This window comes from Hippopotamus amphibius, chromosome 1 (assembly GCF_030028045.1).
Source record: "Hippopotamus amphibius kiboko isolate mHipAmp2 chromosome 1, mHipAmp2.hap2, whole genome shotgun sequence".
Classification (NCBI taxonomy): domain Eukaryota; kingdom Metazoa; phylum Chordata; class Mammalia; order Artiodactyla; family Hippopotamidae; genus Hippopotamus; species Hippopotamus amphibius.
Genome location: NC_080186.1, coordinates 8,694,327 through 8,829,261, shown reverse-complemented (window position 1 = coordinate 8,829,261; position 134,935 = coordinate 8,694,327). Strand labels below are relative to the sequence as shown.

General features: G+C 53.0%; 6 protein-coding genes and 1 non-coding gene across 25 annotated transcripts; 2 read left to right on the top strand and 5 right to left on the bottom strand.

Annotated features, from left to right (window-relative positions):
- Positions 1–9,733: 9,733 nt before the first annotated feature.
- On the bottom strand, positions 9,734–25,029 carry AGTRAP (angiotensin II receptor associated protein). 3 transcript variants are annotated; one of them, XM_057708068.1, is made up of 5 exons: positions 24,900–25,029; positions 16,305–16,339; positions 13,921–14,026; positions 12,862–13,057; positions 9,734–11,425 (listed from the first exon to the last, which is right to left on the bottom strand). In XM_057708068.1, the coding sequence occupies exons 1-5, from the start codon at positions 24,924–24,926 to the stop codon at positions 11,322–11,324; spliced, it is 468 nt and encodes a 155-aa protein (XP_057564051.1). In that variant the 5' UTR covers positions 24,927–25,029; the 3' UTR covers positions 9,734–11,321. The 3 variants fall into 3 exon arrangements, with proteins under 3 accessions (XP_057564051.1, XP_057564059.1, XP_057564043.1); XM_057708076.1 differs by having other exon boundaries at positions 12,883–13,057; XM_057708060.1 differs by having other exon boundaries at positions 9,735–11,425; positions 12,811–13,057.
- Positions 25,030–39,294: 14,265 nt separating this feature from the next.
- On the bottom strand, positions 39,295–63,309 carry DRAXIN (dorsal inhibitory axon guidance protein). 2 transcript variants are annotated; one of them, XM_057720757.1, is made up of 8 exons: positions 63,207–63,309; positions 51,080–51,166; positions 50,243–50,715; positions 47,673–47,863; positions 46,162–46,267; positions 45,659–45,748; positions 44,015–44,104; positions 39,295–40,311 (listed from the first exon to the last, which is right to left on the bottom strand). In XM_057720757.1, the coding sequence occupies exons 3-8, from the start codon at positions 50,703–50,705 to the stop codon at positions 40,199–40,201; spliced, it is 1,053 nt and encodes a 350-aa protein (XP_057576740.1). In that variant the 5' UTR covers positions 50,706–50,715; positions 51,080–51,166; positions 63,207–63,309; the 3' UTR covers positions 39,295–40,198. The 2 variants fall into 2 exon arrangements, with proteins under 2 accessions (XP_057576740.1, XP_057576739.1); XM_057720756.1 differs by lacking the exon at positions 63,207–63,309 and adding an exon at positions 51,537–51,662.
- A 260-nt stretch (positions 63,310–63,569) lies between these two features.
- MAD2L2 (mitotic arrest deficient 2 like 2) lies at positions 63,570–75,697 on the top strand. 5 transcript variants are annotated; one of them, XM_057696416.1, is made up of 9 exons: positions 63,570–63,591; positions 70,595–70,646; positions 70,742–70,860; positions 72,497–72,568; positions 73,156–73,256; positions 74,059–74,153; positions 74,473–74,546; positions 75,022–75,114; positions 75,356–75,697. In XM_057696416.1, exons 2-9 carry the CDS (start codon positions 70,607–70,609, stop codon positions 75,395–75,397), a joined length of 636 nt encoding a protein of 211 aa, XP_057552399.1. In that variant the 5' UTR covers positions 63,570–63,591; positions 70,595–70,606; the 3' UTR covers positions 75,398–75,697. The 5 variants fall into 5 exon arrangements, with proteins under 5 accessions (XP_057552399.1, XP_057552388.1, XP_057552393.1 ...); XM_057696405.1 differs by lacking the exon at positions 63,570–63,591 and adding an exon at positions 70,058–70,174; XM_057696410.1 differs by lacking the exon at positions 63,570–63,591 and adding an exon at positions 70,074–70,188.
- On the bottom strand, positions 66,369–66,472 carry LOC130842736 (U6 spliceosomal RNA). The gene has a single exon (XR_009050540.1). It is a non-coding gene; the product is annotated as a U6 spliceosomal RNA (small nuclear RNA).
- A 97-nt stretch (positions 75,698–75,794) lies between the features above and the next one.
- FBXO6 (F-box protein 6) lies at positions 75,795–90,759 on the bottom strand. 10 transcript variants are annotated; one of them, XM_057696350.1, is made up of 8 exons: positions 90,509–90,755; positions 88,721–88,848; positions 82,517–82,753; positions 80,101–80,396; positions 78,062–78,188; positions 77,449–77,544; positions 76,436–76,571; positions 75,795–76,160 (listed from the first exon to the last, which is right to left on the bottom strand). In XM_057696350.1, exons 4-8 carry the CDS (start codon positions 80,363–80,365, stop codon positions 75,891–75,893), a joined length of 894 nt encoding a protein of 297 aa, XP_057552333.1. In that variant the 5' UTR covers positions 80,366–80,396; positions 82,517–82,753; positions 88,721–88,848; positions 90,509–90,755; the 3' UTR covers positions 75,795–75,890. The 10 variants fall into 10 exon arrangements, with proteins under 10 accessions (XP_057552333.1, XP_057552352.1, XP_057552325.1 ...); XM_057696369.1 differs by having other exon boundaries at positions 90,571–90,755; XM_057696342.1 differs by lacking the exon at positions 90,509–90,755 and adding an exon at positions 90,235–90,352.
- Positions 90,760–91,984: 1,225 nt separating this feature from the next.
- On the bottom strand, positions 91,985–97,745 carry FBXO44 (F-box protein 44). 2 transcript variants are annotated; one of them, XM_057711569.1, is made up of 6 exons: positions 97,532–97,745; positions 96,374–96,645; positions 94,664–94,790; positions 94,425–94,520; positions 94,181–94,316; positions 91,985–93,124 (listed from the first exon to the last, which is right to left on the bottom strand). In XM_057711569.1, the coding sequence occupies exons 2-6, from the start codon at positions 96,636–96,638 to the stop codon at positions 92,981–92,983; spliced, it is 768 nt and encodes a 255-aa protein (XP_057567552.1). In that variant the 5' UTR covers positions 96,639–96,645; positions 97,532–97,745; the 3' UTR covers positions 91,985–92,980. The 2 variants fall into 2 exon arrangements, with proteins under 2 accessions (XP_057567552.1, XP_057567559.1); XM_057711576.1 differs by lacking the exon at positions 94,425–94,520 and having other exon boundaries at positions 94,693–94,790.
- A 14-nt stretch (positions 97,746–97,759) lies between these two features.
- FBXO2 (F-box protein 2) lies at positions 97,760–116,576 on the top strand. 2 transcript variants are annotated; one of them, XR_009049672.1, is made up of 7 exons: positions 97,911–98,201; positions 101,232–101,603; positions 102,055–102,184; positions 102,256–102,351; positions 102,787–102,925; positions 114,412–114,515; positions 116,483–116,576. XR_009049672.1 is itself a non-coding variant. In XM_057711552.1 (6 exons), exons 1-6 carry the CDS (start codon positions 98,180–98,182, stop codon positions 103,301–103,303), a joined length of 894 nt encoding a protein of 297 aa, XP_057567535.1. In that variant the 5' UTR covers positions 97,760–98,179; the 3' UTR covers positions 103,304–103,609. The 2 variants fall into 2 exon arrangements, 1 of the variants encoding a protein (XP_057567535.1); XM_057711552.1 differs by lacking the exons at positions 114,412–114,515; positions 116,483–116,576 and adding an exon at positions 103,169–103,609 and having other exon boundaries at positions 97,760–98,201.
- The last annotated feature ends 18,359 nt before the right edge of the window (positions 116,577–134,935 follow it).

The window sequence follows — 134,935 nt, the reverse complement described above, 5'->3', positions numbered from 1 at the left end:
CCCAGGGTCCCCCCAGACTCTGTCATCCTCCATAACTTCACCCCCTCACAATTTCAGTTTCAGAGTCCACACCCATCTTTCCTGCTCCCTCCCTCCGGTGCCCCAATCCTTCCTTGCATGAGACCCAGCCCTCTGCCCCCACCACCCTCTGTCCCTCACACCTTGATGTCTCCCTCCTGCCCTCTGCAGTTTAACCATCCAGCATTATAACCATCGCCTTTGCACACCCCCGGCTCCCTCTCTCTGCCACTCACTTAGCAAAATCACAGTGCCGGTTAAAGTGACTAAAGGAAACCCTACAACTGCACTGGTGGCCTCGCCCCGAAATTACCACCTTCAGTCTCAAGCGGGCCCCCAAGGTGGATGGAGAATCAGGCTCTAGTCCCCTGCTCCCCACCCTCCTAGATGCTATTTCACACTTTCCCCACTGTCCTCAAGCCTCTGCCACGTCTTCTCTGCTCACCCCCTGCAGCAGACCTTGTTCCTATTTCACCCACCAAATAGGACCATCAGAAGAGAAATGCCACAAGTGTCACCACTCGCCAGCCTCACGCCCTTAGCCTCTGCTGCTCCCTCCCCAATCCTGTGTGCTCCCACCCCCATCCTGACCCTCCTCTGTGCTCTGGGGGCCATCCTGTCTCCCCTGCCCAAGGCCAGCACCCAGGGCCACCACTGGCCTCCAAGGTTCCATTCTGTGAATCAGGAAAAGCACCCTTGACCCCCATAGCCCCACAGCTGACTGGGGCACAGAGCTGGGGATGGGGCACAGGCTGGGATGTGTCAGGGCCCTGTCCCTACTCCCGAAGTCACTTCCCCCATCGTCACCACTTCCCCTTTCTTGACAGATTCATTCCCAATAGCGCTTCAACAAGGGGTTATTTTTTTCCATCTTTAAAAACAAAAAGCAAAAACACCAAAACAAACAAACAAAAATACCCACTCCTCTCTTGAGCCTCCAGGAAGGACCCAGGCCATTGCTCCCCTTCTCATCACCCCCAAATTCCATCTCCTCCCCCACGTCCACCTCTGCTGACCTCACTGCAGTAAGGCTCCCCTCACCCCAAAGCTCCTTTCCTCTAGGTGACCTCCGAGGTGCTGTGCCCCTGGCCAGTTCTCAGCCCTCGGCTTGTAGGACTTCAGTTCCCTGACTAGGGATCGAACCCAGGCCCTCAGCAGTGAAAGCATGGATTCCTAACCAGGACCAACAGGGAACTACCAGCCCTCAGTTTTCTTGAGGCAGCAAAGGCGCAGGACAGTGGTCACTTGGCCGCCTCAGAGCCCCTGCCTCCCTGACTCCAGGCTGCCATCTCTCAGCTTCCCTCCCTCCCTCCTGCCTATGCGCTCTTTCCAGTCTCTTCTGTTGGTTCCTCGTCTCCACACTCAGCTCTGGGCCCCCCACTTCCCTGATGCTTGCACCCCAGGTGACCTCAGCTTCAGACAGTTCTCATGCAGACTCCCATCCCACGCTTCTCCCAGAAGGACAGCTCCATCTGGACATCCTGACCCCTCGCTCCCTCACATCCCGTGCAATCCATCAGCTAATCCCATCTGTTCCGCCTTCCAAAGACACCCAGCATCTGCCCCTGCTCACCACCTCATCCTCACCTCCCTGGGTCAAGCCATCCTCTCCTCTTGCTTCCCAACTGGTCTCCCCTCTTCTGCCCTTGTCCCCACATCCGACAGCCGCCTCTCTACAGAGGGCAGAGGGACCCTGTGAACACTGAGATCAGGGTGTGTCTTGACTCAGCTCAGACACCCCGCCATGGCTCCCCAACCCACTCAGTCCTCCCCCAAGGCTTTGAAGCCCCACCTCAGGGACCTTATTTATTTTGTATGAAGTGACATCAGAACACAGCCCCGTCTCTTTGCTTATGCTTGTCTATAGCTGCATATGTTTACTCTCTGGCCTTTAGGAAAGTTTGCTTATCCACCTCCCCCCGCCACTTCCTCCCCTTTCTCTCTCTGCTCTGAACACACCAGCCTGCTCCCTGTTCTTCCAAAATGCTGTGCATGTTCCCACCTCAGGGCCTTTGCACGTGCTGTCTCTTCCACCCAGAACTCTCTCTGGCTCATTCCTTCAAATCCTGCTCAAATTTTACACAGGGCCTTCCCCTGACCACTCTTCCCTGTCCCCCCTTACCTCTCCCCGCCGCCTTTTTACCCTGCATGATTTTTCTCCAGGACTTAGTATCACCTAACAGACTGAAGAAATTAATGTTTGCTGTTCTCTCTCCCTTTCTTCCCTGCCGTATTCGCAGCCCATGGAGTAAAGAGTATCTGGCACACAGCAGGGGCTGATACATTGTGTTAAAGGGGTGACTGGATCCGGCTCGACGTCCTGCACCTATAGGATGCATCCTGTCATGTAATCTGCACCGCAGCCGCAGCCGTAAGAAGTAGGTCCCTTGTTTTAGAGATGGCTTTAAAGAGACTACCTGCTCAGTCCAAGGCCCTGTAGCCGGTCAGCTGCCGCAGTGGGTCTACCAAGGGGGCTAACTCCACAGCTCACGCGCCTAACCAGGACCGCCCCGCCCCCCACCTCTTTCCAGAGGAGATTTGAGACAGCTCGATCCACAGCGTCCCTTCCCACCCCCAGTCCCCCTCGCTGTGCCTGCCTGGTCTCATCTGCCCATCTATCTGCTCTGCTCCTCACCCCCCCAACACGTCGCGCCCACCCCCGCCCCCGCCACTCCACCCTCATCCTTGTCCAGTTAAGGTGATCAGAGCCTCTTTCCTCTTCCCAACAGAAGAACTCAGTTTGTCTGTCTTCCCCTGGTCCACTTTCATCCAGTCGACATTGAACCTGGAGGGGATCTCAGGCGGAACGGCTAACGATCCAGGCAGGTGGGGGAGGGGGAGGGGGGATATCAAAGAGCTCGCACCCAGTGCCCCACCCCACCCCCCACCGGCCGCGCGCGGATGAGGACGGGGGAGGGGCGGGGAGGGGCTGAGAGCGGCGTCGGCGGGAGCGCGAGGTCCTCCGTGCCAGGGTTCTGGCCCCACGCCGCGTGTCCGGAGGCAAAACACGTGGCCTTGTGCAAACTTCTCCACAGGCAAGACAGAGGAACTCTGCCCGCCTTCGGGTCTCCCCGAAACTGGCTGGAATCCACCCTACCCGCTCGCCTCTGCGGTGTGTCCTTGGCACAATCATGCTTTTCCTCCAGGCGTCTGCTACCTGCCAAGCTTCTTTGCCCATGCTGTTCCCCACCCGGCCCTTTCCTGCTCTTTCTTTCCTGTGTTCAGATTGTAGGTTTTCTCCTTTCTAAACAGAGACAACACTGCGCTTGGAGACAGAAGACCTGTCACTCTCGGTTGCACTGCTGTGTGACCTTAGGCAAGTCTCTAACTTCTCTGAACCGCAACCTTCTCATCTGTGAAAGGGGAGTGGTGACACCTACTCTCCTATCTCATGGGTTTGATATGAGAGTCCGGTGTTTAGCAAATAAATGTCAAAGAGCATTTAAACTCTAAAGCAATTCTTGAAGGAAGGGATGATCATTACTTCCTTCTTAATTCCTGTTTTATCTCTAGTAATACTTTTTCCCTTAAAGTCAAGTCGATCTGATATGAATTTAGTTATACCAGCTCTATATTGGTCTGTATTTGCCTGGTTTAACTTTTTCATTTATTCACTTTCAGCCTCCCTGTGTCTGTATGTTATAGGTATGTCTCTTAAAACACAGCGTGGCTGGAATTTTTTTAAAAGTTATTTACATATGATTATGATGTGCTTCTATAAACCATCTTATTTGGGGGCTTGCTAATGGTCACACGTCATGGTTTTTTTTCTCCTTTCTTGCCTTTTTTGTGGAATTGATAAAGGTTTTCTTTTTCCTCATTTTCCCCCCACCATTGTTTTGGAAATTACACATTTTATTTATCTTCTTTCAGTGGCCATCCAAGACATTTTAATGTGTATATTTAATTTAACAAAGTCTAAAGTTAATCTAGTATTTACCTTCCTTCCAGACAAAAAACGGACTTTGTAACCCAGAGTCTGGTCAGCTCTTCCTGATATATGTTATTATTGTCTTGAACACGAAACCACATGTTTACTCTTTCCTTCATGTGTGTCAGATCTTCCTTAAGGAAAAATTTCCTTCTTCCATGAAAAGGTTCTTATACGTTTCTGTAGGAAGGTCTGTTGGTGATCATCTCCATAAGTGTTTCCTCTGAACATGTGTCATCCTAAAAGATAACTCACTAGTATTCAGTTTTAGGCGGACAGTACTTTTTTCACCACTTTAAAGAAAGATATCATTCCTCTCTCTGTCTTCTGACTCCTATTGTTATTGTGGAGACATCAGCTGCCGGTATAATTGTGTGAAGGAAAAAATGTTGCCTGTCCTGTCAGTAAACAGAGGATATTGCAGCCACTCCATTACAGCCGCCCCCAAAGGTGCACCCCGAGGAGCTTCGTGATAAGAAAGCACAGGATCCTGGCCCCAGATAGCTGAGGTGCATATCAGAGGAATGATTTCAAGGAGTGCAGACTCTTGCATCTTCCCGTACATAGAAAAGCACAAGATTCATTTACTTGAGATGTCTGGTTTTCTTTAATTTATGGTAGTCTTTTGATAGTCTCAGTACCTGGTATTTGTTGCAAAAACTCCTATGTATTCTGGCTTCCCGCTTACCTCTTAGGAGCAGTCCCTCAGAGCGGATCGGAGAGCCCATGTCCCAGGCTTAAGTTCTCAGTCTTGTCAGCCAATAAAACAGAATTCTCAATTGTTAGGTTGTGCATTTTTTCTTCAGTCGACAATTATCATTCCTTTTAGGACGATGTCTTTTCTATCTAACTGTTTTTGGGATCTTAATGTTTGTCTTCGATGTTCTGCTGTTTTTACTCATCTATTCATTCCATAACTTTTATAAAGCCCTTCCTGGGAGTCAGCACTGTTCTAGGTGCTGAAGATATAAATGTGGATTTCCCCTTATTTATTCTGTTTGGAGATTGTTTGGCTCCCTGGATCTGGGATTTGGTGTCTTTCCATTTTGGAAAATTCTCCACTAGTGTTTCTTTGGATGTTGCCTCTCTCCTACTGTCTCTCTCAGAAGCTCTGACTATATTTATATTAGACCTTCTGACTCTATCCTTTGTTTCTTAACTTCTATTTTCTGTGTATTTTTGCTGAATTCTGAGCAATTCCTTCACATCTGTCTTCAGGGCTACTGCTTCTCTCCTCTGGTGGACCTCGTCTGTGAATTAGCCTATCCATTGAGTTTCTTTTTTAAAATAATAAATAAATAAATAAATTTTATTTTTGGTTGTATTGGGTCTTTGTTGCTGCTCACGAGCTTTCTCTAGTTGTGGAGAGCAGGGGCTTCTCTTCTCCTGTTGCAGAGCACGGGCTCTAGGTGCGCGGGCTTCAGTAGTGGCTCAGCACATTGTGGGCTCAGCAGTTGTGGCTCGCAGGCTCTAGAGCGCAGGCTCAATAGTTTTGACACACGAGCTCAGTTGCTCCGTGGCATGTGCGATCTTCCTGGATCAGGGCTCAAACCTATGTCCCCTGCATTGGCAGGCAGATTCTTAACCACCGTGCCACCAGGGAAGTCCCTCCACTGAGTTTCTAACTTCAATCACTGTGTTTTTCATTTGTAGAAGTTCTATTTCTTTCCTTTTGAACTCTACCTGGCATTCCAGGCTGCACACTGTCACACTCTGGCTCTAAAATCGAGACGTTTCCACATGCCCTCGTCTGAGTCTCCTCTTCCTGGGCTGTGTCCCCAGCTGTGGAATAAGGAGGATCTAGGGGACCGGTTTTCATATGGTGCTCCAGGGGCCCTACCTTAGAGTGGTGGTGTGTGATGGAGGGGGTGTGTGCTCTGTCAGACTAGCTCTGTTTCATATACTGGATAAGATTTATTTTGAACAAAGGGTTTGAAATGAAATAGACTTTGCAAATCTCTGGGCTAGGGGAGCTCTAAGCTCCCTTCAAGTTCAGATCTGTGATTCTGAGTTTATATCTCTGATACAGTGTTTTATAACAACCTGTTGACCTCTGTCTCCTGACAATTTTTTCAATCTTTTGAAAACTCGTAGAACGCATTCAATAAATGTTTATAGAATTAATAATAAATGAATAGATAAATGGATGGTCAGACCAGTGACGGGGTTCAGGACACACTACCCCCAAATATGGTCCCTTGGCATATTGAATATTTTAAGCTGAAGGAGTTTTTGAGCAGAAGCAGGAAGGTGCCTCCGGCCTTCCCCCATATCCCAGCCCTTCTTCCCTGAAACAGGTCATCAAACTCCTGTGTGCAAGCTACCCTCCCTGCATCAGGAGGAAAGAAGACATTCTTATCACCAGAGACAGGGAATTTCTGGCCAAGAAATCTGTAAAAACAAACCTTGTTAAACCCTTATCTTCCTAGTTACTTCTTCACCATTTACAATGCCAAGCCCAAACACCTTTGCCTTGTCAATCCTTCACAAATTTCTTGCTTCTTTGTCTAAACGCTTCCTGCTCTGGTCACTTCTTTTGGTCTCCATTCTCTTGTATACATAAAAATTCAAAAAAGTTCGTATGCTTTTCTCCTGTCAATCTCTGTCAGTTTAGGGAATTCCCTGGTGGTACAGTGGTTAGGACTCCATGCTTTCACTGCCAGGAGCGTGGGCTCAATCCCTGGTCAGGGAACTAAGATCCTGAAAGTGCAGCCAAAAAATAAAAAGTAAAAAATATAAAAATAAAAATAAAAAAATCTCTGTCGGTTTAATTGTCAGACCCAGCCAGGGAGCCTAGGAGGGCTGAGAAAAACTTTTTCCTCCCTACATGGGCCATCCCTCTGAATAATTAACACAGGCAATGAGATGTAACATTTATCTAACTGAGGCTTAGTGAAGTTAAGGGACCACCCAGTTTCTTACATCACCAGTCACAGGCTGCAGTTGGGATTAAAACCAAACTCACTGGCTGCAGAGCTGGTTTGGAGAGCTGGAATTTCCAGGCTGATTTGGAGACTCTGAAGAGGGGCCTGAGGCAAAGGATGGACAGGTGGGCCCCTGCTCTGGTCCAGTTTGGGCCAATAGGAAAAGACACTAACCGTTCCGGGGCAGTTTCTCTGGCTTCTTCATCTGGAAGGCTCTGTTTTGTGAAGACAAGAAATACAAGATTTGCAGACAAGATAAGTGACTTTAGCCCTCACCAGCAGGAGACCAGAGACAAGAGGAATTTGCTTCTTGTGGTTGACAGTTTCTAGAATGTCAGACAACACTATAAACTAAAATATGGACTCTTTCCAAATCCCTATAGAAACTGGCTTTTTAAAAACAACATGGGGAAATTCCCTGGTGGTCTAGTGGTTAAGACTCGGTGCTCACTGCTGTGGGCCTGTGGGCTTGGGTTTGGTCCCTGGTGGGGAACTAAGAGTCCACAAGCCACGCGGTGCTGGGGAAAAAAAAAGGAAATAAAAAGAACACAGTAGTGAGAACGTCTGGCTGGAAAGCCCAGTTACCTTGAGTAACTGGAGACTGAGGTCCTGGCTTTGCTGATGCCGGAAACTCAGCCTCTGTGTACCAGGGCCGAATTGAATTTCAGAGACAGAGTTCTAGGTGAAGTAGAAAAGAATAGCTTTAATGCTTTGCCAGGCGAAGGGGGACATAGGCATCATTGCCCTGAACCTGGCCCCCTGCCTCCTCCTGGTGAGTGGCAGCTCCAGCCTCCAGCTGCTTGAGCCCAAAACCTTGCTATCTTTTTTTTTTAACCTTATTTATTTATTTATTTGGCTGTGTTGAGTCTTTGTTGCTGCGGGCGGGCTTTCTCTAGTTGTGGCTAGCAGGGGTTACTCTTTGTTGTGGTGTATAGGCTTTTCATTGCGGTGGCTTCTCTTGCTGTGGAACATGGGCCCTAGGTGCGCAGGCTTCAGTAGTTGCAGCACGTGGGCTCAGTAGTTGTGGCACACAGGCTTAGTTGCTCCATGGCATGTGGGATCTTCCCAGACCAGGGATTGAACCTGCGTCCCCTGCATTGGCAGGCAGATTCTTAACCACTGCGCCACCAGGGAAGTCCTAAACCTTGCGATCTTGATCTCTTTTTCTCCCACATCCAGTCCATGAGTGAAGCCTACCACTCTGCCTTCCAAACAGATGCGAGAGCTGCCGTGTTGGGAGAGGTCATCTCCATCGTGTAGCTGGTCCACCCCGCTTGGCCTGGGACACTTCCTCACCAAGAGAAGAAGAGCCCACACAGCCTTGCCGAGCTCGTCACCTGGTGTGGGAGCATCTCTCCCTGTTTCAGGCGCAGTGTGTGCTCTTTTGTTCTGCTTGAGCGTGTGTCATATGGCGCCCGGCCAACCCCACTGCTCTATCTGCCCTCGTTGGGGAGCGGATGGGGTCCTTCCACTGCACCGAGGGCTGAGCACAAGCAAACTGCCTGTCAGCTGCCAGGAGAGACCCCGGGGGATCAACGCCACCACCGAAGCCCATCTTGCTGTCTCTTCTCAGCGTGAGTCCAGCGCTGTCCATCGGTGCTTGAGTGCTTGGTGTTTCCCGTGGTGCCTCCAATACCAAGTTGCCGTGGGCAGAAGTGCCTGGAGGACTCCCCTGGATTGATAACCGGTGCCTGGTGCTCTGCTTGACATGACCACTTGTCACCACCCCTGCCTCCACCTCTTCATCCAACACTGTCCTTTTAGAACTAAGTCAGACCACGTCCAACTCTGCCCAAAGCCCTCCAGTGGCTGCCATCTCATTCAAGGTCTTTGAAATGACCTTCTGACCCTGCACCATCTGGCCCCTGTCACCTCCCTGACCTCATTCCTTCTTCCCACCCTCAGCTCCAGCAATGCTGGCCTCCTGACGGTGCCAAGCTGGGCAGGTTCCTGCCTGCTCAGGCCTTCCTCCAAGCTGTGCCCTGTCTGGAACTCTCACACCAAATGGAATTGCCCAGGGACAAGGGACATCCCCCCTCCACTGGGACATCCCCAGCACCTACAGCACTGCCCAGCTCCCATCGACTCTTGACTGCGTGTTGAACGAGTGTTAGAAGCTCTCCCTTTTAAGACCTGCTGTGTGGAAAGGGGCAGCCACCCTGATGGCCCTCACTGTTTCCATGTGCCTCTGATGGCCTCTGCTTGCAGGACGGCCCTCGGGCTCCTGGGGCAACCTTGCCTGCATGGTCAGGGAGCCAGAGCAGCCTGAAAGTTTAAGTCACTGTCCCCCAACCCCGGAGTAGCTTTGGCAGACGACCAAGAAAGCCCAGCTCCTCTGTTTTGCACCACGTCACACGCTTCCTTTCAGGGTCTGCTCCTAGGGAGCCCCACCTGAGACAGGAGCCTTCCTCTGCCCCCTCCCCAAAGATCCAGTCAACTTGGGAGTCTGGGACTACCGGAACTGGGGTCTCTGAATATACCATCCCCTCTGCTTGGCACAGGCTCTATTGTCTGTCCCGCAATCTCTCCTCCCCCACCCTGTCTTTTCATTCCTTAATAGAAATCTGACACATTCAGGACCCAGATGCAGGAGCATATACACTGCAAGCCTCCCACGTGCCGGGACCTGGTATAAACAAGAGAATAGGAACTTGAGTTTTAGCCTCCTCTCCCCCACCCAAGGCCACAACCATGAACGTGACACGGGTCCTTCTAGTTGATGCTTTTATATCTTACCGCATATATACCCATGAACAATAAGGTTTGGGTATCGCTGTAAGGTTTTAAAATTCACACTAACGCTCTTATACTGTACGTGCCATTCTGCAACCAAAATTTGGGGGGAACCAACATTGATATAAACAGGTCTGGTTTATTCATCTGAACTGCTGAACAGTACTCCTTAGAATGAACGGACCACGGCTCGTCTGCCCCCGTCTGACAGGGAGGCTGTTTCCCGTTTCCCACAGCTGCAGCCACCCAGCATCCCTCGCCCCTAGAGCATGAGGGGATGTGCTCATTCCCGGAGGCCCATGGTCCTTCTTTCAGGGCTCTCACCTGCTGACAGAGGGCCTCTAATGCCTTTTCCCCCAAGAGCAGGACCTGAGTTCACCCCTGTGGCCCAGGCCCCTCCGCAGCACGTGACAGGCCCTCAGCCTCTTTGGATGGATGGATACAGAAGAATGGGGGGCAGGGGCTGTGCACTAGGCTTTGACCTCTTTGTGATGGGGACAAGCCAGGAAGGCCTGAGAAAGCCCAGGTAGCCGGGGTCCGGTGGTCAATGCCATCCCAGGGGGAGTGGGGTAGGGCCCTGGCCATGGGACCCTTGGAACTTCTGGACAGGTATCCCTGTCTGCTCTGCGGCCAAGACACAGGGTCTGCCAGGAAGAGGCCGCCCCTGGCCTACTGACCCAGCATCATCATGGGCTCAAGGAACAGCCCCACCAACAACTTTGCCATCAGCTAGGAGCCCTCCCGAGGGCCAGGCCCTGTACGTTTCTTCTGCGTCATCCCTCTCTGGGCAGGCATTAGCCCTCCTCCAGCAGACACAGAGGGCACACCACGGCAGAGCAGGATTCAAACCAACACCTGCGTCATCTGAACTCAGAGAAGCGGACGCCCACTTGCCGTACTCAACAGCGCCCTCCTCTGCTGGGGCCTCGGCTGGGCCGGAGCTGAGCACAGGGAAGGCCCAGCTGGTCCTGAGCCCGTTTCCTCCTGCCCCAAGAGAATGGGCACCTAAGGCCCGCTGCCCTGGGGATTCGCAGGAGACATCTTCCCAGGAATGGCAAGTCCAGGCTCCAGCCCTGACGCGAGATTAAACGTGGCTCAAAACACACTCAGCTCCACAATTCCTCGAACTTTAATGCCATGGCTCTGAGAAGGGTGGCTGGAGGCTGTGATGGGTCTCTTGGGCTGCACACACCTCCAGCCTCCAGAACCGGGGTCCCAGGCACCAAGTGACCAGGCAGTGAGAAGCCGGGGATCCTCACCGCCGTGCTCCCCGGGCCGGGAGTGACCCGAAGCTCTCAGAGCTCCTGTGGGAGGGCTCGGCCAACTTCAGGAGAGGCCCAGGGTGCATCAGTGGCCCTGAGAGGACTGACCCTGCCAGGCTCAGGCATGGCTCGGCCTGGGGCCTGCACAGAGCAGCTAAGGGTGGAGGCTGACAAAAGCGACCACAGTTCCCAGCCTGGGACCAGTGGGATACCTGGAAGGGAGGAGAGGCCTTGAGGTGTTAGGGACAGGTGTGCCTCTCAGGGCACTTGATTCAGGCAACCCCTGGGACGGGGAACCGGAGGACACATCCCATGCTAGTTCTGAGAAGGGGGGGGTCGGGTGCACCCCTACGATGACGTCCAAGGCACAAAGAAGGTGATGCATCCCTCCCGCTGGCCCCACAGTTTGTCACACTGGCCCCTGGGCTGTGGCCAGGTGTGGCAGGGCTGGCTTCAGTATCCTCGGGGGACGTAAGCCCTGTTCTCTAGGTCGGCAGGCGCCTCAGAAGAGTCAATCGTCTGGTAGGCGCTGTGATCCTGTGAAGATCCAAGGAAACCTAAGGGGCAGGGGAGATGGAGGGAAAGAGAAAATGATAGGTGAGGACTCAGGACATTCCAGAAGGCCAAACCCACATCCCCCAACCCCTCGACCAGAAAGGCCAGAGCTGGGCACCCCGGCCCCCCGGACAGCGACAGTGGCAGCGGCCTCATGCACCGAGTCTTTGGCATATGTTATTTATTCAATCCTCCTGTAACCCTACTTTACAGATGTTCTTATTGTCCCCACTTTACAGATGGGGAAACTGAGGGTCAAAGAGATAAACTGACTCGCCTGAGATTATAATGCTTGAAGCAAAGGACGCTAGGATTCAAACCTAGGCAGCATGACCCCAAAGACAGGGCTCTTCGCCACTGCGCCTCGGTGCGCCCCTGGGCAGAACGTGCTCAGGCATCTGGCCGAGGGATGCCCAGCCCTGGACCCACGGGCTCCCCTCCAGCTCCTCTGTATCCAGAAGGCCCTAGGGCCCGCCCAGCTGCAGACCCCAGAGGGTGCAAGATAGGCTGTAGGGCCCTCAGTGCCACACCCTTCACTCCCATCTGCAGTCTGCACATCTGTCCTGTGCTCCTGAACAAGCCCCAAGGGCCCTGGGCCTCAGTTTCCTCATCTGTCACCTAACAGAGGAACGTCACTGGCTCCTCCCCGCCCTGGGACAGGTCTGGGCGGTGCTGAGGTTGCCCAGGGTCGGCGGCGCCTGCCCTCAGCCCAGATGCTCCCCCAGTGGGTCATGGGCCATGGCCACTCTGGGCTTCTCTTCTCCGAAGAGAAAAGGAGAAGACCACATCTCTCCCCACCTCTCTCTCAGAGAGAGAGAAAGGAAATGAGAATGTGTGGCAGAGGGGGCAGGGGGAGGACTGCCACGCGAAGGGGTACAGCTCAGAGAGGCCGTGGGAGGGCACAGTGGGGCGAGGCTAAGGGAAAGCGCCTGCAGTTCAGTGCGGGCTTCGGCCGGGGCTCCCACGGCTCGGGCCAGCACCGCCTCTCCCTTGGCCACCCAGACCCCATTTGTGGCAGGAGAGGGGGGGTCCAGGGATGGCGCTGGGGAGGAGCTGAGAGGGGAAGCTGGCCCTGCAGGTGCCTACAAGCCTTGGGCTGCCTGGGGCACTCGATCACGCCCCCAGCTGCACCCATGTTTGAGCTGAGAGGGGAACCTGGTGCCAGGGAGAGGTCATACCAGCGGGGGATGGCCGGGGGAATCCTGGGCTCCTGCAGCAGAGACCAGAAACTTGCACACCTTCGAGCCTGGTGCCCAGAGCCCACACCGACCCCCGCCCTGCACCTTGAGCCCCCATCTCGGGAGGCCAGGTCGGCTCCCTGGGGCAGGGGCTGAGTGGTGGGCAAAACGGAGACCTAGGGGAGAGGGGGAGATGGCAGTCCGAGCACCTGGGCCGGCGTGCGGGGAGGCAGGGAGCTGGCTGGAGGCGCTGGCCTCACCGATGCAGAGCAGGCGCTCACCCCCGCGCTCCCGGTACATGTGGTAGACGAAGAAGCAGGAGACTGGCTTGAGCAGGAGGCTGAGGATGGCCATGCCAGCGCTGAAGCGCCCCGTGTCCGTGAGGCTGGCCCCCGGGTAGAAGATGCCGATGTAGATGATGTCCAGGAAGATGGTGACCACCAAGCCACCCAGAAACTGCAAGACAGGCCGGGCGCAGGGCCCAGGGGTCACCGCATGTCAGCGGGGTTTACGGGCGCACTGTCGCCCTGCCCCAGCCCCCTCGCTCTCCCACCACACAGACTGGACGCTCCATGTGGGCCCTACTGTGTCCTTGGGGTTTGCTGGAAAACAGACCAAGCCAGCAGGCAGGACTCTGTGGATGAGACGCCCGACTGGGGGCTGGGGGCCGGGAGCAGGGATGCGGGGCCAGAGTCCCTCCCCCCACCTCCTCTCATCCTGAGCCCACGACAAGGTACAAGACTTGGGTCCAGATTCTCTGAGATGGAAGGTCCCTTGGAATTCACTCGCTCCATCTCCACCACCAAAGAAATCCCTTCTCAGCCATTCTGAGAGGCCAGTGCTGGCACTCACAGCCACTTGGGTCTAAGCAGGTGTCAGGAAACTCCCCCATGGGACAGTTCAGCTGGACTGTGTCCACTCTGACCTCACAGAGCGGTGGCGTTCCCTCTTCACAGGCCTCCCAGCCACATCCCTCCCTACCAGGAGGGCCCTAGAGGTGGGTCACTGGCACACGCCCTGCTGCCCCCAGGGAGCGGCCAGTCTGGGGCCCTGGTGGGAGCCCACCCCATGCCTCTCCAGGGGGAAAAATGAGCAGATGCCGGGCTCTCGGCCAGGCAGGCAGAGAAACTGGCCGGGCTAGTGAAGATACACGTGGACTGGTAGCCTGGGTGTGCTTACTTACAAGGCTCTAGAAAATGGAAAATGGGGGGTGGGGGGGCGAGGGAAGAAGGGAGAGAAGATGGGACAGGTGAAGGGGAAGACGGAGCCCGGCCCACGATCACCCGGAAGCCAGTGCCCCCGCGGCTCCCCCAGCTCACCATACTTATGGCATCGATGGAGTCCCGCTGCGCGACAGCCCACACGCCCAGGGCCAGGATGGTGAAGTTGGCCCAGGCATAGGCGCCCTGGAACACGAGGCAGCTCCTGCGGGAGGAGGCACCTGAGTCAGGTCAGGAGGTGGCCGCCCCACAGGTGCCCACCCCTCCCACAGGTCACCTCCTAAGGCTCCCAGGTCTCAGGGCCCCTATGATCAGAGGCCACAGTCTATGGCCTTGTTCCTTCCCGCCCACCGTACTCCAGAAATGTCAGCGCATCCCATCGGCTCTGCCTCCCAGACGGATCTGGAATCTGGCCACGTCCCTCCAGGTCCAAACCATCATCCTCTCCCACTGGCACTGATGGCCACGGCCTCTCCCCATTGGTCTCCTTACTTCCCTTCCTGCCCCCTTATGGCCATTCTATAAATAGCAACAGTAAGGGAAATCAGGGGATATCACACCTCTGCTAAAAGTCCTCCAGCAATTTTCTTGGAATAAAATTCAGACTCTTGACCACGGCCTATGGGGCCCTGTGAGATCTGGTGCTACAGCCCTGCCTATACCTCCCATTCGTTGGCGCTACCTGAACACTTGATCTCTTTTTGTCATTTTAGTCTCACCTCAGCTGTTAACTCTGAGACTCCTTTCCTGACTGCCCAATTTTAAGCACCACCTCACCACTTTCTAACACAATGCCCTCCTTCTTTTATTTTGTAGTGTATTGCTACTAACTGAACTGTTTGTCAACTCAAAGAAAATAACAGTTAACCCAGAACCCTTACTAGTACCTGGCGCAGTTATAAATGCTTTAAATTAGCTCATTTATGTGCATTTGTACTAACAACTCGAGGAAGGAGGCACTATTGTTATCCTCATTTTACTGATGAGGCGACTGAGGCCCAGAGAGGTCAAGTAACTTGCCCAAGGTCACACAGCTGCTAAGTGGAAGAGCTGGGATTTAAACCCAGGCAGTCTGGCTCAAGAGGCCATGCTCTTAACCACCATATTCACTCGGCATGGATGGCCCCAGCACGCAGTGGGGTGCTTCTTACATTTAAATGACATCCCCTGAAGTGCACCATACAGAAAACATGTGCAAAGCAGTTAAGTGTAGGGCACAACAAGGCTTACCTGGAGTAAGGCATCTCAGTTTTTGGTTTTGAGAAAGCAGGTGCTAGGGCCCCAGCCCAGCCTCCCCAACTCAGAATCCCGGGGAGTATGACTGAGAAATCTGGATTCTGACTCTGCTCCCTGAGCTCATCAACAATGGTTACCACTGTTCCCATTACTCACACCTGTTCACATGTGCACTGCACTTCCACGTCTGCAAAACGCACACATCTCCCAGAAACCTCCCCACAAACTCAACAGATGTAGCAGATGGTAATGGGGAAAATCAGTCCTGAGGTCCTCAGGCCTCCCTCATGCAGGCCTGGGCAGTGTCTGGTGAGCAGAGCACTGCCATGCTTCTCCCTCCCAACTCCTGGGGGGCGTGCATCCTTGTACCCATTTTACAGATGGAAACCCACGTCCCAAGAAGTGGAGTCACTTGGTCAAGGTGACCCGCTGGAACATAGCAGAGCCAGGACCTGACCAGGGTGGGTCTGGATCCTAAGTCTGCCATCTCTGGGCAGGGGATGTGAAGTGAGAGTGAGGGTCCACCCCTAAGTGAGTCACCTCACCCCTGGGTCTCGGGTTCATCATGCGTCTACTTGCTGAGCTGCTGAGCTAACCCCCAGAAGGCACCCAACCCAGCAGCTGGCCCCTGGATACCCTTAATAAACATAATTATTACAGTTTCAGAAGTCATGCTTTCACCTTCCGATGCCCTTGCAGGATAAGTGGGAAGGTCAGTAATGTTCTCACTTTACAGGTGAGAAAATGGCTCAAGGGCTTTAAGTGACTCACCCAAGGTCACAGACACACAGAGCTCTACCTGACATCCATCCCAGCATGGTGTGAGAGGCCAGCCCCCAGGTTTCAGCACCTCAGACCCCCCAGATGCAAAGGCTTTGGGGAGCAACCAGAGTGGTGACAAGCCCTGAAGGGCTCAAGCAGTGCCTGGAGGAAGGTCTGAGCTGTCAGTATTGCCCTAGGTTGCTGTCTCCCTGAGGATGAGGGCTTGAAGCTCCTAGGGCAGTGATGTCAAAGGCCTCTGGGTACCACCTGTCCCTCCAACATCCTTGGGATGTGGGGAGCTTCCTGATGATGCTCTTGACAAAAGTGCTATTTAGTCTTGGAACGGGCCAGGAGATGTGGACCAGGCCTGTGAGACACGTGGATGCAGACCCAGGACACACATGGACAAGACCCCAGGGAGACACGTGGACCCAGATCCTAGGAGACAGGTGGACACAGAATGGGACACCCACAGAATCACTCACCAGGTCGTCAGCAGCCAGTGAACCAGGAGGATCGCCTGTGGTACAAAGAAAGAGAGGGTGGGGTGGAAAAGAGATCTGTGAATATGATCACCATGGTGGTAGGGGTTGGGCAGCAAAACTTTTGGAACCAAAAACACCAGAAGCCCCTGCCTAGCACCTAAGACAGCTTCAGCAATGTCTGCTAAAAAGAAACACCAGCAACAGTCAGTGGCCCAGGGGTAGAGAAGGAGGAAGATCATGGACCAGGCCAGGGGATGCTGTCACGTCATCCCTCCCCACTCCCTCGGGGCAGCTAACACCCACACCCCTTCCTGCTTCCAAAGGCTGGAGGCTCCTTTGGGGAACCTGTGAAACTGCTCTGGAATCAGAGGAGGGCTTGATGGGAAATGGTGGTTGGGGAAGGGAGCTCAAACAAGGTTGATTTCTTAGGACACTGGAGTTGGGATGCCGTGTGGGGCCGAGGGGATGCTGGGTGCATCCAAGAATGGAAGAGCAGCCCGGTGACAGAAGACCAGAGGGGAGAGGTGGGCCTTGAGGGCCTCGACAAGTAGCAAGGATTTCATCCCAAGTGCGCTGACGGAAGTCGCCAGAAGCTTCTGCAGGAGGGTAACGTTATGATTTATGTTCAGGAATCTCTCTGCCTCTTTTCTGGAGTTCTGCACTATCCCACCCTTTTTATTGGTCCATATGTCCTGCCAATGCAGGGGACATGGGTTCAATCCCTGGTCCGGGAAGATCCCACATGCTGCGGAGCAACTAAGCCCGTGTGCCACAACTACTGAGCCCACGCGCTCTAGGGCCCGCACTCCGCAACAAGAGAAGCCACTGCAGTGAGAAGCCTGTGCACTGCAACAAAGAGTAGCCCCTGCTCGCCCCAACTAGAGAAAGCCCGCGTGTAGCAACGAAGACCCAACACAGCCAAAAAATGGATGGACAGATAGATAAGAAGGAAGGAGCAGATGCTACAGGAGGGCAGGGCAGCTGCCAGCTATGGCTTCTGAAGAAGCAGGGAATTCAGAGCTGGTGCTAAAGGGGATGCAGGGACCAGCCAGGCAAGGGGAAGGAGAGCAGGGTGTTCCAGAGCAGACGCCCCAGGAGCACAAGCAGGGATGCAGGACCCAGAGCTCCGAGGAGGGGGAGGGCTGGGCCAGGGCTGATGCTGAGACTGCAGCAGGCCAGGAGCCCCGAGTCGGGAGCTTCGGTGGGGCCTGGTGGTCCACAGGGGCCCTTGAGGGAGTTTGCTCCAGGCACTGAGGGTCCAGCTGGAAGGGGGATGCCAAGAGCCGGGGGCAGGGGTGGCATGCCGGGCCCAGGAAGCAAGGGCGGACGTGGCCAGGACTGCAGTGAAAGGCCCAGGTTTCTCGTCTGGTGCAAGGGGGTAAGGGGAGGGTGCCATCTGCAGCAAGGAACTCTGGCTGCATTTCTAGGAGAGTTATCATCTATGGTACACCTGCCATGTGCCAGGCACTAGCCCAAGGCCCCACATGACCGTCACTGACAGCAAAACTTGAATTACATTGTAAGTCCGACTCCGGAACCAGGGCTCCCCGCCTTCATGCTGAAGGCACAACCTTCAGCCGAGAGGAGCTATTTGGGCTTGGGACAGACGTGGACGTTTTTCACGTGGGGAGGTGGGGGGCAGGTGAAATCCGGGGCAGATGCCTGGGATACTCCATCTTCACCCCCAGTGCTCAGTGAAGTGAGCCAAATCCACAGTGTGGTCCACAGCCCTCCCCCGCTCCCCAAAGAATTCCTCTTCCAGCTGCAGGGAACTAGGAGAATAGTTCTGTAAGGACCGATACACCTCACTTTACAGAGGTCTTTAGACTCCGAAAAAACTGAGTCTACATCACAGAGGCTGGCTCTGGAAGGCTTCTTCGCTGCCGCCTACCTTTGTTTATCACCAAGCGCTTCCCATGCGTCAGGCACTATTCTGAGAATTTTCTGCATATGAACACATTTCTTATAATCCTCTGAAGAACTATTTCCCCCATTTTACAGTTGAGAAAACCGAGGCTCAGAGGTAAGTAACTTGCCCCAGGTCGCACAGCAGAGCCAGGATTCAAGCTCAACTTAGCCAGATGTCATCTGACCCAGGGCCTGGGTGGACATGCCCTCCCATTACAAAGATGGGGCAACCGAGGCAGAGAAGGCCTAGTCTTCCAAGGGTTTCTTCTCCCAGGGGCTGAAGAGGAGTGATCACATAGCACTAAGTTTCTTAAACATGTACAGTTTAAGCTGGCACCACTGGCCTCCACCCCCAAAAGTGAGCTGGGGGCTTCCCTGCTGGCGCAGTGGTTAAGACTCTCCTTGCCAATGCAGAGGATATGGGTTTGAGCCCTGGTCCGGGAAGATCCCACATGCCACAGAGCAACTAAGCCCGTGGGCCACAACTACTGAGCCTGAACTCTAGAGCCCTTGAGTCACAACTATTTTTTTTTCGTTATTTATTTTGTTTACTTATAGCTAATGATCATTTTAAATACAAAACACTAATACACACAGTGGCTTCACTTAATAGCCCCAATTATGTTTCCTTAGTTCTTCAAGTCTCCTTTAAGTATCGAGCCACAACCACTGAGCCCACGTGCCACAACTACTGAAGCCTGCCCGCCTAGAGCCCGTGTTCCACAACAAGAGAAGCCACGGCACTGATAAGCCCACACACTGCAAAGAGTAGCCCCTGCTCGTCGCAACTAGAGGAAGCCTGTGTGCAGCAACGAAGACCCAACGCAGCCAATAAATACATTTATTAAAAAAAAAAAAAAGGTGAGCTGGGCAGATGCAGTGCTGGCCTCCCTCCCATAACTGATAACTGACACCTGAGGGGGCGGGGAACACCCACTAACCAGACCATCACCTTAGGAGTGTGGGGTCCAGTGAGACAGCCCCGCAGTGAAGGAAGTTACAGCAAAGGACAAGGAATCTCATTCTGCATTGGGGTTGGGGGGAGGGGAATGCTTAGGAGGCTTCTCTGAGGGATGACATTTCGGCCAAGATGAAGGGGGTGAGCAGCGGTTAACCAGGGGCAGAGGGGAAAGAAGAGCATTTCAAGCAGAAGGGACAGCACCTGCAAAGCCTCTGTCACAGAAGGGAGCATGGAACATTCTGGAAATGGAAAAGAAGCCAATGCGGCTGGAGTGGAGGAGGAGAGTGGAGAAGCGACAGGAAGCTGAGGGGCAGGGGGTGGGGGGAGGCAGGGTTGGGCCTGGAGGGTGTAGGGGGAATTCTGATCTTTATCTTAAGAGCAAAACACTGTCCCCTGTCCAACAGGAAACCCTGCCCACAGAGGGGAAGGGACCAGCCAGAGGCCACGGGAGGTGGCCAGCCACGGTGGTCCTGGTGTTGCGTCTTTAACTAAGACAAGACACCAAGGAAGGAGCCACAGGGGAGGACAGCTCACATCACCACTCCCCTTCCGAAAATCAACAATGTATCCTTCCTGCCCTTGACTCTTATTTCAAAATACAGTCTTCATTTCCAAGTGCTCTGGTTCCCACCTCTAGACTGTGCACACAGCAGGTCTTTAATAAAGGGATGCTCTTGGCCTGCAGAGCCTGGCTTTATTATGGTAAAAGGAAAGCCTGAGACACAGAGAAGCCTGTGGGGAAACCACTCTGTATAACCTATGGGATAAAGGTTTTCCTGGACCTGGAAAAGCCTATAATACAGAGTGAGCACCTGCTAAGGTCCAAAACTAGACCCTCTGTTTTGGGAAGAAAAGACTATAACCTGGAAGTCCTGCAGATCTTTAGCAGACACACATCCCCTCGGTGTGACATCAGTTTTGTTTTCTAAATATTTAGGAAAAGAGGAACCAGTGGAACACTTCTCTTTAGCCCAGGGAAAAGAAACCCATGAAGACTAAGCCTCCTCTGCCTCAGTTTCCCCATCTTCCCTATGGGGGAGGGGAACACCCACCCAGGCCCACAGGGGTCTAACGTGCAAGAAAGCTCCAACAAGAAACCCAGCCAAGAAGCTAAAAAAGAGTGGATATATGTACATGTATAACTGATACACTTTGCTGAAACTAACACAACATTGCAAATCAACCATATGCCAATAAAAATAAAAAGAAAGAAAAAGAAACCCAGCCAAGCGGGCCCTGCCCTTCCTGACAGCCATCATCTCAGCACAAAAGAACAGTCTGCTGGCTCTGGGGGAGGTTTCTGGTAACCAAGGGGATACTGGGGATTCGCAGGTACTGCCATAGAGAATGGTGGAGCGAGGGGCCTGAGACTGTGCCTGGACAGCCTGACCTTCCCGGCTGGGCCAGAGGGAACGGGAGACTGGAGTTCCTGGACTCTTCCTATAGCGCTCAGCCCAGGGGGGCTGCCCGTTTCCTTCCCAGCCAGTGTCTGATGTGTCAGAAGATCGGGGGAGGGCTGATGGGCCAAGGCAGCAGGGGCTCGTAGGATGCTGGACTGGTACAGCAGGAGACCTGGATTCTGGTCCAGGGGCCATGTCCCTTTGTGTCTGAGCCCTGGGTTCCTCCCCTGTGGAACAGAGGCAGCACCCATCACCCAAGTGTCCCACAGGGGAGCCTAAGCCTCAGAGAGACAGGCACCTGATGGTCACTGGATGTATCCACTTACTAACTGTAGGCACCCGTGTGGAACAGGCATCCCGAAACAGCATCAACCACAGCAACTCCTGCTACTGATGAAGAGCTGCCTGCCACGTGTCTACACTGCCCTGAACACTTGGCGCAGGTCATCTTTGCAACTGTATGTGGGAGAGTTTTTTTATTTTAATTAATTCATTTATTAATTTATTTATTGGCTGTGTTGGGTCTTTGTTGCTGCACTTGGGCTTTCTCTAGTTGCGGTGAGTGGGGGCTACTCTTTGTTGCAGTGCACAGGCTTCTCATAGTTGTCGCTTCTCTTGTTGTGGAGCATGGGCTCTAGGTGCGTGGGTTTCAGTAGTTGTGGCTCACGGGCTCTAAAGCGCAGGCTCAGTAGTTGTGGCGCACGGGCTTTGTTCCTCCGTAGCATGTGGGATCTTCCTGGAGCAGTGATGGAACCCGTGTCCCCTGCATAGGCAGGTGGATTCTTAACCACTGTGCCACCAGGGAAGTCCTTGTATGTGGCAGAGTTTTAATCCTGTTCTACTTTAGAAGAAACTGAGGCTGTGAGAAATTAATTGGCCTAAACGGTAATGCTTATAAACAAGAAAGCCCAGATGCAAATCACAGAATCCATCTACCTGGTCTGAGTTTCTCTGCTAATAAAAATGTGACGGCTTCCCTGGTGGTGCAGTGGTTAAGAATCTGCCTGGCCATGCAGGGTACATGGGTTCTAGCCCTGGTCCGGGAAGATCCCACATGCTGCGGAGCAGCTAAGTCAGTGCACCACGTCAGTGCACCACAATTACTGAGCCTGCGCTCTAGAGCCCGAGAGCCACAACTATTGAGCCCACGTGCCACAACTACTGAAGCCTGTGCACCTAGAGCCCATGCTCTGCAATGAGAAGCCATCGCAATAAGAAGCCTGAGCGCTGCAATGAAGAGTAGCCTCCGCTCTCCGCAATTACAGAAAGCCCACTGGCAGCAATGAAGACACAATGCAGCCAATAAATAAAAAATAAAATAATAAAAAGAATGTGATGCTACACCACCTCCTGGACCGCTAGATCCTCCTCTCATCAGCCAAGAAAGTGGGGCCTAATTTTATGCTCTTTTATGGTGTGGAAACTGATACTCAGAGGGGTTAAGAAATCTGCTCCAGGTCACACAGCTAGTAAGCAGCAAAGCCTGGCCTTGGACGGAAGTCTGTCTGGCCCCAAAGCCTGTATGCTATCCACTGTGCTACAGCCAGGGAAGTCCCAGGAAAAAGATAGTCTGTATATTAATCTGTATGGAAAGAATTCCCTGGTGGTCCAGTGGTTAGGACTCAGGGCTTTCACTGCCAAGGGCAAGGGTTCAGTCCCTGGTCGGGGAACTAAGATCCCGCATGCCGTGCGGTGTGGCCAAAAAACAAAAACAACCTAGAATATATTTTCCTGGCCCTGTGCAGACACTCGGTGGCTTGCTGTATGAGGTAGCAAGATCCCCAAGCACCCCCGAGGGCTGAGGCTGGGGGCAGCAGTCAGGGCTGTCGGCGAGGGAGGCAGAGGCGGGCAGTGGTTAACCATGTGGTCACCTGAGCTTTAGGAACTGCTGTCTGCTCTTCTGTAAAGTGGGGACAATAATGCCTCTCGGGGGTGCTGTGTGGCTGCAGAGAGGTGAGGGATGTGTGAAACACTCAGTGCAGTGCCAGCCAGGTGGTCAGCGCCTCAGACGTGGCCATCCTCGTTACTATTCATACAGTCAGCTTCCAGACTTCACAACCCCCTGTACCCTCCTCCCAAGGGCCTTTTCTCCCAAGACCTCATGAACCCAAGTCTAGTGCTTTCTAAGCTTGTCACGGTGACATTCCTCCAGCTCAGAACCTGCCGCACGGGTGGGAGTGGGTTAGGGACTGCCCAGAGGGCCTGGGGCAGCTGCTTCTGCTCCCCTGGCACCACTGCTCACTCTAGCTGGGCTGGGCACAAGCAGGCATTGAGCCAATGCCCAAGGAATGTGTGAAATGAGGAAGAGGGTAGGGCAGGGCCACAGGGGTACATTTTCCCAGCTTCCAAAGGGCTCTGAGCTCGGAACATCGCACTTGGATGGCACTGAACAAGGAGCGACAGCTCTCTCCACAGGGTGGCCAGATTTAACAATGACAAAAACACAGAACACCCAGTTAATTTTTAATTTCAGATAATGAATGATTTGCTAGAATGTCCGAAAGACTGCCTGGGATATACTCATACTAACAAATTATTCATTGTTGCTCTGAAATTCAAATTCAACTGGATGTCTTGCATGTTACCTGGCAACCCTAGCCGCTCAGGACCTCCGGGCACTTACTTGTTTCTGACTGGTAGCCGCTAAGACCCTTGCAGACATGCTGCTCCATTTCCCAAGTCAAGGGAAGGACCAGCCGTTTAATTCTGGGCACTGAAAGCCAGCACAGCTCACACCTGTGGTCATGTGTGGCCTGCAAGACTCACAAAGTTACTCCCAAAAAAGCCCCAAATGGACTAAGCCCTCCCAGTGGACATAAACTGTCAAGGCCAGAAGTCAGCCCTAACTAATTGGTGGCCAGGAAAAGGATACAGCTTTGAAGTCTGACCCTGATGGGTTCCAATCCTGACTCTGCCACTTCACCTCTGTGGGACCTTGGCAAGTTACTTACCTGGCCTGAGCCGAAGTCTGCTCATCTGTAAAGATCTCAGAAGGTTGATGTGATTAAATAAATAACCTGGCACACCAGAGGTGCCCCGAGAATGAGGGCTCTCTCCCCTCTCAACTCCTGCAGCTCTGTCCCTCACCTCATTCCCCCTTAGCAATTATTTTAGGCAAATCTCTAATCAGAGAAAAGGCGTTCGACATTAACTCCACATGGCCTAGAACAGAGCAGTATTGACACCAAAAAACCTCAGTTGCCCTCATGTAAATTTCTTTCCAGCTAAATCTTCAATCCAAGCCCATTCCCTTGTTTCCGCTATCTCTGCCCCCAGCCGTTGACTGGACCCTTTGGGGAGGTTCGCTGAAGCAAGTATTAAGGAAAGAATCAAGCGAAGTCTGTCCATGAGAAGTCACAGCACAGACCATGCCTAGTAATCCAAATACGGATGATGTACTGTCCGCTAGTCATCTCTCTCTCAGATTCCTTTAGGACCAGACACCACGGGTGCCAAATGCTTAGTCTCGCATGAGACTGGGAACAGTCTCAGAGAAAACTGCACCAAGACCCAAAATGGCAGGTTTGGTCGAAGGTTCACACCTTCCTGACCAAAGCTAAAGGCTTCAGCCTCTCCGTGGCAAACACAGCCAAGAAGCACTGAGCTTGGTGGGGGTGGCAGGAGAAAAAGAAGAACAGCCGCTGGCATCCTGACAGCTGAGGACACGACTCAGGAAATGAAGACACCCCAGGAAGCTCTAGTGTTTCCCTAAGCGCGCAAAGTTGGGGTTTTCTGCTTTTAAGTAACTTCTACTGGTTGTCTGTGTTGCTTACGAAATAAAGACCTTGAATTTACAAACTTTGAAAAACCACTTGTCTGGGAGCATCTGATTTCCTGAAAACTTCATCTGCCAAACACAGAAAGCTACCAGAGCTGTGCTGGGGGTCCAGGGGAGAGGTTGAGCCCCTCTCTCGGTGGAGGGGAGGTGTCCCGCCTCGGGCTCTCGGGGTGGGGGAGGGGGCTCCCCTCCCCCTCTCCCCCGCGCCTTCCTCTTTCTCCAGGGGAACTCTGACCGTGCAGGCCAAAGCGAGCCTCAGGGGCCCAGCGCTCCCGGCTGGACCGATCTGAACTCCGGGAAGAGGCGGCCTCTTCCCTCCCTTTCCTCCAGTTTCCTGTCGCTCTTCCCCGCTGGCCCTCGCGATCCCTCTCTCTGCTATGATCCATCCGCCACCTCCTTCTCACCTGGGCTCTGTACGCTCCCTTTCTCCTCACCACCCCTCTTTCCCCAAACTCTCGGTCCTCTCACCTCTAAATTCGTACTTTAAAAGCGCAAACGCCCAACAAGCTCCGGGAGACCCGCCCCGCGCCCGCCCCGCCCATCGCCACCTTCAGGTTCACGGCGGGCAGCTCCATGCTGACCGAGCCGGAGGGCACCTGCGCGACAACCGCTGGGGCTCCGGGTCTCCGAACTCGGCAAACAAACTTCCCCGACCCCGCCCCTCCCGCTGCCCCAGCTCCAACCCCAACTGGGCTGGCGGGGGCGGGGGGGGGGGTGCCCACGTGAGTCGGGTCACGTGACTGCTGCCCGGTTGCTAGGAGACGGCGTCGGGTGTTCCGGCCTTCTTCTCGCGGCTGCCCCCGTAGTTCAGAGGGGCGGCTGAAGAATACCCAGATTCGTGTCGAAAAGGGCACGATATCTCGCCGACTTAAAATCCCAGCAGGTGAGCTGATGGGACCACCTGCAGCCAGGAGAACTTGGGGGAACGTCCGGGGACAAACGGCAGGTGTGGCCACAGCTGGTGTCTCCTCCCAGAGGGCACCCTCTCTCCTCCCTCCTTCCGCAGTGAAAGTGGAGACAGTTACCGACCTCATGGGATCCTTGTGAGGATACAAGAACTAATTCATGTTTGAAGAAAAAATGATGCCGACACTTGCTAAAATGGAAGGGAAGACTTATTCAAGACACAGGGGCTCCACGATAGGGGAGAGAGATCAAGTTCAACTCCGAGGACCACAAGGACAAGTAGGGGTTTATGGGCGAGCAGGAGAGTGAAGGGTGAGTGGATGGAAAATTACTCAGAAGAAACATCTAGGGTGGGGGGATGCTTGCTAACCTAACAGGATTCCTGGTAAAGGCAGGTGGAAGATGGACCTCAAAAGTGGGGGTGGAGAACTTGATCAGATACGGAGGGTGATCAGATATCAAGGGTCAGAGGGATTCTCGCTAAACTGATTTAGCAGGATTCTTGCGAAAACTGGGCTATGCAGGCCCAGCAGGGACAAGATGGACGCAGGAGGCTGGGTCGAGGCCTGGTCAAGAAGAAGGCTCAGAGGAGCCTAACTACAGTCTGGTTAAAGATGGAGTGTTTGTTGGGACTTCCCTGGTGGTCCAGGTGGTAAGACTCTGCGCTCCCAATGCAGGGGGCCCAGGTTCCATCCCTGGTCAGGGAATTAGATCCTGCATGTGTGCTGCAACTAAGACCCAGTGCAGCCCAAATATATACATATATTATATATATATATATAATATATATATAAGATAGAGTCTTAGTCAACATAAAGTGCCCAGAACAAGTGCCTGGCACTTAGTAAATGGGCAGTACACGTAAAATATTGTTATTATCAATGCACAGGGGTCTATTGTTGGAGCTTTCTTGAGTTAACATCCTTAAAGCTTCAGAAAAATCCCGCTGGAAGACCAGCAAAAAACCTATAGTCACACCTGTCTCCAGAAGGAGAAAGACTCAGGAAGATCTATAAAGACACTGTGAATGGAAGGAATTGAGGAAAGAAAGGGCTGTCCCACCTGGCATCTCTCTTAAAGACTGTTGACCACTTCCAAAGAGTCCCTCCCTCCTCCTCCCCACCCCATCCTTCACCCATAACCAGAGAACACTTTCATTTGGAGAACACCGGCTTTCACTTAGAGGGTCCCCTCCGGTCTGTCTGAGTGTTTATTCTTATTTCCAGGAGGGGAGAGACCATGTGGAAACCTGAAAAGCTGCCTGGGTGGGTCCTGAGATCGTATCAAGACACATACTTTCTCCAGATACAAGGAACGTATTTCTCTAGATGGGTGTGGGGACTTTTGCAGGGCTGCAGGGTCTGCTGGCCTAATTTAATGCCTCTTTTGGAGACACAGCCATCCAGCCCAGCGAGGGGTGGGGGCAGAATAACACAACATCTACCAGAGTACCCAAGAGCTGGTAAGCTTTACAGACCAGACAAATGGCTGCATTGAGTGGGATTGTTTGGGATTCAGGGCCCAGGGGACTGGCTGGACGGGAGTGACAAGAGTGTGAGTCCTAATTTTGTCCACTTACTGGTTCAACGTGAGCACGTCACTCTGCCTCTCCGTGCTTCAGTTTTCTGATCTGTAAAATGAGGATAATAATAGTATCTTCCTCGAAGCGTTATTAGGATTTGTTAATACACAAAAAATGTTTAGAACATTACCTGGTTGGGACTTCCCTGGTGGCGCAGTGGTTACGAATCCACCTACCAATGCAGGGGAGATGGTTCAAGCCTTGATCCGAGAAGATCCCGCAACTACTGAAGCCCACACGCCTAGAGCCCGAGCTCCACAACAAGAGAAGCCACTGCAGTGAGAAGCCCACACACCGCAACAGAGAGTAGCCCCCCCCCCCCAGCTCGCCACAACTAGAGAAAGCCTGTGTGCAGCAACAAAGACCCAACACAGCCATAAATAAATAAATAAATAAATAAAATTTATTTTTTTTAAAAAAAAAAGGACATTGCCTGGCAGACAGGAAGCACTCAGTCAGGATTTGCTTCTATTTTGTTATTCATTATTAGTTAATTATCATTAATTATTGTTACCTAATTGATAAATGGCATAGTACCGAGAAAAAAGGAATTCCTCAATAGCTGGTGGGTATTATAACATTATTATTACATTATTTCCTTCCAAGAGATGTTCCCCGTCCACCTCAGATCCTAGAGGTGTTTATTTCAAGCCTTGTAGGTGTGTAATGAAACTGTGATCACCTTGTACGGAGAAAATGTAAAACGAACAACTCCTGGGATTAGAGCCAACATTTATTAAGTACTATTTTGCACCAGGCTGTGAAAAACGCTCGTAATAAATGCTCACAACAACTGCCGCGGTGTAGGTGCCATTCTTATCTTGATTTACAGTAAGATGACTGAGGCTTAGAGGAGTTAAGATGCCCAAAGGCACATCACTAGTTGGTATGAAAGTGGACTGGGGACCAGGGAGGTCTGGCTCCAGTACTGTGACGTTCAGCCACTCAGCTCCACTGCCCACATTGCAGGAAAATACGGCCCAGGCTGAGATGCAAAGGATGGAGCGAGGCAAGGAGGGAAGACAGATTGGAGTCAGATGAAGCACAAGGCTGGAAAGTCCCTGCACCTCACACGGTGACGGTGACGCAGCATTCAGCCCGACCAGCTGGGGCCAGAGGAATGTGGGGTGGGGTGGAGTTGGGGCAGATCCAGCAGGAGTGAAGAGGGAGCCCATAGGACAAAGGAAAGTGAAACTGTTCTCAGAGGAGCCAGAGTTCCTGCTGCGACCCATCCTGACTGCAGAAGTTCAAGCGGACCCCCACAAAGCACATTCTGCAAGGCTTTGGGGTCGTATTTTTAGGGAGTACAGTTCTGGAAGTCAAGTTTAAATTTTTCGTGTCCTTCACCAATCCTGTCTGTCTCAGCTAAGTTTTATCTTTGTACCTTCAACGAAGAAAATGACATGACACAACAATGTGAATGTGCTTGACACGACTGAACTGTAAACTTAAAAATGGTCAGGATGGTAACTTTCATGTATTATTTTTTTTAACCACAATTGAAAACAAAACAAAACAAAAAACTGGCATGCAGAATAGATTCATTTATGTACTCATTCACTCATTAAGGGAATAGTTACTGAGCACCTACTTGGGTGAATATTGAGGAATGGAATGGCTGAACCACATGGCATATGAATATTTGAGTTTTTAAGGAATTGCCAAACTGTTTTCCAAGTGGTACCATCCTATTTTTTCTTTTCTTTTCTTTTCTTTTTTTTTAATTTATTGGCTGTATTGGGTCCTCTTTGCTGCTCACGGGCTTTTTGTAGTTGGGGAGAGCGGGGGCTACTCTTCATTGCTGTGCGTGGGTTTATTGTGGTGGCTTCTCTTGTTGCGGAGCACCGGCTCTAAGTGCTCAGGCTTCAGTAGTTGCAGCACGTAGGCTCAATAGTTGTGTCTCGCAGGGTCTAGAGCACAGGCTCAGTAGTTGTGGTGCAGGGGCTTAGTTGCTCCACGGCTTGGGGGATCTTCCCAGACCAGGGCTCGAACCTGTGTCCCCTGCATTGGCAGGCGGATTCTTAACAACTGCGCTGCCAAGGAAACCCTATTTTTTCTTTGTAGCACTTATCAATACTTGAAGGTATGGCCCCATCAATTTACTTGTCACCTTGTTGATTGTCTGTCCCCCCATCTAGACTGCAAGCCCTGGGAGGGTCTTGCAACCTCAACACTTGCCCAGTGCGTAGCAGGTGCTCAGGGAATACATCAGCTGAACCAGTATGCATGTACCACTTCCTCCCATCAGGGCACCAAGCGAAGACCTGCCACCCGACTCTCCTCTTGTCCTCAGGGTGCCACTAATAGTTCAGGTTCTGCCAGGAAGCCACTTAGTGCTGCTGGTTATGCAAATGGCCAATGAAGCAGTCACAGCCATTTCTTCCCCATGGTTGCTTGTGTCCTTTAGGTAAAGATATTATTTGGATCCCTGCCCTGCCTCCTCCTAGCAGAGTGATCTTAAAGCTCAGGGTGGACTCCCTTCGTGGGAGTGGTTAAGAATCCTCCTGCCAATGCAGGGAACATGGGTTTGATCCCTGGTCTGGGAAGATCCCACATGCCTTGGAGCCTTGGAGCAACTAAGTCCACACGCCACATCTACTAATTCCTCATGCTGCAACTACTGAAGCCGGAGCACCTAGAGTCTGTGCTCTGCAACAAGAGAAGACACTGCAATAAGAAGCCCATGCACTGCAATGAAAGAGTAGCCTCTGTCGCCACAACTAGAGAAACCCCTCGTGCAGCAACAAAGACCCAACTCAGCCAAAAAAAAAAAAAAAAAGAAAAAGAAAAAGCTCAGGGTGGTGGTGGGGATTGAGTGAGGGAATTTACACGGCATGCCCGGCCCAGCTTCTGGCACTTTGTAATTGGTCAGTAAGCAAATAGCTGCCCTGCTGCTATGAAAAAACCACAGCATCTTTCGGGGTCTCTCAGCATCTCCTGGTCCCTGATAAATGCCTGTTGAATTGAAGCAGCAGGGAAAGTCCCCTTGGATGGGGAGAGGACGCCCACATCCCTTTCCTATTAGCAAAGCCTGGGAGCTGGACCTCAGCATTTCAACATGCTGCAGCCTCCCCAGTGCTTCCACTCTGTATCTCTGTGACCTTGGATTAGTTGCTTAATCTCTCTGAATTTTTTTCTGTGTCTGGAAAAGAGGACAGTGATAATCAGTCCCCAGGCAGTGTGAGGCACAAAGGAGACACTGAATATGAAAAGGCTTGGGTATGACTTCCAATTGTCCTTTGATCCACAATGTACTAGACACCCAACAAGTCTGATGTGATCCGGCCACTTCCTTCCTGAGTGGGTACATCAAACCGGAAGAAACAGACCAGAGAAAATAACCAAAACACTGTCTGAAAGTCACAGGCACCTGTGAGAGAGCAGGCCCTCCACAGGAAGCTCATCAGAGAAGGGACTGGAAGGCAGAGCCATGGACCCCGGGTGCCAGCAAGATTAATGCTGGATCCGGATTCGACCTGGAGACCTTTCCTCCAGTGCTGCTTCTCGGCTTGACCCAAACACTCCAGCTCTGTGTCTCTTGGCATAAGGTCGGCAGGGTCAGGGAAGGCCTGGGTGTTGTCTGTCAGGGTTGTTCCTTGTATCTGAGGATGTGATCTTTTCTCTCTTTCTGAGCAAAGACAGCAGGAAAGGAGCAGGAGAAGTGAGGGAACCGAGTGGAACCCTGTAGGGTTGGCGTTGGGGCGTGTCTCTTAGGCTGCCAGATCCTTCGGCCCAGTCTCTGGTTGATGCCAAGATTCTGAAAGTATCGAAGATCATCGTGACTTGTCAGTAAGATTGGCCATGTCCTTCACTCAGAGCACTCAGGGCAACGGACGTGATCCTGGGGACACAGGTGCCAGGTGGGGGCTGGGCGGGGGGAGGCATCAGGAGGGGCGATCCTGCTCCTTCCCTCTTCCTGGGTTTTCTGGAGGAGCCTGGACATGGCCAGGAGGTGTGAGAACCCCTCTCCAGAGAGGCATTTGTTTGTGTGACTGGCCCAAAGGAAGGGGGGCTGATTCTGAAATATTTGTCCCGATGGCACAGAATTGGAACATACGGCAGCATCCATGACTAACTTTTATAGGCCCCAGTCAGACTCCTTGAATACTCCCCCTTGAGCCTTAAAACGCAGCCAATTAGTCCTAATGTTCCTATTGCTTCACCACCTCATCAGGGTCCCATGAAAATCAATGCTGGGTGAGCCCCATCCTGGGACGACCTCACCGAACACTTAGCGATATTACCCTGTCCCTCCAGAGACCAGTGTGCTCAAGTCAGGCATCACAGAACCCATCGGAACGCCCTATGGACCCCTTGGTGGGCGTGGAAAAGGCAGAAAGGAAATGGCCTGTGCCCTGCCATGTCCCAGGAAACAGTGGTCCCGTTAGACATCAGCCAGAAAGAAAGCAATGTAAGTGGCTGTTGCCCAAGACAAAGGCCGCCCCCCCAGCAGTGCTCTCTCTGTCCTGTGGCATTTCCTTCGTTCCCCTCGTCCATACACCAGCAATCCTCTTTATTTTTATTTATTTTTTATTGAAGTATTTACAAGATGATTTACAATATTATGTTAATTTATGCTGTACAGCAGTGATTCGATTATACACGCACAAACACACACGTTCTTTTTCATGTTCTTTTCCATTATGGGTTTTTTTTCCCAAAGATTGACTGGATTATTTTATTTCTTTAAAATATTTATTCATTTATTCATCTGGCTGCGTCGGGTCTTAGTTGCGGCATGCAGGATCTTTCGTTGTGGCATGCGGGCTCCAGTGCACGCCAGGCTCAGTAGTTGCGGCACGTGGGCTTAGTCACCCATGGCATGTCGGATCCTAGCTCCCTGACCAGGGATCGAACCTGAGTCCCCTGCATTGGAAGGTGGATTCTTAACCACTGGACCACCAGGGAAGTCCCTCCATTATAGTTTATCACAGGATGTTGAATATCGTTCCCTGAGCTATGTAGTAGGACCTTGTTGTTTATCCATCCTATATGTAGTGATTTGCATCTGCGAATCCCGAACTCCCAATCCAGCAGTCCTCTTTATGTCACCATGTGTATGCTTGCGTGTGTGTGTGCACGTGTGAGCTCACACGCAATCACTAAATGTGAGCTGACTGCCTCCCACCTCCCCTTGTCTGCCCCAGTTCTGTCCCTCTGTCCTGGTTCTGTCCCTCTGTCCCAGTTCTGTCCCGAGTTCAGGCTGCTGCCTCCTCTCCTCCATCAGGCCTCCCACCTCTCCACGTGGATGCAGCTGGAATTCCGAAGGAGGCATCCCAGAGCTCCGGCGGCTCAGAAGCCCGAACAAGGCCAGTTATGGCTGCTGAGGCCCGCGGCCCCCAGGATGCCTGTCTGCTGTGGGGTTTATCTTGGTGTTTGTTTTCACCCTCTGCTGCCGCGCTGCGCCGGCTCACTGCCAGGGGCCCTCAGTCTCTGCCGCAGGCTCCGTGAGGTCTCAGCTCACTTGCTGGGGGTCAGTAAGGAGCAGGCGGGGAGATAAGAGAAGAATGAGGAAGCAGTGGTGGGGCTGGGCAGGGTGCCTCCACGGTTCCACCAGTTGGAAAGCCCCTTGGAGGAATCCCGACCACCTTCCTCTCTGAGGAACCTCCCAGGAGGCGGCCTGAAGGTAAGAGTGTGACCTTTGGCTCAGGCAGCCCACCCACCCCCCTCCACTCGCCCTGACAGCAGCCGTGATGGTCCTGGATGAGCTGCAGAGTCCTGTGATCTTCAGAGTGGGCGGGGGTGGGGGTGAAGATCAGTAACCAACTCCTAGGAGGTGCTCAGTGAACTTGTAGCCTTTGAGAGGAACATGGGGTGGACACAATCAGGTTTTAGACTCAAAGACACTCAGGTAGGGTCCCTAGCATTGCTGCTAAGTAACTACATCATGTTGGACAAGTGGTCTTTGTTTCTTAGGGCCTTAGTTTTCCTCCTCTGCAAAATGGGCTCTAACAATTTCTGGCTACACCAGTGGATGGGTGCCTGATGCAGTGGACTCCGCTTAAGAAACAGAGGTCCGGGTTGTGTTTGGATGCGTGCATTTCCTCTCTAACCCTGGATTTCACTCTGCTGGGCAGTGACACAAGGTCAAGACTGGGAACACAGAGGGACAGTTCGGGATCACAATATGCAGAGCTGATTAACCTGCCCTGCTGCACTGACCAATCACCAGTGTGGAAGGAGCCCAGGTATCCTGAGGCTGGTCCCCTAGCCCCCTGGTAGGTTTCAGGATATACCATTGTGGGGGGTGCGATGAAGGGAAGGGACACCCCCGTTATGGCTAACAGGGGAGCCCAGCTCCAGTAGCCTCCCTGTGATGGTGAGTTTTCTGTGTCAACTTGGCCAGGCTGTCGTACCCAAGGATTTAATAACACACCGATCTAGGTGCTGCTGTGATGGCATTTTGCAGATGCGGTCAACTTCGACAAACAGTTAACTTCAAGTAAAGGACATGACCCTCCAGAATGTGGGTGGGCCTCACCCAATCAGGTGAAGACATTAAGAGCAAAAACTGAGGTCCTGGGGAACAAGAAACGTGGCCTCAAGACTGGAATGTCAACCCCTACCTGAGTTTCTGGCTTGCTGGCTGGTCCTACAGATTTCAGACTTGCTGGCCCCTACACTAGCATAAGCCAATTCCTTAAAATAAATCTCTTTATATAAACACATATATAGAGAAGAGATAAACACATAGACACTTAAAGACACATAAATATAAACATTCTATTGGTTCTGTTTCTCTGGAGGACCCTGAGACACCCCCAATCCAGCCACCTGATCCCCCGAAGGCAGCACCCACACTGCCAGCACAGAGCATCAAAGTTCCCATGGCCTCGGGTCAGACTGCTCTGACCCTCGTGAGCAGAAAAGGGCTTGAATTGACATCCTAGGACAGAAGAAACCCAGCATGCCTTTCTGCAACCATTGACACCAGGGTCAGCAGTATAGACGAGGGGTTCGCAAACTACAGATTAAGGGCAGATTCAGCCTCTGCCCTTTGTTGTAACTAAAGTTTCATTGGGGACTTCCCTGGTGGCGCAGTAGTTAAGAATCTGCCTGCAATGCAGGGGACATGGGTTCGAGCCCTCGTCTGGGAAGATGCCACAAGCCATGGGGCAACTAAGCCCGTGCACCACAACTACTGAGCCTGCGCTCTAGAGCCTGCAAATCACAACTATTGAGCCCAAGTGCCACAAGCCTGCATGCCTCAAGCCTGTGCTCCGCAACAAGAGAAGCCATTGTAATGAGAAGCCCGCGCACCACAACGAAGAGTAGCCCTGACTGGCCACAACTAGAGAAAGCCTGCGCACAGCAACGAAGACCCAACACAGCCAATAAAATTAATTAATTAATTAAAAAAAAGCTTTATTGGAACACAACCAGGCTCATTCATTTGTGCTCAGCTATTTCCACATTATCTATGGAGGCTTTTGTTCTACAATGGCTGAGGTGAGTGGTTGGGACAGAGAGGGTGTGACTTGTGATGCCTATACGAGGGGGAAGCTTCTGAGCTTGATTCCTGAGAACCATCTCCAGTGGGAGGTTTGCCAACTCCCTGGAGCCTGAGCAGGGAGGAAAGTGAGTTTTCAGGAAGGTTTGGCGTGGTAGTTCTCAGACCCCGGGGGTGGGGTCAGGGCGGTGGGGCGGAATGGTGATCAAACAAGCAGATTCCCAAGCCCACCCCTAGAGATTCTGAGTCAGAGGCCCGTGTAGGCTCAGAAACCTGGGGCTGCTCCCCAGAGGTTCCTGATGCTGGCACCCCAGGCCTGTGTTATAGGAAACCCTGGATTAGGGCGGTTTCCCTGTTCAGGCTGTAGGAGCCAGTCCCTCAGGGGTGCCTGGGCAGGGAGATCCCCACAGGGACACTGGGCCCTTAAGGGCTTCCCACACCTGTGGTTACCCTGGCTCCCAGGGGAGTCTGGACCCTACCTTGGCTTTAGGATGCAGAGCTGCTGAGAGCCACACACAGCCTTGCTCTGATCAGATAGGCTTAGAGGGTTCTGGTCGGCAGAGCTGGGCGGTGCTGGCTGGAGCTGCTGGCTGGAGATGAGACGACTTTCTTGGTGCTAAGCCAGGCCACCCCCTCACCAGTTCACGCCCTTTCCCAAGCCGGCATCTGCGCCTGCCCAGGCCTGGCCTCAGGCGGTGGTGCTTTGTTCTTCCCCATTCTGTCCAAGCTGGCATCTGCTCGTCTCGCACTGTCTGCCTGGAACGAGCCTGTCAGCCTCGTATGCGGCCAGCCTTGTAATCTCTTTGGGACCTTAGCTGCCCCAACCCTAAAATGGGAGATTAAAAATATGAAACGCCCACCCAAGAGGTCTGGTTAAAGGACCATGGTGTGGTCCAGGTGAGGGAAGAGACCCTGTCTGCCTGTTTACTGCGTAGCTCAGAGCAAACGCTCCACCGAAGGTGTGGAGTGAATGAGTGAGTAGTGGAAGAAATACCAGGCTTAGAGTCCCCTCCAAACACCCTGACAGTGCTCACTGCCTGCACACTTCCCGGAGGGGCAGAGAGAGACAACACGGCAGCTTAGTAACCATCATCTCTTTATTTACAGCTCAAGAGAGCGCATGCAGCACGCCACAGGACTACAGGGCGTAGCACCTCCCCCCTCCCCTGCTGCCCCCACATCTTAAAGAGGAGCCACAGCCCCCCAGGGACGTTCCTAAGAGTCAGAAAACCAAACGACTGAGGCTCCAGGCCCAGGTGCTTTGCTTCATTTCCTCTAAAAATAAAGGCCAGTTCCAGCCCGGGAGGCAGGGCTTCAGAGCCTGCAAGTTGGCCATTGCTGGCTGTTAACTAGGCAAACTGGATCTCAGATTTGCCAACTCACACCTGAATGCAAACGCCCCCAAATCATCCAAATGTCCCTGACCGGCTGACAGTCCTGTCTCCCCCTCTGCATCCGAGGCCCATGTCTCCGAAACTTTATTGTGCACAAGGACAGCCTGGAGAACTTGTGAAAACCCACCCCCAGAGATTGTGGTTCAGCAGGTCCCGGTGGGGCCGGGATCCCACATTTCTGCCAAGCTCCCAGGTCTTCGTTCCTTTTCCCACAAGACTGTGGAATGGACATTGACAGTGGGGAACTGTAATAGGGAAGAACATTTTGTGTCCTATTATAAGTTAATCACTAAAGGGATGGTGCCTATAAGCTTATGCATAATGGCCCATCTCTGGGAACCCTGCTTCTCAGATAATAAGCATTAAACTAAAATACCTTTGTTTAGCTCACCAGAAACGTTCTGACCAGGCCCACCTGTGAATGACTGCAGGGAGGAAGAAATTAACACATCCCTCTGGAGGCTGATGGGAACCAGGAAGTGTTTGGGTTTACTCCCTCCCCCTTTTAGTACAAAATGAGCCTGAATTCTAACTCAGGCAAGATGGTTCTTTAGGGCATGAGCTCACCATCTTCTCGGTTTGCTGGCTTTCCAATTAAAGTCATTATTCCTTGGCTCCCGCCCCCCCCCCCCCCCCACCAAAAAAAAAGGATGGACCAGAAAGCCTCTTGCATCCAGAAGAGATTGCTGGTTCTCCATCAGACCACCCGTCCTGATTTAGGATTCAGAAAATACACTCCCTGCAATGGAAGCCCCTGGTTCTTCAAATTGGCAAATCCTGTCGCCCCCTCCCCAGCACACATCCTCCTATCTCCCATAGGAGTGAAGGTCATCTTGAAGGTCATCGTGCCCCTTTCAATTCCAAGAAACCCCCAGTGAGGAGCCTAAATGGTTTGCCCTTCTGGCCGCGTCTGCTCTCTCTCCCAGCACCCATTTTTCCTTGCTGTTCTGTTATTCTATAAACATGTTCCTTGCAGGTTACATGTATAGTCACTGCCTCTCCAGCTGCAAAGCGGATCCCTTTCCAGGGGAGCTGATGCCCACCATCTTGACATCAGATTTTATTGGATGTGTTGAATATGGCTTGAAGTAGGGATCCACGTGGAGCTTCTCAGTGGTGGAAGGGGTCATGGTTTTGGGATGTGACTTGTGGCTTGGTGACTCTTCAAGGGGCAGGTGAAGCTGTCACATTCCCATGTGGCGTGGCTGTCATGTCCTCTGACCCTTCGCCCGTTCCCAGCAGGCTCAGGAGCCACTCTTGGCATCACCAGACAAATCACGGAAAGGCAGCCCTGTGGGAACAGTGGGTATCTCTGGGGAATGGCTGGAAGGCTCCCGCAGGAGAAATGCAGGGGGCACAGGTGACCGTCCCAGCAGCTATTGGTTTCCATGTGGCCTCCTGCTCACCTCTCCCCAGCCCCGGGGTGGGGTGGGTATTTTTAGAAACTCCTGATCCTATTATTGCAAAGCCACTGATACCTGCAGCTCTGCCTTGGTGGCCAGAATCTGGACATGCTGCCTCGGGCTGAGTCCAGAGCAGTTTTCCAAACCTCTTTGACCACAGAACCCCATCCCCTCTTTCCTAATGGAGCATCTCACGGCTCCAGTGTTCCAGGGGACATGCTTTGGGGGAGGATCCTGAATGGTGACTTCGAAATGACCTCTGAGTACATGATGAATCATTGTCAAAAAACAGAACACCCACCAAAATCATCCTAGAAAATAAATTAGCTAAAACTGAGGGCTTACTATGTACTGGGCTCTGTTCTAAGCATTGTACAAGGATTTTGCGTTTACATATCGCGACGCCCCTATGAAGGAAGAGTTATTATCCCCATTTTACAGATGAAAAATCAAGGCACAGAGACCTTAACTAAGTTTTCTAAGGTCACCAAGGTGGCGAGGGGTGGAGTAGGCTGTTTGTCAGCAGCTGCATTCCCACAGTCCGCAGAGCAAGGGAAGGGTCTCAGGCCCAGTGCACACTAGAGGCACCCGGACTCTTTGCAAACACACAAAGCCCAGACAAAACCCAGACCAATTTAACCAGCATCTTCGCAGGTGGGCTCGGGCATCGGTACCTTTGAAAGGTCCCCAGACTGTTCTAACCTGCGACCAAGGTTGAGACCAACAGATGAGAGCAGCGATCTGCAAACTTTGGCCCCGGTGGCCAAATCCGACCCACTGCCTGTTTTTGTGTAGTCCGCAAGTTAAGAGAGGTTTTTACATTTTAAAATGCATTTTAGAAAATCAAAAGAAGAATCATGATCTATGACAAGTAAACATTGTATAAAATTCTGTGTCCATAAACAGTTTCATTGGAACACAGCCTAAAATATTTATCTGGACCTTAACGGTAAAAATTTGTTGAACCCTGAATTAGAGGCAGTTGGCTTATGTTCCAGCAACAGAAATTTTAGACGTAAGGAAGAACTTCCTGGCAGAGAGTTTTCTTAAAGGCAGAGGGGGTTTGGGGACCTCTGATTCTGGAGTTAAGAGGATTCCACCCACCACGCCTTTGCAAATGCAAAATGGAAGTAGCTAGGGCAAAGAGGCCCTGAATTTCTAGCTGTGGAACTCCCTTGGTAGGCAGGGATAGTTCCGTGGGGCCTTTCAGCTTTGTCCTGATCTTCTGTGTTTTCCATCGTTGATGGCCCAGGGCCATCCTAACCGCTGCCCTCCAGACAAAAGCAACTCTGGGTTTCCTGCCTGCAGCCACCCCCGCTAGGGTTCTATCATGATCTCAAACCGGCCACCCCACGTGAGGCACACAGCATGGGCCTTATCTGGCCTCAAACAGACAAAACGGCGGTCGATTCGATTTCCAAATAGCCGGCTTTGATCTCTTGCGGCCCTCCCCCCGCCCCTGCAAGGTTCCCATGCCCATCGAACTTGAATAGGGAGAAAAGAGCCAGTGTATTTGGTTTCTCCTAGATCTGTCTGCCTTTCTTGGTGCCAGAACCTTGACCCCGACTGATTTTTCCCAATGGAGTAAACAGCCCTGGCATCCCGTGGGCATGGTCCCCCCCAGGCAGGGGTCCAGGCCAGTGAGGAATTTGGATGAGGAAGGCTTGTAACCTTGTTTGCCCTGGACCTGAGGGTTGGCCAGGAGTGAGATGCCAGGTGGGGGGATTTAAGTGGCTCTCCTGAGGTGGCCACTAGAGTCACATCTGCTCAGAGAGGTGTTTGGGTGGGCATTGTGAGTGTGGCCTGTGGGGGGCCATTAGGAGAGATGCCCCAACTTCTCAGTGGGCTCTGCTGCAGAAGTATAGGCTGGGGGTCCTGGGATGGTCTCTGGGGGGCCTGGGAACCACTAAGATGTGTGCAAAGTGGGTGCACATGGGCAATGTGTGTATCTTTTGAGTCCATGCTTGTATGAGATTCTCAAATGACATGAACTACAAAAGCCAAAGAACCCCTGGGGTGGCAGCTTCCAGGCAACTCCGAAGTGTATGTCCCAGGATGGGTGAGCAGGGCCATAGAAATAAGAAACAGCTTTACCATTTCCCCCAAACACTTCATGTCTGGGAATACCAGCTCCCAGAGGGCAGGGGCCAATCTGCCCAAATCATGCCTTATAAGCAAGCAGGTACTTCATGCACCTTTTCTTCTGTTTTTCAAATGATACATCTTGGACGAGGGAAGGAAGAGAATGAGCAGTTATTCCAGCCTTCACCACAGCAACAGGAACTACCAAGGAACACGTCTCTCTCACTAAAAGCTGTAGGGAACCTGGAATGAGTCCTTAGTTGTGGAGGAGCAAAGACATAGACCTTGGAGCCAGTGGGACCCAAGTTCAGATGCCAGCTCCATCCTTGACTCCCCAGGACCTGGTGCTTTCAGTGGGGTCCCATGTTCAGCATGTCCTGAAGCTTTTTAGAAATGTAGAATTGACTGAATTGGAATCTGCATTTTAACCAGATCCTTGGAGATTCTTACACAGGTAAAGTTTTGAGGAGCATTGATCTGGGACCCTGGACAAGTCGTAAAACCCCGCCTCCCTTTCCTCACCTGTAAAATGGTGATTATGCCTACTTTAAAGGGTCATGTGATAAATGAGATAACGTATGCCTCGCGTTTAGCACAATGCCTGGTACAGAGGAGGTGTTTCGTACTCGTCTCCCGCCCTTGGGTTCCCCTGTCTCTCTGGGAGTTTCCTTTCTTTTCCAGCTCAAAAACCTCTTCCTTTTTAAACTTGAAATCGTTGCAGTGCTGCGGTCGGACGGTAGAGGGCGCGCTCTACATTGCCATCGCGGAGAACCTGGACACCAGGATGCGCAGGTGATGTGGGTCTCCCATCCGCCGGCTGGTGGGTGCAGGTGTGCTGCTCGGCTCCTGGGCAGGGGCAGTTCGCCCAAGGCTACCTTCCTGGGGCTGAGTGTCCTGGGTCTGAGCCTGCAGCCTCAGTCATCCGATTCCCCGTTTGATCTGCCACCGCTAGTATAAACAAACTGCCCGGCTTCTCCAAACCTCAGGCGCTCAGTCCCCAGACCCGTGGGGAGGCGCCTCGCGCGGGCCGCTAGACGTTGATGAAAGATCCCTGGTCTCCGTTGGCTGTGTCGGGCTCCACGCAGCGCCCCTTTCTCCGGGTGACCCTGCGGTTCCGGTGGAATTTGGCGTAGCAGCGCAGCCCTGGGGGAAGAGAGGCAAGGGGGTCAGAGGTGCGACCAGCCACTCCCCTCCCCGCTCTCTAGCACCCCTTGCATCCTCCAGCCCCAGCCCCTTCTTTTTTCTGTCCTACAGTCAACCCGTCCCCCGCACAGCAGCCTGAATGGGCTTAAAAAAGACTCACAGAGGGAGAGGGAAGAGTGAACAGATGGAGCACAGGGGATATTTAGGGCCACAAAACTATTCTGTGCGATACTATAATGGTGGTACATGTCTATGCATTTGTCAAAACCCACAGAATGTGCAACACAAAGAGTGAGCCCTAATGTTAATTATGGACTTTAGTTAATAATGTATCACTATTGGTTCATCAGTTGTGCAGTCCATCAGTTGTGCAAAGTGCACCACAGTAATGTAAGATACTAGGGGAAACTGTTGGGGGAGGGGCGCATGAAAACTATTGTTTTCTGTGCAGTCTTTCTGTAAACCTAAAACTGCTTTTAAAAACAGAGTCCATTAAAAGTCTTTCTTAAAGGAATTCAGATTCCGCACTCCCCTATAAAACCTCCCATGGCTCCCCACTGTACTCAGAAGGAGATCTAAACTTCCTACCCTGGCTTACAAGACCCTCTGGAGCCTGGACCTGCCTCCTGTCTGCTCTCTTCACCTCCCACTCTCCTCCTCACTCTCTCACTCCAGCCACACCCAGTCTTCTTGTTTGTCCTCATACACCCAACCATTTCCAGCCTCAGGGCCTTTGCACTTGCTGTTCTCACAGCCAGAAATTCCTTCCTGAAGCTCTTGGCGTAGCTGGCTCCTTCACAGCCTTCAGGTTTCAAAGGACCCTCCCTGACCACCCTAACTAAAGTAGGCGTGGCCCTCCTGGCCCACCAGTGGGAGGGGTTCCTGGCTGTGGCTCTATCATGGCCACATGCCAGGCATCCCCTGACATGCATGGGTAGACATGTTTCTCACTTAAGGCCACAGAAGTCCACATCCTCCTGATTATGGGGAATGGGTGGGGTTAGGGGAAGAGATGTCAGTGTGGCCTGAGCAATCCCCACATTCCAGGTTGGGAGTGACCACAGGGAGAGAGGAGGATATCACCTGTTTAAGATCTGCTTATGTCACTGTCAAGAGAATAAAGGAATTGCTATGAAGTTTGTGCTTCGGGGTCTAGAATTGACACCTGGCTCACTGAGCTTTCGGACCTGTGGCCACACAAGTGACACTTGGGAGGGGGGCAGGGGATCATGAGCAGGAGTGGTTGGTAGCCATGGAAGCCCCTGTGGAACCCTCCAGAATCCAGGCTGGCCTAGACTGCTGGACTTCAGTCCCGGGACCAGAATTCAACATTTTGGGAATTTCTCAGAAGTCCTCAGGACTCCTGTCCTCATGAGGGTTCCTGACCACCTCTTCTTGGGCCATCTTCAATGAGCTATCGTTTCCACTCTTAATTTTATTTTTCTGGAGCCTGAATCTCCAGAGAGGAAGCAAGAGTTTTGGTGGGACTGACCAGGGTGGGAGAGACCATGGAAATGAGCAGATGGGGCTTTGGCTGCACACACATCTTTTGGATGCCTGAAAATCTACCCCCTCCTACCTGAGGCCCTGGGGAGGAAGGAAGGAAGGCTTCCTGGGCAGAGGGGCCGCCCACTGAGCCTCCAGCCAGGCACCAACTGGCGTGTGTGCTCAGTAGTGCCATGTCGCCTTCACCTGGGCAGGCTGGACCTGGAGGCCCTGGCGCTATTCCAGGTTCCCTGGACTAGAGTGCCCCCAGCCCTGCACAGGGGTAACAGAAGGCAGCTTCCCAGCATCTCCACCCCTGCCTGCCTCCATGCCCTCATCTCCCAGCTGGTCCTCTGTGTCTCCACTCCTGCCCCTGACAGTCCTGCAGCCAGAGTGAGCTGTTACACTCATAAAGTCAGACCAGGTCACTCCTCTGCTTAAAACCTGCCTACACCTTCCCATTATAACTCATACAAAGTCCTGCGTGATCCTCCCTGCCGGCTTCTCCCACCTCCCCTTCTGCCACCTTCCCCGTTGGCCACTATGTGCCAGGTGCACTCAAACATGCCAGCCTCGCTCCTGCTCGAGGCCCTTGGCTTTGCTCTGCCACTTGCCTGGGACTCTGTCTCCCTCCCCCACCTCCCATCTTCAGGTGGCTGGTTCTGCTGTCCGCTCCCATCCATCCTTTCTAAAATAACTCCCAGACTCCTCATCAGACCAGCCTGGATTATTTTCTTACAGCCTACTCCTTTCTAAAGATATCTCATCTCCTTATTTGCTTACTGTCACTCATCTCACTAGAATGGAACCCGTGGGTGCAGAACTTGCTGGTTCTCTTTGCTGCTGAATCCCCAATGTCCTGATCAAAACCCGACACGTAGTAGGCCCTCGATAAATATTTCTTGACTGTCTGCATGAATGGATAATCAGACCTAAGCAGCTTTATTGTTCTTACAGCAGGTAATTTTTGAGGCTAAAGTAAGCAAAAATAGGGCAGCTATCTCAGAATGGTCAACAGAGGGACAAAGACCAAATCCCCTCACTCAGGAAATGTGAGCCCTGGCTGTGGGATGCCCTTGAGTAATTATTGTGCATTTTTGGCATTTCGTTTTTAAAAGAGTACCTATCTCTTAGACATCTATACTGAAATATTCACACATGAAATAACTACACTTCCAGGAGTTGCTTCAAAATCCTATAGCAGGGACTTCCCTGGCGGTCCAGTGGTTAAGACTCTGCTCTCCCACTGCAGGGGGCATGGGTTCGATCCCTAGTCGGGGAACTAAGATCTCACATGCCATGCAGTGTGGCCAAAAAAATAGAAAATAAAAGTAAAATAAAATAAAAATGAAATAACTGTGAAACAACAGATGAAACAAAAACACAAGCTACAGCAAATCAAAAGAAAAAAGATAAAAAATATCCTATTGCAATGGAGGAAGCAGATGGGGTAGCGGGGGGAGACAGCACAGACTGGCTGTAAGGATTATTGAAGCTGGGTGATGGGACATGGGGGTTCCTTATACTATTCTGACAACTTTAATATGTGTTTGAAAATTTTCAGAATACAAAATTTAAAATGTTCCCACAGTTTTTAGCTATGTAGGTTTGGACAAGTGACTTAACCTTTCTGTGCCTCAGTTTGCTCTTGGGTAAAATGGGGAGAACAATAGCTCCCTTGCCGGGATGGCTGTGAGGACTGAGATAATGGGTAAAGTGCTTAGCACAGAGCCGGGTATGCCTGAGTGCACCTGGGCAGGAGAGCACATGTGGCTCCAGGTGGGAGCTCGGAGGAGTTAAAGAAGGAGCGAGCCAGGCAAGTGCATCCTTCCCTGGGACGGTGCTGGGAAATCCACCCCCCTCTCCTTGTTCTCACATTTGGAATATCTCCCCTGGGATAGAATTCTGGGGTGAAAGCACCAGCCTTCTCAGGTTTGCTCTCATTTGAAAAGATACACTCCTCTCTCCTCTCTTCTCCCGCCTCCAGATCATGGGAGATCATGCCAGCTTGTATTTCAAGAAGTGAGAAAAGCAAATCTGAGCAACGATGCCAGGAATCGGGACTAAATGAGTTCACAGATTGGGAAGGCTCCGAGCAAAGCTGTTCCTGCTTGTGTCTTCTGCTCCCCAGGGATTCTCCCACCCCCTTCTCTGCTTCCAGGAGAAAGGGAGGTTGTGAGGTTCTCGACACCGAGGGAGCCCCGGAGTCTGGACTCACCTTCCATGCACATGCAGTCATCAAAGCACTTGTTGTTCAGGCCTCGGTTGTGGGGTGTGCAGAGATGCTCCCGGAGGTCGCAGCAGGTCCCTGCCCACACAGCAAGCACACGCGGGTTAGCCATGCCGAGCGGACCCTCCCCGCCGCCCTACACACGCTCCCACTGGACAGGAGATCCATCATCTCTGTGGCGGGGCCGTCTCTGGCAGAGTGGACCATCTGGTGCGCAAGGCTTCCAGCCGGAACCACCGAGGAACGTCACGGTCGAGGCCCCCGGGGTGGGCGGCAGAGACCCCAGACGCCCCAGATGGGCAATTGATTGATCATGGGAGGAGCGAAGGCGCTGTGGGATCCCCTCCCGGGAGAGCGGGTGGAACGGCTGGGGGCTGCCAGGTGTAGAGTCAGCTTAGAGCTGGGAGGGGCCTCAGAGATCATCGAGGCCAACGTCCTCTTTTGACAGATGGGGACACAGAAGCCCCCGAGAGGCAGGCCCCAGGCACGGCCTTGCCCACCACAGAGCCGGAGCCAGCTCGCAGAGCCACTGTCCAGTTGGCCCAAACTTGAGCCTTTTCTTTCTGCTCAGGGTGAAAACAATGGTTTGGAAAGGAAACCGCCCGTCAGGGAGCTGGCGGCCTGGCTTATCTGATGCCAAATGGCTGGCTCGGTTGCTGTTTTGTAGAACATTCTGGCTGCTGAATTAACAAGCGCCGTGGAGGTGTGCTGCTTGGATCTCCCTCCAGAAGGCACTTGCAGTCCATCAGCCAGGAGAGCAGTTAGCCGCCGGCTCCAGCTGTTAACACCTGCAGGAGCCTCTTGGGCCAATGTCACGCTGTTCTGGAGCAGAACAGCCGGGGCAGTGACTGGCTCAGGGTGGGGGGGAGGGGAGCTGCCAGGGCCTGGCTATCTGCCCAACAGGGGCCTCTTCTCACAGGGAATCTGCTCTGGAGCTCCCCGTTGGGCTGCCTGAGACTGCATCACAGTCTCCCGGCCATTCCTCCTTCCTCCCACCTTTATAGTTTACAGGCCTTACCCCACACCCCACCCCCAGAAACCTCCTGCCCTCCTAACTCCACCTTGGTATCAGCTTCCCAGAAGTTCCAACTGACCCAACAAGGGCCAGCAGTTTAGACCATCAGTCAAAACTCCAGGCCTCTGTTTTCAGACTGTCTTCATGGGCTTAGCTGCTGAACAGGTCAGGATGTCATCAAAGCATCCCCAGAAACCCAGCAGTGTCCCAGTGTGATGGGACAAGGACAGAATTAAGCCCCAAAAGACATTAGGAGGGCGAAGTCGAGAGAAGGGTCATCCTGACTTAAGGCAGCATGGGGCAGTGGTTCAGAATCAGGCAGACTCAGGTTTGAGCCATTTCCTAGCTGTGTGACCTCGGCTGAAGCACTTAACCTCTCTGAGCCTCAATTTCCTTGCCTGAAAATTGGGAATGACAGGGTCTCTTTCTCTGGGTTGCCGTGAGGATTAAACAGAATAAAGTATGACAGCAACTCTCAGTAAACTGCAAGCCGCGGTTGTTATTATTTATCCTCCCTAAAGGGTCCTGTTCACGGGTCTGGGAACACCCACCCCCATCCCCATGCAGGTTCCCCCAGTGCCCAGCCTAGTGCCTTGAACATGATGCTGGTTCGATACCTGGCAGACAGTCCTGGTGATGGTCGCAGGGCTCTCCTTCCACCGGTGATGTTTCGTTCCCATCACTAAAGAGTTTGCCCCGGTGTTTCTCTGGGGAAAACAGGATCTGTGGTCAGAGGCTGAGGCTCAGCAGGGCAGAGAGATGAAGCACAGGATGCCAGGGTCAGAGCGCTCACACCACCATTCCCATAGTGTGGCTTGGATAAGACACAATACCTCTCACTGCCTCAGTTTTCTCTTCTCTAAAATGGGATCAATGGCAGAACAGACCTAACTTTTTTTTTCAGGTTAAATAAGTAGCCATGTGGAAAGCGTTTGACGTGTGATGAGCACTTTGGAGCAGCAAGTCCACTTCTGGTGTCCGTTCCCTTAGAGACTCTAGGCCACGTTATCCCACCTTGGACACCTGTAGGTCAGGCTGTGGTCACTGAGGCCCTTACCCCAATGGGTGGTGGGGGAGGGGAGGGAGCCCAGCACGGGGGTGGCGGGGTGAGTAGACATACCTTTCTTCTTCGGCCAGACCTCAGGCTTTAAGTCTTCATAATCGGTCCAGTCGAACAAGGCCATGTCCAGGGTGGGCATCACCTCCCCGTCAGGCCGGGGAGGAGCCTGCAGACGGGGATGGGGAGGAGGGAGCTTGAAGATCCCAACAGGTGAAAGGAGAAACGTGGGGCCCCAGGACTGGAGGGCAAAGGAGGGGCTCCTCAGAAGCCAGCTCATTTGATGCTGGACAGCCTGCAATCCCAGCCCCGGGGACATCCAGGTGGCTGGCGGGGGGCTCCTGCTGCGGCAGCTACTCGGGCACTTTCCTCCCAGAGCAGCCACCCCCAGCACAGGATGGTGACTACAGGCAGCTGATGCAGTCGGGCAAGTGCTCCACCAGGCCCTCTGGGGGAGCGGGCGTGGGGAGGCAGCTGTGTCCGCTCAGGAGGACGCCCAGCTGCTTGCTCCCTGCCCCTTCTCTCCCTGCAGACGTCATCAGCTCTCCGCGGCAGTGTTGATGCCGTGGCCACGGCTCAGTGCCCCTCACAGCCCCGGCCGGCAGACTTGGGACTGGATCTGCACACAGTAGGATGTGAGCCATGACAGCACCTTCTAGGGCTGGGTGCTCAACAGATGGGCTTCGGAAGCCCTGCGGCAGCGTGGGTAACCATAGACTCGTCGGAAATGGCCCATGGTCTTACCAGAATCTCAGGGGGTGCCAGTCCCAAAAAGAGAATAAGAAAGATCTACTGCTAAAATAAAAGTTTTATTTCTTCTCCGTATGTATTTATTTTTGATCATTTTTAATGATTTTATTTTGAAACAAATTTCAACGCTCCAGAAGAGGGGCAAGGATGCCCCTCATGTTAATTTCAACAATAAACACCCTCCATCGAGACTCACCGATGGTTGGTGTATTTGCCACCTTTGCTTGCTTGCTTCCTTTCCGTATATGTTTTATTTTTTATTTTTTGGCTGTGTCACGAGACATGTGAGATGTGAGATCTTAGTTCCCCGACCAGGAATCGAACCCGCACCCCCTGAAGTGGAAGTGCGGAGTCTTAACCACTGGACCACCAGGGAAGACCCTTCCATATGTACCTTTTAAAGGTCTGAAGCAGATGGGTCAAAGTGCTAACAAAAGCTTGTTAATTCTGGATTGTGGGGACATGGTTTTAAAGATTATTATTCTCTGTACTTTTTGGTTATGTACAAAATTCTTCCCCAAAGGCCTGGCTCTTCTAGATGCAGAGGCCAGTATGGGGAGCTGGCACTTGCTTCCTTGGCATTCCCTAGAGTGAGCCCCCACAGGACCACAGCCTGGACAGTGGCAGCCCTCCCTGGACAGTGGGCCCACCGGCCCGAGCTGGGCTGGATGGGCATCAGGAGACCAGGCTTCCATCCAGCCCTGCTGGCCCGGACCAATGCCTTCTCGCCCTCATGTCTCAGTCTCCCTAAATGTACTAAGACGGGTTTGCATGATGTCATCTCAAGGACCCTTCCAGCTCCAAGGCTGACCTGAGCCCCTTACCTGGGGCCACAGGGATGTGACAGGCAGGATCAGGGACTCTTCTGTGGCAGGTGCTGCCTCAAAGGTGGTGAGGTAGAGTATGGTGGGGGCCAGGCTGGTGGAGGATTCCTCCATCGCGGCATCCGGGGCCTGGTCTTCTGAGAGCTCCACCTTCTTCATCAGGGAGCTGGGCCCTCTGACCAAGGCTCGGCCTGAGACAAGGAGCAGGAAACACAGCGACTTTATCTGCTCGCCACCCACCACCCCGTATCGGCCCACAGCAGGAGCCACACATCCTGCTGCGAACAAGGGGGCGGCAGGAACCATGTGACAAGCTATTGGCTCAACCAACACCCCCCGCTGCCCACCTCCTGGGGGCGTGGATGCAGGGGACTGGGAGCAGAACGAGGGGGAATGTCTTGGATGAATCTGCAGTGTTGCTGGGGAGATGGCCCAGGATTCTCCCTCCAAAGCAACTTTCCAGCAAGTTCAAGTCTGGGTTGGTCGGGTGCAGCCAACGGTATAAGTGTAATGAATGGAACTTAGTAGGATTAACCATGGAAGGCTTCCTGGAGGAGATAAAGTTTGAGTAGGGGAGCGACGTGATGAGGCTGAGAGGCACTGCAGGGGGAGCAGAGGCCTTTGAGAAGGCTGGGAGGTGAGAGCTCCTTACGTGGTGATGATGACCCTGTTTATTGAGCATATGCTATGTGCCGGGACCGTGTTGTATGCTGGGTCCTGCTTTACAAGCATTATTTCACCTAAGCTTTGCAGGAGTTCTGGCAGGTAGGTACTCTTTCAGCTTCCTCCACAGGGAAGGAGACAGAAGCACAGAGAGGTTAGGTAACTTGCCTAAGAGCACACAGCTAGTGAGTATCAAAGTCTGAATTCAAACCCAGGTCCATCTGATGCAAAACCAATACTGATGCTGCCTTCCAAGATACCTGGGCATGGGGTAGGATGAGTGTGAGGGGGAGAGTGTGCAGGGGTGAGGGGTGGTCAGACACCAAGGGGCTTTGAGAAAAGGTAGAGGGCCCAGGCTCATCCTTGCCTCTTTTTCTCAGGCAAGATCTGACTTTAAGGTTGGTTGGGTCAGTGGGGCCACCCCACTGTCCAGAGATGAATCCCAGAGAGTAGGAAGGGGACTTGGGGACCACTGAATCTGCTCCATTCATTTTACAGAAGGAAACTGAGGCCCCATCTGCCCGAGACCTCACGGCGGGTCAGCAGGGCTTGGCCTGGCCTCCAGACCTCCACTGTCCCCTCCTCCCCTCACCCACTCTCGTGGGAGGGCCCTGCTTGTCCACTGGAGCCGGGGCTGGAGCGGGGCTGGGCTGCAGGCACACCTGGTGTATGCCTTCTGGCTTGTTGTCAAGGATGCCACCACCCCCACCCCCACCTGACACCCAGGGGTGGGAGGCTGAGAGTCTAAGCGGGGCCCCCCTCCCCTGACTGTGTTCTGTCCACCTGGGGGGTCTCAGTGGGCCTGGCAGGGAAGCAAGCCCCAGCTGTTTGCAGAAGTGGGGGTCTGAGGCCCCATCACCCGCCTCCCGCAGAACCCCACCCCCATCCACACCTGTGACACTGGGCCTGCCCCTAGAGGCAGTCTCGTCACATGCACAGACTTAGAAGCCGAGGTTGCCACCTGGGCTCTGGCCAGGGGAGACTGGGGAGGAGGCGGCGGGGTGGGGCTGCTGGGACATGTTCGTTCCGGTACTGGGCAAAGGGACAGGGAGGCTGAGGCCAGTGGGTGGCTCGGCTCACAGGGGACTTGGGAACGTGGAGGAAACTTAAAGGAAAGTGAGAAGGACGGGGATGGTACCCCATCAAACAAACAGGGCAGAGGCAGGAGAAATAAGGATGTGACCACTCTCCGCGGGTCGCCGTATCCAGGTGGGAGGACACTGATTCAGCATGAAGAGAAAGCTGAGAATTAACTAGTAACAGCCACTGCCCGTTGCCCGTGCCAGGCACCATTCTGGGTACTCCAGATAGCAAGCCGTCTCTGAACCTACCCTGAGGGTAGAAGGGGCCGTTACCCTCACTTTGCAGGAACTGAGGCACAGAAAGGTGACTTGCCAGTAAGTAGTGGAGCCAGAATCAGACCTGGGGCAGATCTGGCTTCAGAGTCAAAGCTCTCGGCCTCTGCTCTGTGCCTCGGAGTTGATTAAGTGATATGCTTGGAGGGCACTGAACTATCCCATCTCTACTCTGGACTTATAGTAGGATGGATTTAGTCAGACACAAGGCAGAACTTCCTGATTTAGGAGGGTGATCTATTGATAAGACTGAGCTCTTCGGGCCACATATCCTCCTCCTCCCATGCTCCACCCCGAGGCCTCGCCAGCCTCCTCTTCTTATCAGATCCCTCTGACTTTAGTGAGACCCCTCCTTTCTTCTGCGGGTCCACTACCTGCCCCCTTTGGGGTCTCTGGATGTCCTCCCAAGGACCTCATGCCACTGACAACCCCACCCCCAGCCTCCCTGTCCTGCCCCTGAAGTCCCCTTGGCCATTTGGGTCTGAGCCCTCTCCCCCACTCCCCCTCCCCACTTCTGTGCAGGGCCCCACCCCATCGCAGACCTCCAACTACCTCTGTGCAGTTTCAACCTCTCCTTGCGTCTCTTGTGCTCCCTGCCTCGTTTCTTCACCCTCTCTGACCCTGGAGACCGGCTCTCCTTCTCGGGGTAGGGCAGCGTCAGCCCCAGAAGCAGACCCTTGTCCCACAGCAGGCCTGCAGGACTCTGCCCAGGCAGCGGCCCCCCTGCCCCTGGCAGCCTGGAGGCCTGCCTGGTGGCGGTGACCACAGTCCCATCCTGGGCCCGGCCAGGTGAGCCTGGGCCCTGCCCCTTCTTGCCCAGGCCCCGACGGCGGTGGTGGCTGGCCTGAGGCGTCCACAGTGCTGGGCCTGGGCCCGGGCCCGGGAGGTCGATGTGATTCTCCGGGAGGTTCCGAGAAGAGCTTTTGGGTCCCAGGGAGCCTGCCAGGCTCAGCTCCAGGAGCAAGAGGAGGGCGAGGAACAGCATGGGGGCAACGTGGGTGGTGGGCCCAGCCATGGGCTTTTCCCTGCAAGAAAAGTACGGCTATAAGGGGGCAGCCTTCCTCCTCCACATCCCTAATCCCCTCACTCACACTATTACAGCCCAGTGTTTCTCAACAGGGATGGAAGAGGCTTTGCCCCCCACCTCCCAGGGGACATTTGGCAACACCTGGAGATATTTTTGGTGGTCAAAACTAGGCAGCACTGCTGACTTCGCTGGGTTCAGGCCAGGCATGCGGGTAAGCACCCTACAATGCACAGGACTGTCCCCCACGACAGGGAATCCCTGGCCCAGGGAGACCCCGGTGCTGAAGCTGAGAATTCCCTGTTTCAATAGTGTAAGAAGCACCCAGTTTCCAGATTAGCCTAGATTCCCTTTTCTGTACAAACCTCTGCCTTTGGTGAAGTTCCCTGGAATGAAGTGAGTCCCTCGAAGCTCAGAATTCGGCTGATAGTCCCAGAGACTTGACTCAAAGCCTAAATTCAAACAAATGGAATAATAGCATTTGAGCACGTGCTGTAAGTAAGAATCGTATTCAGCGCTTGGTGTGAATTTCTATCACTTGGTCCTTTCACCGACTCTCTGAAGTGGCGCCTATTATTTTCTGAAGTGGAAGTTAAGGCTCGGAGAGGCTAAGTCACACGGAGTAAGTGGCGTTTGTGTAATTGCTGTGCCCGTGCTTGGAGCTCCCACGTGCTGTCCCAGAACAGTCCAGGCCTTGCCTTTTCTTTTCCTCCACGTTCCCAGGCAGGTTCTGACACGGCAGGCACTGTCCCTGCTGGGGCTGGGGGGCTTTGGAGGCTGGACTCTGATCCTGCAGGGTGGGGTGAGCTACCTCTGACCTACCCTGCGGACAGCCCGTCCTTCTGTCCTTCTGCCCCGGAAGTGGGGCCTTCTCAGGGGACCTCACTGCTCCCCTCTCTGCACTGGAGGAAGAGTCAGAACCCCCGGCTGCTCTAGAAGAACTTGGAGCCGAGGCTCAGGAGACTCGTGGCTGGGGGACGGTGGGGGTGTCCCAGCCCCTGCGGCCCCTCCCCACAGCCCCGCCCACGGTACCAGCCCCGCCCACTGTACCAGCCCCGCCCACCGTACCAGCCCCACCGCATCCACATGAGTTGGGCACCAGCTTAGCCAGGCTGATTGAATTTTTATGGCCTCCCCGGGTCCCCCGTGTAGTCCATGAGGCTCGCCAAGGTGCTTACACAACCGTTTCCCTGTGATTTGTGGCCTTGTAATTGTCCAGGGCTGAGGAAAGGCTGGTAGCCTGGTGACGGCTGCCAGCATCTCTCCCTCCAGCCTCCTCAGTTCCTGCAGCCCCTGCACTGGCCATCCCACCCCAGGTTCACCATTAGCCAGCCCTGAGTGGGGGGCCCTTGAAGTGGGGGGGGCAAGGGCAGGCTGACCCACTCTGGGAGGAGAGGGGGTTCTGGGGGACGGACACAGCCCCTCCCCAGCTCGCCTGGTCACCGGCCTCCCGTTATCCTGCTGTTTCTTCATCCAGGTCCTGGTCCCCTGGGAGGCGGGGGCCCTGGCCTCCACTGCCCCGGGCTCTGCCCCACCAGCCTCACCCCCAGCCTTTCCATAATGAGGGCCCTGGGGGCTGGTGCTCCAGCAGGGCCTGCACTCCTGAAGCAGCGAGGTGGGAGGAGGAGGGGCCCTTGGAGAGGCCTGTCAGTCAAGCATTGTTCTGCTGCCGGGGACCCTCAAACCCTATTTCCAGGCCTGAGGCAGACGCCAGGCAGCATTTCCCAGACTCCACCCTCCTCTCCCTGTGCCTGAGAAAGGCTGAGTCTGTGTTGGATGCTGTTCCCAACCCAGCCCTTCTGTCCTGTGGGGACAACACATCGACAGCCTGGGAGAAACCCACAGAGCACTCCCATCAATAGGGAACCTGTGGGATCCTGGCCTGGTGAACAGAATCCCTCTATCTTGAGGGTAGAGAGGAGCAAGGCGGGACACCTAAAAAGTACAGGCAAGGGACCAGGTGAGACTTGGCAGAGGGGTGGGGGTGGGGCAGCCCCATGGTGTATGGGCAGCTTGCTGTTCCCGTGGACACACATGAGGCTGATCAATGACTCAGCGCCAGCCTCTGGGCTCGGCGACCAGCCTGGGCACTAGTCCCAGAGGACAGCTCCTCCCCTGCAGAGCCAGGAGCTGAAGCCCAGCCCCAGCCCAACCCTGCACCCCCGTGCATCACGACTCCACCCGTACTTGCCATCTCTCTTTCCCAATGAAGTCTTGTTACCAAGCCCTTACGGGTGGCCATGGGTGTGTTCATCGTACCCAGGAAACCCAACTTTGGTGCTGTCTTTGTTCCCTCCCACCCTTTGCACCCCACAAATCATGTATGCGGCCAGCCTGGGGCAGGAAGGGGGATTTCAGCTTGCAGGCTGAGGCACCCATGAGAGGCTACCCCCTCCCCAGACCTTGGCAGTACGATCCCACCCCCAGCCCTTACTGCTGCCAAATTACCCTGATCCTGACCCTCTCCTGCTCAAAACTGTCCATGGCTCCCTACCCCCTTCCCATTTAACCACAGACTCCTTACTTCAGCACTCAAGATCTTGTATAATGTGGCCCCAACCTAACTTTGCAGCCCTGACTTCTATTTCCTCCCCGTCCCAGCCAGTAGAGACTATTCCCTGGGCCTCGAACACCTCCCATCTTTCCTGTCTCTCTATTCTTGCTGAGGCTGTTCCCTCTGCCTGGAACAACCTTTCCTCTCCACCTCCATCTCTCTCTCTGCCCATCTTTTGGGACTCGTCCCAAACGTCCCCTCTGCCAGAAAGCTCCCCCCTCGGGACTCCCACACAGCTCTGCCCAGCTTATTTCCTGCTGGGGCCATCAGCCTTTTTTAAAGTCCCCGACGAGGGACTTCCCTGGTGGTCCAGCGGCTGAGACTCCAGGCTCCCAGTGCAGGGGGCCCGGGTTCGATCCCTGGTCAGGAAACTAGATCCCACATGCACGCTGCAACTAACACCGGGCACAGGCTAAATAAATACATAAATATTATGTAAAAAAAATTAAGTCCCCAACTAGACAGGAAGGTCTGTCTACACTTAATAGTCTGTCTGCACTTAATAGGCACTGCAAATAATAGGCAGAGGTAACTATGGATCAGAATGCAATCAAACTGACACCTGAGCAGAAGATTATAAATAAGTTCCCATGTAGGGTGTGTGTGTGTGTGTGTGTGTGTGTGTGTGACAGAGAGAGAGAGAGAGAGAGAGAGTACTGGAGTGAGGGCTGGGCATCCTGGCACCTCTCTGCCCTGAGACTGCAGGGAGCCCTGTCTCCAAGCCCACAGGATTTGTACTTGAATCTTGGCACAGCCCAGTAGCCAAGATGCCAGCCTGGCAAGGAGCCACTTAGGGAACGCGGGCTGCTACAGAAGTCGCGCCAAGCATCCACAGTGATGCAGGCTCCAGTCTATTTCTGCCGCTCTGGAAGCCAGTTGGAGGCTGCCTCCCAAAGCACCATGCAGCCGGGAGAAAAGGGGCAGCAGGTGCCCCACCTCCCCCCATCCCCATCAGCCCTGGATGGTTCTGCGTGTGGTCAGCACACAAAGCCTGCTCTTCTCGGCCTGGGTCTGATTCCCCTAGGATTGGGGACGCTCAACAGCCTGCAGTCGTCCTGGACAAGGGCAGTCAAGGGACAGGAGGACCATCCACAACCCCGAGACAGCCCTCTCACAGCAGAGATCTACTAGTGACTCCTTAAAAACTAAACTAAACTAAACAACTAAACTAAGCTAAACGAAACTAAAGCAATCGTCATCACAGGCGCTGCCACTCCCTGAGCGGCTGGAAAGCCCAGGCTCTTACAAGCTTATTTCATCCATTTCTTATTGCATCCTCTCCACTGCCCTGCACAGGGTAGCAACAGGAACAACAAACAGGATGTTCTCCATATTTTTAAAATGAGGAAATCCAGGCTCCGGGAGGGTAAGCCACAAACACAAGGTGACACCACTGGTGAGTGACAAAGCCCCACCTCAAGGCCTGGGTTCTCTCTGTACTCCATCGCCTGTCCACTGAGCTTCATCAGGGGTCACCTGCCTCCCCCGCTCTGCTGGTAATCTCCCGCCATTGCTGTGAGTGCCAGTCCGGGCCCAGGAGAGGGGGGACCAGGCAGCTGGGAAGAGGAGACTGACAAAGGAGGGGGGAAAGGGGCTTGTCTCATGCCCTTATCCTGTCCCCATACTGTGCAGAGTTGAACTGCCAGCGTGGTCTCCATCCAGAAGCCTGCAGGGAGGCAGTGTCACATGCAAACGAAGGCAGTTACTGGAGCCTGGGGTCTGCTTTGATTCCTGAGCGCCCTCCCCATCTCCCCACAACAGTCTTGCATTTGGGGGCCAGGAGACAAGGGGGCCTCCTGCCCACCCACCTGGCAGACAACTGTGAGGTCTGCTCACCCGATGCCTGATGGGTTGGAGGGGAGAAGGGGGCAGGTAGAGGGGCGGGAGCAGGGCTGGCTGAGTCCGATGGGAATCCTGGGCCAGGAGTATCAGTGATGCCTTGATGAAGCCAAGGGATTAGGCTGCTCAGTCCAGGCTGTGAGCCAGACAACCACCCCCACCGCGAGAACTTGGCCATCAACCCCCCTCCCTGACCCTGGGTCTCTTTCTCGCATGTGAAAGTGACACGGTATTTGATAGAGATGTTTCAGGGGTTCTCTAAGCATTTGCTTCTAACCTCACTTTAAAAAAATATTTGTTAAACTATTTTGAAACCTGTAGGTAAAAACAACAGACACTGTCAAATGTGATCTCTACCCAGTTTAAACTTGGGTCGCTGAAGAGTGTTCCAGGGATGCAGGGTGAGCAGCTTAAGAGAACTGTTGCCATTTGCAGCTACTTCTTTACATGCTCCAGGACTTGCTGGACACCAACGACCAAAGCCAGTTAGAGGCTCAGTCTCATATTGACAAATGCAACTGACATGTGTTGCATTCTTTTGTACCATTGAAGACAGCGTCTTTTTTCTCCTTGATTTACTTTAAAATAGGCAATATTGTACATTGGGAGCATAACAGTGGTCGCACGGCATCTCCACGGAGGAGAGGCTGAAGACAGTCTGACGGCAAGTAGGGCTTGAAATTGTATCTGCACGAAATGGAGAAGATTTTGGTTTGGGGCAGAGATTACTGGCGGTGGTGGCGGCGTGCTACACTGCTCATAAAATGCTGCCTTTACTGGTTTTATATATTGGGATTATGGACAAGATTTCATGGGAAATGATCTGCACTGCTCAAAAAGTAATGGGCGGCAGGGTGCAGGGGAAGAAGACCACTGGATCATCGGGTTAGATTAGATGGTCTCAAGGGCTCGGTCTGCTACGGGAGCCTGGGAATTTATGATCCACAGTGACAAGACTTCTCTGTCTGTCTGTCCAACTGACAGCCCTCTGTGGGGAGGGATGACACATCATATCCTCCAGGTTCTGGAGTGAGCCCCCAGGGACCAGGGACAGGTACGGAAGTAGCATGAATTCACAGGACATATCTGTGAATGTTCAAAGACAAAACTTGGGAATTCCCTGGCGGTCCATTGGTTAGGATTACCATGCCTTCACTGCCAAGGGCACAGGTTCAGTTCCTTGTTGGGGAACTAAGATCCTGCAAGCGGTTCGGCCAAAAGGAAAGAAAAAAAGACAAAACAAAACACAACCGTGAAAATAAAAAAAAATTGGAAAAAGGAGAAAAAAACCAAACACACACACACAACCATGTGTGATTGATAATAAGCGCATTCCTGGACCAGCCCTCCCTCTCACTCGCTTTTGGAGGTGCTCTGCCTTGCTCTGGCCATCTCTCTAACTGTGACTGACCCCCAGCACACAAATGAGAGCCTAACCCACCAAGCTGCTGGGATGGGCACCCTGAGATCAGCACAGGGGTCTCTGGGATGACTGGGACACTCCTATCTTTCAAGGGCTCTTCAAAAATGAATGCACAGTGCTGGGGGTTGGGGAGCTGGACAGGGAGGGGTCCCGATTCCTGCCACTCCCCTGGCTACAGCTCAAGTCTTGAAAGGACCAGTTTCCACATGGAAACATTCTAAATCTCTTTGGCTCATAAGAAACTGGAAGGTAGCTGCCTTCTGCTAAACCTGGACTGGAAGGGACTTCTACCCCTCTACCCCTGAGAGGCCAAGAAACATCTCCAAGGGGATCTTGTTCCCTGAAGAGAACCCAGCCTTCCTCTGGGGCAATGTGGGAGCCAGTACATGGGGGAAATGGGTCTGGGGTTTCGTGGCTTCTTAGGCATCTCACCACTTCCTCGCTGGGGACCCTGACACTAAGGGCGGAGTTCTGTCCTTCAGAGTAGCAGCCTCAGGCCAGACTGGCCTCTGTGTGGGTGCCCCCTTATTACGAGACTCCGGCCACATTCCCTGCCATGTTTCCAGTAACACAAACACCCTCCAGTGCTGCTGTCTGCGCGGGCCCAGGCTTATCACCAAAATGTTCCCCGCTTTGCGGTCAGAAGAACAAATTGGATCACGAGCTTTCCTGATTAAAAGTCTGCAGTATCAGAATCTCAGTGTTTGAAAGTATTGAAGGACAAACATGTATCATCTCTGTACCGTTCTGTACTAAGGCACTCAGGTCTAATAAATAAAGAAATCAGCGCCAAAAAAAAAAAAAAAAAAAGTCTGCAGTGGACATTTGTGCAACACATGCAGAGGACAAGAGATTAAGTCTTTAATACATAAAGGACTCTCACTCTGCTCTCACTGCTGACAGCCCTGGGGGCAGTGTTTGTGTGCCTAGAACCTCAAGTCAGTAGTGCTTAGGACAGATTTTGTGAGATACAGGAATGGTCTCCCATTTTGTTTCCAGACTGCCATGAAGATTTTAGGAAAGCTCTAACCTGGAATTCATCTGCCTGACTCTTCCCTCTGGCACCTCCTCGTGACTTGATTGGACACTTCCTGGAATGGCTGGAAGTGGACAATGGAGGTGGCTGTCTCCAGGTCCCCCCTTCTGCCCTTAGGGCAGTGGGGCCACCTGGCAGGCAGCTCCACAAACCTGGAACTCCAGTTGAGGGGGCAGGTCTTACAACTCCTGGCTCCCTAGGAGTAGCTTCCTGTCTTCTTTAGGGGGAGCAGATTCCCCCAGGGCTGGAAAATGAGTAGTTGTAATTGTCCAATCAAAATAGATATGGGACTTCCCTGATGGTCCAGTGGGTAAGACTCCACACTCCCAGTGCAGGGGGACCCGGGTTCGATCCCTGGTCAGGGAACTTGATCCTGCCACAACTAAAGATCCCACATGCCGCAGCTAAGAACCTGGCCCAGCCTAAATCAATATTAAAAAAAAAAAAAAAAGATTTTTTTTTCCTTCAAAATAGTTGTCCTCAATGGGAGTGGGAGGGGGGCAATTGGATCCTCAATTCCCGGGCTGGGCTCTTCCCAAGTCACTCCAGGACTAGATTTTGTCCCTCTAGCCCCTCCCACAACTCCTCCCACCATCACGCCTCATCATGCGTCATCATTTCTCTGTCTGTGAAATGGGATTATTAGCCTGTCATGAGATTTGACTGTTTCGGACATCAGGACTTCTGTGTGGTTGGGGGAGGGGAGGTTTCCACGTGTGGAAGGAACTCAGGTGGTGTAGGTGGGGTGGAAGGCAGCAAAGGGGAGCTCACGGGGGTGAGACCTGAAACAGCTGCTCTGGGGGATGCTCATTGGTGGACTGGCCTGGACGGTCCTGAGTTAGTCCTGACCCACGTCCCTGCCTCCCTGAGGCTCTGCACCCCCAAAGTGCCGCCTGTCCAATAGGAAGGGGCCTCTCAGCACCCCCTAGGCCTCAGAACAGCCAGACCCCCACTTACCCCTCCAGAGGCCTTTGCGCCAACCTGGCCTCACACAGAGAATTCTCCCTCTTGACCCGCGGAGCACCAGGAGGGAGACAGCTGGGGAGACTGCCAGGGACAGTGACGCCAGGTGGCCACCACTTGCTGAGCCCCTCTGGGTGCAGGACCTGGATGCCATGCAAGGGAACCTGCTCCAGTTTGAAGACCTAGTCCCTGCATCTGGAAACTGCCCGACGGATTGGGGACAATAGCCCTGGCCCTGGGGGAGCTCCCACAGTAACAGAGAAGGTCTAGATCTTGCCTTGGAGGACTCTAAGGTTGATGAGACACAGCTCCTGTCCTCAGAGAGCTCTCTGTCTGAGCAAGAAAAGCAGCCCCTGCTCCAGCAAGCCTCCAGTCTAACAGGGGAGATCCGGTTGCTGCCCTTAGGGATTTCCCAATCTGATAGGGGAGACACAGCTCTGGCCTTGGAAGTTTCTAGAACATGGGGAAAACACACACTTTGCTGGAGGGAGCTTCTGATCTGCAGGCCAAGACACAGTCCTTGTCCTCCACATGTCCCTACTCTGACCTGGCAGGGAGACCACAGACCTAATGAAAGATTGAGGCACAGATGTAATTATTACTGATTCAAACACACACATGTCAGCCCAAAGCCATTAAGCTGAGCCATGAGCTAGCCCCCCTGAACAGAGCAGAAAGAGCTGTGTGACCTTGGGCAAGTCATTTAACCTCTCTGAGCCTCGGTTTCCTCTCCTGTAAAATACTGGGGGTTGCAAGAATGAGGGGAGGTAAAGGTATACAGAGTGAGTGGTACCAAGGGTGCAATAAACAGTGGCTGTTGTTATGATGAGGAGGAGAGAGTGGGAGTGGGGCTTGGGGGTGGATTCCTGGAAGTGTTCGTGCATCTGTGCCTGCGTGTGTGTGTGCAGGGGGGCAGGTGCAGGTGGCCACATGCTTAGTCCTCGGGGGGGGGGGGTGATCGATGGCTTCGGTGGGGCGGGTTAGCACAGGCCCAGGCCACCCTGGAGGGGACCATTGTCTTGGCAAATGAGGTTTGGCTTCCCCGCAGGGGCAGCCCCATCTGCTTTTACTATTTCCAACAGCAGCCTCGGGAATTCCCACCCTCGCAAGGCCTCACACCTCAAAAAAACCCATGTAGGGGTGTTGTTTTGGGTGGAGGGATGTGGAGTCCTACCTCCTGCTACTTTACTACTGGGGCCACCCCTCCTCCTCCTCTCCTAAGCCATCCTCCTGGCCCCCCTATTCCCCAAATTTCATTATCTTGGTTCCCAGACAATTTGGTTGGACCCATCACTTAATCATCAAGTGACAAAATGCCCGCTGTCAGTTCTGGCAGAGGCCAGCATGGAGTAGAAGGACACCTGGAGTCAGACAAGCTGGGGTATGAATCCTGGCTCCAGCATTTAATAGCTGTGTGACCCTAGGCAAATCAATTAACCTCTCTGGGCTTCAATCCCACATCTGAAAAATCAGTGTTTGTTTGGGTATCATTTATAGGGCATCGACTACTCTAGGCTTAGAGCTTTATATGTATTACCTAGTTTATAAATCAGCCCGTTGAAGTAGACAGTATTTTTCAGATAATAGTAATAATGCCTCAACATCGGGACAAAGATTTAAAGGATTTGCTCAAGGTTTCACAGTAGAGTGAGTGGTAGAGCTGGGATTTGAACCTGTGGCCACCTGACTCCAAAGGCAGGATCTTTGATTACACCTCATGTTAACTCAGTAACTAATACCAGTGCTGACGCTGTGACTTTCAGGGAGGACACGTGGTGGGGGCCTTAACCCGGAGCCTGGCACGGAGGGGGGCCCCTAAAAATGTCATCCCCACTGCTCTGGATTCTAGCACTGGCACCCCCACACCCACTCAGGGATGTGTCCCAGACAATCAGTGCCAGGCCTGGTGCTGTAGTGTGGGGGGCTGCCAAAGCTGGGACCTAGTGTGTGGGGTGGCAGGGCCTCTGGTGGCAGGATCCTTCCTGGGGAGGCCTGTGCCCCGCTGGTCACGGTGGCCCACTTGAGAGGAAAAGCCAGGATAGGACAAGCGGAGGGCCTGGAGCAGCAAGAGAGGGAGATCTCACCTGAATGGGCCCGTGGAGAGATGTTCTTACGACTCCTCCCCACCCCAGGAACACGCTCAGCTCCTGCTCTTCCCAGGCTGTGGGGTCAGGGAGGCCAAGATGCAAAATCCCTGCTCATCTCAGTCGCGTTTCTGGCTGAGGCAAGTGAAGGTCCAGGTCACACATTTGCTAAGTTAGTCTGCTGAACTTGGGCAGCTGCTTCCCTGCCTCGTCTGTCTCCTCTGTTATAATCAGGCACAGAAATCATCCTCATCTTCTGGAGGCATGCGGAGCCCGAGTGCCACAGGGACTTTCCAGGAGGCCTGCCCCCACCTCCAAACTCCCCAGCTCTGGTCCTTTGCTCTAGGGCCAATTCTGCCCCTAGCCTGCCCAGCAGGACCCAGTGGAACCCAGGGATAACCTGTGGCTTGCAGTTTTCAGTTCATTCCTGTCCCCTTGGCCAAGGATTCCACATATTAGAACAAATATAGACAGAGCACCAGTTGTGTCTCCCGCACTGGGGCCACAAGAGAAACAGGACCCAGCCCCGCCCAGGGAAGTGCAGACCACGAGAGACAGGGAGGCAAGGGGAAGCAATAAGTCTTCCCACGGGAGGGGCCACCTGACCTTGGCCTGCAAGGGGAGACATTTCAGGTAGAGGGAAGAGCCCTAGCAAAAGCTCAAAGGCAGACAGGGCGTGGAGATGATCAGCCCTCTCTCATGGCTGAAACCCAAGATGCCGATGGGGATGTGGTGGGAGGCAGGCAGAGGAGTTAATTTAGTGGAAACAGGGGGCAATTGAGGGATTTAGGGATGGGGAGGCGGGTGGACTGAACAAAGAAGAGGGAGGTAGAGAAAGTGGCAGGAAGGGTGGATTATGTGCAGGAGTCTGGATGGGGTGTGTGTGTGTGTGTGTGTGTGTGTGTCCCCAGTCCCATTCGTGCCTCTCGAAAGAGAAACGCTCTAGTTGCCAGCCCTGGCAGGGGCTAGAAAAAAAAAAAGAAAAACTCAGCTGCGGGAACCCGGAACTTGCCAGCAGGAGATGACATCCCTCTTCCAAAGTTGCCCTTATGATGGCCCTAAGCCCATATCTCTGCCAGACTCCTGGGGTGGTTGTGTCACCTGTCGTGATGACATCAGTGATGGGCAGAGGGTTTGGGTGATTACACAGCAGGTGCAGGGTCCAGAAGACGATCCCCCCAGAGGAAAGGAAATGGCTCGTGAGCAAGGGCCATTAAAAAAGAAATGGGTGCAAGACAGAGATCCAGAATCGGGAATAAGTCACATGCATGCCTCATGACCAATAACCAGCTGTTGGCAACATTGACACAGTCACACTGATCTCGTTTTGAAGCAGAGACCCTTTTCACTCTGTTTTTTAAGCTCCGATTTTAGGACAAGCAGAAGGGAGAGAAAGAGAGAAGAGTGCCTGTAAGAGAGTGTACGGGGAGGCGTCTGTGATATGGGAGGGGCCATAGTCAGCTTTCTCTGCAGTGTCTCTAAGTCCCTCTCTGTGGAGCCCCCATCCCCACCCCACCCATGGACTGTAGAATCCCCCATGGCCACCGAGTGTGTGCCGTACTGGCATCCAGTATGGTTTTTTCACTGTTTCCACACATATCCCTATAGGTAGGTCCTGTTATCCCCGTTTTATGAAGGGGACACTGAGGCTCAGAGACGTGCATTCCTTTGTCCAAGATCACTCCCTCAGTCTGCCTCTGCCTGACCCCAGAGGGATGGTACTGAACCACCACTGAGGCACTTCTTGCATGCCACCAGGCTGGGAGGTGGGGAGCATGGAGGAGCGCGCTGGGCAAGAGAGACCAGACTGAGGTGAGGGCCGAAGGCGCACCGGGTGGAGCAAGGCAAGACTTGGCGTTGGCGGGAAACTCAAGGGGTCTCATGCCTCAAACCTCGGCTCCCACAGGCGTCTGAGACCCCGACGCGCGGTTGGAGAAAAGCCAGCAGTGGGCAGGGAAGGGGCCTGAGCCGGGGCCAGAAGAACGAGGTCGGGGTTGCTAGGGCACGGAACTGGGGCAGTGCTGGAGGGGACGCATCCAGAACCTCCCTCTCCCCGCAGCAAACCCCAGCCCCGTGGGCAGCCTCGAAAGAAGCAGAGGGCACTCCTGCCAGCTCTGCCCGGGGCTCAGGGCATTTTCCAAGCTTCTTCAAACGATGTCAGACTGGGGAGCCCCAGCCTGAGAGACCACCCAGATACTCAGAGACAGAGAGACAAAGAGAGAGCAGGTCCCAGAGGGAGAAGGCTAGAGGAGGAGAGTGGGCAAGAGCCGCGTCCGGGAGAGGGCGGCGAGGGCGCACGCGAGGCAGTGTCAGAACGTGGAAAAGTGAGTGTCCGGCGGAAGGTGGACAGATGAGGAGCCCAGGAGCAGAGCCAGGAGCCGAGGGGAGACGCGGCGAGGAACAGAGGCGGCGGACCCACGGACCGCCAGTTCCGAAGGCCGGGAGGGCAGGGAAGAACGCAGCATCCTCACCTCCAACCTCAGTCTCCGGCGCGCCCCGCCCCTGAGCTCTCCAGGTAGCCCACCTTTGTCCAGGAGGGCAGCCAGGTGAGGCGGGAGGGCGGGGCCAGGGGCGGGCCAAGGCCATGCCTTACCTGTCCGACCGGCGGGGCGGGGGCCGAGGGTCGCGGGGCCGAGCGCCTGTGGGAGCCGAGCGCAGTGGAGGACCGAACCGCGAAGCCTGGACCGCGCGGAGAGGTGCGCGGGCGGCAGGAGGATGTGCCGAGGCTGAGCGGGGTTGGAGGGAAGGGGGAGGGGGAGGGGGCGGGCGGGAGGGAAGGGGGCGGGAGCACGGGGAGGGGAAGGAGGAGGGGCGGCGGGAGCGGGCTTCGCTGCCCCCAGCAGAGGGGCAGCACCGGGCCGGGCCCGGCACCGCGCGCTCCCGGCCGGCGCGCCCTCGCCAGCTGCGCTCGGCGTTCCGTGCCCGCTCCCCAGAGGCCTAGCCGCCGCCGCCGCGAGGGCGCGGGGTAGACAAAGAAGGTAGACAAAGGCGGGCGCAGCCGGGCGGCGGTGCAGGCACCGGGAGAGGCGGGCCCACTCCTCCCGGTGCGTAAAAGCCGCTTCGGCGCGGCCCAGGGCGCGTGGGACGGGAGGGGCGCGGGCAGCGGTGGAGCATCTGGAGCGGCCCCGCCGGGAGCGGGCGACAAAAGGCCGCGGCAGGGGGTCCCTGGCGGACCCCAACAATGGATCGGAGCTGAGCGCTCAGCTGCGGCGCGTCTGGCTGGGCAGGGGCCGGCGGTTCCCCAAAAGGATTATTCCGCCTAGGCTGTCAAATGGGACGGAAGAAATGCCGGGTGCGAGGGAGGCGGAACGGGGCACCGCCGGGCCTTTGTAGCCTCCGAAAGTGCGCAGAGTGAGGGGCGAGATTCTGGGGGGGGGGGGGGTCGCTCTTCGACGTGGGGGTCCAGGGGGGTCTTCAAAGCGTTACCAGGTGAGACTCGGGAGCACAGACGGCTGCACTGGTGTCCCCTCCGCACTCACACACCCAGGGAGGAAAGGGAACAAGACAATCCCCCTACCTAACACACACACACACACACACACACACACACACACACACACACACACACACGGTCTGCCTCTCGCCACGCCCCGTCCAAAGTAGGTCTGATGCTCCCCAACCCGGCCCAGGCAGGACAAAGCCAGCGCTCGAGGCGGCTCATCCATCACGGCGCAGGGTGCCGCGTCCTGCCGACCCCAGGAGTCCCGGAATGCTGTGTTATGGGTCCCGCGGTCCCCATAACTCACGGCGGGGTCAGTGGGGCCACAGGAGCTGCAAAGATCAAAGAGCGGTGGGGCGGGCCCGCGTTCGTGGGAAGCAGCAGCCTTGCCTGGCGCCCAGAGCTGGCCGTGGGGCTTCCATTTCGACTGTATTCTTCTTTCTCTAGAGTGTGGCAAATTATGTTGCAGTGTTCTGCTCTGTAGTCAGGTTAGATGCCTGGGCTCCTCTCCTGCTGTCATTCCCCCTGTGCTTGGGCAAGTGGCCTAACGTCTCTGAGCCCACCACTAACCCTAACTCTCAGGGTTCAAGGATGAAGTGCAGTGGCCTGTGTAAGGAGACAATGTTCCTAAGGTCCTGGCCCCATGGGATATGCTCTAGAAAAATTATCTGCTATTGTTATCGTAATCTTATCAGCCTGATGGGCACCAGGATGGATTGGGTTGTGAGCAGAACAAAGGCATGGTCCCACTTAGGTTTTAACAAATTCCCTCTGATTCCCAAAGTTGAGAATAAACTACCTTTGGCAGGGACAAAAGCAGGGAGACCAGCTAAGAACTGTGGCAGAGAAGAGGCGATGGTGGCTTGGGCCCGGGAGGAGGACAGTGGGCATGGTTCTCCCTGTCAAGGATGAAACTGTGGCCCAGGCTTTACTGAACCAGAAGCGAATTATTGGATCCTTTGGTTCAAATGCGATGGCTATTTGCCAGTGGGGTGATCTTTTGTCATGCTTGGACTCTCTGTTCTCTGGGTCCTCCCAAAGTGATGCTGCAGGAAAGGTCTGGACTCCTATCCCATCCAGGTTATGGTGGCTTTGGGCCTCAGTTTCCCCATGGTTGAATGGCCAAAGTAGAAACAACCCGAATATCCATCACCTGATGAGTGGATAAACAAAATGTGGTATATTCATACAATGGAATAGTATTCGGCCGCAAAAAGGAATGAAGTACCAATACAAGCCACACAATCTTGGTGAACCTTGAAGACAGTATGCTTCACTGAAGACAGTTTCTTTCACATTGAAACATACCAGACATAAAAGGCCACCTATTGTGTGATTTACATGAAATGCTCAGAATAGGCAAGTCCGTAGAGACAGAAAGTAGACTCGTGGTTGGTTGCCAGGGGCTGGCGGAAGGCAAGATTGAGGAAGTGGCTGCCAATGTGTGCAGGTGGGGTGGGGGTGGGGGGTTCTTTCTGGGGTGATGAAAATGTTCTGGAATTAGATAATGGTGACTGATGCACAACTTTGTGACTATATTAAAAACCACTGAATTATATGCTTTAAAAGGATGAACTTTGTGGTTTGTGAATTATATCTCAATAAAGCAGTTATTTTTAACAAGTGGCAGTTGAACTGGATCAAGGGTTCTTACTCTGTGGTCCAGGATGACTTCAGGGGACCTGGGGACTCCTAAAGTTGTGGAAAACAATGTCTCTGTGCATTTCTGTGGGTAAAGGTTCAAAGTTTAAGAAGAGATGACCTGTAAGGTCCCCCTGAGGGGTCAGTGACACTGGGGAGTCAGCAGAACCTCGGGGAGGGAATGGCATGGGGGCTCTGCTTTGCTTGAAGTATTGGGAAGCCGCCCAGTATTACTGGCCTAAGGTCAGGGCTCTGACCTGGATCTGAGGTCAGCAGTGGACCCCAGGATCTGGGGGCAGCTGTGTAGGTCAGGCCTCACATCAGTAGGCCAGATGAGTGGGGAGAGGAGCTGTCTTCAGCTGCAGCCACTTGTCTTTAGGCGTCTCGGGCCATGAGGATGCATGTCCTCCTTTAGGGCATCTTCGGGGCTGCCTGCTGCCTTGGGAAATGGAAATGGCAAGGGGGCCACATCTATGGATGTTTTGGGTGGGGTTTTGAAAGATGTGATGGCTGGTCCAGAGTGTTTGCTCTAGGGGCTCAGGTAGTGTGTGTGTTGATTTTTTTAAAAAATTTTTTGGAGTATAGTTGATTTACAATGCTGTGTTAGTTTCAGGTGTACAAAAAAGTGAATCAGTTATACATATACATATATGCACTCTTTTTTTAGAAAAAAAAATGTATATGGAACGCTTCACGAATTTGCATGTCATTCTTGCGCAGGGACCATGCTCATCTCTGTATTGTTCCAATTTTAGTATATGTGGTGCTGAAGCGAGCAAGTGTGTGTGTCGATCTTAATCTCATTGTCATAACAGCTGTTAATTGGGCATTTATGTGCCAGGCATTGTGCATTTTATATTTTTACAAACAGTATCTCACTCACTTCTAACTCAACTCTATGGAATTGGTGCTACCATGATCCCATTTTACAGATGAGGAAACTGAGCTTCAGAGAGGGAAGGGCCTCACAGCTGGTTAAGGGGCAGTGGTGGGGAGAGAAGCAACAGCCCAGTGGGTGTGAGGGCCACCGCAGTGAGCATTCTGCAGCTCTTGCTTCATTTGTGAAAGCAGCTCTTTTCTGCACACCACCACTTAGACCCCAAGCACTGAAATTAGAGGTCTCTCTCCTCATCCAGACTAAATTAGGATTCGTGTCAGGCAAGTGGCAATGAGATTGCCCACCATCATTTCACTCCTCCATTCTTTCATTTGCTCGTTGAACACACATTCATTCAGAACCTGGATCTGGCCAGGCACTGGTGAGGTGCTGGACTAAGAGAATGAATGAGGCTGGGTCTCTGTTCAGGGGGCTGGGTTCCAGAGCATCACGGTATTAGTGGAATTGTCACCAGGCTATACGTGGCTGACTCTCTATGGCTCCTCCCACCACCCTGTGTTTCGTGTCCTGGGAACCTTAGGCAGGGGTGGGATGGATAATATGTCCTGCGATCAGGCTGGTGAGAATGGGAGGGACTCTGGAAGCATCTTAGGGGTCTGGACACTTCATTGCTTGTTGTTACACCCCTATAACTCATTGTGTGTTGTTCAGTGAACCCCAGGAATCGTCCTTCACCCATGCAGCCTTTGCAAAACTTTCTTGCATCTCACCTTCTCTTAGTTTCAATTTAAACGTCTCTAGGGAGTGATTTTCTCTCCGTTTCCACTGCAGACCCTCAGGAACCTGCTGCAGTTGGCAAATAAGCTCTCTCTCCTCCTAAACATCCATCCATCCCCTCCCAGGTGCCCTCCTACATATTGTCATTATGGTGAAAAATATGCAAATAGCTTTGAAAAACAGTCTCCCAGCAAATGGGTATTCAAAAATGTAATAAATTAACCCCATAATGTAATCTGGGTCCCGTGACCATCCATCACGCTGATGCGATTAAGTTATGAAAAACCAGATGCCGCATGGATGGAAGTGACAGATGACTTTTCACAGAGCTCCCCCACGGCCGCATGCTGAGTCAGCCCCCTCCCCAGCTTCTTGGCCTCCATGGAACCTGAGGCCATCAGAGGTTTAGGGAACATCTGTCCAGCCTGTTCATTTCACAAAGGAGATGGAGGCCTTTCGGGGGTTGGGGTCAGATCAGTTTGATCCCTCCTTATCTGTCTCCTAGCCCCCCTTCTGTTTATGGCTGGCTCTGAATCCAAAGCCCCAAACTTAGGCATTTTTATCCAGTTTATATTTGACAGTGTCAAACACAGCTGTTGGGACCTAAGTGTCCCCATTGGAAAAATGAGGGTTTTGGGGTATATGTACACCAAGGTTTCTCTGAAATTCTTTAGTTCTGTGTGGCAGGAGACCTATGGGTGGGTTGCACTGTGTCTTCTCAGGGCAGGGTGCTGGGGCTTAGGGGCCATGAAAGGAGCACCTGGCATAAGCCCCCAGGTGGCTCACACTGTGCCTTGGAGGCCATCCCACAGGAGTAGCTGGGCTCTGAGCTTCTCCACGCTAGACTCCAATCCTAAGGGACGCTTTACCAAGAGTTGCCCCCTTAAGACTGCCACTTTCTGTTACCTATGAAAATGCTACTTGAGTGGCCTCCAGAGAGGGGCAAAGAGGGACCCTCATTTCCCCCAGTTTCCAAAGCATCCTCAGTGATTAAATCTCAAGGAGCCAGGGGACACCTGTCTACAAGCAAGTGAGCTGTTCAGCTGGCTCCATACGGAAATGGTCCTCTTCTATACGAAGTGGGAAGGGTTCCCAGGTCTTGGGAAGGAAGGATTGCTGTGCCCCAAATGCCCCTGCCAGCTGCATCCATTTCTGAAATGAATCATCTCTTCCACTGGGTTAAGCATTGCAGTTTTATGTAATGCAGACTTTCCCTGGAAAAGCCCAAACCATTGGGTTGCAATTCCCACACTTTCTTGGGCATCAGGGCCCCTGGGAGCTTGTTAAAGGGCCAGTGCCCTGCTGTGCACCCCAACAGATCTGGTAGGTCTGGGAAGCGCGGGTTCCAGGTGTTTAGTGGGCTCCCTGGGGATCCTGATGCAGATTTCCTAGGACTGCTTTTGAGAAATGCTCTGCTGGCATTCTTGGCTTAATGGGCTAGGTTACTTATTCTCTCCCCTGCCCCCACCCCCATCAGAAGTGTGTAAATGCAGGTTTGAAAGCGTCTGGGGTGAAGGGGGTGCAGGTCTCCAATAGCAAGCAGTAAATGGTAAACATGCCTAGCTACATCTGTGTACCAACAGATGGGCGTGACTCCTAAAGAAGCTTTTGTGTCCCTGGAGGTCAGAGACGAGATCCCCGGACTTCTGGCCCTGATTTGTTGCCGTAACGACACAGCCACTTCTCTGACCTTAGTTTTTCCACCTGTCAAATTAAGGGGCTGGAAATATGTGGACGCCCTGGAGTTAGAGTAGAAGTCAGAACTGGGTTTGTATTTCAACTGTGTGATCCTGGCAAGTTAGGGAACATCTCTGAGCCTGTTTTACCATCTATAAAGTGGGGCTGTAAAATGGAGGCATAGCTCCTAGAGTTCACGAGAGAATTAAAGAAAACGGTGCTTGAAACATAAGTGCTCGATGCATGTTAGTAATTATTTTAATACTAATATTATTATTATCCAGGGTTCTCTCAGCCTTTCCAGAGTCCATACCTCTGGGGGGACTTCCGAGCTATAAAGAGTACTGGCAGAAGACACCTGTGCCCGCTGCCTCTCCCCCAATAGCTGGGTAACTCGGGCAGGTTACGCACCCCTCTCTGAACCTCGTTCGGCTCCTCTGTAGAACGGGGACAATCATAGTAATTGTCGCGTGGAATCGTTTTGAGGATTTAGTGAACTGTCCCTGGCACACGGCTAGACCTCTATAAATGTCAGCTATTGTTATGACGCACGGCCCCGGAAGTTTTCTCTTTTGGGGCGGTGAAGACGGGTTGCGTTTAGGCTCCGAGGGGGGGCGGGGACGGGACGTCCCCGGGGCTCGCCGGCCCTCCCCTGTCCCCGCCCCAGAGCCGGCGGATTCGCTTTCGGTTGGGTAGCCGAGGTTCGGGGGCTGGTGACTGTGGAGCTAGCGGTAGATGTCGCTGTCCATAGTGCCCAGCTGTGCCCTCCAGCTGGCTCTCACCGGCAACACCTACCCGCCCTCTTCCCGCGCCTCCGAAAGCGAAAGAAACGCCCTGGTGGGGGAAATACAGCGCGATCCGATGTGGAGCCCGAGGTTGTCTTTTTTGGCGCCCACCTAACAGTGAAAGCAAGCGGCGTGGCCTAGCACCAGCCCAGGAGGGGGCCCTAGGATCCCCGCGGCGCCCAGGCCGGGCCCCGCCCCTCCAGAGCCCCGCCCCCCCAGCCTCTCCCGTGGTTGGCTGCGCGGGGAGTGGGCGTGGCTGGAGGCTGGCGCTAGGACCCGCCTGAGCGCCGCGGACGTGACGGAGCGGCGCCCAGGCCGCGGGTTGAGCGGGAGGCGCGAGCGCTCCGCTCGGTGGTTTTCCTCGCGGGGGCCGGGCCCCGAGCCCGGAATCGAGGCCGGAGCCGGTACCGGGGCAGAGGCGAGGGGCAGGAGTCCCTTAGGGGAGGGATCCAGCCTGGCAGGGGGTGAAATCTTATTCCAGCCCAGTGTCGCTTTCCGCGTGTCCGGCTTTACGCTCCCTGCCCTGCGCCTCCGGCTCTTCCCCCTGCGGCCGTGTCCTTTATGCGGGCGCGCCTCTGCCCTTATCTACCCCCACGGGACTGCAGGGCGAGGCGGCCAGCGCACAGAGGCTGAGCGCGGCGCGGCCGGCCCCTCCGAGCTCTGCCGCCGGCGTGGGGCGTCCTTCCTAGCGGCTCCGGTTGCGTGCGAAGGGAGGGGCGGTCCTGCCGGGATTCCTCCCAGACGGCGGGGAGGGGCGGTGGGGGGGCGGGCCCTGCGCCTGCAGGGCCTTTGGAACCAGCTCCCGCTCCTGCCCCGCCCCCTAGGCGTCGAGAAGGATGACCACGCTCACGCGACAGGACCTCAACTTCGGTCAAGGTAGGGAGGCCGGACCTGCCGACCCGGGGCGGGGGGCAGGGGAGGGCCTGGGCTGGCGGGCTTGGCCGAGCGCTCCGGGTTCTGCCCTCTCGCAGTGGTGGCCGACGTGCTCTGCGAGTTCCTGGAGGTGGCAGTGCACCTGATCCTCTACGTGCGTGAGGTTTACCCGGTGGGCATCTTCCAGAAGCGTAAGAAGTACAACGTGCCTGTCCAGGTGAGCCCCCACATCCAGGCTGGGGGCACTGGGTCACCCCCGAATCCCAGAGTGGGTAGACGGGATTTTTTTTTTTTAAAGCTCTTTATTGGAATGTAATTGCTTTACACTCTTGTACCAGCTTTTGAGGTACACCAAAGTGAATCAGCTGTATTCATACATATATCCCCATATCCCCCCCCTCCCGCGACTCCCTCCCACCCTCCCTGTCCTGGTCTTCTAAGGCATCACCGACAGGGGATTTTTAACTCTCTTCCTCCTTTGGGCTTAGCCCCCAGCGGCCTGGCCTGGCCTTCTAGTTCCTGGCAGCTGCTGAGAGCCCAACAACCTCCCGTCCCTCACTGCAGTGGCGTTTCCTTCTGTCACCTCTGAACTGAGAGTTTCCCTTGCCAGAAGTTAGAGACCAGGCTCCCCCTCCCATTAGACCCCTCCCCCCACTCTTTGTATTTGAAAAGTCTCCTGATGTTGCAGAAAATCGGTCCGTTGAGAAACCAAGCACCACACCTGGAGGGTTGGAGAACTCAGGTTTATTAAGCCAGCTGCCCCAGACGAGCTAACGCTCCAAAGTTCTGGGCCCCGAACTCAGGGTGAGCTTTACTTTTATAGTGCACATGTTTACAGAGCATGGAAGTTTCCAAACAGAAAATTACAAGAGCAGTTGCAGAACATTCCATTTTTTAGCAAAACATCTTAAAGTTACATTGGATTATTAGGTCATCGCGTTTTTCTGTTTTTTTTTCTGGGCGCAGCAAGCATTTCACAAAAGGAAAACAAGCATGGAGTTATTTTTAGCTGAGTGTAATTTTATAACGTTCTCTTCACTGCAGCTGGTGAATGTCTGGTTTGAGGGAGGGGATTCATATAAACCTCTGGCACCTTCTCTCTCCCCTCATTTACCCTAATTGTAACAGTTGTTTTAGGTTAAAAGGCAGACAAAGGAGTAAATATATGCTACTCTATCCCTGACCTCTAGAAGTGCCAGCCCCTTAGAAAGCACTCAGTAAATATTGGAATAAATGACGGAGTACTGGAAGGTGTTGGAAGCTTAAAAGACATAGGGGGGGAAACCAAACCAAAACAAACAAAAAACCAAACAAAAAGATACACAGGGAAAAGGAAAAAAAAGAATCAGCCCTTACTGAGTCCCAGTGTGTGCTAGGTATTTATCTCACTTAATCCTCACTTTTTAAAAATGAGATCTATAGATGAAGTAATGAAAGCACAGAGAGGTTAAGCCTGAGGCCACACAGCTCTCTAGTTCCAGTTTCTTAATGTTTCAAAATGGATTAAATTTCTGGATCCTGTCTCTGGAAAAATGCCTGGATGCTCAAACATTCACAATTTAGAGACTTCTCAGTCTCTGGAGGAGCTGAATGACCCCACATGAGGAACTCCTAATGCTATATTAAATACTAATGTTGAGACTGAATTCTTAGGATCTGCTTACTTCTCTACCTCTGTGGGTAATTCACTTCTTAGCCTTGTGATGGGAGGTCCGTTGCTTGGTTGGGGAGCCCTAGGGTACCGCTGGGGCTCTCTCCGATGGGCAGAAAGGGCCTTGGGCTGCTGGAGGGGGTATCTGATGGCTCCCCCATCAGTGCTGTAACCTCACCAGCCATCATGGGGTTGTGTGCAGATGTCCTGCCACCCGGAGCTGAACCAGTATATCCAGGACACGTTGCACTGCGTCAAGCCGCTCCTGGAGAAGGTGAGGGCACCAGGCCCCCCAGCCCACCCCACCCCCAGTGCTCCTCCATGCTCCAGGATGGTGTGATGCTGAGATTATGCTGGGTCCCCATGATTCAACACCCAGAAGCCTGTTCCCTGCACTCTGGAGACCACCCCCGCCCAAGGACAGGCCCCAGGGCAGCAGGCACACTAAGGGCATGGTTAGTGCAGTTGCGTCTCTTGAGTGAGGCTTGCCTGGACGGTTTTGGGTCCTTCTCACGTGTTCTTTTCTCCCCCTCTGTCCCCAAGTTCTGTCTGGGCTTGGCCCCTCAGGGCATCCTCTTTCTATCTTGTTCTGCTCCCTGAGACATCCTGGTACCCCTATGGGGCCCAGGCATCCTCCTCTCTGTGGGCACCACTCATGTTTGGGGGTGCCTACTTCAACTTAAACCTGTTTCTGGGCTCTCAGGGACTCTGGGCCTAGAAGCTGAGCAGGGCTGCAAATATGCCCTTCCCATTCTTCTCTGCACAGGGAGCAGGTGGCGTGGGTGGATGGGGTGGGGGGAGGGGACAGGGAATGGGGGGACGGTTGTCCAGTTGTTGAGTAGGGGGCTCCTGTCCTTGCAGAATGATGTGGAGAAAGTGGTGGTGGTGATTTTGGACAAAGAGCACCGCCCAGTGGAGAAATTTGTCTTTGAAATCACCCAGCCTCCGCTGCTGTCCATCAGGTATGCTGCCTCACTCCCCAGCCACATGCTCCCTGGTGTGAGGTCCCTGGTAACACCCCCACGCTCACCCCTTTAAGGCAGCCCCTGAATGCCTTGTTAAAGGCCTGAGAGGAGACGTGGCAAGGTGTGATGACCTAACAAGGTCTGTCAGTGGCTGAGTCACAGCTGGCCGCCCAGTGGTCTCTGGACATCACACAGGTTACAGAGACCCTCCTGTATCACACCTGGCAATTCACAGCGTTGGCGAATGGCTAGTCCCAACCTCATTTTATAGATGGAGAAACCAGGGTCCAGAGAGATGATCTTGACTTGGTCACCCAGAGCCAGGACACAGACCCAGTTTCCTGACTTTCACCCAGTAAAGCATCCAGTCCATAGTCAACTAGAAGTTGACCTTGGGTGGGTGTGTTGGGCTGGTCAGCTGCTGGCTTCCTGTGGTGAGGTCAGGGCACCAAAATCTGTCCCCACTTGCTTTGCGGCCTCGGGCAAGCCCTGTCCTTTCCTGGCTTGGTTTCCTGGGGTGTGTCCTGGTTTGCAGATTGGGCTGCAGGTTAGAACCACCTACTCGGGCCCGCCCCCAACCCATTCTGACTTAATTAGCCTGGGTTGGGACTTTGCTTTGGTTTTAAACTCCCCAGATGATTTTAACTGTGCAGAGACAGGTAGCCAGGCGCTCAGAAGTCAACACACTCAGAAACACTAGGGGGGCTCTGCACCTCTGGGCTGCTTCCAGGGTTGATTGCTTGCTGGTGGGAGGGGGACACCCATGAGCTGGGAGACCCTCCTCTTCTCTCCTTCCCAGCTCAGACTCCCTGCTGTCTCACGTGGAGCAGCTGCTCCGAGCCTTCATCCTGAAGATCAGTGTATGTGATGCTGTCCTGGACCACAACCCCCCAGGTGTGCTCACCCCCACCCCCTCTTCCCTGGGCATTTCATTTCCATGGTTACCCGTGTTGGTCTGTGTTCTCAGGTCCCTACTTGGCTGCACCAAGCCTCCTCTCTTCCTTTCTGCCTCTTAGAACCCGTCTGAAAGCCCACCTCCTCCAGGAAGCTTCCCTGGTTGACCACCTGGGCTTTAGTCTCCCGAGACTGTGACCTGAGCACTGGGTTTACACTCTGCTCTGTGGCTGCCAAGCCAGCTAGGGAGGCGGGAAAAGGCTGTGCCCAGTGGCAAGTATGGGGTAGTCCAGGCTTGACCAAACTCTGGCCTCTTTAGGCTGTACTTTCACAGTCTTAGTGCACACGAGAGAAGCTGCCACTCGCAACATGGAGAAGATCCAGGTCATCAAGGTGAGATGAGACTGGTGTAGGAGGTGGGTAGGGAGCCCGCTGGGAGGCTCTGAAAACCAGAGTTCCATGTGAGCGGGGGCGTTGCCCATGGCGGGGCCCTCATTACACTGTTAGGGCACCGCCTGGCATCCCTAGGCTCTCGTGTGCCAGCTCTGCAGTCACTGGCTTGTCAACGCCCTACCTGCGCACTTGGCACTGAGAGCAGGGAGAGCCACCAGCTCAGTGGGGGTTCTCAAGGGAGGAGATCCCTGATCCAGTTTCAGAACTGGTGTTTGGGGCTCCCGGCCCAGCTCAGATCTACAGACTCGGCCTCTCCGGTGGAGGAACCTGGGAATCTGCATGGCCAGGTGTTCCCTGGTGATTCTGATGCATCTTGAAGTCTGATGAGGAGGCAGCTCTGGAAGGGGAGGGGGGAGCAAAGGGAGGGTGGGCCATGGGCCAGCCCCCTGCTACCCTTCCCTTGTCCCCTCCCTAGGACTTCCCTTGGATCCTGGCAGACGAGCAGGACGTCCACATGCACGACCCCCGACTGATACCCCTAAAAACCATGACGTCAGACATCTTAAAGGTGAGCTGCCTGGGGCCTGAGTGCACTTTATTTAGGGTGTGCCGAGGCCTTGCCAGAGGGCTTGTGGATCTAGACTCAGGGGAGATGACCAGGGTGTGCCTCCTTTCAGCTCCCAATTCCCTCTTTCCCTTAACCCCTGCCTGTGGCCACATAGCCTCACCCTTGGCCGAGATCCCACGGGTTCTCCAGAGTTGGTGCCCTGGCTGTCCACCTGACCGTGGTGTTGGTTCCTGTCCATTAGATGCAGCTCTATGTGGAAGAGCGGGCTCATAAAAGCAGCTGAGGGTGTGCCTGCCCCCGCCCCTCTCCGTGGATGCCACAACTGTCGGACTTTGGGGGCCCAGCCCAGGGCAGCGCTGCAGGGCCACCCTGATTCCAAGTGCTCTTATTGCCTCTACGTATGGACCACCCACCCTCCAGCCTGGGGTGCTCAGGCCTGGTTGCCTTCATGGAGGACTCCTCCCCTGGAGGGCAGGGGAGGCTGCTGGGACCTCAATTTCTCAGCCTCTGGGATTCGGCCGGCCAACGCTGTCTGTCTCAAATGCTGTGCTGTGAGTTGTTTCAATAAAGAGCCCCCAGGGCTAAGCTGGGTTGTCACTACCTGGAGGGGAGGGGCTGCTTCTCTACCATAAAGTGCCAAGGACCTTGTACCCCCACCCCTAGACCTGACCCCAGGCTGGTTTGACCAAAAACATTTATTACAGCAACATATCAGAGCTACGTGACAGTCAGTTCACAGACTGGTGGGTTTGCCCCAGGTTGGGTCTCGGGGCCCCCTACAGGCTCACGTCTTGCCTGGAGGGGACCTCTGGCACTCGGCTGGCCCAGAGGGCGGACGGGTGAATGGCTGTCCGATGACAGTCAGCAGGGCATGTGGAGGTGGAGTGGGAGCCCCTGCACGGTCTCGGGCTGAGCCACGGAGGCGGCCGGGTTCCTGCGCATCCTGTGGCTGATGACGATGCTGCTGTTGGTGATGCGGGGCCCGTACCAGCCGGCCCAGAACTGCGTGTCCTTGCCCCCGTGCTGGAAGAGGATGTGGCGCACACCTGGAGGGTAGTCCGAGAAGGTGTGGGAGACCTGTGGGGGAGCGGAGAGGAAGCGACCACCAGGACTGGAGAGGGGACGAGATGGGAGAACTACGGAGCCAGAGAGGGGAAGGTCCTGGTCCCGGCCAGGTCCTGCAGGGGAGAGCCTCCCAGCCAGAAGGCAGGGCCCCAGGCAGAGGACTGGGTGTGTTCCAGGCCCTGGGGCTGCCCTGTATTTCCTGCCGTCCTGGCTTTGGGAGAAGCGGGTGGCGAGGGGCAAGCAGGTGAGGCCTCACCTCCGTCCACTGGGCATCGTTCCACTGCTGGATGGTCACGGGTGGGGGCTCAAAGGAGGCCAGGACGATGTAGTCAGCCGAGGCCAGCTGTACTCGGATGTGGTAGGTGCAACCACAGTCGGCTCTGGCGGCGAACCTGGGGGAGGGCAGGGCTTACAACCGTGCACCCCAACACAGAGTTGGCCCTGGAGGCGGGCAGGCAGCAGGCCCACGAGTTGGAGTGCCGCGTTTCATTTCCCTGCTCTGCCTGCGCGGCCCAGCTGGCTTCAGTGCTCCCTGGGCCCCACTGTGCCCCTCGGGTAAGCAGTCTACTGTGCTGGGCCTCAATGACCCTGTGTGAGAAAGGGGGCAACCCTTTTGGGTGTTCCAGTGAAGATGTCATCATAAAAGACAAAGGCCCTCTACAGAGATAAAGGCCTGGGCTGTCGGATTTGTCGGGAGGGGTGGCCTGTGTGATGGGGGCTGGCACAGAGCTGACCCTCTGGTGAGCCCCACTGCAAACTGCACCCTCCCCAGAGCTCTGTACACATCTCAAACCCCAGCCACCGCCCTCACAGTGGTGGCCCTGGGGCCTGGCTGGCACTGGGGTCCTGCTTCTGCCCTGGGCCAGACCAGAGCCTTGCAAAAGCTCTGGGCACAGGGTGAGAGCTTGGGATAGAGTCGTGGGATGAACAGTGAAAGGGGCAGGGGAGGCAGACAGGCAAGGAGGCATGTGAGTATCTGTGAGGTCCCGGGAGGCTGGGTCCTGGTGTCTTGCTCCAGTGCCTGTTGGTGACAACTCATCTGTAGGCCTCAGTCTCCCCATCTGTAAACTGGGGATAACATCTGCTGACGCAGGGTGGTGGTGGTGGGTGGCCAGGTGAATGAGTAAGTGCTGGGCCTGTCAGTTGGGAGCGGGACAGCCCTGAGGCCTCAGGACACTGCCAGCCTCAGTGGGCACTCCCTAGAGGGGTTCTCAGGAAGAGCAGAGGGAGGGATGCAGAGTGTGGGACTCGGGCATGGGCCCCACTCACCAGTCCTTAACCACGATGTCCGGTCGGAACTTGTCCATTAGCTCCTCCCAGTAGCCCTCGGCTTTGAGGTCTATCAGCTGGGACTTGAGACACATGCTGGGGAACAGAAGGAAAGGCGTACATTCCTAGGCATGGCTTGGACTCAGGGAGGTGGTTCAGGGGGCCCAGCAGCACCTGTGACCGCCGCAGGACGGCCACTGCTGGTGCGGGCTCTAGCTCCTGCCTCCTTGCAGGCCCATGGGGAACATGCGGGGAGCCTGACCCACTTGTGCCTGGGCAGCACTGGTCCCAGTCCTTAGGCCCAGTCTCCCCGGGCCCCAAGAAGGGCGCCTCCGTTAACTGAGGTCCCTAGACCAGGGATTTCCTGTACCACCCCTGACTTACCCTAACCACCCAGTGGGCTCCCAGCCTCCTCAAACTGCTCTCCACCTCTGCTGCCTATTTACCCAGCCACTGAGTTGCCTCCTGTTCCAGGAAGCAGTAGCTGCTGAGCTGGTTTTGGAACCCTCCCTGGAGCTTCACAGGCAGGCCCTCACTTAGGCCTGGGATTTGGGACAGGTGTCTGGACCCTCTTCCCTCCCCACAGCTGCTTTTTTGGTTCAGTCTGTCGTACCCATAGGACGTGACAAAGTACTTCTTGACTTTGGAGTCAGGAAAGTCTGTGCCATGCGTCCCAGGGAGGCTTTCCACCTTCCACTGGTCCCCTCCGTTGGAGTCGATTTTCCAGGACTTCATATCCTCTAGGGAAAACAGAAGCCATAGTGAGATCCCTTGGGTGAATGTTCAGCATGGCCCTCTCCACCTCGTCCTGGGAGAGAGGGGCTAAGGCTGAGATCTCAAGGCCTGCCCCCCATGGCACCTTGAAGCTGCCCTACAAAGCCCCCCGCCCCACATTCCCACCTGTGTCCTCCACATCAGCTCTGATCTGGGACCCTCTGCCTCCTGCTTTTTCCCTGACCAGCTCAACTCCTAACATGAAGCTGGGACAAAAAAAAAAAGTATGACCAGAAATTCTAAACCAACCTTTCCTCACTGCCACGTTGCCCAGGGGCTCTGGAAATACCCAAGTTTCAGTTCTTGAACCATTAAGTTACGAAGGGCCCGTGTGGGTCATTCAGTTCTTAATGGCTAATGTGAGTTCATCCCAACTCAGACCACTTCCTAGACAGCTGGCATTCCCCTGACGTTGACATCCAGGAGGTTAACTATGTAACTGAGACCTGAGGGGGTTTCCTGGTGGGTCATGGGAACCTGCTGTACCCGCTCGGATCCCCTCTGCCCAGGGCAGGAAGGAGGACTGGGGGGCTGGGGATCCTCTGGGTTGGTGGCATGTAGTAACTCCATATTCGTGGAAGGGTCCCCACCAGGTGAGCTTGGCAGGTTTGTAGGCATAAGGCTCTCCTTCCCATCTCCCCCTTCAGACTGAGCTGAGAGGACCTCAGGAAACAGTGCTTCTCTACCCAGGCTTTCCAGAACAATGACCAGGAGAGCTTTTCCAAGTTACTCCTTTGCTCCCTCTACTAGGAGCCCACATCTATTCCCCAGTTGCCCCGGGGGCCCCCCAGTAGAGAACCAGAGGAGGAATTCAGAAATCCAGGGGCTGGACCAGTGCCCAGAGCAGGCCCAGGGGGAGAGCTGAGCAAGGCTGGGTGGCTGGCTCCGCGGGGCTGTGTGAGCTGAGCTGGTAGCCTGGCCCGGCTGGGCAGCTTCTGAGCAGTTTGGGGCAGGCCAGGAGATTGAGTGTCTGGGGCGCTGTCTACGGGGCCTCTGAGAGGGGCCTAAGGGCCTTCAGCAGTCAGGACTGGACCCCAGAAGCTGGGCAGTTCTAGATCTTTGGGCAAGACACTCATCGTGGGGGCCTCAAGCTCCCCATCTATAAAATGGAGCCAAGCTTTCTTATTTGGCTAAATCTTGGGATCTTCACGAGGTAAAGAGAGAAAACAGATGCGAAAGGGATTCTAAGTGTCCAAACTATGCCTCTTAATCAATTGCTGCTGTACCCAAACAGGAAACATGATGCCTGGTACTAAATGAAGGTGCTAAATGATGGGACAAAAAAAATCTCTGGCAAATATATAGGAAAATATAAGCAAAAGAGGAACCTCCAACCATGTGATCATAGTTACATCTGAAATTCCTCATTTTCTTCCTCTGTATCATGGAGTGATGGGAGGATAATGACATTTGTAAGACTTAGACTAGTGAAAGCCCTCCCTCAATGCTAGGCAGCACAGACTGAACTAAAGGGCGTTCATTCAACAAACCTTTCCTGAGCACATGCTATGGGGACACGGGGTGCAGAGTGGCAAGATCTGTCAGGCCCCAGGAACTTGAAATTTGTGGCAGAGAAAAAAACACCCCCCCCCCCCCCGCCAAAACAAGAGATTCAGTAATTATAGGTTATGACCAGTGCTATGAAGGAAGGAAATGGGGGTGACAGGACAGAGGTGGGGAGCACTGTTTTCAGATGGGGGGATCAGGGCACATCTCTGAACTGAGACCTGAAGAATGAGGAGAGGGACCAAGGGAGTGTGACAGGTGTTTGGGGTGGAGGGGTAATAGAACATTCCAGGTAGTGTAGGAACAGCAAGTGCAAAGGCCCTGAGGTTCAGGAAAGGCAGGGAACCAGCCCAGCGGCAGCCCCCAGCCCACCTTCGGCACACGGGTTGCGCAGAAGATTCCTGCGGAGGCTGCACAGAAAGTAGAAGACCTTCCAGTCAGCCACGGGCTGGTCCCAGTCCTTGGTGACGTAGCCCTCACGCAGGCATTTGCGCTTCCAGAGGGTCATGAGGTCGATGAGGTCACGCCAGAGGCTGCAGACCAGGCGGCAGCACAGCAGCAGCTGGCGGGCGGGCAGGTGCGTGAACACCTCCAGAAGGATGCTCTCGGGCAGCTGGTTGATGCTGACCAGGGCCATGGCTGCGCTGGGGTGAGGTGCACGCAGAGGGCTGTGGGGAGCAATGGTGGTCGTGAGCTCTGACCAAGGATGTGGACCCCTCAGGTCCCCAGGGACCTGGGCCAGGGAGCATTTGAGCCCCCTTCCAGTTACATGGTAGACTCTCAAAATACAGAGTGGGCACATTTGAAAGAGTGCAATAAAAACACTGATAAAGTCGTCAGGGACTAATTTTTTAAGAGGCCCCATCCCCCATTAAAAAATTAATTGCTTAATTTTCAGTTGGTGGGCCTGGTGAACTGTAAGATTTTGTAGAGGCCATGCTGTTGTCTGCAAGCTCTGCAAAGGCTCTTGGTGATGTTATTTTAATGCTGTGAATTCACTGTCAGAACATAAAATCTTTACTACATCCACAGACTAGCTCACAACTTAAGTGATGGGTTAGTGCTGAGAAACAAACCTTGTCTCCCCAAATTGCTCATTTTAGCCTGGAAACTGAATGTGATGAAACACCCCATTGAGGAGCTCCCCCAGCGCACGCGCACACACATACACGCACACAGTTCTGGGCTGGGTGTCAGGCCACTCTGAAATGCCCAGAAACTGAAAAGCAGATTGAGGCTGAAGAAGCAAGACTGCTTGCGTTTGAATCCTGGCCTGCGGTGACTAGCTGGGAAGGTAGTCCCCCCCAAAAAAAGGAGGTGGTAACTGTCCCAACCTCAGAAGGGCTGGGAGGACTGAGTTGGTACAAGCAAAGCATTTAGCACGGGCTGGTTGAGAAGTGCTCCCCAGCACCTTAACCACACTCCTAGCATTAGAGCAAAACCAGTCTCCGGTAACTGCAGGGTTACCGGCCCCCAGGAACGTTTCCCCTTCAACATCTGAATTGCACAGCGTTTTGGGAAAATTACAGTGCCACCACCTTGGCCTGAATCTTGTCTGGGGGGATCCTGGTTATCCAGCTGTCTGAGGGGATTCCCTCAGGTGGGTGAGGGTGGGCCTGTAGCCACTGTCGCTCAAGATGGCTTGAGCAGATGGGCTTTATCTGCTTACTGGATTGGGGAGGGAATATTCTCCTCCCAGATGCAGGAACACTGGGGAGACTTTTCATTTTCCATTGCAACTTGGCCAAGGGAGCAGTTGTTAACCTAAAATAATAGAACAGCCAGATATCTTACCAGCAAAACAGATTTATTTGGGAGTGGCAAAGAATTGCAATTTGGGACATGCAACTGGTGAACCACTTGCAAGTCCCATTAAGCAAAGGAGAGGAAATTCTTTTATAGAAGAGATGGGGAAGTTGGGAGGGACTTTTATAAATAAAAAGTCCGCTGTAGGAAACTGGGAGTTCCAAATATAGTGACTTTTCAATGGCTGAGTTGTGACAGTCTCCCATTAGCTAAGCTGTTGCCAGGAAAGGAGAAAATCTTTCTTCCTCCTGCTGGCGCTAGTAGTGTTACTTCCTGCCAGAGATCTCTATTGATTCTTCCTGTCGAGATCTGTATTGACTGTCAAGTACTCCCCTTTCTGGCCTCCCAACTCCATTTTAGTGAGGTTTCCCTTTATTAATTTTCACATTTCCCCCTTTTGATCAAGATCTTTCTTCAAAAGCATCACTGATCAAGAGTCAGGATTTTTGTTTGTTTCTTTTTTTAACCAGCATTCAGTGGCCTTTTGTCCCTCAATGCCAGGAAGAATCTTTCCTGGGTGTCCTGTTCCATGTCAGAGGGAAAGTGCACAGATTGGAAACCTATGGTATGGTCACATTTGAGTAACAAGGAGGGATAGGAGGGAAACCTCTCAGGAATTTCCCATCTAAAAGTCTGTATCTTAGAATAGTGAATACAGCAAGTGCACACTCAAAAGTGAAGGAATTAAATGAGAATTCTGGAATGACACAGTGTAGGAATAAACATGGAGTAATTAATGTGTTTTTAATGAGTACTGTTATCTCAAAAGAAATTGTTTGGAATCAGATGTTTTACTAATAATACAGACTGTAGGTTGCAAATTCAGAGACTGAATTTGGATAAGAATCCAGAGTCAGTTTTATAGTCTAGATGAAAGAAAGACACTTCTATGAATTCTAATCCTTCTAACAGGCCTTGTCTAGACATCTTGGGCAAGCTGTCTCATCAGATGTCGTCTGCTTCAATTCTGGGAAATCTTTACCTTCAGGTCCCAAGATGGTGTGCAGGTCCAGTCAGGGTCTGGTGCTTTCTTTAGATGTGTCACATGAATCCAGGAATCTGTTCTCTGGAGTTTGGTGGCACAAGGGTAGGTTAGCAGTACCCGGTGGGGCCTTTCTAGTGAGGTTGAAGAGAGTCCTTCTCAACGTGTCTTTTCCAACAGATGAAATCTCCAGGTTGAAAGGTGTGATGCTTAAGGTCTTTATCTCCCAAGAGTGCACTATGAAGAAGATTGCTCTATCAGAGCATTGTTATTTTGAATAGAAGCAATTAGGCCTTTATAATATTAAAATCTCCTTTTATCAGCTGTGGATCAAAAGTGGGTGGGCCAAGGAATACCAGGGTCCCGTGACTACTTCAAAGGGTGAGAGTTTGAGTTCTGAAAGGGGTGGATCTGAGATTTAGAAGGACCAATGGCAATGGCTTTTTGGGGGAGGGTCTCTGAATTTTGCCATTAGGTCTTAATAGTGCCACTAGTACACTTGATTAACTCTGAGGATTGAGGATAGTAAGCACAGTGAAAATGTTGTAAAACCAGTTAAAGAGCACAAACTCGTCAAAGCACCTGACTAGTAAAATGGGTTCCTTGATCACTGTGACGTTCAAGAGGGGTTCCCCAGGTAGGGATAATCTTTTCTCACAAAATTGTAGCCACAGAAGAAGCAGTGGCCGTCTGCAAGAGAGGGCTTCAGTCTAATGAGAAAACATACAGACCATGTATAAAATATATTTATACCCATGAGATGGGGATAGCTATATGATATCCATCTACCAAACTTTTTTTTAAAATGGAATATAGCTGATTTACAATGTTGTGTTAGTGTCAGTGTACATCGAAGTGAATCAGTTATACGTATATGTATATCCACTCTTTTTTAGATTCTTTTCCCATATAGGTCATTAGAGAGTACTGAGTAGAGTTCCCTGTACTATACAGTAGCTCCTTATTAGTTATCTATTTTATATACAGTAGTGTATAGCTGTCAATCCCAATCTCCCAATTTATCCCTCCCCCCCTTTCCCCCCTCCATCTACCAAACTTTGAATGGCCCAACAGGCTATTCAGTGTGTCTGGGAGCAGTGCAAACAGGTTTCCCTGGATTGTATTTTGGAAAGGTGGGACAAGAAGGTAGGTATTCTTTGTGGCCTCATTAATATTTCCCACCAACACTGATTCATGAATGCTATCATTTTGTCACTAGACCAACAGTACAATGCATGGACAGTGGTGAGGAGTGGGAATCAGACTTTCTGGTAGGACTAGTTTGTTATTTGGACCAAACCAGAGTCTTCTGTTTCTACTGAACCAACTGTTCCTAGATCTCCAATATTGTGTTTCCTTTTCTGGGGCATTGGGCATTTCTACTCAATTTTTCTAGATTGTTATCTTGGGGAGCATCCCTTTGGATCATGACAGAGGTTTGGTCATTGGTTCCTTCAAGGGCAGCCTGTTGGGTAATTAAGCCATAGGAAAAGGAGTTGCTTCAACAACATCAAAAGGAGTTGCAATAGCATACCTAGCACAATATTGACCACTTTCTCCCTTTAACTAAGAACCATCAGTAAACTATGAAACATCTGCATTGGTTAGAGGAGTCCCTCTAAATTACTACATGGAGTCAAAGGGTGACCAGTGGGACTTCCCTGGTGGTGCAGCGGTTAAGAATCCACCTGCCAATGCAGGGGACATGGGTTCAATCCCTGGCCTGGGAAGAGCCTACATGCTGCGGAGCAACTAAGCCTGTGAGCCAAAACTACTGAGCCTGTGCTCTAGAGCCTGTCATCCACAACTATTGAGCCTGTGTGCCACAACTACTGAAGCCCGTGTGCCCAGAGCCTGTGCTCCGCAACAAGAGAAACTATCGCAATGAGAAGCCCACACACCACAACAAAGAGTAGCCCCCATTTGCCACAACTGGAGAAAGACCATGCACAGCAATGAAGACCCAATGTAGCCAAAAAAATAATAAATAAATAAATAAATAAATTTTTATAAGGGTGACCAGTAAGGGTCAGGCAGTGGTCAGGGGTTTCATCAGTGAAGGAGGGGAGAAGAGTAGCAGGGCTGAGGTTAGCACAGTGTGAAAGTTATGTGAGGAGCAGTTAACAAAGAAGTGAGGCAACTGACTGAAAAGTGTTGAATGGATGAGAACTTAGGAGGGCTTCCACGGCATGGGGTACAAAGATGGTTAAAGGGATCCCGTGATTGTCTCTTCAGTGGCCTTAACCAGAAGGGCAGTGGAAGGAATGGCTCTGAGGCTAAGGGGGATATCCCCGTGTCACAGGGTCCAGCTGTTGGCTACAATACCCTACAGGTCATTGATGGTCCTCATGTTTTTGGGTGAGTGCTCCAAGGACATTCCCTGCCTTCTCACATACAAGAGGGAAAAGGGAAGCTGGTAATTAGAATGTCCAAGGGCAGATGGTCTCATTAAGCTTTTCTTTAAGTCTTCGTCACCTTGATCTCTCCAATTAACGGGGTCAGATTTGCTGGTTTTTAATAAAGCGTGTAGGGGCCGCGCCATAAGAGAGAAATTAGGATCTGATTTCAACAGTAGCCAGATACCTCCAGAAAACCTTGTAATTGGAGCTTAGTTTTTGATTTTGGGAAGTTCAGGATGTCATGGAGCCTACCTGAATCCAAATGTAGGCCCTGTTCTGAGATCAGGAGCTCTAAATATCGAACCTGAGTTTGAACAAAGTGCAATTTTTCTTTGGAGACTTTATGTCCCTTTAAGGCCAAACATTTTAGCGGGTGGATGCTGTCTTCCTGTGAGGATGTTTGAGAAAGAGCACAGACGCAAATCATCTATGTATGGTAACAAAGCAGAATTTGTAGAAAACTCCATCATCCAAATCAGCTTTCAAGATTTGTGAAAAGCAAGAAGGTCTTTCTGTGAAACCCTGGGGCATTACTGTACAGGTATATTGTTGTCTGTCCCAGGTGAAGGCAAAAAGATATTGGACTTATCAACTAGAATATTGGAAAACACACTGCATAGATCAGCCACAGTGGAAAAACCTGCTTCCAGTGGGAATGGATGCCAGTAGCATGTAGAGTGTTGAGAGATAACCATGTTTATTGCTCAGAAGTCCTGGACAAACCTCCATCCTCAGCCCTTGCGTTTTCTCACAGGTATAATAGGTGTACTACAGGGACTAGTGCAAGGGCTGATGAGGCCCTGAGTCTCGAAATCTATTATGGGCTTTATACCTTGAAGGACTTCTTTACTTATAGTGTATTGATTAATTCTGAAGAGAGTTTAGAGAGACCTATTTGAATCTTAATGGGAGGTACACTATGAATTTTGCCAGTATCAGTGGGAGATTTGGCCCTTAAAGGATGGTAGTTGATTCAACAGGGACAATCAGTGTTTCCAGAATCAGCCCCAGTAGTGTCAGAAACAGAATAAAAGCTGTCTTTTAATTTACCTGCTTGGCTATTTGATGGCTACTGTCAATTTCTAGAATTATTCCCGCCTTTTGGGAGAAAGAAATCCCGGTGTAACACTCTTCCAAGAAGTCTTGGCCTAATAAATGAATGGAGGCAGAGGAACTAAGGAGAAAGAGCATGTGTCTCTCAAACGGCCTAAACAGGAGAGAAGCGTTTCAGAGACGGGAACCTGTTGAGGATGTTAGAGCTCCCCTCTACTTGACCTGTATCAGTGCTCTGCCACGGGGTTGGGCACAGAGAGTGTGGCTCGGCTGTCAATAAGGACAGAGATTCCTTTCCAATCTGGAGAGTTGTGTCTTCTAGCTGATTAACAGTGGGGATTGCAAAGAGCCCCTGTAGTTCCTCGGAACCCCCTCACTGGGCATTAGGAGGACGTTGGAAAGGCTGATGAGTGGGCTGAAAACTCCTGAAATGCTTAAATTTGTAACAGTCTTTTTTCCGATGCCCTGGCTCTTTGCAATAGTAGAAACTAGAAGGTTTTTGGTTTTGCTTAGGGACCTTCGTTTGCCAGAGTGCAAGATTAAGAATTTTACTGGCCCTTCTTTTTGGTGACTCATCTAGGGTGCAAGCGAGCTGATTTGCCAAAATGAATCTAGAGTGGACATAGTTTCCCACAGTCCATCCTGGTTCTTTTAACTAAAAGAAAAAGATCCTGGTTCAGCCCCTTAATAAACATCGAGGTAACAGTTACCCTAGTGGAGTCAACGTATGAAGGAAGACCAGAGTTTTCTTTCAAAATAAACTGAAGTCGATTAGGATAGTCAAGAACAGATTCATCAGATTCTTGTACACAAGGCTGAGTTTTGTTCCAATCAACAGGCTTAGGAAAGGCTACTGTAATCGCTCAGTGGAGGTTTTCAACGAGTGTTCTAGCCTCCTGCCAAAGTCAGGGGTTTGCTCTTCTAAATCCCCTCCAGAATGTTCCCATGGGGCTAGTTTCATCCAGTGTCTGCTTGACCCTTACCAACAAGCATGTGGACTAAGCGATATAAATCTGAGAAACCAGACTGCAGGTTTGAACAACTATGTTAAAATCTTCAGCAAACTTACAGGGGTCCTCAGTTACTTTAGGAAACTATGGCTCACAATTTGGCCTAGTCCAGGGAACATAAATAATTTGCGGTTTATTTCAACCCTCAGAAGATTAACTTTAAGCAGCAGGTTCTGACAGGTTCAGAGGAGGTAGCAGGGAGAGTCAGCAGAGCTGTACAGAGGGACTTCCCTGGTGGCGCAGTGGTTAAGAATCCACCTGCCAATGCAGGAGACATGGGTTTGATCCCTGGTCCAGGAAGATCCCACATGCCTCAGAGCAACTAAGCCCGAGTGCCACAACTACTGAGCCTGCTCTCTAGAGCCTGTGAGCCACAACTACTGAGCCCAGACGCTGCAACTATTGAAGTCTGCGTGCCTAGAGGCCATGCTCTGCAATGAGAGAAGCCACCACAATGAGAAGCCCTTGCAACCCAAGGAAGAACAGCCCCCAGTCTCCACAACTAGAGAAAGCCCGCGCACAGCAATGAAGACCCAATGCATCCAAAATAAATAAATAAATAGCTTTTTTTTTTAAATCTTAAGAAAAAAAGAAAAGAGCTACAGGGGAAAACGGAAGTTCAGTGAGAGAATGGGGAGGTGCAGAAGGAAAGGAAGATGGCACCTGGGATGGGCTTGAGCACAAGAAGACCACCAGCATCCAGAGACAACTAAGAAGCGGTAGGGGAAAAAAGAGACCTCAGAAGCCATTTTGTCTTTCTTTAATGTTTTATTTGCCTCAGCTACTTTAAAAATTGTATATTGCAAAGAGGCAATTTCAGACTCCTGATATGTCTTGGAAGCCTTAAATACCAATCAAAATAGATGTCCAGGACTTCCCTGGTGGTGCAGTGGTTAAGAATCTGCCTGCCAATCCAGGGGACATGGGTTTGATCCCTGGTCTGGGAAGATCCCACATGCCGTGAAGCAATTAAGCCCGTGCACCACAAGTACTGAGCCTGTGCTTTAGAGCCTACGAGCCACAACTACTGAAGCCCAAGTGCCTAGAGTAACAAGAGACGCCACTGCAATAAGAAGCTCGCACACTGCAATGAAGAGCAGCCCCCACTCACTGCAACTAGAGAAAGCCTATGGGCAGCAACAAAGACCCAACACAACCAATAAATAAATAAATACACAAATAAATATATTTATTAAAAAAATAGGTGTCCAATTCAGTTTTGACAAGTGCAGATCTGTGGCTGTCTAACACAATTTTTAGAAAGGAAGTTTGGGGAGCTCAAAAATTCCCCATATTGCTCATTGATATTCTAAATTACACTTGCTTCAGTTGGTCCATTTAGTTAAAAATGCATATGAGGTGAGACGGCAGTTTTTAAACATAAAATTGCCCAGGGTCCCTGAACGGGGCGGGGGAGACATACCCTCAAAACATTTAGATAACCGGGATCCCATTTTTCAGGGGTTTTTCTCGAGCAAAAGAATCATTCTTAAACAGCCCACAGGCCAAATATCAGCACAGTTTCAACAGGAATAGCCTGGTTCCAAAAGCAGTCAGACTGAAAGCTAGCACAGTTCCAGCTGGAACAGCCTGATTTCAAGAGAGTGAGGCCAAAGTGTTAACCAAGTGCTCACAAATAAGGCCTTCACAAAAAAGGAGGAAGCCTTCAAACATCCCAAATAAACCCTGGAGAGCTTGCAAACGCAAAAAGAGCGGAGCTCGGATCCAGGAGAAAAACTTACCCTCAAACTGCAAGGTTGGCAAGAAAGCAGTGGGCTCTGTGGGTACCAGCAGCTGTTTGCTCACCAGCCTCGGAGTTGTTTAAGGGGGTCTTCTCTGGATCTCCGTGAAACCTCCGTGTAATGTTAACCTAAAACCATAAAACAGCCATTTATTTTACTAGCAAAACAGGTTTATTTGGGAGCAGCATAGACTGCAATGCAGGATACGCAATTACGGGGAACCACTTACAACTCCTGCTAAGCAAAGGAGAGGGGACTCTTTATAGAGAAGGGAAGGTCAGGTGGGTTGTTATAAACAATATGCACATTGGAAGACACCAGGGAGTTGAAAGTATAATGAGTTGTCATTGGTTGAGTTGTGACAGTCTCTCATTGGTTGAGCTGTTGCCAGGCAAGGAGAAAATCTTTTTTCCTTCCTGCTGCCGGAAACTTCCGGCCAGCGATGTCAAGTATGCCTCTTGATGTTGGGACTTTATTGACTGTAAAGTGTTCCTCCTCCTCATTTCCTGACTCCACTTTTGTGAGGTTTCCCTTTATTACTTTTCACACAGTGCATAGTCTTCTCAACGCTTTCATCCCACACACTCTGGCACCCTGCCCAGGGAGAAAGGAAAAAAACAAAACAAAACAAAACAAACAAACCACAACACAACCAGATAAATAAGGTACTTGTAGCTTGTGGAAAGTGCTATGATGGAAAAATATTCCACGCGGCCAGCCAGGTCTTCCCGTTTCTCAGGAGGAATTTTAAACATTTTTTAAAAACATGAAAGCTGTCCATTTTTAAATGTTGGCAACTGCTAAACGCATTGTTTAGGCCAAATAAAAGTCCCTGGTCTCCAAGTTAGAGGCGTCTTAGCTACAAACACCTCCTCAACCTGCCGTCCAGTCTGGTCTTTGGTTCTGGCTGCATGTTATCACTGGACCCCACCCCCAAAGCCTGACTGCAGAGCGTTGGAGGGGCTGAAGGTCATCCTGGAGCACTCTGCGGTGGAAACGTCTACATCAGCCCTAAGAAGACGCCTCGCATCGATTGGGCTTCCCAGGCACCAGGCCCGGAGCCACGCGCTGGCCTTTTCTCCACAGACCCTCCCAACAACCCTCCGAGACACTGTTACTAAGCCCATTTCCGAAAGCAGAAACACACGCCTGGGGAAGTGAGGCCCCCGTCCCAGGCCCCGCGGGCGTGACGGTGCCCAGAGCTCCTAGACTTGTCCCCTGGCCGGAGTGCTGCACGCGAAGTGAGGCAGGAGTGGCCGCGGACGCCGAGGATGCGCGGGGACGACCAGGCCCAGGGGCGAGGGAGTCCGCGCAGCCGCGGCCAAACCCTGGAGACCGCCCGCGGCCCCGCCCCGCCCCCGCCCCGCGCCCGGAAGCGGCTCCCCCCTCACCCCTCCCCCCGCAGCTGCTGGCCTCCCGGCCGTCCCGAAACTGCGTCCTCGAGCTCGGTTAACGTCCCGGCGACCCCCACAGCCGGACATCCAAGCCCCCTCCCGCGCCCTTCGCCCCCCTACCCGTCCCCCGGCTGGCTGAGACCCGGGCGCGGGGCGGGGCGCTCGGCGCGACGGGAGCCCGGGGTCGGCCTGGAGCCTGCAGCCTCGGCGGCGCCGGCAGCTCTCACCCCGCCCCGCGCCTGCGTCACGCGCCGCGCTCCGGCCGCCTCCCTCACGCCCCCGGCCGGCTGCTCCCGCGACCTCCCCCGGCCCCACGCCGGGACCCCTTCCCCGGCCGCGAGCGAAGCAGTCTTGGGGTCCTCGGGTCCGCGGACGCGTCAGGGGCGCTCCTGACCTCGTCTCCCGGACCGCCTCCTTTCTTCCCAGACGGTGGACGGCTCAGCAGCGGGGACCCACCTAACGTCTGCTTCCTCCTCCCGGAAGCCGGAGCCTCGTTCTGACCTAGCCCTTCCCCTGCGGGGGCCACTACTTAGACCTCTCGTCCAGTTCCCCGGACGCAGGGAGGGCGGTGAGGCCAGCCCACGGCCCTGGACCGATGGGCCGCCGCCTGGAGGGTGACCGCTGAAACTCTGGCCCTGAGCCTGGCTTCTGCCGTCCTTAGGGCGTGACCTCGGGCAGTCCTCAGTTCAAAGGTAAAAACCGCTCTGTGTTTTTGCTGCAATTAAGTTCATTAGTTCTTCCCTTCCTTCAGCAAATAATTATCAAACACCGACTTCAGGCAACCACAAAGGGCTGTGCAGGCTGTGCACTGCCCGAGGGTGCCTTATCCAGGCCACGTGGTTAACTCGGGGCTGCCTCTTCTCCAAGGAAGAGTGCCTTTTGCTAACTTGCCATCCAGTTGGTGGGTGCTGGTCCTGAGACAGGCTGGGACCTGGGACCTTTTGCTGCAGTGCTTGCACCTGGACAAACAGCTCCTTGAGCAGTAAACTATAAGGAAACGATAATGGACTAAAAATAACTGCGTACCTGCGCAGTGAAGGCAAATTATGGACAACAAGATACAAAAAGACCAAAAACCCAACTGCCACTTCCAAAGAGCCCAAAAGCAGGGCATTGGGAGCAAAAGCAGAGTACCGCACGTGCCCCCTGCACACACCACCACCAAAGGGGTGGGCAGACCACCTAAGCCACCCCTCCAGCCTGACCCCTGGACATACCCCTACCCTCACCCCATATAAGGAACCAGCTCGCCCCCCCCCCCCCCCCCCAGGCAGGCAGGCAAGGGCACCAGAGCACCTGCTGCTTGATTTCACTCCCTCTTGCTGCAGCAGGGGCCCCAATAAAGCCTTATCTGAATTTCTTATCTGGCCTCTTATCAGTTTCTCTTGACTAAGGAGGCCAAGAACTTTGGTCGTTAATAGTTCCTGCCCTGGTTGAGGCCCTAATCCAGCTCACTGCTGTGAGGATAATGCAATTTAACAGTACTTATTGAGCACCTACTGTGTGCCAGGCACCATTATAAATTCTTTGGTTTCATCTATTGTCAGTAAAGCTCTGGGCAGTGAAAACAACACCAGTAAGTAGTGCCTGGGATGGCAAGAGCTGCCCAAGATATTTGCACACTTTGCCCACAGCCTGCAGCCAGGCCTCCAGAGGAAGCTGGCAGTACCAGAGGGCTGCCGGGTGTGAGATCTCTGCAGCTCGTCCAGGAGTCTGCCCCAGGACCTTCACTTTTCAAAGTCTGGCTCCTGAAATGTCAACCCCTCTCTGTACCTTGGACAGAGCCATACAAGTTGCAGCTTCTGCAGGCCAAGGGCAGGACCTCTCATGAAGTTTGCCTTTCCCCCCAGAAAGCACAGGGCACCACAGGTTGGGCTGGGAACACCTTTTATTTTGGCCACATGCACCAGGGGTAAGATCAGAGCACCTCTCTTTCCAGAAGAAGGGAGAGGCAGGAACGTGGTCAGACAGGGTGGGGAGGTCCTGGGAATGGCAGTTTCAAGGGTAGGGTGGGGGCTTGGAATGCTCTCCAAGCCACAGAGTGCCTGGCCTAGGCATGGAGGTGGACCAGTGGTCCTTGAAAACCCCCATCCCACTCATCCAGGGCTCTACATCCCAACTCTCAGGGCCCAATCCTGCCCCCTACCTGCCCTGGGTTATCATGCACAGGATTCCAGGGGGGTCCTTTGGAGAGCCCTGCCCTCACTTAATAGCCATGTGGCTTCTGGGGCTTCACTGATACTGAAGACAGTCCAGACTTGGCTGGGACTCCACCCCACCTGGGCCCGCCTATCTCAAACCAGGCCTGAGCGTCTGGGCCAAAGCCATCTCTCTGAGCAGGCGGTCAGAGCGAGAAAGCGTGGGAGTGGCAGAGAATGGGGCAGAGGATGGGCCAGCAGAGCCATCCTTCCACTCCCAGACCTGTCTGAGCTACATCACCGCCCAGCACCTGTACTATGTAGGGCAGCCACAGGCTTGCCAGATGCCTGAACCCAGCTCTGAGGGTCCTCAAAGAAGACAGTGAGAAATGGCCCAGGAAGGGAAGGTAGCCACACGGATCTAGGTTACCAGCAGATCTTGGAGACCCTCCCTCAGCGGTGTCTGGGGGAAGAGCCTGGGGGAACGCCCTGCACCTCCCTAACCTCAGGGACCCCATCATTCAGGTTGAGACCTCCAGCAGAGAGCTAGCTACCCATAACACATGAAGGCTGTGCAAACTAAGAAACTCCACAAGGAGGCAACTGGGGGGGACAAGGATGAACCAGGAAGTCTGGGAGAGCCTGGCTTCTACCTCCCCTTCCCAAGCCCAGCCCATCTCTGACAGCAGTGTATCAGATGGGGTTAGGTGGCTGGGGGCTTGGGGGTGTCATGGAAGCGGGGGCCCGATGGTGATGCTGCTGTTGGTAACCCTCGGGCCGTACCAGCCGGCCCAGTAGTGAGTGTCCACGCCGCCGTGCTGAAACCAGATGTAGCGGACGCCGGGCGGATAGTTGGAGAACGTGTGGGAGACCTGGGGAGGGGGAGCAGGTGGAGGGAAGGAGAGCAGTCAGGGGAGTTGACCCTGAGGGTGGCACTGCCTGAGGGGATGAGGGACTGGGATGGGCTGAGGTCTTAGTGCTCAACCCAGAGTCAGCAGAATGGAATTCTAGTCCTCCCTCTGGTTTTGGGCAGACCACCCCCCCCCCCCCCCCCCCCGTCTATGCCGCCTCAGTCTGTAAACTGGAGCAAAATCCTGCTGGGTCCACTCCATGGAATTATCTAAGTGCAGCTCAAAGGAGCTGAAGGAAGCTTTGCAAGCTGCCAAAGAATGTGCAATACAGTCGTCACCACTGAACACACGTGGCTATTTAAGTTAAAATTCATTAAAGTTAAAAATTCATTTCCCCAGTTGCACTATGAACTGGCTCTTATTAAGTTTTCAATGGTCACTTGTGGCTGTTGGCTACCAAACCCGACAGGGCTGAGAGATCATTTCTCTCTCTTTTTAATTTTTTTGGCTGCACTGCATGGCTTGCAGGATCTTGGTTCTCCAACCAGGGATTGAACCTGGGGCCATGGCAGTGAAAGCGCTGAGTCCAAACCACTGGACTGCCAGGGAATCCCAGAGAGACCATTTCCATCACTGCAGAAAGTTCTGTTGGAGAGCACTAGATGAGGAGTCGGCAAACTATGGTCTAGGGGCCCACTACCTGCTTTTGTAAATAAAGTTTTATTGGGACACAGTCATGCCCATTTGCTTGTTTTCACAGCACAATGGCAGAGCTGATGAGCTGCGTAGTTGTGACACAGTAGAGCCTGCAAAACTTAAGCTATTTGTATCTGGCCTTTAAAGAAAAAGTTCATTGAACCCTGACCTAGATAATGGTAATAACTGATATTAGTAATTAATAATAGTCAAATCTTTCTGAACATGGCTTTACCAGCATCATTTCACTGCTATCTTTGAGAGCTCAGAGCAGCCAAAGGCCAGGTAAGAAGCAGCAGAACTGGGATCTGAACTCAGGCCTGTCTGACTGCAGTCTCAGCCTTGGACAGTGTGCCCCTGTCCCCTTCCCGGCTCACACACCTCCCTCCACTTGGCATCGCTCTTCTGCTGGATCGTTACTGGGTCTGGCTGGAACGTCCCCAGAGGCGCATGCGCTGACGACAGGAGCTGAACACACAGTTGGTACTTGGACCCGCAGTCTGGCTTGGCTGCGAACCTGCAGGCAGAGGGGGGGCCCGTCAGGGCCTTGGAGATGGGGGGCAGGGTGTGGGTGGGGCACCTGAGTGGCAGGGCGCCCCCCCAAACCCTTGCCCCAGGCACTCACCAGTCCTTGACCTCGATGTCCGGCCGTGTGGTGTCCATCAGCTCCTCCCAATACCCTTCAGCCTTGAGGTCCACCACCTGGGACTTGAGGCAGGTGCTGGGGGTGGGTGGAGGGGTGGGAGGGGCTGGGGCTCACCACTAGGGCACTGGGGGTCTAGGAATGCCCTTCCCAGAGCAGAAGAGACCCCCAAGGTGCAGTGACTTGGACTTTCCCCCACCCTGAGACCCCTTGGATCTTACTAATAAGAAGTCACGAAGTATTTCTTGACCTGGTCATTGGGGAATTCCTTCCTCTGGTCTCCAGAGAGATCCTCCACCTTCCACTCATCGCCTCCATTCACGTCCAGGCTCCAGAACTCAAACCCTTCTGATGGGAAAGCAGAGTTCACGTTAAAGGGAAGCCCCCCAGCGGTCACCTCCCAAGTGTCCCCTTGCTCCTGGCATCTCTCCCTGGATTTCAGCAGCAGCCCTCAAGCCTGGTGCTGGGGAACCCTGCACATCAACAGTGCCTGCCTTGTATTAGGTGCTGCCTGTGTGCCAGGCACCATGGTAACTGATTTCTACTGGGCATCCTGATGATGGGAATGACCAGACTACTTCTGTGATGGAAGGCACTGATGCTGGCCAGACAGATCTGGGTCTAGTCCCAGCTCTACCAGTACTGTGCTCTGTGACCTTAGACAAGCTGCTTTCTCTCTCTGAGCCTTGGTTTTGTCCTCCAAGGCAAACTGGGGTGAAGAACAGGGGCTGGCAAACTTTTTCCATACAGGGTCAAAAAACACTTTAGGGGCTTCCCAGGTGGCGCAGTGGTTGAGAATCCGCCTGCCAATGCAGGGGACACAGGTTCGATCCCTGCTCCAGGAAGATCCCACATGCCGTGGAGCAACTAAGCCCGTGTGCCACAACTATTGAGCCTGCGCTTTGGAGCCTGTGAGCCACAACTATTGAGCCCATGTGTTGCAACTACTGAAGCCCACGCGCCTAGAGCCCGTGCTCCACAACAAGAGAAGCCACGGCAATGAGAAGCCCACGCACCACAACGAAGAGTGGCCCCCGCTCACTGCAACTAAAAAGCCCACACACAGCAAGGAAGACCCAACACAGCCAATAAAATAAATAAATAAATAAATAATAAATTTATTTTAAAAAACCACTTTAGGTGGTGTGGGCTACATATTGACTCTATCATGTAGTGTTTATTATTTAATAACCCTTTAAAACCATAAAAACTATCCTTAGTTTCTGGGCCAGATTTGACTTATGGACCCTAGTATGTCAGCATGCTGGTCAAGAACATGGCTGTTGGGGAGTCCAGTGAGGCAGGCATCTGAAAGCTCTGGACAGCTTGGAGTTGTTTTATTATTATTTCACTCCAGAATGTGGCCACATAATGAAGAGATTCCCATCCCATCCCAGTGTCTAGTTAATCAGTTACAACACAGCAAGGGAAAATGGGTCTCTGGATGACTGCAGAAGTCTTGTTTTACCTGTTGTTGGAATGTGCTGGAAAGAAGACTAGACCGCTCATTCTCTTGTAAGCAAAGCCCCCTTTGTTCTCTGGGATAGTCCTAGTAGGCCTAGTCCTGGTGTCTGGGAACCAGACCAAGAAAATATGGCTCTGACTTCCTGGTCTTGTGTCTTGGGCACAATTAGTTCCAACTGGTCAACGTTCCCTCTCCTAGGAAAAGTCACTGGGGAGATAACCTTCAGAGCGGAATAAGAAATGCCACTCTCGGCCTCAGTTTGCCCATCTGAAAAATGGGTGCCTACCAGTACCCACTTCTTAGGATTATTGTAAAAGGATGAAAGGAATTAACACCCCTCCCCCCCACCAAGTGCCTGGCTCGCTCATAGTAAGTGCTTAATGATTGTTAGCTGGTATAACGACAGTGTGTGTGTGTGTGTGTGTGTGTGTGTTTGGGGGCACGTCAGACCCAGTGTGAACCCCACCTTCGGCACACGGGTTATGCAGGAGGTTCCTGCGGAGGCTGCGGAGGAAGTAGAAGACCTTCCAATCGGCCACAGGCTGGTCCCAGTCCTCAGTGATGAAGCCCTCACGCACGCATTTGCGCTTCCAGAGGGTAACGAGGTCGATGAGGTCTCGCCAGAGGCTGCAGACCAGGCGGCAGCGCAGCAGCAGCTGGCGGGCGGGCACATGGGTGAACAACTCCAGCAGGATGTTCTCCGGCAGCTCGTTGATGTTCCCCACCGCCATGGCTCTCCTGCGGTTTTTGAAAAGCTACACTGCAGACCTGGCCTTCTCCCCAGGACCCGGTACTCCCGGCACCCTGTGGTGGTGGAGGTTCCCCTCCCAGTCCTGCCACTAACTATCTCAAGAAAGTCACGGACCTCTCTGAGCCTCAGTTTCCTCCTCTGTAAAGTGGGGCCAGGAAAAGTACTTACCTCCTGAGGAGGGTTCAAGGAGCCTGGGACACAGCAGAAGCTCAGTAAAAGGTGAGCTGTGATTTTTTTTACTGGCGCCTCACAATAGCCCCTAAGGAAGGCTAAGGAGGCAGAAGAGGTGGCAGGATCTGCCCAAGGTCACTCAGACAGGAGCAGCGGAGAAAGGAGCATGAGCTCTTTGGTGTGGAAATAACAATTCACAGCCCCGCAGCCTGTCTGGTACTTTCTGCATTCTCTCTCTCATCCTCAGAACGGAGGAGGGGAAGATATTGGGGGAAGGAATAACTATCATCGTCTCCGACCGAGGTCCAAAGGGCTCTAGCTACTTTTTGGAGAGGAGGAAATGATCTGACTGGCTGGGACTGGAGAAGGGGTGGGCGATGGGGAGCGGCCCTTCCTATACCCCCGCCCCCACCCCCGTGGCTGGGCTTCAGCCCCAGGTGCCCCCGCGTGCCTTCGACTTCCCATCCCTCCTTGGGGTTTGCAAATGTCCCCCAAAGTCTAGGCCGGATCCCTGCGCACCGATGGCGACCCCAGCCCGGGTTTCGGCTCGTGCAGCCGCTCGAGGCCGCGCCGCGCAACCCCGCGGGCTGGGCCTGGTCCGCGCCGGGCCTCCCTCGGCGCACTGCGGCGGGGCCCGGAACCGCCGAGCCCGCCCGCCCGGGCCCCGCACCCCGCGACCCCGCGCCCGCTCCCGCAGGTCACCTGCGCTCTGCCGCCGCTGTGCGATCCGCTCGGCTGCAGGGGCGGAGCCGGCCTCGGCCTGCGGTCGCCGGTGGGTGTGGCCCCGCCCCGGCCCCGCCTCCACGGCCGGCTCCGGGCCCGGCAGCGCAGCGAGCGCCCTGCGTGGGGGAGCCCCCCACGGATGAAGGAAAATTACCTGGGGCGGGGCGGGGCCGTGCCGGGAGGAGCCGCTACCCCTCCCTCCGCCTCGGCCGCGCGCCCCGCACCCTCCGCGTGACCCAGACTCTCCCCGCCTCCTCGCCACCTCCTCCCAGCGGCCACCCCAGGAGGGTGCTGGGCGACGCCCCGAATCGGACTCCCCCCGCCCCCATTAAAAAAAAAAAGCACAACAAAACAAACGACTGCCGACCTTTCCTGGCCTCCTGGGTCCGCCAAGGAACCGGGAGACTCAGGCCTCGGGCCGATCGCTCCGGACTGCGGGGCGTCCCGGCGCGGGGCCAAAGGCGGGGCGGAGGCGGGGGCCTTTAAGAGGCGCCGCCTGTCCGGACCCGACCCAGACCCGGGCAGCGCCTGGACTCGCCGCCGCCGCCGCCGCCGCCGCCGCCGCGGGACTCGGCCAGCCCCGCAGCGCTCCGGGTCCTCCTCCTCTCGCGACCGCCCTCCGCAGCGATGGACGGAGACGGTGACCCAGGTAGCCGCCGCCGCCGCCGGATCCACTCGCTCAGCCCAGGAGGGGTGACCGGGTCAGGCGGGCGAGTGCTACGGAGAGGGGGCATCAGAGAGAGAGGGGGCCCTCCCCGAGACCCAGAGCAGCCAACTTTCACCCAAGCAAAGCCCTTGAGACAGTCTCAAAGGAGCACAGTCCTCTGTCTGGTATCTTGACCTGCGGGAGGCCTCGAGAGATGGCAGGCAGAGAGGGAGGACTCCTGGGTCCCATTTACCCAGGAAATAGCTTAGGAGTCATCCCACGTTCCTGCCTCCTCCCAGCTTCTTGAGGGTCTGTCTGACCCGGGTCTGGGACCCATCTGGGATGGAAGAGGCCACAAGCCTTTTTATTCCATCAGCTTCTTCCATATGCCAACTCTGGGCCTTGAGTTGCCTGAATCCCCATGAATTTCTTCACGGAGATTACTGGCCTCTCCCACCCCATCCCAGCCTTCCTCCTGGGATCCCTTGTCTGGAGGGGCTGTCCTTCATTTGGGTGGCTGGGTGCCCAGTGGGCACCAGGCCAGTGGTGAGGGAGGGTTGGGACATCTGCTCTAGCTGATGCTCAGGGCCCTTGGAGACTGCCCAGTCATCTTGTCTGTCACCAAAGAACCCCCTCCCCATCTCTAGAACTTCCTGCTGGGCCTGTAGGGGTTGCCTGCTGAGTCAGGGTGGGAACAAGATCTGCCCCCACCCCTTCCTCACCAGGCCTATTCTGAGAGTGGCCATTGCTTGGGGAGCACACGGGAGACAGATTGATGCTCACTCAGGTAGCCAAGCTCCCCTCCCCCTCCAGCCTTGAAAATCCTAGCTCCTTCAGCTCCTGCTCCCAGACCATGGCCCCCTTGCCACACCCTTTATAGGGCCCCGGAATGGGTTCCTGCTTTTTCCCAGGGCCCAGCTATTCCCTGGACTCAGGGGCCCAATCCAGGTGAGTGAATACGCTGCAGAGGCAGCTTCCAGGGGCCAGATAACTTTCCGAAGGCAACAATGTGGGGAGTTGTGTGTGCTCAAGAGGGGGTGGGGGGGCCTGTAATTAGATCTGGGGCCTCGAGTGCCAGGCCTGGGGCCAGGAGAGGGGACTGGGCGAGGTGCACCTTTCGGGGGAGCATCAGGTGTCCACCAGGGCCAGGGCAGGGCAAGGGGAGGGGTGGAGAGGTGAGGACATCGGGCCCAGCTCCCCAGAGAGCTGTGGGCAGCAGGACGGGCAGGTAACATGGCTTCAGGGCAGGCATTTTCCTCTTTGCCATTCCACAGTTCTGCGGTGTGACTTGGGAGAAGCTGGTAAGTTTCCTCCTTGCCAAAAGGGAAGAGTAAAGTCCCACATCACAAAGATGTGGGGGGAAAAAAAGCCAACGATGAAGGGAACTGTGCTAAATAAGATTCACTAAATAAGATTTACTGAGGACTCACTGTGTGCTCTGGGCTCCGAAGAAGTAAACCCTGATTCGACTCTCAGGGGTCTGTGTGGGGTGGGAGTGGGGATGCTGCCTGTGAGGAGGTGAAGGACTGGCTGGTCGGGTCTTGGCAACACCCAGCCTTGGGTCTAGGCCCTGCCCGTTCCTCCCCTGGTGCCTGGCCTGTTTCCACCACCACCTTGGCTTGCCAGGGCCCAGCCCTTAGGAACCCCCCCCCCACCACTCCCCACCCTAGGTCTGAGAGCAGTGGCCTCCCCCATCACCCAGAGTGGCTCCGTCTCCTCCCCACTGTCTCTCCCTCCTCCAGAGACACCAGGCACTTGGTATCTGCTTATTCAAAGCGTTGATGGCCCAGCTGAGGGCAGCCAGGATCCAGGAGACAGTCCAGCCCACAGCTCCTGACGTTGGTCCCTCTCCTCACAATTTGGAATGCCCTTGACCCCTCCTCAAGGGAGTGGAACACCATGCCTGTCTGATTGGCCTGGCACAGGGATTATCCCCATTTTATAGATGAGGAAGCTGAGGGCCAGGGTTAGGAAAAGGAGTGAAGAAACCTTCCTTCCCAAGCACTTATTACATCTCCCTATTTGATACACATGTTCTCTTTAAAGGAGCTTCCCTCCCCCAATCCTAAGCCCCTATTCTACCTTCCCTTCAGGCCTCAGATCCCCGCGTCCCCTGCCTGAATACAAGCAGTGTGACCTTTGGCAAGTCACTCCCCATCTCTGAGCCTGAGCGTTTTCATCTGTGAAATCAAAATCATAACTCTCAACTCAACGAATCCTTTTCTCAAAGCTGTGGTGGTTAAAGATGGCTCTGGAGCCAGACTGCCTGGGTTCAAATCCAGGCTCCAGCCACTCATTTGCTGTGTGATCCTGGGTGGTTTCACCTCTCTGTGCCTCAGTTTCCTCATCAACGAAATGGGGGTGGTAATAGGACAAGCTCCAAGAGATGCTCTGAGGATTTAAAGAGTAAATGAAATTGAAATGCTTAGAACAGTGCCTAAAGCTTGCTAAGTGCCCAATAGACCTTAGCTGCTGACAGTGGACCAGGCAGGGTGCCCGATGCCAGGCACGGGGGAATGAGGCAGTATTTCCCAGACTCGGTCCCTGCCCTCATTCCCTCAGTCTAGTCCCCGAGAAAGGTGTTTATAAACCATCAAACCCTTGGACAAAAGCTAGGAAGGATGGAACTTCCAGCAGGCCAGGTGGGAGGATGTTGTAACAGGCGAAGTCAGGGAGGGCTCCCCTGAGGAGGTGACTGGAGTAGGGCTCTTCCAGGCTGGTTGAGAGGGCTAAGGGACTTCACGTGTCAGGAATATCATCAGTTACTGCTGTCGGCTCACATATGGGGTTCCCTGGCACTGCAGGGGAAACTGAGGCCTCTTCAAACTTGGGGCTGATCCGTGGCCCTGGGCTCCTGGGCCTCCTCCACAGGGTCCCAGGCTCCGGTCACAGAAACTCCGGCCCCCGCCGAGGACGGTCCGACCGGGGGTGGGGGCGGATGCGCTGCCCATCGCGGTCACGGGGCGCGGCGGGGGCCAGTCTGGGGGGGAGTCTCAGCCGCACCCACCCCCTTCTCACCCCGCCCACCCTCAGAGAGCGTGGGCCAGCCGGAGGAGGCAAGCCCGGAGGAGCAGCAGGAGGAGGCGTGCGCGGAGGAGGCGAGCGGCGGGGAGGAGCGGCCCGAGGACGAGGCGGAGGAGGAGGCGGCGTACCTGGACGAGCTGCCCGAGCCGCTGCTGCTGCGCGTGCTGGCCGAGCTGCCGGCCGCCCAGCTGGTGCAGGCCTGCCGCCTGGTGTGCCTGCGCTGGAAGGAGCTGGTGGACGGCGCCCCCCTGTGGCTGCTCAAGTGCCAGCAGGAGGGTCTGGTGCCCGAGGGCGGCCCCGAGGACGAGCGCGACCACTGGCAGCAGTTCTACTTCCTGAGCAAGAGGCGGCGCAACCTGCTGCGCAACGCGTGCGGGGAGGGTGAGGGGTGGCGCCCGGACACCCCGGCCTGGGCAGCTCAGCTTCCCCTTCTGTACAATGGGCCGTAACTAGGCCAGCCTGCGTGGAGGGGTGGATGAGATAAAGCGCTTGGCGCAGTGCCCAGCACAGAGTAGCCCCAATGCATAATGTAGTATTATCCTCCTGCCCTGCTCTCCGGGGGGTGGGGGTGGGGGCCGGTGTGGGTGTCCCTCTCCCACATCCTTCCACCACCAGGGAGCTGGGGCAAGACAGGCCCCGCGGAGGACCCTCCCGGGAGGGAGAATCCAGGGACAAACAGGAAATGCTCCCCACGCACCCCCACCATCATCTTCCCACCGCGACACCATTCAAGGACCACGTTCACCCTCCCCCAACGATAGGGCCAAGAGCCAGCCCTGCCACACCCTCGCAGGGACTGGGTGACCAGCGTGGGGCTGTCGTGTTCCTACAGAGGACTTGGAGGGTTGGTGCGACGTGGAGCACGGTGGGGACGGCTGGAGGGTGGAGGAGCTGCCCGGAGACTGTGGGGTGGAATTCATCCACGATGAGAGCGTCAAGAAGTACTTCGCCTCCTCCTTCGAGTAAGAAGAAGGGAGATGGATGGGAAGGGAGGGAGGGGACCTCCACTCCGTCCTAACCGCCAGTCTCCCAGGTGGTGTCGTAAAGCGCAGGTCATTGACCTGCAGGCTGAGGGCTACTGGGAGGAGCTGCTGGACACCACTCAGCCGGCCATCGTGGTGAAGGACTGGTGAGCGGCCGTAGGGGAAGGGGAGAAAACTGGAATCAGCTACTCTGCTTCAGGGACTGCTGCCTCCCTGCTCTAGAGGCTGCAACCACGTGGACCATGGGTTTTCAGGAGAAGGTGGAAATCCACCTCCCCTCCTGAGTTTTAAATGCGGGCAAGATTTTTTTGTTTGTTTTTGTTTGGACCATCTGCGGTCCAAACAAAAGTGCCTCTGTGGGTTGGCTTTGGTCCCAAGGTTGGGTCTGGGGTTCGTTCAGTCCTTGGGTTTGGACCTTGGGCAAGTCACTTTCTCTCTCCAGCCTCAGTTTCCTTATCTGTAAAATGGGGACATTGGTAGTACCGGCCAGCAGGGTTAACTTCTGTAGAGGGCTGGGCCCAGAGTGCCCGCTCAGCAGGGCTGAAGCCTGCCCCTGGCGCTCGCTCCCTCCCTCGGGGCAGGTACTCGAGCCGCAGAGACGCTGGCTGCCTGTACGAGCTCACGGTGAAGCTGCTGTCGGAGCACGAGGACGTGCTGGCCGAGTTCAACAGCGGGCAGGTGGCAGTGCCGCAAGACAGCGACGACGGTGGCTGGATTGAGGTGAGCTTGGAGGCCCAGGGCCGATGGGGCGGGGCCTGGGCGCGAGAGGCGGGGCTGATGGAAACCCCTCCCACGGCCCGTGTGGGCGGGGCGGGGCTGGACAGGCCGAGAGGCTCGAAGGCGCAAAGCTGCGATCTAGGGGGCTAGAGGAGGGTCAGAGCGCCGAGGTGGGGTGGCTCGGGGAGGCCTCAGGGCTCCGAGCCTGACCCTCCCTCCCCTCTCGGCCCGACTCCCCACCCTCAGATCTCCCACACCTTCACCGACTACGGGCCGGGCGTCCGCTTCGTCCGCTTCGAGCACGGGGGACAGGACTGCGTCTACTGGAAGGGCTGGTTCGGGGCCCGGGTGACCAACAGCAGCGTGTGGGTGGAGCCCTGAGTGACCCGTCCTCCAGCCTCCCCCAGCTGCCTCGAAGGGGCAGAGGCGTGGGGTAGATAGGGCTTAGTCGGTAGCATCCTCACCTTCCTCGCCCAGACGCACTCCTCTCCCTTCCCATGCTCCAAGCCCAGCCCCCACACAGGGAAAGATGGATTTTGCTGGTATATATTTGCATCTAGAAAATAAGATGGGTGAGGGCATGGGCCTGCACTGGACCCGTCGTTGAATCCCCTGCAACTAGCACAGTGCCTGCCACAAAAATGGGCACTCAATAAATATTATTTGCCCGAGGAAGGAATGAGTGAACACAGGGATGAGTGAACGCCCCTCCCTTTGCTTCCTCTCTGTCTCTTGAGGGCCCCTGGCCCAGCCTGGAAAAATACTTGGTGGGGATCCAGCTGCTCTGGTTTCCAGGGGCCCTTGCGCGGGTACAGGCCTGGGCCCTCTGGACAAAGGCTGGGATTGTGAGGCCAGGGAGTGGAGAGCTGGGCCTGGCGCCTGACTGACATCCAAGCTGCTCAGAAGCCAGAATGGTGTGTGTGGGGAGGCTCCCCTCCTGGCCTCTCTTGATCTCCCTCCTCGTTTTTTTTTTTTTCTGAAAGCAGGATGGTGGGTAGTGGCAGCACCTCATCTAGGGTACCAGTTCTCCTGGGCCTAGGGATGGATGCCAGTGGCTTGAGATGGGGATGGGGGGTGGGGGGTGGTGACAGGGCAGAGGGCACAGGAAGGGTCAGCTTGGTGTCCCTCTTCAGTTCACGCCCACTTCATGCTGTCCCCTTGGCCTGGTATTGGATTGGACAAGAGTCCTTAGCATCTGGTCTCATTGGTCATTTTCCAAGCCCTGCCCAGAGGCCAGCCCCTGGCACTGGTTTGAGGGGAGGGGTGAAGGGAAGGGCATGGTGCCAGGCTCTGGGCCAGGAACTCCCTTCCTGGCCTTCCCAGCAGCCCTCAAATCCAGCCCCCTCTCCAGGACTCTTAGCTGCTGGTCTTGAGAGTGGTCGACGGTCTTGAAACATCTCTTCTCCGGAAGGATGACCAATAAAATCTCCGTGCCCCACCAGCTTGCCTTTGATTCTGAGGCCTGATGCCACCTGCTGGCCAGGTGGGCTTGCAGAGTTTAAGCGGGAGCCTGCCTGCATTTGTTCATTGCTTCATTCATTCACCCATGATTCCTGAAGCCCCAACCCGGGGCCAGGCCCAGCGCAGGGTCCTAAAGTTGCAGGGGTGAGTTAAAGACACTCCTTGTCCCAGGAAGAGTCACCAGCTTGGTCACATCGAGAATGGGGCGTCTGGGGAAGGCATATATCTATAGTGTCATGGGGGCCTCCAGTCTAATGGTGGAGGCATAGTCCCTGCCCTGGGGGCATCCTCAGTCAGACAGGGAAGACAAGTCCCTGAGAACTCCCAGTCTGATGGTGGAGGCACAGCCCCTTGTCCCATGAAAACCTTTGGTCCTTTCTAGGGGTTTTCACAGTCCAGTGGGGAAGGCATCCTCCACACCCACCTGAGTTGCCAATCAGACAGGGGAAGCGATGCTTTTCCTTGGGAGCCCAGTTTGATGAGGTGCCATGAAGGAAGAGGGTCACCCCCGTGAGCTCCCAGGTTTACGTAAAGGAGTAATAGGCAAGGCGATGCTTTGGGATGAGGGGCTAGGATGAGCATGTAGGGGAACAGATGGGAACGAGTGAGGAGAGGACCAGAGCCTGCACTGGGGCTGAAGGAGGAGGCTGGACAGAGAGATGCAGTGGGTGCGAGAGGCCAGGAGTCTGGGTCCAGGTGTCCAAAGGACTGGATGTCAAGGTGGGAATATGGGGGGAGTGAAAGGTGCTGTAGGCTCTCCCCAGGGGGCATTCAGCAAAGAGGCCCATAGGGAGTCTGGGGCTCTGGGCTGGAGATAGAGGAGTTGCAGTGTCTGTGGCCGGCAGCCGAAGCCAAGGGCACTGGTGAGAGCTGGGAACAAGTGTGGAGATAGTCAGGAGAAGGTCCAGGGAAACCTCGGCCCCGGGGCCACGATGGGGGAAACCCAGCAGCCAGAGAGGCGGGGGTCAAGTGAGTAGGAGGATGCAAGCCCAGCAAGGCCACCTCCAGCCAACTTCCTGCTCTCAGGAGGAAAAGCCAGAAAGCCACAGGCCAGATTCTCTCCCCAGGGCACAGGGCCCACAGAGCAGACCTGAGGGGCTTGGATAATGGGGTGGTCCAGACTGTCCCTGCATGTCTCTCACTGGAGGGACAGCAGATACACTGGTGGTGTTTAGCTTGGGAAGATGAGACAGCTTCTCGTGGGTCATCCGAGGGCTGACATCGGGGTACGTCCTGTGACACCACCCCTGTAACCCAATTGGATATGCAGAAGGCGGCAGGGGTATCGTTACGCCCCTTCTACCCATGAGGAGACTGAGGATGAGAGACTTTCCTGGCATGTGACACACAGAGTAACTGGAGAAGCACAAGTTCCAATACAGGTACATCTGGCTCCAGAGAGCGTGCTCTGAACCCTTCGGCTTCACTCTCCCCTACTCTAGAGGGCAGAACCGGGCAGGCAGGGAAACTTGATAAGTTACAGGAGGCAGCTATCAGCTCCCTCAAGGAAGAACCTACACGCTGTCCAGCAGGGGACGCCTCAGGGCCCTGAGGAGTGTGCAAGCCGGAGCTGGTTGGCCACAGGGCTCAAAGATACCAGAACGTGATTAAGGAGAGAGAGGCCTGCGTGGTCCCTAAGATCCTTTCTAATCAAGCGATGTTTTTGAGCACCTACTCTCTGCCAGGCAGGGATAAAACAGACGAGGCCTCTGTCCTCCTGGAATATATAGTCTAGGTGGAGAAACATAAACACATGCAGTTAAATAAATAGGATAGTTACTGACATGAGAAAGCACTTAATAGACATGCCTGGCACTACTCCAAGACCTTTATATATATTGATTCATCATAATAACAAATGGGAACCACTATTATTTCCATTTTTACAGGTGAGGGAACGGAAGCACAGAGAGGTTAGGCAGCTAGCCCGAGGCCACACAGCTAGTAAGTGGTGAAACCGGAATTCTACCCAGCCGCTTAGGCACTTGACCTCTATAGTACAGTAAACAAAGTAGAGAGTGAGGGTGGGAGTGCTGCTTTGGTCAAAGTGATCAGGGAGGCTCTCTCTGAGGAAGTGACATTTGAGTGATGAGGAAAAACCAGATATCTGGCAGAAGAACATTGTAGGAGCAGTAAGCGCAAAGGTCCTGGGGTGGGAATGAACTTGCAGATCAGAAAGGCAGCCAGCATGGCTGGAGCTCAGTGAGCAAGTGGGGAAGTGGTTTGACATGAGGTTGGAGATGGAGGCAGGCATTCCTGAGAGTGTCCTGAGCATCTACTGTGTGCTCTGTCTTATAAGGTATAAGTGCTACACAAAGCAGATATGATGATATCAGTGTCCTTTAAGGAAAAACCTTTCCTCTGTCTAGCAGGAGCTGGGGATGGGGAGTTAGATATCAGAAGCTTACAGTTTAGTTGATGAGACCAAATTTTCCACCAGTAGCAGGATGAACAGGATGATGAAGATGATGGTGGTGAGGATGATAGGCTGAGGCCTTTGTATATATTGATTCATCATAATAACCTTATGAAGTGGGAACCATTATTATTTCCATTTTTACAGATGAGAGAACTGAAGCACAGGGAGGTTAAGCACCTGGCCGGAGGCCACACAGCTAGTAAGTGGTAGAACTGGAAGTCTACCTAGCCACTTAGGCACTTGACCTCTATAGTACAGTAAACAAAGTAGAGAGTGCCTTTGCTGAGGCCTTTCTGGTGCCAATTCCTTATTTAATCTGCTCAACGGCCCTCTCTGGTAGATACAGATACTCCCGTTTTATAAATGAAAGAGCTAAGACTCAGATGTTGGGTAACTTGCCCAGAGTCTTATGATGAGCAGGTAGTTGAGCTGGTCCTAGCCACTCCTCTGTGGTACAGGGTCCAAGACGGGCACGTGCCCAAGGACGGAGCTGGGGAGGGGAAGTGGAAAGATTGGAAATGACAAGGACTGTGAGGCTCCAGGGCTTCTCTGCAGATCATTGCCCCAGGCAGGAGGAGGGCTGCTAAGTGTCTGGGCCATTTTGGGTAAGGGATCAGGGAGGGTAAGATGAATTTTCTTTTATTGATTGATTGATGGTTGATTGATTGATTGATTGATTGCTGAGTGGCTTGCGGGATCTTAGTTCCCTAACGAGGGATTGAACCCAGCCCTGGCAGTGAAAGCATGCAATCCTAACCACAGGACCACCAGGGAATTCCCAAATTTTCTTTTAGATTTCCTAGTGGAAATTTATTTAACCATTTTGAAATGGATAAAAATCCCTCTTTCCCTTTCTGATTTGTTTGCTTTGTAAATCTGGGTTTTTGTGTACATGGTATAGTTGACTTGGGGACTTAGAGGGAGGAGGCGGGGGAAGGACCAGTTCCTCTAACCACCACTAGGTGTCAGCATTGTCAAGGGAGTCCCCAGGTGGGGTTGGTTCTGCCCAGTTCTCCGCAGAGGAAGGGGACTCAGAAGTCTGGATTTGAATCCAAATCCTGATTTCTTTCCATTGATCGGGTCTGAGTCTGCATCTGCAGAGGCTGAACTCCCTGTGCTGCTTTGGGGCTGCTCTTAGGCCAGACACTCCTAGGAGGCTGAGTCCTCCGAGGCCTGAATCCTATAAGACTGGAAAGGGCTGGTGGTCTCTAGGGATCCAACCCCAAACGGGTTTGGGGGCCTCAGCCCCCCAGTCTGTCCCCACCTCAGCAGAACTCCAGGCCTTTCTCGTGGCCACTCGCCTGCAGTGAACACAGAACACCCAGGCAGATCCAATCCTGATCTCCTGGTGAGTAATGACTTTGCTATTTTTTTCCCCGTAAATTAAACCTAATCTTGTGTTGACTCTGCTGAACAAGGAGAATAATGAAGAAGATTAAGATGAGATGGTATTCATTCTCCTCCAACAAAAGCCAATTAATTGTCAGCAGGATTACTGCCCTGAGCCAGGAGCCGTCATCAGCTCTGCAGAGAGGCTGGGCAGGGCTGGGGGCATCTCCTAGTGCTTCAGCCAGGGTCTGTTGCTGATGCAGCAGGGAAGATTTCAGTTAGATATGAGGAAGAGCTGCCTGGGTTAGGGAGGGGGCATGGACCCACCCACCCAGGTGATGTTTGTAAGACAGAGGGATGCTCTGTGGGAATTCCTGAACCCCTGCACATACCAAGCATTTTTCCTCTGAGGTCCTGGATCCCTCACTCATCTCGATCCCAGGGCACCTGGCACCCTCCGCTACTTTTCCTCCCATAGGGGATCTCTCTGTGACCTGTCTCAGCCTCGTGGGCTCCATTCTGGGGTCGCCTTTGATAAATGCATGCAGGGGGCTCCAGCCTCCTCCCCACCCTGCTTTCCCTCCTCCCTTCCTCTCCCAGGAATCAGGGAGGCTGCTTGTCTGGGCTTAAGAGCATGGATTTGGAGACAGAAATACTTGGATTTCACCTGGATTTACGCCTCATCCTTATTTGCAAAGTGGGACCTGCAACCCCACCTGCCAACCTGGTTTGCTGCCCCAAGGAGCTAGGTTCCAAGTCCAGCTCCCGGTGCCTCCAAGGTTCTCTGCACAAGATGGGAGGCTGATGGGACCGTGCTGACTTCTGCTGCTACCGGAGCTGCTGTTATTGAGAAGCCAGAGGGAATGACTCCCTCTCGATCTCCTACCCTGGCTATATTATTAGCTTCCCGCGGCAGCCCTTGCTCGGGGCGGGGGGGATGGTTCATTTTGTCATCCCAATTCATGGATAAGGAAGCCAAGGCTCTGAGAGTTGGGTCTCATGGTCAAGGTCACAAAGCTGTAAGCTGCAGAGCTAGCTGGCTCCAAGGGCCCTCACGAGCCTCTCCCCGGTGCCAGGATGCTTCTGTGTACTTGCAAGGCATTGGATACACACTTGCTGAATGACTGAAACACCCGTTAGTTGCTATTTCTGGTCCAGTAAGTCCCTGCTTCAGACTCTCCCACATCTTGCTAACTCCTAGAAGTAAATGGATTGCATGTGCTTTGCAAAATTCCTCTTGGTAATTCTTGGCAACTCACCCATCTTACTACTACTATTAAGAAAAATCCACCCTTCCATCCAGATCTCAGCGTGCTTCATTTACTTGGATCAATAACATTTTGTTATTTTTCTGAGCATGGCAAAATATCCCCAAAGCCATCATTTGATTGTCCATGATCTTTCACACCTACTGAGTGATCACTATGTGCTAGGTGTGTTCAAAGCGCCATTGGTGCATGGCCTTATTTAATCCTCCTAGCACACCTGTGTACTATTTTCATTCCTATTTGAGAGACTATGACAGAATTGAGGCTCAGAGCAGCGCAGTCTTGCCCAAGGTCACACAGTTGCAATCCAGCTGACTTCTATCTCACTCCAGAACTGAAATTCTCTCCATACCAAGGAGCTTTCCTGTGTAACTTTCATGGGGGATGTCAGTCCTGTAAGTGATAGGATTGTTGGAGGGTACAGGCCTCTGCATTTAGTGAACCAGTGGAATCCTTGTCCCTTGGGAGCTCACAGACTAAAGGAGGAGACACCTGGATTCCCAGTTCTGACAGTCCGTACCTGTGTGACCTTGGCCAAGTCACATAACCAGTTGGTGCTTTAGTTTCCTCGTACATAAAATGGGGCTGATCATAGTTCCTACCATAGGGTTGTTATGAGGATCAAATGAATTAATATTTGGAAAGCGCTTGGATCAGGGCCTGCACGTGGCAGGTGCTATGACGAGTTTGTTAAATAAATAAAATGAACATGTCTGGCAACTACCATCCGATAGTAAAAGGGCTGTGAGGCAGAAGCCCACTGTATTTTGGGAGCCCAGAGGAGGGGCAGATAACTTGGACCTTAATCAGGGGAGGCTTCCTGGAGGAGGCAGTGAGTGGACTCTTGATCTGAGGGGTAGTAGGAAGGTAAATTACTTCCTTAGCCAGCTCTTAGCTTCCCTTCCCATCCGTTGGAGCTGTGGTACTAACTGGTCTTTTCCCTGGGCTTATTGTTGTAATTTATCAATGTGCTAAGCACTGTAATGTCATCTGAATTCGAATAGAAACCTCTGCCCTCAGGGACCCATGATTGAGGGGGGCGGGCAGACAGGGCCCTGAACCCTCTTCAAGACAAGGAGAAGAGGACCCTAGATAGGGTGGGCAGGTGCGGGGAAGTCTCTGGTCGTGTAGTGTAGAGTATAGCGAGGCTCTGAAGTCTGCGTAAAGACAAAGATGTCTCTAAAAAAAAAAAAAAGAAAGAAAAGAAAAAGAACAAAAAAAGGAGGGGAGAAGCAGGCAGAGAAACGATTTTCTCTGCTGGCGTTTCTCAGGGAATTAAATCTTGTTTTTCGTCACCGCCGAGTGGAATAATCCAATATATTAAAGCAGAAGCCCCCCTCCCATTTGTTGCTGTGACTTTGACCTAACACTATCAGTGCTGCATTTGGAATCAGATGGTCCCAAGGAGGGAGAGAGGGAGGGAGGCGTCAGCCCCATGGATCAATTACTCTTCTCTCCAACACCGGAAAAATGAATTATTCCCCCCAAAGCAGGCTCCTCATCCGATGAATTCTGCACTGCAGAGCTGGTGGAGTTATATGAAATTGAATTTGGTCTTTGAGAGACATTTAAAACCAGATGGAGTGTGTGTTTGGTGGGGAGTGTCTGACAGCTGGGGGTGGGGGGTGGGCTCTGTCACCTGGCTGGGGAAGTCCCCTGCTCACAGACCTCTGGGGTGGGGGGAAAGAGGCAGCCATCCTGCCCACCTAAGGGCCACCTGTGCTCAGAGGGGTGAGACATTTTGTTCCCAACCTGAGGCTCAGAGAGGTGAGGTTGCCTGTCTGGGACCACATAGTGAGCTGGTAACCACGGCAACCTGTTACCTTTTCATCCCTTGTCCTGATGAAAATGGCTTCAGAGCCTCCCCAAGCCCCCTTCCTCCAGGAACTTCAGGGCGAACAAGTTCCAGTTGGGAGATTTTCATTCTGGAGCACTGGTTCAGCCCATCCATAGCTGTGTGACCCGGGGCAAGCAGCTTAACCTCTCTGGGCCTCAATTTCCTGATTCAAAAAATGAGGTGTGCTAAAATCCTTGTACTGGTTGCTATTCTGTCAGCTATAAACAACAGAAATGCAACTCAAAGTGGTTTAATTATAAAGCAGACTTGGGGGCTCACATAACAGAAAAGACCAGGATAGGTTTCTTGTAGATAAAGCTGGATCCAGAGGCTCCAACAGTATATTCAGAACTTAGGTTTTCTCTTTTTCTCTCAGTTCTATGTGGCTTCATTCCAGGCAGGCTCACCTCAGAAGGGGCTGGCCACCCACCAGGCCCATGTCTTTCCAGCATTAAGTCCAGTGGGTTCACGTGTCCGCTTCTGAGCTAGTTACCATGGCGAGAGGGATGGCATCCTGATGGGAGAGGCCTGGAGTGGAGTCACCCATTGAGAACCACAGGGCTGACAGGAGGGGGGAAGACACTGTGGGGCTCAAAGAAGGGGGACTGGGTGCTGGGATGAAAGTCTAACTCGGAGTCCCACCCTGCAGAGCCTTGGGCTGGGACAAGTGGGTGGTTGGCTCTGTGATTGGTGCAGGGCAAACACTCAGCTGACCACAGCCCTGCTGACAGAGATTGCTTCCAATTTTCGTTGAAGGGGACCCAGTGTCCCCTTGGTCAGGATATGAGGGGCTCTGCAGGGACTCCCTCTGCCTCCCTCATGGTCTGCAGCTCCATCTGCTCCCTCAGGCCAGATCCCAGCCTTCAGCCCTCTGCCTGGTCAGGGGTCCCCAGGGACCGGTGGTGGGGGCATTCCTCACCCCACACAGCCCGGGAGCTGCCGAGGCTGCACTTTCACTAATGATGTGGGGAAGAGAGGAAAAAACTAGCCTGAGATGGAGTTATTTTAGCTGGAAAACCCTCCCCCTGGACTTCAGCAGGTTTTTCAGGGCTAATGAGATGGGACCAAGGGAGCTGCCAGGAGGGGGCTGTGTCTGGTCCAGGCTGGGGTTCTGCGGGGGCTGGAGGCCTGACCAGAGAGAGGGGAGTGAGGGCCTGCGGAAGGGAGCGATGGGGGCTCTCGCCCCACCGTAGCTCTGCCCACTCCTCAGTTAACCCTGCCCGCATCATGCCCCACCACAGTCTGATGGCCAAGACAATTTTGCCAAATTTGATTATCTCAAGCCTGTGTGGTGAGAACACCGAGTATCTGTTTTATTTCCCCTCAATGTAAAGTCATGTTATAATATTGCAGCTGTCTTTTTATATTACAACCCCTACCCCCAACCTCATCCAGAGAGATCTACTCTGTTGATCGAACATCTGCCCCAGGGATCAAGGGAGGAGGAGGAGGAAGAAAATGGAGAGGAGGAGAGTCCTGTTTCACACCAACCTGAGTGCTGGCTCCTTCTGTCTTAGGGGTTTGCACTCAGGTGTCCCAACAACCCACACCTTTCCAGTTACAGATGAGGAAACTGAGGCCATGTTGGGGGAGGGTATGGATGTGCTTCTCTTGAGGGTCAGCCCCCTGCGTCCTGCCACCTTGGTTCTGGGATCAGCTGTATGCACAGGTGTGGGGAGGGAGGACAGCATCCCAGCCCTGTTTCCTTTAGGTGGAGAGGAAGGGCTGGGAGGAGGAGGAGGAGGACCTAGGTTGGGGAGGGAGTATGGAAACAGTGGGAAGTTTCTGGAGCTAGGAAGGAAATGAGGTAGGAAGTGGGCATAGCTGAGAGACCTGGTTTCTAGGGGTCCTCAAGTGGCTGATTGGGATGCCTGGTCCCTGTCCACCAGGGACAATGAGACCTTAGGAGCCAGAAGGAGAGGTGATGATAAACACAGAGCAATGGACTTGGAGTCAGGTTCTGAGAGGCAGCAGAGCACCAAGGTCCCCAGCTCAGGCCTGTGTGCAGAGTGACCATCCCTTCCTGGCTGTGTGACACTGAACAAGGCTCCAGACCTCACTGAACTTGTTGCCTCATCTGTCAAATAGGAAGAAATATTGAGCCAGCTTGTTGGGCAGTCATGAGAATGAAATTGGATGCTGTATATAAAGCACTCTGTGCAAATTCAGGCACAACTGGTACTGAAAAGTATTAGATTTTATTAGTATCATCCCCTAAGACACAAAGGCTACTCCAGGCCTCTGGAAGGAGGGTCAGGGCAAGAGGCTCACAGGGGTTTGGAGAAGGGGCAACAGATGCGTGTGGGAGTTGGGAGCATCTGCAGGGCTTATGGACTGAAGGTAGGGGGGGCATCTGGTGCAGAGTAGAGGCTGGGTCCAGGGGAATTCAGAAGTGCTCTGCCTCCAGGATGCCTTTCCAGAATCCCCTCAGTCCTCTCTGGCCACCCCCACCTCACAGCTGCCAGCCTGGAGCAGTGGGCATGGTTGGAAAAAGTGCAGGCGGGACCTGAGTTCAAATCTGTTTCTACCACTGGCAAGCTGAGTGGCCTTGGGCAAGTTATTCACCTCTCTGACTCGATAAGTTTTTTTCTTGAATTGACATAATAATGCCTACTCCATAGCATTAAGTTTATTCTGTATCAAACACTGGGCATACCACAGGTGCCCAATATTCCACGAATTGATGTAGTTTTGATGTGAACAGGGAGGGGTTCAAATCCCCTACTGGGTTCAGCACATAGTAGATAGGTTCCCCCCGTAAATGGGGCCTTGCTGCTCACAGCTGCCCCTAAAGGCTTGGAGGGCAGAGGCTTGAGTTAGAAATGCTGGAAAGGTCAGCAAGAGGATAAAAGTTGATGTGTTGCCTGGGGAGATGTGGCTGCAGCCTTACCTGAGGCCAGGTGTGCCCAGTCTTGAAAGCACCGATTGCAGATATGCAGGGCATAGGGGTGTGTGCATGTGGGTACACACACCCATCTGCCTTCTTGAGTCTGGCCTGAATCCCTATACCTTCAGTCTCAGGCCCCCATATTTTTGCCTTGAGAGGGCATCCAGCCTCCCTGTCTTCTGCTAGCTCCCTTTCCCTTCTGAGTAAGGTGGCCTGGGGCGTGAGAACAAAGTGAGTGGGACTTCCCACATCCAGAGTTAAAGTTCACATGCTGCTGCTTTCTTCCAGGGTGGCCTTGGGCAAGTTATTTCATTTCTCTGAACCTCAGCTTCCTTCCGTGTGAAACGGAATACTAGTACTTGGCACATGGTCCTGCTGTCAGAGCCGAGGAGGTGAGTAGTTGAGAAAGTGCTTTGTGAACTATAACTGTTCTACAAACAAGTTTCTGCCAGAGCCAGAGTTTTCTCTCCTATAAAGCCCTCCCTTGGAGATCCAGCCATGCCCCAAACACATAGCCTTGGGGACACGGTCTTAACCAGATTCTGGGCTGCAGCCTCATGGTCACCTCCCACCTAATCTCTAATTCTTTGGGAGAACATTCGCCTGATATGCTGACCTGGGGTTGACTGGGGAATTAGACCTGACCTGATACACTGGGTAGATTTCTGGTTTTCTCTGGGCCTGTGTTAGCTGGACTGTAAAGTTGAGGTGGTGATCTCTGTTTTATCCTTCCCTCGGCCCTGATTCCACTTCATCAGAAGTTGTTCTAGGGCAAGGGGACAGGCAGTGCATGCAAATACACCATAACTGGCCACTGGCAGTTTCTCCAAAGCCAGCTTCCCCCGATACTGGAACCAGCACACACTGGGGGCAGAGAAGGTAGCCCCTCTACACCCACTTCAGAACCCAAAAGGAGAGCAGGGATCCACCTAGGACAACAAAAACCTCAGATACAACCTGATGGAGCCCAGCAGCTGGACTTTTTCTTGGCTGAAGCTGAGGATTTTCTGTGTCAGTAGGGGCTGGAGGTTCAGGGACCAGACATGTTGTTCCTTTGAGTGCCTCTGCCCCCCAACCTGGATTTTAGTCACTCTGGGATATGGGGAGGCAGAACCTTAGGGGAAAATTTGGACCTTTGCCACTCAGGTCACTTGCAGTAGCGACCTTGGGTCGGGAGAGATTCTTGGAGCAAGCCAGCCAGGCTGGAGGAAGGAGATGCTTCACCTGCAACTAAAGCAAGCATTAGGTGTGGTTCAGCACCGCGGACAGCGCCCCACCACCATCTAGGTCAGGAGACCCAAGGAACTGACTTTGGAGAGCTCCAAGTTGACGGCTGACAGTCTAAATAAGCAAAGGAGAGAGGGGAGGCACAGGGATTATTGGGTACTTATATCAGCCAGCACCATGCTGGATACTTTTTATTTATTTATTTATTTAATTTTTATTGGAGTATAGTTGCTTTACAATACTGTGTTAGTTTATACTGTATGGCAAAGTAAATCAGCTATACATATACACGTATCCCCTCTTTTCTGGATGGACACTTTAATATATTATTCCAACTTGGTCTCATCTTTATTCTCATTTTACAGTTGAGAAAACTGAAACTCACAAAAGTTAAGTAAGTTGCTCCAGGTCACATAGCAGATTAGTAGTAGAGCAAACACCTCAGTCCAAATTTGTATGGTTCCAGAATCTCTTAGTATTTCTTTGATCAGACAGGAGAGGCCACAAGGCTCTGCACACATGTAACGATGATGACCCCAAAGCCACTGGATTGTAGCTGGGAGTCTGGGTCTGTGTGTATGTGTAGCTTTGTGAGTGCCTCTGGGAGTTCATGAGGGTGAATTATTCAGTGGAGTGTGACTGTTTACAGGAGGCTGCTTGAGTCCCCGTGGGAGCTAGAAGATGAGAGTTGTGTCACATTTCAGAGACCCTCTCTTCTCCTGGAAAGGAAACCTAGAATTCACTGCTGGCCTTTTTTTTTTTTTTTTAAAGCACTTAAAGAACAGACCAGAACTGATAGCTAAATTAAACCTGCTGAGAGCGCCTGTTTAATTGAAAATGCCATCTGTAATTTAAATGTCAGAATCGGGATGGTTATTACGGCCGCCTTGAAGACTGGGGCTCATTTCACAGTTTCAAAACAGACCGAGAAAAGCAGCAAATGGACCATGGCCTGCGGTGTCGTGGAGCGATTAATAACTTCCCTAGTCCTGCTGAGCTTTGGCTCCCACTGGGGCCCCCATAGAGGGAAGTCTGGCTGGGAGCTGGGAGCTGGGAGCTGGGAACTGGGAGCCAGGGGCTTGGGCTCTAGGACTTAGCCTCCTGCCTTGCCTCCTCTACACCTCTGCTCCAGCCTCCACGCAAATGCAGGGCAACCAACCTTTCCAAAGTGCAAGGCTCATCTCGTCTCTCTGAAGCGTCTTCCTGGTACTTCAGGATGAAATCCCAACCTCTTAGCTTGGCATTCAAGGCCCCTGGAAGCCAAGGCCCTGCCCACTTCTCCAGCTTCAGCTCCTGCCACTGCCTGCTGCAGATATTGTGAATGCCTCCAGGCCTTTGCACAGCTGAGCCCTCTACCTGCAAAACCATGGTTCCTCTTGTCTACCTGGTGAGTACCACTTAGCATTCATGACTCTGCCCTAGGGACACCACCTCCAGGAAGCCTTCCCTGACTGCACTATGCTTTACCAAAGCACCAAGCTATGCAAGGTTAAGGGCTTCCTTCCTGGTCTCCCATGGCATCTTTGCTCACCTCTATAACTGACTTACCATAGTGCTTGTCTTTTCCCTGCTCTCCTTGTACCATGAGCTCCTCAAGGACAGAGATGGTATCTCATTCATCTTGAGACCTGGTGCACTGCCCTGAGTCACAACAGCTAACATTTATTCAGCTCCTACTATGTATCAAGCACTGTCATCAATCCCATTTCAGAGATGGAAAAACTGAGGCATGGAGAGTAACTTGTTATAAGCCAGACAGCTCCCAAGGGCAGAGCTGGGACTTGGATTGAGGCAGTCTTCTTCCAGAGGCCAAGATCATAGCCACTACGCTGTAATGCCTCATGCTGAGCCCACACTTGGAGCATATTTGACCTTGGAGCACATAAATTGCTCATCAGGTGTGTCCCAGTCTAGCTGGGGAGGATAAGCCATCACAAGTTATTGGGCATAAAGTGCAAAGGGAGTTCAGCCAGCCCTCATGATAAGCTCAGGCCCTGGTGATTCCTCCTTTCAGGAGGGAGCTGCAGGAGAGGGTCCCTGGGCCTTAGGCTCCTATGGCTTCAAGGTGGGTGTCCTTGTCCCCTCTTCCACCCCTCCAAAGGCAACTCTCTGCCAGCCCATGCTCTGCCTGTGACCCCCAGTTACATTTAATGAAGCAGTAAGTGTGGTGTCCCAGAGTTGATGTCCTAGCCTTCTGCTTACAGCCATGGAAACTTGGCAGGACATTTCACCTCTCTGACCTCCCTGTCTTCATCTTTGAAGTGGGGTTGTAACAGTACCTAACTCAGAGTGTTGATGATTAAACGGGAGCCTGGAGGTACAATGCTTATGAGAGGCATGTAGCAAAGATCCAATGTATGATTGCCCTTCCTTCTTCCCTTCCTTCCTTCCTTCCTTCCTTCCCTCCTTCTTTCCTTCCTCCTTCCCTCCTTCCCTCCTTCTCTCTCTTTCTATTTCTATTTCTTTCTTAGTCCATGTCCAGGGGTAAGAAACTGTGCCAGCTCTGTGTTCCTGGCCCCCCAACTTCCAGCTTTGGGGGATTTTAAACTGTTAAGTAGAAAGAGAATCTCCAAGATCACATTTTTGTTCTGTGACTGATGCTACACCCATCATGCCCTCAGCATGACCCCCAGTCTCCTCATCCCCTCCGGCCCACACCCCATCTTCATGTTCGGTCTGCCCTCTGCCCTGCTCTAGCCCCGACCTCTTCTCTGGGGTTATCAAGCAGCCATTTATTTCCTCAGCCAAGAGAAAAAAACAGAGAAACTCACTCCTAATTAGATAGGTTTCCGTCTCCCCAGGTCTTCACTTCTTGCATGTTCTTGACTTGTTAGAGGAAATCGTATATCGACATCAGTATTGATTTGCATAATTCAGATATAATTAGGAGAAAGACATGCCAGAGTGGCAGGTAGCGGGGCTGGTGCTGCTGTATCCTGCTGACCTTGGGGAGAGCTTGGAACTGGTCCTTTAATCCTCACCAAGTTCAGGCTCCGTGGGCACTGTACCCAGAACTTTACTTCTCCATGAGGTTTCAAGGCAACAGGAAAGCTCTCTGCCTTCAAAGTAGCTCTTTGCCTGGCCTAGCATCTGGAATCCTGACTGGCCATGAAGGCTACCCCATGGGGGCCTGCTGGGACGTAGAAAGACATGATGCTGGCCAGGAGATCTGTGGACACAGGGGCCAGTTTCGTTATGATGCCCAGCATCGGGAAGGGGGAAGAGGACTTCAGGGTAGTGTCCTTTTGACAGTTGGAAGGAAGGAAGAAAAACTAAGCAGTGCTTAAAACCAGAGCCTAGAAATTAGTGTGACCCAGTGAATTATGTTGCTGCCGTGATGAAAAGTGGTGGTGCATCCTTGAAAAGATTAGGAACATAACGAGGCAGAGAAATAGATGAAAAATGCACACCTATGCCTGTTCTGTAACCATTTCTTCATGCCTTCATTTATTCATTCAACAAATATTTATTGAGGGGCTATGATGTGCCAGACAAATAGTAAAGAATTTGGTTTGTCAACACTGGGAAAACACATGTGATCTCTTATCATTGTAAGTAGTAGATTGGGTTCCCACCCACTCCAGCCTAGAAGGGTGGATACTGGTATAGGATGGAGGGCCTGGGGGGCAGGCTCTGGGAAGGACTAGTGCCCAGAAGACCATATAATGCTTTCTTTTCTTTTTTATTTTTTATGCCCCACTTAATTTGGCAGTGCATTTTTTTTTAAAATTTTTTTTACTGCGTCATGCGGCAGGCAGGATCTTAGTTCCCCAATCAGGGATTGAACCCTAGCCCTCTGCAGTGGAAGCCCGGAGTTTTAACCACTGCACCACCAGGGAAGTCCCACAGGATGCTTCTTTTGAATTGTGCCTCTGTCTATTTCACCTGTGAGCTGGTTCTGTTCCAGGAAGGCAAGTGACAGCACGGGGGTAGATTGGGGGCACTGCCAATCCAGTGAGAACCTGGGAAGTGACAGCATGGGGGGGGGGGGTGGTTCCCAGTCAGGTGAGTTTCACGGGAAGCAGGAAGACAGGCAGGGAGTTTCTCTCCAAACCCAACCCCTGCCCCCACTCCTGCCCCCAAGTGACCCGTCCTCCTCTCACGCAGCACTTGCAGAGTGGCCATCACCAGAAGCCACATCCAATTTCCCCAGGGAGCAATCTCCAGGCCACTGATTTACTCGATGGCTGTCACCACGGGCACTGAATAATAAGGCCTCTTCCCCAGGAAAGGATATTAGAGGCTGCGATGGGAAGGGCTAGGGCAGTATGATTTTTTTTTTTATTTTTATTTTTTATTAAGGCACACAGGCTTAGTTGCTCTGCGGCACGTGGGATCTTCCTGGAGCTGGGATCGAACCCGTGACCTCTGCATTGGCAGGCGGATTCTTAACCACTGCGCCACCTAGGAAGCCCCGGCAGTATGATTTTTATTTCCTGGGCATTTGCTGCGATGAATCATAGGGCCATCACTAACCTGCTCTCACACAGCACCGCAGGCCCATCCACAGGCCCCCGGGGACCCAGGGAGGGGCTTGCCCGGTGATCTATGCCAGAGCCCCATCCACAACTCAGGGTGCTGCTGTGCACATGCGTGGACTGAGAGAGGGAGGAGGCTACCATCCCCGACACGGAGAGGACTCTGTGATTGACTCATTCATTCACTCATTTGGCAAACATTTATTGAACATCTGTGTTTCCTGCTGTGCCCTGGGCTGGGGGCTGGACATACAGGGTGAACCAGCCGAGCTTGGTGTCTTTCCTGGGAACCCTAAGTAGTGCTGCGTTTTCCATCCCTCTGCTACCACCCAGTAGGCAAGACTCTGTACTGAGCCTGGCTAGGGGTGGGAATTGATTCTACATTCTCTTTCCTGCTCCCTCCCCTTCAAACCCACCCCACTTCATCTCTGCCCAGATGGTTAAACAAAATATTCGATCCCTAAATTCTCTGGTGGTATTTCTCAACTTTCTGCCAGGACTCCTCTGCTTTCCTTGGGTGGGAGACCGAAACCCCTGCTTTATCAGCACTGACCTCTGTCAGGCCCTTCCCGAGGGTGACGGTTACTTACCTGATCTCATTTACTCTTCGTTGTGCGGATGGGGAAACTTGCACAGGGTCACACCTAAAGCAGTGGTGTGCCAGGCAGACCCACTCCAGTCTGCATCTCTTCCCAACTCAGCCTTTGGTGACGTCAGGTTGGTAGGTTGAAATTGGCCAGGGTGGGGGTATTTACAGCATGGAAATTGGCAGATGCGGCAAAGCAGGGCTCTCCCCCCTTGGAGAGCTGGTTGTTAAGCATGTACCAGCACACCTCTGCACCTAAGTGCTTTGCGCAATACTGCCCTCTGCAGCAGCAGCAAAGGATGGGGGTCATATTGGAGCAGCCAAGAATGTTCTTCCTGCTGGTAAATTGCTGCTTTGTCCCTGGAGAACTGAGGAAGAGCAAAATGAGTTCCCATTGAGTGAGGAGGTGTCAACCTGTTTGGCCGCTTTGCAACATCACAGGTCGTTTTGGGAATCAGATGTGGTTCCCGCTACCTTCCCCTCCAACCCCCAGGCTAACAATGGAGTTAAGACCTTGCAGCTAATTGAGGTCTAACTCAAGGTTAACAGGTGTTTTTATGGGCGTGAGTGATAGCTTTTTGCAGGGCTCTGCGGACAGGGCAGGAATCTGGTGGGGAGAGTGCTCTGAGGCCCCTCCTCAGAGATAAACACAGACACATCCTCTAGAAGACCCTTTTTTTATGGCTGTTTTTTTTTTCTCTTTCATCTTTTTGATTGCAGCTTAAATGGCATCTCCAGACCACCCTATCTACAGTGTGTTTCTCTGCCCCCACAATCTTCTCTTTTAGTTTATTTTCTGTTTACTTCTTTCTCTGCTTCTTTCACTAGAATGCAAGTTCTGTGAAGATGGGAAAGCAAGGCAAGGGGGACTTAGTGGTTTCGGATGCTTTTATTTGTCATCTCCTCACTGTGGCCTCCTGATTTCTGATCTGGGACAGACATCACTCCCAGATGTTTTTGTAACTTAGCTTGGATCAGCGTTAAGTCCCTGGGGCCTGATTTTGCACCCTGGTTTTGGGGCTCACTAGCTGTGGGCTCACGAGGAGGGAACAGAAAGGACAGCCTGGAACAGAAGCTGTGGGAGTGAAGGAAGCCCCCTGCCCTCTGGGCCCCAGCCCAGCAATCTGTGGCTTCATTCTTCCAGGCACAGTTTTTCTAGACACTCTAAGGCCTTTCCCGCCTTATTTTTTTTCTTTTTTACTTTTGATATTATAAAAATAATGTGTTCCATTGGAGAAAATTTGGAAAATGCAGAATATTAAGACACATGAAAAGTCATCTTTTAGGTAAGAGAATTGTGTCTGCTTTACTTCTTTCCTTTTCTGAATTAGCCCCCCCACCTGAGCTCAAGACACCACCTCCTCCGGCAATTATAAGTAACATTAAAACTGCCTCCTGAACCAAGTTATTACTTCCAAGAATAATAGTCTCTGTTACTACAAGAAACTAATTAACAGCATGCAATGAGGGGGAAAAATTCAATTAATTAGTAGCTTAATAAGCACTAGCAATGACTCTGGGCTTGGCTTGGGAGTTGGGGTTGGGGAGATGGAGATCCCCCAAGAGGACTAGAGGCGGGGGCTTGGGAGGTGGGGGTGAGCACCGGGCTTGGTAATGGGTGGGGTCCTGAGGGAGACCGAGAGGCTGTGTGGTCCATGGGGAGAGAGCCCTGTTTCGCTTTCTGTGCGATTTTTGCTCTGCCTCCTGGGCTGAAGCAACCGGTCACGTGGTAGCGGTAGCGTGGTGAGGAGTTCTCAGTCTCTTCCCGTTGTGGTGTTTTGGTGGCTGCAGGGGAAATTAGGAAAGATTTCCCTTCTCTGTCCTGTGGGCGGGGGGTGGGAAGGGGAGGTGGGCACACAGGGCCCCTCTCCTCCCTCAGAGCCCCTTCTCCTGGAGCCCCCACTCACCCCACCTCTTTGAGTCCTCCCATCTCACAGCTAGAAGCTTGGAGTCACCCCGACGTTGCCCCTTCCTCAAGCCACACCTCCAATCTGTCCTGAAGTCTTGTGGCTGCTACTTTCTAAGTGGTTCTCCCAACCTCCCCATCCTGTCCACTCCCCAGGCTCTCCACATCCTCTTCCTGGGATTCCCTTTTTTTTTTTTTTTTTTGGCCATGCCACGTGGCAATGTGGGATCTTAGTTCCCTGACCAGGGATGAACCCATTCCCCCTGCAGTATGATGCATGGAGTCTTAACCACTGGACCATCAGGGAAGTCCCCTCCTAGGATTCTTGCAATAACCTTCCCAGGGTCCAGTTCCTCTTCCTCCAGCCCACTCATCACCCAGCAGCTGTCACTGTCCCACTCACCAGTGGAGGATTGGATGGGTTCAAGGTCCTGCTTTAAGCTGTGAGGCCCTGCTGGTCCGGCCCTAGCCCCCTGGCCCTCCTTGTGCCCCCATCACTCCTTCACGCCCTCTCTGCCTCAGACACCGCACCTGCTTTGAGTTACTTGGATGGGGCAAGTGTGGATTTGCCACGGGCTCCGGCACTGAAATCTCAGGGTCTTTCTACCGTACAGGTCCCTTCCCCGAGCATCGTGTCCCCACAGTCAGGCATGTGTGTAAAATCTGCTGACGTCGATGAAGTCAACTGCAGTCCATTAAGCCTGTTGTCTCTATTCACTCAGACTCCTGTGCCTTCCTGCTGCCCTAGGATCAGGGGGCTCTGGAGTGGCCATGGACAGTTTTAGAATCCATCTAGGTCAAGGCTGAGTGGGGGATTCATTTAGTGTGGGCCCCATGGGATATACGGATGTGGTGCAAGGTCTCTGAGTCTGGTTAAGAAACGCTTCTACCACCCTCCCATGACTCACCCAAGGTCGTGACATGAAGACACAGGGCCAGAGGTTGACACGCAAAGTGAGCATGTCTTATGGGGCCTGGCCCAAAAGGTTTGACACATGTGCAGTGGGAAGTGGGTCATTGGATGTGGACATTTTATTTTTATTTTTTTAAATTTACCTTTTATTTATTTATTTTTGAAATTTTGTTTATTTTTTTGGCTGTGGCGCAGCTTGGAAATCTTAATTCCCAGACCAGGGATTGAACCCAGGCCCCTGGCAGTGAAAGTGCCGAATTCCAACCACTAGACCACCAGGGAACTCCCTGGATGTGGGCATTTTAAATGGTGGATTTAAAGGTTCTCATCGATGTCTCATCAAGACAGGAATTGTCTGCGCTCAGGAACATACTTGAGAACACATCATGTACACGTATACATGCACTCTGTGTGTATGTGTATTTTTTTTTCAGTGGCAATCGTGAGAAATGGAATTGACTCTAATTCCCGTGTTTGTAGGTGTATTAGTTTCCTGTTGCTGCTGTAAAGGACTACCGCAAACTTATGACTTCTGCAATACAAATGTATTATCTTAGAGTTCTGGAGATCAGAAATCCCAAATGGATCTCAAATCAAGGGCTAAAATCAAGGTATGGGTAGGGTTGCGTTCCTCTCCAAAGGCCTTCAGGGAAACATCTGTGTCCTTGCTTTTCCAGCTTCTAGGGGCCGCCTGCATTTCTTGGCTTGTGGCCCCTTCCTCCACCTGTGCTGGGCTGAGTCCTTCTCATGCTGCCGTCTCTCTGATTCTCTCTTCTGTTTCCTCTTCCATTTTCAAGGACCCCTGTGATTATGCTGGGCCCACCTGGGTAATCCAGGACAGTCTCCCTATTTTATTTTATTTTATTTTTATTTTTTTAGGCACACGGGCTTAGTTGCTCTGCGGCATGTGGGATCTTCCTGGAGCTGGGATCGAACCCGTGACCTCTGCATTGGCAGGCGGACTCTCAACCACTGTGCCACCTAGGAAGCCCCAGTCTCCCTATTTTAGATCAGCTGATCAGCAACTTTAATTCCATCTGCAACCTTAGTGCCTGTTTGCCATATAACCGAACATGTTCACTGATTATGGGGATCAGGGCATAGACATCTTTGGGGGACCGTTATTCTGCAGACCACAGGAGGGGATAAACCTGTAGCAGCTCTACAGACAGTAAGTGTGTCTTTGTGTGAAGCCGTGTGTTTCATGTGTCCCATATAACATAATATATTTATTACACATATATGTAGATTAATATACCTATATGTGTTTTATGTGTGTGTGTATTTCAGTCAACCTTGCTGAAGGAATTATCTTTCCATCTTCTCTCTAGAAAATGATATTATAAAATCTTGACATTCGAAGAGGGAATCCAGCAGTATGCAGCCAAAAATGTGAGAAGAAACTATTATAGAGGTGCTAGGCATTTAATAAAAAAATTATTTTTCCTGGATTTTGGGATGTTTGTGATATTTGTCAGCTTTAAAAAAATGTGTAAGTTGTCCTTTTTCATTCTAAATAAACATTCAGTTTATTTCATGATAAACTTTATTTAGAGTTTTATTTCATTCTAAATAAACAAAATTTCATGCCTAATTTCGCTTCTTTTGAATTCACTCTTTTGAATGAAGAATGCAAATTTGCATTCTTTGGCATTATTACTGTTTTTTAAAAGCCCCCACCTTCCACCCACGTTGTATAAACTTCAGGTCCCACAAAACTAGGATCACCTGCTGCTCCCACCCCAGGACTTTGCACATACTCTTCCCTGCATTAAGAGCTCTTTATACCTCCCCCACCCCCTTCCCTTGGCTCATCCTTCAGACCTCAGCTCGAGCTTTGGTTCTTCACAAAAATCTTCTCTCACTGCACGTCCCCCTCCTGAACTTGGTTGGGTCTCCTTGGCTTCTCCTTTGTGGCCCCTCCCTCTGCAATTATAATCAGTTATTCCTGAAATTGCCCTCGTATGCCTGTGTCCCCCATCGGAAGGCCAGCTTCATGACCTTGTGTGTCTTGCTCACTGCTGTTCCCCCTCACCCCTCACCCCCCACCCCTGCCCATGGCTAGCAGAGAGGCTGGCCCTCAGCTGAAACTCTGTAACTACCTGCAGAGAGAGACTCCTGAATGCGGATACCTTGCGCAGACCATGCTGCTTGCATGTGCTGGAGTGGGGTTCAGCACCCAGACCTTTGCAATGTCACAGTGTGTCCTTCTAAGGACTTCCCTGGTGGTGCAGTGGTTAAGACTCCTTGCTTCCAATGCAGTGGGCACGGGTTCAATCCCTGGTCAGGGAACTAAGATCCCACATGTCATGCAGTGTGGCAAAAAAAAAAAAAAAAAAAAAAGAATGTCCTTCTATCACCCCACATATTTGAGGCCAGAAGAGCCAGGCTGCATTAGGTCACGGGGGTAATAGGGAGCCTGGTTCTGGAACACTACCGGCTGTCCTGGTCTTCTCTCGTGGGAGGCTCTCTGGAGAAGGGCCCCCTGGCCTGGCCCCATCAGCTTGGGCTGGCAGCTGGGTCAGAGTCTTCCCCGCCTGCAGCCCGCCTGGTTCCGCTGACCTGTCTTCCCACAGCGCCTCCATTATGCCTATCAAAGCCGGCTGCTGTGGGCCAGCCGTTTCCAGAGGGAGGCCGATAAGGCGTTTATTGAATTTATGTTTTTAATTTATGACAATTCTAATCCCATTATGGGTTCCCTTTTGTCTGCAGCTGCAACGTGGTGGAGTTTAATTATGGCCAAGCAAGATTGCCCAGGCGTGGGGTGGAACTTTTCTGCCAGTCCCTGAGGTCCACACCTCCCCTCCCCCCCGTTGTTTGAGGGCATTTGGTGGCCTGGTGGCGGTGGGGGCACTCAGTGGGGGGAAGGAGAGGCTCCCCATCCGCAGGAGTGACAGGCTGCGGCAGCACTCCCTGCGGTTGGCAGCTGCACCGTGCAGGACGTGCGGGACGTGTGGTGATGCCTAGTGAGTGACAAGTAGGACTGCAGTGTGTGGCTGTGGGGCGGGGGCGGGGGGCAGTCTGCAACCTGCACAGCTGTCTGGGCATTGCTGGGGGGCTCCAGAGACTGGCAGCATCCGGGGGAGGAGGAGGGAGCAGCAGCTCAGGGATTTGCCAGGGCGTGTGTATCAAAGGCTCTGAGAAGACGATTATCCTGGGGTGGGTCGAAGACTCCACTGCCCAGGTGGTCAGGGTCCCGGGAGGGAGGTCCAAGCCGGGGAAATGATCAGAGTGAGGTTGCCAGGTCCCTTCCTGGCTCCTGTGGAGGGCCGTGCAGAGTGAAGGGGGGAACATGGTAAAGCAGGGTCAAGTGCTGGTCCCAGCTCTGCCAGGAGCCGCTGGGACCTCAAGTCACATTTAGCCTCTCTACGATGCTCCGTCTCCAGCTGGGAAATTAGGGGCAGAATCAGGTCCCATCTCAGCCTGGAAAGAGAATATAGCTGGAGTGGCTGTAAAAGGAGAAGGCCAAACGGAGGGCCTGAATGTCAGGAGAGGAGGGTAAGTGGGAGCTCCAGGCTCAGGCCCCCTGAGGCCCGTGGGAAGGCGAGGAGGGTCCAGACCTGGTCCTAGAGCTCAGGGACTAGCAGAAGAGTCAGGAGCGATGAGGAGGAAAACAGCCTCGGCTGGGTGGCAAGGGAGACCTGGGATGTGAGAGCAAGAGAGACCCAGGTCTTGCCTCAGTTCCTTCATCTGCAAAATAAGCCTGCCAACAACACTAGCCCTGTTGCCCACCAAGGGGAGAAATGGGAGTTAAGACCAGGCTGGTGAGATGGGACTGGATGACCAGGTGAGCAGGGAGTAGTATTGCAGGGCTCTCTGCATCCCAGTCTCTCATCTGTAACTGATGGGTTAGGACCAGATGACCTGCAAGAGACCTTTCAGCTCAGGCACCTGCAGAGTTGATGATTAAACAAGGAAGGCTTCCTGGAGGAGCTGGCCTGAAGGAAGGGGAAGGGTGCAAATTTTTTCATACCTTCAGATCTCAGATCCTGATTCCTTAAGAATCAGATGAGGGTGGAGGAAGAGCAGGCAAGGAGGCAACATGGTGTAGGGCTTGAAACCCAGACACCTGCAGGGGTGGAGCAAGTGACGTAAATGAGCCGGGCAAACAAGGTGTGATACAATAGGGGATGATGGGGACTGCGGCAAACTGGAGTGTGCATGTCCCACCTCAAGAGGCAGCCATTTCTCTGCTCCAGGGATCATTGCCATGTGAGGATGCTGATCTTGGGTTGTCAGATGGTCTCAGTCTCTGCAAGTGTCCCCATCTGTAAAATGGCACAATAATAATGTCTGTCTCATGGAGCTGGGATGAGGACTAAATGAGCTAATATATGCAAAGCGCTTAGAACAGCGCCTGGCAAATGGTAAGTGAGGTTGACAGTTACTATGGCTGTCATGGTGATGCTCTGTCTGAACAAGGGACAGCTGTCTTCCTCCTCTGACCCCCAACACGCTCTGGGCGGGAAGCTGGGGGGAGTCTATTCATTGTGGCCCAGTTATTTGGGGTCTTTGGGGCAATAGGCTTCCCTGGCTGTCCTTGAACTTGGCCTGAATGGTTACTGTAGACAAGAAATGTTTGTGACGTGGGGAGAGAACAGAAGCTGTTAACGCTGCTATGAGCAGAACCCTTTGAGTTATCCAGAGTCACTTCATGCATGTTTTTATTTTATTTTGGGAGGTTATGCTGAGCCTGAGGTGTACACATTTGCAGGAAGGATTTGTCAGGCTTTGCTGGGCCGTGAGGGCTGTGATGGAAAATCGTGGGGAGAGGGGGAGTCACGTGGGGAGGCGCGGAAACAGTGCCAGTTGGACAAGGGCCCGAATTGTGAGCCTAAAAGATGGTTCCCCAATGTGAGAAACAAGCCCACTTGTCCGATTACCAAAGAAAGGACATGGTGGCCCGGAGTACAGCAAAGCGAGACTTTAATGTCGGTCTTGCAAGAATGGGTGTCTGCGGGACAGGCACACACGAAATGGGTACAGCAAGCATTTTATCTCCTAGTTTGCAAATCCTTTCCCTGGTTCCTCACTGGCTGAGTACTATAGGGTTCACACTCTTTCCCAGAGGTTGCTTAAGCAGTTTTTGATCCAATAGGGTTAAAATAAGTACTTTGTTGCCATTTAATTGGAGGGTTTAGACTTCCTCTAAGACTACTGAAGTGACTGTTACCACGCCTCCCTTTGTTCTGTTACTTTTTGGCATGAGCCTTTGGTCACATCAGCAAACTTTACCCCATTTTCCGGAAATGAATTATAAAACATCTATTGTCCCTCACACCCAAAAATAAAAAATTAAAAAGATTCCCAATTGTGTCCAAGTGAAACAGGAGGGAAGGGAGCAGGGCACAACCTTTGAAAGAGTGACATAGCCTGAGGACGTAACATAAACTGATTAGACCCAAATGGGTCCAAGATGGTGGACAAGTCCACTTCCAGGAGCCATGACAGCGCCAAGGCTGGCCATGAGGATCAAAAACTGGGTGGTGGCCCAATTCTGGAATACTCCACCCTCTCATTGGCCTATGAAATTACCCACCCTTACAAAAACTGACAACCCCCATACCCTGGTGCCTTTCTCACCTTCTGAGATGGCCCACACTCTGTCTGCAGAGTGTTTCTCTCTAAATAAATCTCTCAATAAACTTCTTACCTATCACTTTGTCTCTCACTGAATTCTTTCTGTGATGAGACATCAAGAACCTGAGCTTCATTAAGTCCTAAAACCAGGTGTGTGATCTCAGTTGGAAGATCTTGGGTTTTGGCTGTGTTCAAGTCCCAGCCACATGTGTTCAGGTCCCACTCAGGGTTTTGGTCAGTTTCAAGTCCTGGCCGTGTGGGTTCGAGTCCCAATCTGGGTTTAGGCTGGGTTTGAGTTCCAACATGTGGGTTCAAGTCCCAACTTGAGGTGCACAGTTTCATAAGGACAAGGGTGGAGACATGAGGAGTGGGAGTGACAGGGTAATTGTCTAGCCAGTCCTCAAGATTGCATGCATTCTTTTTTTTTATAAATTTATTTTTATTTATTTATTTATTGGCTGCGTTGGGTCTTTGTTGCTGCGAGCAGGCTTTCTCTAGTTGTGGTGAGCAGGGACTACTCTTTGTTGTGGTGTGCGGGCTGCTCATTGCGGTGGTTTCTCTTGTTGTGGAACATGGGCTCCAGGCACGTGGGCTCAGTAGTTGTGGTTCATGGGCTTAGTTGCTCTGCGGCATGTGGGATCTTCCTGGACCAGGGCCTGAACCCGTGTTCCCTGCATTGGCAGGAGGATTCTTAACCACTGAGCCACCAGGGAAGTCACTGTTTGCCTGGGCTGGCAGAAAGAGCAGATGTGAACACGTGTGAGCATACACATGTGTGCACACGGGCACCATGTGTCTCTCTACATGTGGCTCCACCTCCTTCAAGACCCTCTCCTTGGTTCACCGCAGCCAGCCTGGATTACACTTCCTCCCCTTTCTCAATTTCCAGTCCTGGATCTTTGAATAACCAGCCACCTGTCCTTGGGTGAGTCATTTACCTTGCTGTGCCTCAGTTTACCAATCTGGAGAGAGGGCTGATCATTCTGGCCTTACCTGCTCCAAAGAGGTATCATGTGGAGGCAAGCTGATGGTGGGGTCCTCAGCAAGGAAGCTGCCTTTGGGTTTGGACACACCTCCTCTCATTTGCAGAGCCCTCTGTAGTTTCAGGCTCTTTACAGCATCATTATATCCGATTCTTGCAGAGACCCTGTGAGGCAGGGCGGGCAGATGCAACCCCAGGTTATAAATGGGGAAACTGAGGTTCAGAGAGTGTTTTAAGGTATACTTGTATCATTATTTAGGTGGCATGAGACCAAGAGATCACCAGGTAATTGCCACTGAAAACAGAGTTTATTACTCACAGATCCGAGAGAAGGGGGCATAGTGATTGGGGGGGATGAGAACTCTGGGCAGCCTAGTCCAGTCACACACCCTCCACATTGTGTGTATGTGTGCACGCTGCACAGAGCATTGTGACCTAGCTTCATCAGGACCACACAGAAGGGGGACAGATGGGCAGAAACAGGCACTGCCTGTCTCCAATTCAATGCTCTTCATTACCATCCAACAATTCTCTGTGAAGGTCTCACTCTGTGCCAAGCATGGCCTCCAGCCCTGAGCTAGAAGGACTTTCCCACTGTTCCACAGATGGCTTAGAAAGGCAGGCATCCCAGTCTGAGAGCCAGGACACCTGGGTCTGAGTCAGATTACCATCACTGAGTCACTCTGTGAACGAGGACAAGCCCCATAAGCCTCAGTTTTCCCATCTGTACAATGGGTGCCTGTTTCATTAGAGTGGGTTAACCCAAGTGAAGGCTTTCATGCAGGGCCCAGTCCATGGAAACGCTCTAAAAAGAGGCACTCATTGTTGCTACCATTAATCCAGTTGGACTGAGTCGATTATGTCAATGATGGCTCTGACTTGTTTTCTCCAAGCTTCAAGGGGCAGGGTGGAGGTGGGGCCCAGACCTCCAGGCAGCCCAAGGCCCAGACGCCTCCTCCAGGGGTTCGGTTGAACTTGGTGTGTTCTGGTTGGACCAGCATCGTTCCTGATGTTTGTGCCCTGGTGTGAGGCAAGTGCTGGACTTTGAGTCCAAGGCCTGGATTCAAGCCCCAACTTTGGCCAGGACTTGCCCTTGCTAGTCTGAGCCTCGATTTCCAAATCTATGAAGTGTGACAATGATGCTTACTTTGCCAGGATGCTGGGAGGTTTTAGAGAGAGCAGAGGGGAGAACAAACCCAGAAGAGCCAACTGCGCACATGGAAGGAGCTGGTGGCCACGGTGGCTCCGCCTGGCGTGCAATCAAAGGGCCTTGACTTTGCTTCACAGCCCGGCCACTCCCTGCTAGGTGACCCTGCGGCAGGTCCCTCCACTTCTCTGAGCCTCGTTTCCTTGCCTGGACAAAAATTTGGGCTATTTCGTGAAGCTTCCAGGTTATTGTGAGGCTAAAAATGAGATTGCATTTGCCAAGCGTCCAGCACACAGGATGCAGGAGAGGGTGGCCAGGAGGGATGACCTGGACCTCAGTCTGGGGGAAAGGACATGACAGTTCTCTCCTCTTCCTCCCCTCCTGCCTCCAAGCCTCCCTTCCTGAGCTTCTAATCTTGCCTCTGCTTCTCCATTCATTGCCTCTCTGCTCTCCCTTCTGGCTTCCCTTGTAATTTTTAAGATTAGACTTTAGTGCTTGTGTCTTGAGCACATGGATTTGACACACTGGCGGCTTTGCAGATTTTTCTTCTGCCAGCCACAGCCCCGATGTGGCAGCAAGCACTGGATTCTCTCACTGCAATAGAGGCAGTTGCCGGGTGCTACTCCTCACCCAGTTGTGCGGCTCCGCAGTTACACAGGAGGGATTTTCTTCCTTTTGATTCATACTTCTTGTCTCCTTATCCTTTGTGCTAGATGTGGTCTCTCCCCTGTTCCTGTGATGTTCAAGAGTCTAATTAAGTGGAAAAGGCTTTTACTCCTTACAATTCTCCGGTTATGAATAATGACACTGGCTCATAAATGAAAAAAGCTTTTCTATTGAAATTCTGTGTATGTGTGTGTGTGTGTGTGTGTGTGTGTGTTTTGTTTAAAAAAAGATGGTAGGAAACCAGGGCTCTTGGGTCATTTGCAAGTTATTAATTTCAAGCGGAGCTCTTAGCTAGCTTATTAACGGTGAGGGTATTACAGCCGACTTAAATGGCTGCGATATTAATTACCTTGCAGGCTTTTATGTATGAAGAAATGGTTTATTTCTGTGATGGTGGGTGGTCTAAGTGGGAAAACATGACATCCCTTCTAAGAGACATGAGAGGAAGTTGGGTCCTCATGAGATGCTTCTTGGGTAGATATGGGTCTCAAGAATTGTTGCTGGGACCTTTTCCCTGGGTTCTGTAGCAAGGTGTCTGGACATGCCATGGTGCCAGGGCCAGGTGTCTCAAAGACAGACAAAAGTGGGGGAATGGACATGTCTTCCCAACATACAAGACTGTGGCCCCTTGGCCTTCACTTCCACTGAAGACAGACGAAGTAGAGGTGGATCGACACAGCAGCAGGAAACATTTTGACTACTCCAGTGTTTCTAGAATCTCAGTCATTCCGTCTCTGTTTTGGCTATATCGACCTACTGCCTGTTCTGTTATTTACTTACTGTATTTATTTCAATTGACTTACTTTATTTTTTTTTTTTTTGTTTTTTTTTTTTTGTTTTTTTTTTTTTGACTTACTTTAAAAAAACTTAAATTTAGTTTAAAGGGAAACTTTATATCACCACCATAAATGGGAAACCAGCATCCCTAGTCATAAATTCAAAGCAACATAAAAATGAATACATGACTATTAAATTTAAAAAATGTCCATTCAGTACCACCTGAAGTGAGTCCCAGGTGGACAGTGGTATATTGACCACCTGGTGGGAAACCTGGACTTCCTGACCCATGGCCTGTGTGACCTCAGGGTGGGGTTTGGGAAACATGCAAAGGGAAAAGGTGATGAACCAGCAGAAGCAATGCTCTCTGGGGTCCTTCTACAAGGATGCAGCTGAAGCTAGGAGGCTGTAGGGGAAAAGGCAGGTCTGAGGAATTTCTGCATATTTTAAACTTCAGGGAACAGCATGTAAATGATATGCAAATCCCATGCCAGCCAGCATTTCTTCTTGGCGCCTATTACTCAAGGTGTGTCGGGTTGGCAGTGTGGCTTGTCTGCTTGTGGCTCCTGCTCTCATCTTGTCCCTGGGTTCCCAGGAGCCATGGCAGGAGCAGGGGATTGTTCAGAGAGCACTGGCCTGGAAGTCAGGATGGAGGCAGCTAGGCTCTGCTGCTTCATGGCTCTGTGACCTTGGACAGGCCACTGGGCCCTTCCGGACCTCTGTTTCTTTGTCTATGCATGAGGGGCTTGAAAAAGATACATCTGGGGATGATGCCCTGATGGTTTATTTTATGGGCCATAGTGTCCAGATATGTGGTCAAACATTATTCTGGATGTTTCTGTGAGGGTGTTTTTGGATGAGATTAACATTTAAATCAGTAGATTTTGAGCAAAGCAGATTGCCCTCCATAATGTGGGTGGGCCTTATCCAATCCGTTGAAGGCATGAATAGAACAAAAGACTGACCTCCCCCTGAGCGAGAGGGAGTCCTGCCGCAGAGGCCTCTGGATCTGAACTGCAGCACTGGCTCTTCTCTGGGTCTCCAGTGGTAAGTCACCCTCCAGGGTTGACTCAGAAGCTCAAGAATGTTACCAGATGCCCAATTATTCTCCCATCTCTCCACTCTTTTCCATTCCTGGTGTTAGTTTTTTTTTTTTAATAAATTAATTAATTAATTTTTGACTGCATTGGGTCTTTGTTGCTGTGTGAGGGCTTTTTCTAGTTACAGCGAGCAGGGGTTACTCTTTGTTGTGGTGCATGGGCTTCTCACTGCAGTGGCTTCTCTTGTTGTGGAGCACAGGCTCTAGGCACGTGGGCTTCAGTGGTTGTGGCATGCAGGCTCAGTAGTTGTGGCACATGGGCTTTGTTGCTCCATGGCGTGTGAGATCTTCCTGGACCAGGGATCAAACTCGTGTTCCCTACACTGACAGGAGGATTCTTAAAAACTGTGCCATCAGGGAAGTCCCTGGTGTTAATTTTGACAGGAGAATGGCTCCCCTCATGGTGGCAAAATGGCTGCATAGTTCCAGCCATACCTCATAGAACAGAAGGAGAGAGATGTCTGTGCAGAACTCCAGCCAAAGTCCTCAGCCGAGGTGGCTGACTGGCCCACTTCAGAGCCAATACCTGTGCCAGAGGATGACATGAATGGGTCAGTTCAGACCTGGTTTATCTAAACCAACTACTGTCGTAAAGGTCATGGGACTAGCATGTGACAAGGGTGATTGGGGCTAGACTGGGTTAGTCTCATGCAAACATCCACCATGGGTCCGTGGGGGACTGTGCTCCTATTTTCTCACCCCAGGACCCAGTTGGTGGAGCTGCCACCATCTTTTTTTTTCGGCCACACCACGCAGCATGTGGGATCTTGGTTCCCTGACCAGGGATCAAACTTGCAGCCCCCTGCAGTGGAAGCATGGAGCCTTAACCGCTGGCCCGCCCAGGAAGTCCCCAGCCACCATCTTAAGTGTTGTCGGTCACCTCGGCCCAGAGAGAACCCTGGAGGGTCTGGGATGCTCTTCACTTCAGCCCGCAACTCACTGGCCGGAACTGGCCGCATGGCCCACCCCACCCCACAGGGGCCAGAAGAGAAGGGCTCCGTGGGGAGCAGCAATGATGACATCTTAGAACCAAGAACCTAAAGAACGTGCAACGGAAGCCTGCTCCTCCCCCAACCACCTCCCACCCACATGCTCAGACACGAACCAGGAGTCACCCTGATCCTTCTTTCCCTCCTTCCCAACCAGCTCACTGGGGTGTGAGCAGTGGGCCCTTCCCATGGCCCCGCGGGTGCTGCCCCAGGATGACCGTGGCGTCCTCTACTGCTCTTCCTGCATCCCGTTCCCTTCCGGTTGCTTCCTCTCCAGAGCAGCTGAAAGGTTCTTGTCTTTTACTTTTTTTTTCTTTAGATGTAATTCATATAACATAAAAATCACCATTTTAAGAGGTATAATTTAGTGGATTTTAGATTTTTGCATAGTCACGATGTGGTGCAACCTTCACCACTATCCAATGCCAGAACCTCCCATCCCCCAGAAAGTAGCCCTGTAAC

Coding starts and splice junctions, on each gene's coding strand:
- AGTRAP (XM_057708060.1), bottom strand. CDS start 24,926: ATGGAGCTGCCCGCCGTGAACCTGAAG. Junction 14,027..16,304: donor CACTGGCTGCTGACGACCTG/GTGAGTGATTCT, acceptor CTCCTCCCGCAG/GAGCTGCCTCGTGTTCCAGG. Junction 13,058..13,920: donor CCATCGATGCCATAAGTATG/GTGAGCTGGGGG, acceptor CCTGTCTTGCAG/TTTCTGGGTGGCTTGGTGGT.
- DRAXIN (XM_057720757.1), bottom strand. CDS start 50,705: ATGGCTGGGCCCACCACCCACGTTGCCCCCATGCTGTTCCTCGCCCTC. Junction 47,864..50,242: donor GAGGTTGAAACTGCACAGAG/GTAGTTGGAGGT, acceptor TCCTTGTCTCAG/GCCGAGCCTTGGTCAGAGGG. Junction 40,312..44,014: donor TGACTGCATGTGCATGGAAG/GTGAGTCCAGAC, acceptor CTCTTCCCCCAG/GGCTGCGCTGCTACGCCAAA.
- MAD2L2 (XM_057696416.1), top strand. CDS start 70,607: ATGACCACGCTCACGCGACAGGACCTCAACTTCGGTCAAG. Junction 70,861..72,496: donor AGTACAACGTGCCTGTCCAG/GTGAGCCCCCAC, acceptor GGTTGTGTGCAG/ATGTCCTGCCACCCGGAGCT. Junction 73,257..74,058: donor CCTCCGCTGCTGTCCATCAG/GTATGCTGCCTC, acceptor TCTCCTTCCCAG/CTCAGACTCCCTGCTGTCTC.
- FBXO6 (XM_057696401.1), bottom strand. CDS start 80,365: ATGGCCCTGGTCAGCATCAACCAGCTGCCCGAGAGCATCCTTCTGGAG. Junction 78,189..80,100: donor GCGCAACCCGTGTGCCGAAG/GTGGGCTGGGGG, acceptor TGTTTTCCCTAG/AGGATATGAAGTCCTGGAAA. Junction 76,572..77,448: donor GACATCGTGGTTAAGGACTG/GTGAGTGGGGCC, acceptor GCCCTCCCCCAG/GTTCGCCGCCAGAGCCGACT.
- FBXO44 (XM_057711569.1), bottom strand. CDS start 96,638: ATGGCGGTGGGGAACATCAACGAGCTGCCGGAGAACATCCTGCTGGAG. Junction 94,791..96,373: donor GCATAACCCGTGTGCCGAAG/GTGGGGTTCACA, acceptor CTTTCCCATCAG/AAGGGTTTGAGTTCTGGAGC. Junction 94,317..94,424: donor GACATCGAGGTCAAGGACTG/GTGAGTGCCTGG, acceptor CTCTGCCTGCAG/GTTCGCAGCCAAGCCAGACT.
- FBXO2 (XM_057711552.1), top strand. CDS start 98,180: ATGGACGGAGACGGTGACCCAG. Junction 98,202..101,231: donor GGACGGAGACGGTGACCCAG/GTAGCCGCCGCC, acceptor GCCCACCCTCAG/AGAGCGTGGGCCAGCCGGAG. Junction 102,926..103,168: donor ACGACGGTGGCTGGATTGAG/GTGAGCTTGGAG, acceptor CCCCACCCTCAG/ATCTCCCACACCTTCACCGA.